Raw genomic sequence first — 141,501 nt, forward strand, 5'->3', positions numbered from 1 at the left:
GATATCACACGTGGGTAATGAGCTTTTGTAAGGAAGAATTTGCTGCTCTTCTCTTCACCAGGTGACCCTGTGTTCCAACACAGTGATGGAATTCTGTCGGAGAATGCTGGTGGACCTGGAGGGTGTTGGCAAGGGAATGGCATCACTGGTCATCACAGCCAGGTACCAGCCCTTCCCTGGCCTCCCCCAGCCGCTGCCTTGCAGGGGGTTTGCTGGCTGCAGCTCCCAAGGAGAAGTGCTGTCTAATGACCTCCTGTTGTGCCCAGCTGGACATGAGAACAGCGGTGCTTGGACAGCAGCCTGTGCTGAAAAGCACCCCTGCTCACAGCCCAGCACGGTCCTGGGTCCTTTTCTAAAAGGACCAGGAATGATAAATTTTATTGGCCTGGTTTTTGCTGCTTGAGCTGGAGCAAATTTCCCAAGGGCCTCCTCTCCTTCTTCCTGCAAGAGGTGGAGTTGTGCTGGTTGTGGCCACCCTGCACTGGTTTGGGACACACCAAGCAGCCTGCTGAGAGTCAGGGTCTGGTTCTGTCAATGAGGGCACATGGCAGGGGAAGTGGCTCACAGCAAGAGTGGTGAGGGCAAGGTCTTACAAGGGGAAAACAGCCCTTGATGTGGCAGGTCAGCTCTAGTTTTTCTCCCTCCCTCTGCTTCCCATTTTGAGCTTTAATGTTCTCAGGCTCAACCCAAAAGTCGTTCTTGCTGCAGCAGAATTCCATCCTGCTATGCTGCTCTGGCTGTCATTTAATGACAGGAGGGATGCAGCTCCCTGGTGCTGTTCCCTGTCCCAGGCAGAGCCAGTCAGTGCCTGGGCTGCCATTTTGTCAAGCAAGTGCAACTGGGGACAGTCAGTGCATGGAGCTGTGGAGTGAGGGACTGAGGGAGCTGTAGGACCTGGGAGGGGAGATCACCCACTCTGCAGGGCAGGGGGTGTCTCGTGCCCTCCAAGGCTGGGGCAAACAGCTGAGTTCTCAGGCAGGGCAACAGCACCGTGGGAGAGAAGAGAATCATTTTTACTGAGACGCTGGAGTTGTGTGTTCCTGGGGCCCTAGTGAGCACTGATCCTTGTTGGGAAGGCTCCCCCAGAGCTCATGGATGATTGGGACTGTTACTGGAGTCCTTGGGTAAAGGAGGGGCTGAGGCAGCCCCTGTGGGACAAAGTGCCCTGCCTGGGGCACTTGGCAGCCTCTGGGCTGTCTCTCAGGATTTGCCCCTCCTTGACAAGACGTGTTCAAGTGGGAAGACTTTAAAGGCAATTTATCACTGTAGGGCTGTTAAATGTCTGTTTGACAGTGACAAATGTGTTATGCTCCATTTCACAATCTTTGGGGGTAAACATTCTCCATTCTCTCAGTATCTCTGATTCCCCTGGGGTCATCTCTTTGCCCAGGTGTCTTGTTCCTGAGCTGCAAGTGTACCCCGAAATCCTGCTCTACGATGAGTGTCAGCTGAAGGTGCCATACCAGAGGAAGTTCCTCGTTGCAAATAACACCGACCTTCCTGGCTGCTACGGGCTTATTCCCCAGGTTTGGCATCGCATCCACCTCCTCCTCCTCTCAAATATTACTGAGGAGATTATTATGGGAAAAAGGGTTTGGATAAGACCTTGCTGGTTTCTGTTCAGTCTTAAAGATCTGCGGAGAACAGCATCCTACCTGAATGCAAACTTTAGGAGGCAGTTTAACCTCCTGAGGAAACAGTTCATGTTCTAGTCTTCAGGGTGTTTTCTTGTGGGAGATCTTAGAGGGTTGTGAAAAGCTGCTGCATCCACAGACACCAGTGCCCGTGCTGGCAGCCTCCTTGCAGGAGGACCCCCTGAGAATGCTAAGCCTACAATTCTTGCATCTTGTTTGTGCCTTTTACCTTTGTCCTGGGGATTTTTAAAAATGTGTGTAAGTTGCTGTTGCGGTGGATGTTAAGGAGTCTATAATTTCTTCAGAGGTCCCTCTGAAGCTGCATTTGATTCTGTCCCTTCCAGGAACGCAAGGAGGACTCTCCTGTATTCTACTCCAGCCCCAAACCGTGTGGGATTGTCCAGCCTCACAGCACTGCGGAGATTCCACTTACAATTGAAGTCCAAACACTGGGCAAGCATCGCACCAATGTTCTTATCGGCGTGTTTGGGGATGAGAGAAACCCACTGGTGAGTGCAAGGGGAGATGTGTGCCTTTGTGCAACTGCTCCTGGCAGGGTGCAAGGGTACAGGGATTCTCCTGGGGAAAACAGGCACAGGCTGCTGAGGAGAAGGACAGGAGGGATCGGTGGCACAAACAGCTCACGCCTTAGAGGTGGTAATCTCAGTGTCTGACACAGAAGGTAGTTCATCTAAGCAGCAATCAAGGATAATGTTAGTTAATTGTTCTTTAAAATGCTATTAACTTTGGAAACCTCTGTTTTTAAATGTCATCTCTCTGAGCACAAAAGAGGATGGCAGACTTCTGGGAACGTTGAGCTTTCTGTAAAAGAAAGGAAAGCTGGCATTTGAAGAGTGGTTGCAAGGATTTAAACTTATATTAAAACATAAGGAAATGACAATGCCAAATTCCCTGGACGGCACCAAACATCTGAACCTGGGCCATTGTGGCACTGCATGTAAAGCAGTCAACAGGAAGGGCAGGCGATGCAGGCTGTGCCAGGGAGCCTGAAGTTTGACAAAACAGTTTCTTTCAACTATCAGGCTGCTTGCCTTAAAGAGGAGGGTGTCTCCCCAGCAGAATAACCAGTTGTTTAACTATCAGCCTGGTCTTAACTAGAGATTTCTTGCAAAGTTTTTACCTTTGGGCCAATAATTTGTAGTTTGAAAGTTTCTTGTACCTTAATCCTTTTTAATTTGGAGTTGACTATGTATTTTTTTTTTTTTCCCTAAAAGCCCAGCATTGCAGGTGAAGAGTAGCTGTCTCTAAAGAAATAACTTGGGCACGGTTTTTTAGGTTTCCTTGTTGTGGTTTGTTTTGTGTTTTTCTTTTTTTTTTAATCTTTCTTGCTTGTTTCCTGGAACAGAGACCAGAATTACGGAGCTCTGGACAGCTGGCAGGAATCTACCCAAGTCCCAGGCTGATAGACTTTGGCATGCTTCCAGTACTACAGCCTACATCACAAAGCTTTACCCTCTTCAACTACAGTCTTGTCCCTACAGACTTCAGGATGGAGATTGTAAGTATCTGTGGGGCTGTTTTCCAGGGAAATTGACTGGTCAGTAGCTGCCATGACTTGGTTTTTATATGCAAGATTTCCATATGGCCCTGTGTGAGAGGAGGCAAGATACTCCAATGTTCCATCTGAGCGAGGCAAGAGGAACCTGGCTCTGGAGTGCTGTTAGCTGGGGCACCCCTCAGTGAAGCCAGGTGCCTCTGGAGCAGAAACTAGTCTGCATTGTGTTGACAAGTTCTCCCTTAATTTTATCTTTTTCTTTAGCTGTGTGTGTCACATTTTTGGAGCTCTGAGATCGAGAGAAACCTGTGCTCCTTTGCTCCCCAGAGAACGTGGACTTCCCTATGGTTTCCCTGTTCCATCTGCATTTGCTTTGTGCCAGACTGCTGTTCATAGTAGAGAGCAGGGTGCGGGGTCTGTCCTCAGACTGCTCGTGGGGAGGCAATTTTCACACCTCCTGTGGGTCAGGCCAGCTGGGCTGTCCACACAAAGACGTGTGGGGCTGTGCACCCCCACAGCCTGTGATCTCTGTGCCATTGAAGAGCATCTTTGGGCACCAGCTGCAGAGAAAGGCCGTTCAATATTGGAGGCTGCACAGGGCAGAAGGAGCTGGGGCTGCTCCCCTGGCAGGGGGAGCAGGGCTGGTGCAGCCAGGAAGGGCCTGGGCTGGGTGGGATGTCTGCTGGAGGGGGAGCTCTGTGAGAGGCTTGAGGTTTGTTCTTCTTCATGCTGGGTGTGTTGGACTTGTGGAGTTGCTTAAAACCTGATACTAAGGACTTGTTTGTGGCCTTGAGCCTTTGTGAGAAGCCAGGAGACAGAAAGCAGCTTTCCTTGGCACACACCCCAGAGAAAGACTGGGGAAGGAACACACTCCTGAGGATAAGCGTCCCTTGGGTTGGGCAAAACTGGGTTGATGGGGTGAGCCTATTAAAGGAGAGCAAAAGACAGGTTGTATGAACTCTGCTGTTGCCCAATATTGTATTCTAGGGATTTTAAGCCTTTATGATTTTTATCCTCACCTCTTTAGTCTTTTTTGTTTGTTTCCCACAAGACACCAGGGTGTATGGTTCCCATCCTAAATGTGTATTATGCTTGTCTTACAGATTCACAGACCCCACTGCTTTGTCGTTGAACCCAGAGAAGGAGTGATCCCAGCTAGGGGTGAGGTGCCTGTGACTGTCACAGCAACCCTGGATCACACTGGGATCATTGCTGACATTGTCCGGCTTTTCCTTGGGAACGACCTTCGCATTCCCGTCTGGCTGGTGGCTTTGGGCACTGGCACACAATTGTCCTAGAAAAAACATTTGCCCCAGAGCTCAACTTGGGACACTACTTCCAGCAGGAGATCACTCCCACCTCTCCTCCTGTCGCCACAAGAAGCAGTTTTGCTGCCGTCATTCAGGCAAGATCTTCTTCAGTGTCCAAAGCCCTGACTCTTTCCCTGAAGACACAGATTTGTTGCCCTGATGTTTAAAAGTATTAAAGTTCTCATAAAACTTCTTTAGCCTTCGATAATGTTTACATATTTGAGAGTCAGAGTTCCTACACCATTTCATGTATAGAGTAGTTTACATATTTCTCTGTGGGTGGAGAGAAGTGATTGATTGATTGATTGATCGATCTTTGGACCAGTGTGGTTGGAGAGGTGGTAATTCCATCCTCCAGTCCACTGTGACCTTTAGAATTCTATAAATACCAGATGTTTTAATAAAACTTGGTCTTTTTCTCTTTTGAACTTACCAAGCTTCTGTGTACTCATTTCATGTCCAGTGGCAACAGATTCCTTTAGAAACATGCGATGGCCAGTTGAGAGTTGTTAGACACCCTCAAAAGCCACTGACACAGGGAAGCCAGTTGCTAAATTGCCACTGAATTGTCTTTAGTTCTAATACATTGATGTCCTCACTTGATCAAGTAAGGCTCAAGTGATGATGGCAGGCTCCCCCAGAACAAAAGGTTCCCAAAATGGTGCCCGGATGAGGCGGTCCCTCTGTGTGGCTGAGGGACCAAGGGAAGATGGCATCACACCCTTCCCTTCCAAAATGGCATGCAGGGGCCCCGGGATCAAAGAGACAGGAGGGTGGCAATCTCCACCAGGAAAGCAGGAACCCACAGAGCAGTTCCAGAGGCAGATGGAAACTGTCTGGTTTGTGTGGGGTCTGCACTGCCGCTTCCTCACACTATTCATGGGCTCTGCTGCTGCCCTGCTCTGCCCAGGACCTTGCTCAATTTTTCACTGCCAGCAGAGTTTGCTAAGTTCACTTCCAAACCTTTTCTAATTGCAAAATGAGGTTTCTACAAATGGCTACCAGTGCAAAGCCAAGGCTGATATGAACAAGAGAGGCCCTGCTGCCCTGGTTTCCTGTCCTGGAGCAGGCAGACAATTTTTATCAGCTTGCTGGGGTCATCCAGAGCCTCTGAGCCGGCTTTTAGAAATACCTGCAATCATACCCCCAGACACAAGGTCCCCAAGTGCAGGATCTCAAAGATTCAGTTACAGTTTTGGACACAGATTAATACAAAATACAGCAACAGTATGGATCACCCCAGAACAAACATTTTGGAGGAAAACACTATGCCCTGTTAGCCTCACCTGGAAAATGCTACATTACCATTATAAACATATGTCTCTTTGCAATAATGACATCAGAAGGGCAGCCTATCAGACACTATTTCAGGTCCATGTTAAGAGCTGGAAATGAAGACCTTCTCCAAACTATTAACACCTCAGGATGCTCACTGGGAGCAATCTGATGACCAGGGAAATAGCTGCTCCCATACTATTCTCATCCTGCCTTCTATTCTAGCTTCGTTCCCTGTGTTCGTCAGTTCAAACTAACAAATAGGGGCCCCTATATCCATGGGCTCTTCTGGAGCATGGAATGCTACAGCCCACCTAAGGCGGAGGGCAAGAGTGTCTCAGCCCTCAGTAGCCCCAAAGATGATTCCCAGAGCCCCAAACGTGCTGCCTCCACGTTTGGGCTGGAGACATCGTCGATGAAACTGCAGCCAGGCGAGTCTGTGGACATGGTGCTGCGAGGCTTCTCCAACATCACACAGGTGAGGTCCCCCCCAGGGGCTGAGCCTGGGGAACCGTCAGATCCCCTCCCCTGGGCTTGCTCCACAGTCCCTTGACATTTGCCTGGGGAAATGAGCAGGGGCCTTCACAAAACTGGTTTAAGACCACACGTTTCTGTGGCAGCACCAGTTGCTTTCCCTGCTGGCCACCCCCAGACCAGCTAAGGCTTTATTGTGATTCCACAGCTACCAAAACCCAGTGCTGATCCCAAAGTAGGGGTGGAAGGAAATACTGCTCTTTTGGGGCAAGCATGCTTAGTCAGCAAAGAAAGGCAGAGAAATAAGTTACACTTAGACTAGGAACCCAAAAAGAAAGTGAATTAAACAAGTGCCAAGTGCTTTATCTGGGGTAAGCATGGAGTAAAACAAAAGCCATGTGAAGGGAGGGAGTTTCTCACAAGTGCCTTTTGTGGTTATTGGGGTGCAGTGTACAGACAATTGAGCACAGAATAAATAAGCTGCATCACAGGAAGAAAAGGGGGCAGTGACTCTAGGTGTGGCAGGAATAGGGCCCGTGGTGGGTGGTGGGTGCTGAGCCAATGCATGGCATCTTCTGGGTGTCCTGCCACCACCCACTGGTGACATGTGACTCTTGCATGCAGGAGGTGCAGGATTATGTGTTGTGTAAAGCTTTAATTGGGGAAAAAGGAACGGAAGAGAAGATAATAGAAACAATCATTACCTGTGAGTTCATTCACCCCTCTGTAGAAGCATCAGCCAGACAACTCTCTTTCCGGGTGGAGAAGGTAAGTCTCTGGATTGCATCCTGGCATTTAACAGCATGGCTGAGGGGAGTGTGTGCTTGTGTTAAAGCCCCTCTTTACCCTTCCTGAGGCACTCTGTAAAGTGAGTGAAGATGCTTTTAGAGATGAGACTGGTATTTGACTTCCCCAAAATAAGATTGCAGTTACAGCTGCACTGCCAAGGGGGATTGTGGTCACTTCCAGAGAAATGCCAGTTTCTCTGCTCACTGTAAAGGGAGGCTTTTGAGGATCCTCCAAAGCACGGTGATGTCTGTACACTGATGCTGTAGGGAAGCTGGGAAAAAGGGAGATTCCTGTGAATTCCTCAGGCTGACAGGGAAAAACCCATCATCTCTTGTGTCTCTGCATTCTCTGCTGTTGGCATGGATGCTTTATGGTATAACTGTATGATACAGCTCTGTGCATTTCCCTAAGCCTCACCTGCTTCAAAGGACCCCCAGACATCCTGCAGCTGCAGTGATGATAACACTGAGGCAGAGCAGGTGCCCTTTAGTCTCTGAATCCCAACTCCAGCATCATCTTTCTGTGTCCTGCAAGTTGTCTGAAAAAGAGAAGATGGTTCATGATTTGGTTTCTGTAGTTTCAGGCCTCTCCTCTGGTTCCCAGGCTTCCACTGAAGTACAGAATCCCCCCTGTAACAGGCAGTTCAGATGTAATTAGAAGCTTTTCAGCTCTCCCTGATTCTGCCTGGGTTCTGCTCGATGCCATGCACACAAACTGATTTATTGCATGCTATGGCACAGCACCTGTTTGATGTCAGCACATCCAGAAGTAGTTTCCCGAAGTCTCTGGTGCCACACTCCCCCCCGATCTGCCCCGGCTAGCTGTCCGGTGGGGCGAGAGGGGCAAACGAAGCACCCTCCGCTGGACCCCCAGGGGCTTTGGAGAATGCTCCGTGGGTCTTCCGAGCGCTGCTAGACCCCACGGCAGTGGGAGAAAGAGAGGCTCCTGTCAGGGTTGTATCCAAGATTTACTGCAGCCCAACCGGGGCTAAGAACACCCGAACAATCCTACTGCCAAGAGCAGCTGACAGGTGCTTGCAGCGCCTTATAACCGGGGAGGGAGGGGAACGAGACCAATGGGGATGGGGTGAGGAGTGGCTCTGGTGTGGGGTGATGTGTATGGGATCCAATGAGGGGCAGACGTAGGAGGGGTCCCCAGACCCCTGTCCAACCACCCGGCACCCAGGATAGAAGCTTCTAGGTGTCCGGGAGGGGATGCCGAGTGACTGACAGGGCGCCTGGGAGGGGGCAAGGGAGTGGGTAGGCACTTTAGGGGAGGATTGACATGTGGGGTAGGGCAGGAAAACCAGGGATAAACCAAATAGAACATGGGGGTACAGAGGAGCAAACCATTATATAATAAAACTTATAATAACACGACTCCACACTCTGGTTTCTCTAAACCATGCAGAAAGCCCAGCACAGTGCATAGACAGGAAGGAAGAGCCTGGGCTGATCATAGCTTTGAGACCACAGATACCTTGTCCCTGTAGCAGGGGCTGCAGGATGCATGCTGCAGACAAACTGCTTTTTGAGGCTGCTAGAGACAATAAGGTTGTTAGAAATGACTGTATGTGAGTGAAGACCATCTAGTGCTGTTCTGTCCTATAGAGAGACAAAACTGGAGACAAGTGGTCTGGATTCACTTTCTGCTTTAGATCTTGTTCAAGCAGCTGCCTCCTCTCAGGGGCCAGTTCCCTCATCTGTATGTGGGTGTGTTTCCCTGTCCCCCAGAGGATGCTGTGGTTTCTAAAGATGACAAGCATCTGCTATAAAGAAAAACCTCATGGGAGGAAGGGTAGAAACAAATAGAAAGGGTAAATAGAAATGTATGCATTTCTGGGGCTGAAACTTGTGAGATGCAGCAGAAGCTGGAGGAGGTCTGTGGTTGGTTGAGACTGTTTTTCCTTGTCTCCTATTTCCATAGAAACCCAGTGATGTCCTGACTCGGCAGTACCAGCATTTGTCTTTAAAAAACACCTGCCTGCTGCCCCTGGACCTTATGCTGGATGTGGAGCAGCCGTTCCTGGTCTGTGATGAGGACCAGCAGCCCCTCCCAGATGGCCAGGTGAGCAGCCCTGGACTCCTGCAGTGGGGTCTGAAGAGGAGGGATGTGGTGGTGCCTTTGTGTTGGGAGCTCCTTGAGTCAAGTGAGTCAAGAAGTTTATTCTGCAGCATCAGCAGTGGGCTGGCCTGTGCTGCATCAGCCAAGCTGCTGAAGGAATCAAAATTACCTGAACTGAGAAGATCCATCCTGGCTTTAAGGTACAGGGAGAAGGGAGCAGGCAAGCCATGCAGTAAAGGTGTCTCCTGGAAAGCATGCCAGCCTGCAGCAGCCACCCCCTTGTATTGGGGCTGAGCACAGAAACGTGGGCCTGAGGGAATCCTGGACTAGACTGTGGTGCCTGAAGTCAGACCCCTGCTGTAAAGAAATGAACCATCAACTGAGAAGTCCATGCTGGGGTCACACTTTGAGCATTTGCTGTTTCATGCTGTCAAGACCTTGGGACATCATCCCACAGGTGATTAATTACTGTTTGTGTCCTTGCAGCCTGTGACAGTGGATGTAGGGGAGACCTGTCATCTCTACATCGCGTTTGACCCAGCTTACGAACTGGGTTTTAACAGCTGGAAAACAAACAAGGTTCTGAAGATAGGCATGGTCAGGGGCCATCCTTTTGTGGAGCATATCACCCTTCAGGGAGAAGTCCTCTTCCCAAATCTCCAAATCCAGCCCAGCACCCTGGAGTTTGGCTGCATCGTGGCTGGCACTGAAGAAGTGCGTTCTCTGGAGATCACCAGCTGCAGCCCATTTCCTGTCAAGTATCACTGGACATTCCATTCGGACAGCCAGGTGAACAAGTTGAGGTATGTGCACCTTTGCCCCTGCTTGAAGCTCTTCTTGCTGGTGTCCCGTTGGTACTTTGCAAAGAACAAAGCTGGTGGCCTAGGATCATGTGTCATGGTTTTACACTGGCACAATGTTAGCACTCTCATGAAAATGTAACTCTGTGAATTATTGTTGTGAGATATGATCAGGAACAGAGCAGAGTAGATTTAAGATTAATAATAAGGGAGAAACTTTATTAAACTACTGCTATAAAAGGAAAAAGAAAGAAAAAACATACACTAAAACTAAAATGAAAACTTGCTAAAACATTCTTTCTCCTCCCCCCACAATTCTAACAACTTATAGTGAGACACAACTTGGACTTTTAATCAGGTCTTTACTGTTTAGATAATTAGTACTTAGTTTATTGAGGGAGAGAGGAGTCTTTCTTGTGCTATAGACTCTTTAAGAAACACAGTTGCCACATCTGCTATGGTGACACTTTGCCATGCACAGTGCTCTCACCACATTGCATGGATAGATTGCTCTTAGGATTTTTCTTTTTAAGGATGCTTTGCTAAGAGGAAAAAAACCCAACAGTTTAGTTTTTCATTTTTGGGACCGCAGTCCTCCCCATTTCCCCCTGAGGCAGAATGTCTAAGAACAGAGATGTTCCTTTTTCTTCTTTTCTGAAGACAGGGGGCATCACTACAACCCTCCTTAACTTTTCACTGTTCACTCTACTCTTGTCTTTTTCTCAGCTGTTGAAGCAGGTCTCTTGGCTCACTGTGCATCTTCTTAAAATACAGTCTCTCTTAGAGGAGAAATTGTTTCAGTTTATGGTTAACAAGAGAAAGTCTAGCTAAAAGCTACTCCATCATCTTCCCCGCCCAATTTTTTTTCTTAACATCAGAGGTCTCAGGCTGAAATGAGACCTTCATTCTTCTTCTCTTTTAAACTGAGGAGGAGTAATATTTCACAAAGCTTTCATTTCTTAAGGAAGGGTTAAAAGTCACAAATTCCCCAGACACCGGGCTCTCTGCCTAGACTTCTAGTTTTTACACTGAGCACCTTGCCCCCCTTTCCTCCTCTGCCAGAGTACTATCAGCACTGTCACTGTCTCTTTGTCTCCTGAGAGACTCTGGGAGGAAACGCAAACATCCCAGATTCCTCCACCCTTCTATCTGCAGGGAGCCAGAGCCGGTTCTGGTCCACCCACCCTTCAGCCTACCTCAAGGGCTCAGCCAGGCCGCATGGCTTTCTTCCCCTCCCGCACCCAGCCACGGGCTGGGCAGGAGAGAATCTGCACTCTCTGATGACTGCAACTAAGGAGAGCTAGTTCCCCTCGGAGTTCGGCTTTTAACCCCTCTGTGTTCTCAGAAGTGTGTCTAACCTTCAGTAGTCAGACCAAACACTAATATCTAACCTTGACTACTAATTAACCTAACCCACTTCTTCCCGAGAAACTTCTTTTCTGTGTCAAACCACAACACCTGGCAAATAACACCGACCAGCCGTGGTCAGGCTGGATGCTCAGGGAATAGGTTTTCCAGCAGTTTGGTGCTGCATAGCCCCCACAGTGGTTTCCCCTGGGAAGGAAAGCTGGGGTGAAAGCTGCTTTCTCAGACCTCTGTGGCCTGAGGCAACATCCACCTTGATGAAGGGCTCCTAGTGCCAGCTCCCACAGTGCTGCTGAGGGCCCTTCTGGCCCCTCTGCTTTGGGATGGGTCCTCTCTGCAGGAGCTGCTCTCTGCTCCTTGCCTTCCTCCCTTGCATTGTGCTGCAGGATGCCCAGAAAGTCCCAAGACCAGAGAAAGAGCTACTTAGTGCCTGGGCTGATGCTGAACATCTTGTTACCTTCCCTTTTCTTCTTTGCTAGGACAACTCCTTTAGTGCCAGGACAATTTCATTCCCAGGGGTCAGCTTTCAGTGGACACCTTGGAGTCTTCACTCCTTTTTTTGGTGACACTTGTTACTCATTTTGACTTTTCCCCACTGCAACATGTACCTTATGGGTTCTGTTCTACTTGACATCAGGATTTGCTCATCACATCATCTCCTATCCCTGCCTCCCAGAGTTTCTACTTTAGAGGGGAAAATGTCATTGTCTGGGCACTGTGGTTCTGGGAAGTTGTCTCAAACCATTTTTTTAAATTAAAAGAAGTAGACTAGATGAATAGGGAGAGGCCGTGCAGGACATGTAGGGCTGCCCAAGGACGCTGTGCAGCACCTATGGAGGGCGTTGCTCCCCCTGGAATTCATCAGGTGGTCCATAGGGAATTTTTGCAGGAGCTTTTGCCATAGCACCTTGAGAAAGCAGCATTTAAAGCAGAGAGAGAGGGGAAGAGCCTCAGGAGTCAGATGAGCTGGGCCGCAGTCCTCCACTCAGCTTCAAGAGCCCTCATTCTGAGTCTCCTCCTTCTCTAAAAGCAATTCAGAAATGCTTTTTAAAGGCAAGTTGTGCATCAGAGAGAATTTCTACTGCCAGGAGACATCCCAGTTCACTGTAATGTAATGTATTAATTAATGGATTGATCCTTGAGTATGGGGGAAGATTTTCCCCATGGTCCCACCACTGGTCAGTGGCACGGATGCAGGATGAGATTAGGGTGATTCTGGCTGTTTGGGGAATAGGCCCTTCCAGGTACAGTTGTACTTTGCTCCAAGATGCTCTTCAGCATCCTTTTCCATGCTCAACACCTCAATCCTCCTGTCTTCCATCCAGGCTTTCAGTATCCTGCCACTGTCAGGTGTGCTGCAGCCAGGAGAAAGCCAGCAGGTCTCCTTCACCTTCTTTGGCCACCTCAACACCATCTCTGATGTCACGGCGCTGTGCCATGTGGAGGGAGGCCCCACCTACGAGGTGGTGGTGACCGGGGAGGCCTCACATCTCACCTACTCTCTGAGCCTGCAGGAGATCAACTGTGGCTCTCAGGTACCACACACAGCCCTTGGCACAGCTCCTTGCTTGGCACCATGGCCAGCAGGTTCCTGCCCACCTCAGTCCAGGGCTCCCTCCCCTTCCCAGCCCCTTTGTTGGCCCTGGGGCTTGGAATACAACCTTTGAGGGACACATCTGGCATCCAAGCTGGTTTAAAATGGCCATCTCCAACCCTCTCCAAAACGTTGGGAGTGCCTCTTTTTCAGGGTACCAAAACTGCCTCCTGGGGCAGGCAGGGTCCCAGGGGAGTGCTCTGAGGGGTGTGTCCCTGAGAGATCCCTCTGCTGATCCATGCCTAAAGCCTGACCTCCAAGGAGATGCTCGTGTCTAAAGCTCTTGCTTAATCCACACAACAATCCAGGGAAGAAGTTGGGCTTCCAGTCACTACAGTTGGAGGGACTGTCCCAGAATAATTCCCACTTCACTCTTTTTCAGTTGAAAGCCCACAGATATTTCCAGCTGCTGGCCCTGTCTGTGTTGCCCTGTGTGACTCCCTTGTTGCATGTAGGTTGCTTGCCAATACTTGCATGCAGGTGTCTTTTCTCCTGCAATGCCTCAGTGCTGTCTCTGTTTCTCCTGGCTGTTGGTGACCCCTCAGAGTGCAGAGGGCCCGTGTCCCCCGGTTCATTTATTGCTGGCCCTCACACGGTTGTTACCACACCGCTGTGTGCTGCCAGAGCTCCCTGGTCCTGTGCAAGTGCCCTGTGTCTGGGGGTTCCCCGGGTTCCCAAGTGCCCTTATCTCCTCCCTGGTCCCTGCTCCCATGATGTGTCTGCTTCCAAGCCCAGGAGAGAGGAAGGAGATTCCCAGCAGCAGGCCTGGGTCTGTAACTTCCTGCTCCTGTGCCTTCTCTCCAGATGTTTAATGAAATTCATCACAGCACAGTCACCCTGTGGAACACTAGCAAAATTGAATTCAACTGGGTGCTAAAGCCCAGCGCTGCAGCCCAGCGTCTGCCTGGTGTGTTTCTGGTCAACCCCACCACTGTAAGTAGCACAAGTGACTGACCCCAGCCCTGTGCCAGGTGGCCCAGGATAGTGTTAAAGGGAAGAAAAAAAGGGGAGGGGGTGGAAGGGGGAAAAAAGTCGGCAGGGAAAACCCCAAACCCAGCCATGAGAGAGACAGGGCTGTAAGGAATTTCTGCTGGGGGCAGAGCAGGTCAAACAAGGGCTCTCCTGATCGACTCCCCCATGGCCTTGGCTGGTGGGTGGCTCTGCTGTCAGAGGCAGACACCAGCAGGAGGCACAAGTGTGTTGGTCGCTGTCCTGTCCTGCTGTAAGGGGAGTAGAGGAGAATTCTTTTTGATCGATTTCTCAGACAAACAAAAAGGCACAAAACCAGCAAGTATTGTATCTGAAAACTGTTTATTGATAAAGAAAGGGCATGGTACTGACCAGAGTGGGGATAGGAAAGAGAACAGAGAGAGAAAAGGGAAATGGAGACAATAAACAGAGGACAGGGACAGAGCGATACCGCCAGAATGCTGGGCCACTCTGTCGGGTCCTGTTCGGCAGGTGGAGCATGTGCAGTTGTCCTAGTCCTGGTCATTTGTTACTTTTCAACACATTCAACAGTTTCCATTTCTTCATTGGTTACTGCAACAACTCTTCACCAACATTGGTATCACAACACAACATTCTCATTAAAAGAACTCTAAACTTCAGCAAAACTTCTTTTACAGAAGTCAACGTTATAAAACACATAGCATTTAACAACTGTGAAAGCCAACATTGCAATATGTTTATCACAAAGGTGATGTGGTCTGATGGTTTCTTCTAGATGAGAACCTGTCTCCTCAGCCTGTCTGTCCCTTGATTCCCCATCAAACACTCTGATGCATTCCCTCCCTCTTCTCTTGTCCCTGCAGGGCTCCATTGCACCTGGCAAGAAGCAAGTGCTGAAATTCTCTTACATGCCAGGATTATCAGGAGCCTTCATCAGGACTTACCAGCTTAAAGTGGGTCACCTGGACCCAGAAAATATCTTCCTGAAAGGAGAAGCATCCTTTCCCATGATCAGTGTGAACCTGCCCTGGAACATCAAAGGTGGGCACTGCCTGTCTGCCCCCAGGAAGGGCTCCTCTGGTTTTGTTCCCTATCATATGCCCATAGGGCAGTTCATGCTCACCTCCACCAAGCCTGAAGGGTTGCAGGACTCCCAGACCAACTCAAGCCCTCTGGTTGCTTCATGAGTCTTGAGCAGAGGATCCCATGTGGGCTTTGTCCCAGGAACCATCCTGCAGAGCTTGCCAGCACATCTGGCAGGGTCCTGAAGGATGATGGCTAGACTGAAGGGCTTGGGAAAGCTGTAAGAGAGGCTGGCAGGGCTTCTGGCAGGGCTGGATTTGTGTGACATTGCAGGGGATGGGATTCAGAGAGGAACAGCAGCATCCACTGCTTCCCAGCTTAAATGGGACTGGCACTTTGCTCACACTTCTCTTTGTGGATGTTTTCTTCCTTCAGAAAATGAAAAATATGAGAAGACACTGAAACGGCTCATAACACACCAGCAAATATTCAATCAGTGGAATAAATCAGTTGTTCGGAAGAAGACTCGGAGGCCAAAGACTAAGACCTTGAAGTCTCAGACCCTGAAAACTCAGACCACTGAGAGTCAGACCTTGAAGACTCGGAATCCAAAGACTCAGGACCTGAAGCCCCACATCCCTCGCTCTGGCACTGTAGTAAGAGCAGCTGCAGCCCCTCCCCATGTCACCTGAGCCCCTTGCACCCCACAGCAGCTTCCCAGTGCCCTGATGATATCTGGGACCTCCCTGCCCACCTAGATCGTTGTGTCACCTCAGCATTACCCCTAGGGCTGCCACTCTGGTCATGGTCTCTTTTGGGGCTACAGCAGCTTCCTGGCTACCCCAGGGACAGATCCTGAAAGCCATACTCCAGGGATGGAGTTGATGGTGCTTTGAAGGAGATGCAGGTCATTGCTGGGGAGTTTGTTGGTCCCAGCCCAAGCCCTGCCAGATTTACAGACCAAACAGCAGCTGCCTGATTGCACCCTGGGGCTGTGCTGGCAGTGCTCATCTCCAGGAGGCACCAGCTTGTCCCAGTTCCCTTTCAAAACAGTTTTTGTCCAAGCTGCCTTGGTACTGGCTGGGGGCAGGCAAGTATCTGGAGCTCTGGAATGTTCCTGGCTTGTCTGTCTGCCTGGTCAGATCAGCTTTGCTAACAGTGTCTGGGCAGGCAGAGATGCTGGAGTTGCGTCCCTGGAGATGAGGTCCTGGCTAAGAGAGCAGGAGGTGTCACAGACACTGAGCAGCCAGACAGGAGGACCCCACACCCCCTCTCAACGAGAGCAGCGTGGGATCCTTTCTCAGGTGCAAGCTGGGCCTTGGGAAGGACCTTTGCTAACCAGCCACTGTCTTCCCTTTCCTCAGTCAAACTCTCAGATGCAGATAAAGATGATGAGGATGCTGATAGAGAAGCCTTTTCTGGAGCTGCAGAAAGCGCTTCCATCCCATCCCCTGAAGAGCAGGTTCCCTGACGAGGAGCTGTGCCAGAGTCTTGGCAAGTGAGTAGGGCCTTCCAGCCCCATCTCCAGGTGTTCCCGTGGGAAACACCCAGCCATGTCCCCTTCTCCTTGTGTCCTTGTGTCTGCAGAGCTGGGAATAGCCTGGACTTCAGAAAGGGTCTGGTCCCAGTGGCTGTGACATGCTACATGGGAGCAGCAGATTGTCCTCCCTTCCCCAGCACCACGCTGAGCTTTGGACTGCTCAGCTCCCCACAGGTGTGGGGTTCTGTCCCTAGAGCTGGGGGACCCAGTGCAGACCTTCAAGCCCTTCCAGACAGCATAAATTCTGTTCCTGCTGATTAGCTCTGAAAGAGACAGCTCCCAGCTGATGTTGTGGTTCCAACTAACAGAGCACACTATACAAAAAGAGGAGGGAGTTGCACATGTCAGCAAACCCTTTAAAACCCAAAGTCAGATGGCTTGAACCCTGGTGGGGTGGCAGGGCTTATCCAGGTAACTTGGTCCATCCCTTTGCACCATCATGATGCAGCACAAGCACGAGAGGGGCTTCAATTCAGGAAGAAGATGCTGTGCAGAACAGATCATGTGGTCTGGTTGCAGAGCAGTGAAGATTTCCTGCGCGGCAAACCTTATTCCTAGCCCGCAAAGCAATTTCAAGCTCAGGCTGTACACCAGGCTAGGCAGTTCCACTGAGACCAGTGGAGGCCGAGTGGATTCACCTATACTGGCTTTTCATGGCAGAGGAGCTATGGCCAATGTCCATTTTAAGCTAATTTTATTTCCAGGTACCATTAGTAGCTCCACTCCTCCTGACTTCCCAAAGTCATTGCCAGGTGGTCAGGCCATGGGTTTCATGGACTTGAGCTGAGTTTTTACAGCAGTGAATAAAGAAATAGCCTCTGCATTTGTATCCTCTGTACACTTGGACAAGTAGCCATGCTTAAGGACGGTGGTTTAAGGACTGTCCTCACTCCTCCTTGCAGAGCTGAGCTGTTTGAGTATGTCCTGGACATAGGCCCTGTCCTTAAGGGTCACACTGAGAGAAGCACTCTGGAGATCACCAACCCTGGGCAGATCTATGTGTCCTTCCAGGTCGATGTATCTGTCCTGCAGAACACAGGTAAGCAGTGCTGGAGACACTTCTGTGGCCTTGAAGGATGTGTCTCAGACAGATTAGCTTAAGCCACTGAACCTGGGGAGGTTTCTGAGCTTTATCTTCTCAGTGGCCCTGCTGGGAGCTTTCGAGGCAGAACTCTCCTGGCCAGCCATGCCCAGGGAGCTGGTCTGCCTGTGACTGCCCTAATGCTCCTGTGCAGGGGCCAGATGGGCTCATCGCCCTGGTCACCTCTCAGCATCTTCTGCCCTTGGCTCCCACGAGCAGCAAGTTTTGGGCACTCTGTGGGCTAGTTTTGCCAACCAGTGGGGTCTGCTGTGTTTTGGAAGTGCTTTGTTTGGAGTTCACACTGTCACAGCACTTGAATTCAGCCTTTACTGAGGAAGCAGCCTGTGAGATCCTCAGGTGGATCAAAAGAGGCTTCCAAAAGAGGCCTTGAGGCAAGGCTGCACTTCCATCACACAGTGGCTCACTGTGTCTGAGGGGTGTTCAGGTGCACTCTTAAGTTTTTGTTCAGGTCACAGCACAGTGTGGGGCTTTCCCCAGACCTCTCAGCCAGGACATCTGTAAGGCCCTAACGTGCTTATACACATTTTGTGTTTTCTGCGTACCTCAGCTGCTTTGTTGCTTCATCTGTTTGTTTTTTGCTTCATCTGTTCAAGGTTTCAGTGTGGACCTGGGCCTGATGAGGAGCCTGCCCCCCAGCCACACCGTGGTGCTTGAAGTGCGCTTTGAAAGTGCCCACCAGTCACCGGGTGACATGGATGCGGTGCTGCCCATAGAGGTACCACAGCTCTTGGGGCAGCCAGCAGGCTGGGCACAGCAGCAGATGTCGCCTGCACCCTCCACTGAATTCTCTTTCCTTCTCCAGGTGACAAATGGCCCCACATATTACATCCGCCTCCATGCCACCGTGTCTGAACAGTCGCTCGAGCTCTCCAAGAACAGACTGCACTTCTCTGACACCCTCATTGGGCAGTGCCAGGTTGAGACCATTCGACTCTACAACTGGTTCCGAGCACCCTGCAAATGGTTCATTACTGCCACCAAGCCTGTTTGGAAGGTAAAGCACAGGCAACACTGAACACGTAACTTCTTGGTTGGGTTGTCTTTGTGAGACTCTTGCCCTTTCTGCTCCTGTGGCTGCCTGAGCACTTGGGTCTACGTGTTTGAGGAAGCTTCTGAGGGTCTGGATCCAGGCTGGTTTGCCTGGACCTGTTCCATTAGCTGATGCTTCGCTTTTTAGCCATCTTCGCCCATTCCTCCTCCTCTGAAGACAGTAGTTCCCTATCTGCCTGCCCTGTCTCCAGCTCTGGGCTTTGGGGTCACACTTGGTTTGGCTGTGTGTCTCCTGTGGGTGCTCTCAGCACCATATCAGTGTCTCAGAGCATGAGGAGACCTCACACGGTTGGTTTCTGTGCCCAGATCAATCACCTCAAATACACGACACCAGCCGTACGTCAGAAGCGGCGGGTGCTGGAGGATGAGCCCTGTCCCTTTGAAGTGACGCCCTCCAAAGGAACCCTTGGTGCAGGAAAGTGGCAGAACTTGCAAGTCCAGTTTACACCCAAGAAGGAGGTGAGATTGGCAGGTGTCAGCCCAGGAAGCCTGTCTGGCAATCTGGAAATGAGGGCTTGGTGCAGAGGGTGTGGTGTGAGCTCTGCCTTCACAGGGAGCTTTCTGCAAGGTCTTTACTCTGTGTGGCTCAGTTCACCCCACAGAGCACTCCCATGAGATGTGCTTTGAAATGCCCACAGGGACCTTGCACAGAGAGCGCCAGGGCTCTGAGGCTGCCTCTCAGCATATGGGGGGATGTGCCCAACTCCCCTCAGCCTCCCCCTTGCCTGGCTGTATTTGCAGCTGCAACACTCGGTGCAGAACAGCTGCCCACTCGCAGAGGATAATCCTGGAATGGCCAGTCTAGGCTCATCCTGCTGCAGGACTGACAGACAAAACAGCCACCACACACCTTCCTGGGCATGGTGGGACAGTCTCCTGTAGTGGTGTGCTGCCAGCAGTCCCTGGGGCTCTGGCCTGCCTGCACACTCCCAAAAGTAGTTTGCCTGTGGCCGCTGGGTCTCAGAAACTGGCAGTGTGTACCAGCATGGACACAAGTGCTTCTGTGCCCACCAACATCCTAGGGATCTTTTAATTGCTCAAGAGATGTAACCATCTTGTGTCTGGCTTTGACCAGAGCCAAACACTAAGCAGACAAGATGACCCTTATTTGTGGCCAGCGAGAGCTGATTTGCCTCTCTCCTGGAGCTGGGGTTTGCTTGATGCAGCAGTGCCAGGACAGTGTCTGGACACTGTAACCCTGAGGGCCCTTCCCATGCGCATTGCACTTCTGCATGACTAGGTGAAAATGCCTGACAGTCCATTGTACATGCACCTGCTACCAAATACCCAGTTACAGTGCACACCAGGATTCATCCCAGTTACTCAGACCCAGACTACTACAGATGCTGTAGTCCCTAGCAGAAGTAAATATCTGGTTTCCATTCACCTTGGAGGGACTGATAACACCCTGACCTTGGGGCAAGCATTGTTATATTTAGGGTCCTGTCACTTGGGACTTCATGGATGAGTTTTCTGCACGTTCCTCTTTTCAGAGGTCTTACAAGAATGAGCTGAAGCTTAACATTTGTGGGAGCAGCAAACACTTAAAGCTGCACCTCTCAGGACAAGGTCTGGAGCCACGGTTGAAGTTCAGCCCTCGAGCACTAAAGATGGGATGGATGCTGGTGGACAGCGATGGGGTGGAGGCCACAGTGGTGGTGAAGAACCCATGCAACTTCCCCATTGAGTTTTACTCCCTGGATTTTGATGAGCAGTACCTTGAGGAGGAGAAGGTGAGAAGGCAGGTCTGGCCCCCATGTGCATGCTGCCCAAGCTTCACAGCACTCCAGCATTCCCAGGCTTGTGCCAGGGAGATGGAGGCAATCGCCAGGGCAAAGCCAGCTGTGCTGACATGCTCTGGGAGAGCCTAAACTAAATAGTTCATGTCATTGGGAGGAAGGGAGGAGACAGAAAATGGGTTTGTTGAGTCTGTGTAATGAAAGGCAAGCAAAGGAGTGTTGTGTATGGTTTCTCTTCCCTACATACACAGATCCTGCGGGTGGCAGTGGGGTCCGAGTATCAAAATAACTTTTTTATGCCTCCACGTGCCGTGGGTGAGACGCTGCCCCCAGAGGTGCTGGAGGACTATGAAGCACGGAGGATGCTGAATGCTCAACAGGCAAATCTGAAGGCCAGAGCTGAGGCTGAGGCTGAAGCCATGGGCAAGGCAGCACCAGGTCAGAAAAACAGTGAGGGTTTGGCGGTGTCTGTTTTGACTGTGGTCACAGTGGGACTCCAGCCCATACACCCTGAACTCTCCTGTCACCTTGCTCTCCAGCATGCTTTTAGCAGCTGCCTGTTCCCCAGCTTGGTGAAGGAGCTCTTGGCTGAAGGGCTGTGGCATCCTCTACCAACCCTGAGTGTAGCCAAAGCAAGCTCCTATCTGCCTGCTATAAATTGGGGAAATAATCAGGATATTCCCTAGTGTCCCTTAGCCACAAAGACTAGGACTGGATGAGTTCCTCAGCCAGTAGGGCCAGGTCTAATATCACTATATTTGCACTTTCCTAGCAACAAAAGAACAAGCTCATCTTGCTTTCACCAAGTTTCTTTTCCTGGGATCTGAGGGGATGGGGAGGATGGTGAGGATCAAAGGTAGGCCGGAGGCTGACCTGGTTTTGCACTGCAGCACATCACGGGACTCTCACATTCTGTCCTGAGTCCATGGTGAAAGGCACTGGCAATCCTGTCTCTCGGGCTGTCATGCGCCACCTGAGCATTGATGCATCTTCAGAGAGGCAGCCCAGAGGGATTGTTGTCATCATCCATGGGCCACCCCGGGCAGGTACGTCAGCTGCAGCCCAGGGCTGCAGGGAGAGGGCGGGCAGGAGGAACGTATCCTGGTGGGCCATGGTGCTTAAGGCAAAGTCCTCAGCTGAACAGGAGGTGGAGATGATCCCCTTGGCTCTAGAATTCAGAGCTTGTACCCACGCTCTAGCTGCCTCCCCCATGGCCTCCTCTGGAGGAGCACTTGCTTTCTCACTGCCCTTTTAACTTTGAAATCTTGTTGGAGATTTTTCCATGGCCTGTCCCTGCAATGCTTCCTGTGCCAGTGTCACCAAGCATCCTCCTCTCTCTCTCAGGAAAGACAGAGATAGCAGCAGGCCTGTGTCAGTACTATGATGCTGCTTATATATCCATTGACACCGTGGTGAAAGAGGCCATGGCCAACAATGGGAGCCCAGCAGGACTCAGTGCCCGGGAGCTCTGCACCAACGCTGCCATGGAGCCAAAAGGCAACGATGAAGATAATGGTGGTAAGGACCCAGAGCCAGTGCTTGAGAAACCCACCACGACTGTCCACTTCTGCTTACTCAGAGGAGCAGATTTTAAGTCCTTGGGTCTCTTAGGGAACATGGCTGAAGTGCATCACTGGCTTACCTAAAAAAAGAAAAAGAAATCAATTTTAAGGGCTCAGTCAGAGGTTCTTTTATAGCCCCCTTTGCTGCCATTCTGGGTACATGTTCGTTTTTCTAGGGGTGGTGAAGCACGACTGTCTCTTTCCCAAATACTTTATATTTCCTCAAAGCTGAATTGAGTTTGCTCCTCATGGGCAGCAGGCAGAACTGCTGCTCACTTGAACAAGGAAAAAGCCTTCTGAAGTGGCTCATTAAGCACAAAAGGACTGACTGTGAGTGTAACCTTGCAAAGGAGAGGAAGGGAAGGACAGCCTCGCAGAGGAATTTCCAATGAGAGACATGCTCCAGATGAGCTCTTTTCTCCAGAGATTTACCCATGCCCACTGTCAGGTGACAGCTCCTGCATGCTGGGCTGTTCTATCTGTGAGACTGGAGACTTTCATGAAACTTCCTGGGCACTTGGTACCCTGAGCTCTGCAGGGTGAGGCCAGACCTGGCTCGGTGCAGGGGGAAATTTTGCTTTGCTCAGTTTTGAACCTGGCTGGGCTGGGAGCTGGTGGAAGGAAGAAGAGTCTGGGTCCCAGCTGGGCTTTTCCCGTAGGAGGATTTAGCTTCAGTGGAGACAGGTGATGCAAGTGGGGCAGGGCTGCAGGTCTCCCCAGGAGAATGAAGGATGGGTGCAGAGTATGGGAACAATGCTCCTGGAGGCCAAATCTTTGGCTTGATCCGCAGGGGAACTGCTGTGCAAGCAGCATCACCTGTGTGCACAGTTGTTAGAAGGAGGGACACAGTGCTGGCTTTCAAATCAAGTATGGGATGGTGTGCTTTGCCATGATGCTAAGAGAAGAAGGGAGGAGCTGCTTCTGGGAAACAGTGCTCCCAGTGCCCAGCAGGCTGGAGAAAAAGGACAATGTTCCTTCCCAGGGTTGTGCCCATTGCAGTGAAAGGTGCCTGCTTGCTTTCAAAGCCCCTCTGAACCATCTGCCCCCTCTGCAGGTAAAAAGCCTCAGCTGAAGAATAAACAAGCCTCTGGGGAAAAAAACAATAAGGATGCCAAAGACAAGACCCCTTCAGCACAAAAGAAGAAGCCAGCCAGCAAACCCAACATAAAGGACACCAAGGTAAACATGATCTGCCCTGGTTGATGCCCAGTACCTTTGCATTGTCTTTGAGATGAGCAGGGGCTGCTTACAGTGGAGGCTCTGTGCCAGCCACGGCCTGGTAGGTGGGTCCATAGTGCCACGACTTGGGCTGGGAATGTGCTCTGGCAGACAGCTCCACTGCTTCTCAGTGGTTTACTGGCAAAGTGCAGTCCTGGCTAGTGTGGTTGCAGGCAGTGAACAAAGTGCTGGGAGGCTGCCTGGGGGCTTGCAAGCTTGGGTGTCTGCTGGCCAAGGGATGGGCCCTCCAGGACCATCCCCTGGAGCCCCCAGCCTGCACTGCAGGGCTGTTCTAGTTTCCACTAGGGAGGAACCCCAGCTCCAAGCCCAGCAGTGGGAGTTGTTCAGGGCTTTCCACTGTGGTTTCTTTTCCTTACAATGGTCCACATTGCAGTTCACAGTTTCCACTGCTCCTGCACCGCAGCAGCTGAACATCACCAGCAGTGGTGGGGAAGAGCTGAACTGCTTGAGCTGTGTGCTGCCCGAGGACCTGCTGGTGGACATCCTCAGTGAGAGGCTGGAGGTGTGTGGAGTGGGGGAAAAGGAGACATTGCTGCTCTGGAGAGACAGCACTGGGATACAACTCGGAGAGGAGGAGGAGGAGGAGGATGCTGCTGGAGGATCCTGGACTGTGTGCAGGGAGCCCTGGGGGAAGCTGCAGCTGCCCTTAGTTGGCAGAGCCTAAGGACAGATCCAAGCTGCTCTTAGCTACTGCACTTGGAACAAGGATGGCTGATGACATTTGGGTTTATGGTGCAGCTGCGAGTCCACTGTGTGCAATGGCTGACTTACTCTTCCCTGTATTCACAGTGTAAAGACTGCTATAAGGGAGTGGTCTTTGATGGCTTGGAGACCCTCTTTGCAAGCAGCCTGGAATCTTCTCTGCTCTGTGTACTCAGAGCTGTCAAAAATCGTTGTCATATCTTCATGGTGAACCTGCATCAGGATTATGCTTCTTGGCAAGCCAGGGATGAAGCTAAAAGAAAGAGGAAGGAAGATGAAAGAGAGAAGGAAGGTGAGCTATCTCCATCCCTCTCAAATCTTCTCTCTCAAGCCCTCAGCCTTATCTCTGTGTGTCTGGGCTTGCAGCAGAGCTTGTAAGAAATGTTTTTATTAATCGTTCCACCTTCTGCCGCAGTGTAACCAGCACTCATCTTAAGAGTTGCAGGAGACCAGAGGTTTTAGGACTCACCTTAATCTCTAACATTAAAGCTTGGGCACAAGTGCAAGCTACTGTAGCTCAGTGACAAACAGCTCTCCTCAGTCTGGGTGCACTTAAGCCAGGCAAAGCCCAGGACCTCACTGCCTGGCCATAGCTTGGGGAATTGAATTTTGGAGCAGGGATATGATCTCCCCAATATCTGGTACAATAGGCTGGGTCAGGAGAAGCTGTGAATCCTTGCAGCTGACCCAGAGCACCCAGCTCTGCTTGCAGTCACTCATGGTTTCTCCTCTGGTTTGTGCTAAAGTGCTGCAGCGGGAAAAAGCTATTCAGAGGTACATAGAACGTATCTTGCAAATGGATGAGGACGAGTTTAATGCCCTCCCTGAGGAGAAGAAAGCAGAACTGGATAAAATGTTAGTGGAAAAGAAGTGCATACAGAGGGTGAGGTGAGTAAGCCTTCCATATGTTACTGCTCTTCCATGGCTTATTGTCCCTGGAGGGCTTGCCTGCTCCAAGGACTCTGAGCTCAGAGGTGTTGGATAGCAAAGGCCAGAAGCAACACAGCGATGGCCACTCTTCGCTCCCTGCCTCCCAAGAGTGGAAGGACCTTCTTCTGTTGAGAAGAAGTTCCTTCTTCTTTATTTTAGTGGTGAGCCGTCCTGGCTTAGATGCTGCCTGCAGGGATCTGGGCTCTGGGCTTGCCTTGGCACTGCCTGCAGAAGTGTCTTTAAGTCCATGATGTTGATTTGCACCTTCCTCATCATCTCCCTTCACCAAAACAGTGGGATTGTGGTGTGGGTAGGTGTGGGGCACAGACCAAACCTTGGTTTGGGTCCTGGTCCTGCCACAGATGAAGTCCTTGCAATGCTGATCTGCCAGGGTTCTCCTTATGGTGGGACACCACCCATAAAAGCTCACATCCTTTAGGCTCCCCTTCTGCTGCAGCAGTAGGCAAGCACAGGGGAAGCTCTGCTCCAGCAAGGCAGCCCAGCTCAGGCAAAGCGTGGAGCTGGGAGTGGAGGCTGCTTGAAGCAAGCCTGTGTATCAGGACTTCCTTCAGCCCAGGCTGAAGTTGGTTTCATGGGGAGGAGATGGACGAGGCTGCTTCAAATCATTTCCATGGCAGACAGCACTGGTTTGCGTGGTCACAGCTGATTCCAGCAGGAAACCTGGCTGACAAGAGCCTGTCTTGCAGGAGAGGGGTTCCTGCAGCCTTTGCTTTCTGCTAGGATTGTTCTCATTAAGAGCAACCCAGGGAGAAGGGGGCTGAATGAGCTGAGTAAGAATTGTAGGAGAGTGAAGCAGATGTTAGCAATCTGTGTTCTGCTTTAAACTGGGAAATCAAGAGACAAAGAGCGTTTTCAGGCATCAGCACAGACAGCTGGTGGATCAGCCTTTGGCAGTGGGCTGGAGGTGTCTGGGTGTGCCTTAAAAGGAGGTTGCACAGTCAAGACCTTATGATGGCAAGGCTTAGGTTTGGCTGGTCCTGGAGGTCCCCTTCCACCAATCCCCTCACTTGGGATGTTCCCAACCTCTGTGGGTTGAGGAAGATTCATTGAAATGGTCTCACAGTTCTGCCTGGCCTTGGGGTCAAGGAATGAAGTGCAGGGCCAGCCAGGACTAGCGAGCCCAAATTTCTGGTGGTGACTCTCAGTGATGTTTCCTATTTTGTTTGCTGAAGGGAGCTGAAGTGGCTGGCTCAAAAGCTTGAGGAAGAGGCAAAAGCCTTAGAGGAGGAACTGAGGCAGAAGGAGGAAGAGAGGCGGAAAGAGGAAGAGAGGCAGAAGAAGGAAAAGAAGGGTGTCTCTGTGGGGAAGCAACCTCCACAACCAGACAAGGGGCAAACCAAACCCCCAGAGAAGATGGGAACCAAGGCCCCAGAGGGGAAGGAAACCAAACTCTCAAACAAGAAGGAAACCGAGCCCTCAGAAATGGAGGAAAGCAAAATCCCAGAAATGAAGGAAACCAAATCCCCTGAGAGGAAGGAAACCAAATCCCCTGAGGAGGAGGAAATCAAAGCCCCAGAGAAGAAGGAAACCAAAATCCTAGAGATGAAGAGAGACAAAATCCCAGAGAAGTTGAAATACAAAGCCCCTGAGAAGGGGGAACCCAAAGCCCCTGAGAAGGGGGAAACTGAAATCCCAGAGGACCCATCTCAGATGGAGAACTTGATCCTGAGGTTTCAGATCTATGAGTCATCACAGCAGAACGTCGCAGAGGTTTTGTCTTGCTGGGACAGGGTTCAGGGTACCATGCAGTTACCTGTGATCCAAAAGGAAAACAAGTCCCAGTCTTCAGCTGGAAACAAAGGTCAGAAGACCAATAAGCCTCAGGAAAAGTTGGAGAAGCCTGAACAAAGAAGTGGAGACCAAAGGAGTCGTCAGTCATCTCAGCAGGAGATGCAAAGTGAAGTTGCAGAGGGGGCAGTCAGAGACGAGCATATCGGGGTGCCATGCCTGGACATCCAGGTCTCAGATCCAAAGGCCATGATCAGGGAGATCCTGAGGGATGGGAAGCTGCCAACAGAAGACGAGGTAACACCCTGCAAGGCTCAGATCTTGAGCTTGTCATGGTCTTGGGCCCTGGAGCATTGTGTGATAATGGCACAGAGCCTTGTCCAGGCCTCTGATGATGTTCCACAATGGCTCTGTACCATCTGTGTGGATGGGGAGGTTATCACCATCCCTCAGATGGGCAGGAAGTGTGAGTGCTCTGTGTACAAGTGTCCCATCTGTTCAGAGTTTCCCAGCCTGGAAATCATAAACGGCCCCAGGACAGGGCAGCTCACAGCCATTGTTTTCTTCAGCTGAGTCACTTGGGAGAGGTTTCTCTCCCGGTCCTGCTTGGAGCTCTTGACTCTGCTCACCCCACTGGGCATAACAAACCACTTGTACTTCATGTAAATTGAAAACCCCGTTGTCAAAAGCTCAGTGCCTTCAAAGAAGGAGTTGTGGGCATGAAGGTGACACAAGTATAAAGAGGATTTTCCCTTCTGTTTTAGATGCTGCAACATCTGGGACTGTGTCCCGACGGCCCTCCCCTTGCCCCTGCTGCTGTGCTCTCCATAGTCGAGTACCCAGAGGAGCGGCTGGGCCCTGCAGAGCATGTGGAGCCCTTCACCATTGTGGCACCAGAAGGTGCTGCTGTGGAAGACAATCTGGTGGGTGCTCCAGTGGTGCCAGAGCAGGGACCAGGCTAGATGGGGACATGGGGACAGGTTGGATGGAAAAGGATCATGGTGGAGAGGTAGTGAAGATGTGATGGGGCCCTGTGTCTGCAGGTCTCCTTTCTGTCAGGGATGGGACAAAAGAGACAGCTCTGTGGAGACAGAGCAGTTTTGTAAGACAAGACGGGAAAAAAACCCACTTAAAACCATCAACTTCCTTTGAGGAAAGGGTCTGAGTGAGAAGGAGTGTCCTAGGTAAAACAAACACCAATAAGGAAGACCAAGTCCATGGGCAGGTGGACTTATTTATTCTCTCTTCTGTTGGTGAACAAACCCCCATTTTGCTTTCCAGGATGGGGATGTCTCAGGGCTCACCTCTCCCCCTCCCTTTTCTCCCTCCCCTTAGGACAAGGCCCCAGATGTGAAGGGCAGTTCTGCCGAGGGCCAGCCAAAGGTGGGTGAAGCAGCCAGGAGAGACAGCTCTGCAAAGGAGAAGCAGATCTCCACACAGAGAACAGAAAGTCCCCAGGATTCCTCTGCAACGAGATCCAAAAGTACACTGGAAAGTTCCTCAGTCCCCACAGAATTCCTCAGGTGAGCTGCACGGGAGGTGATGCCTCTGCTTCTTTGGTCCTCTGGCCAAACAAGGCCCATCATCCCCAGCTCCACAGTGACCCTGTGCCAGTGCCTCCACGGGATGGCGAGTGCACCCTCCGTGTTTCGTTTGCTCCTCAGCAATGTCTGAAGGCTCCTCTTTAATTGACAGGCTGAAACGGTACCGGTGGGTAGACCAAGTTGTCACAGATTACTCTTCTTTCTTTCATGTACAGATGCATACAAATTAATGAAGTAATTCTCAGAGGATGAAATTAAGTTGTCAAGATCATAATCCACTTCAAAGGTAGGTCTCTCTCCAAAAATTACAAGAGCAAGAAATACAGCAAAGTGGGCAGTCAGTCCCCATATCTTGAATGACTTTCTATGTTCCTGGTCATCATAAATAAAGCAGTGTATCCGAGTTAAGTAACCTGAGGAGGTTTTATAAGAGAAGGTCTTGTAATTTAAGGGCTTGACAAAGTACTCCAAAGGCACAACAAAAACCTCGCTCACTTCATCTGGATTAGGAGTGGCCTCAAATGTATCCTCCACAAATCCTACAACTGGTGTCACCAAGTTATTCATCTAAAAAGAGAGAAAAAAGCCCCCCAATAAATAAATGAATTAAAAAAAAAAAATCAACAAAACCCTCAAACGCATTTGTACCGAGTAAAAATGTTAATTACTTAGAAAACCATTTAATTGTTACAAAATGAGTACAAGAAGAAGCCTATGAACTATTTTTAACTGCAATGCAGTTGCCCCATAATGGCAAGGTATTTAATTTGACTTGGAGAATTTGAAATAATGTTTTTATATTTGTCAAAGATGACTTTACAAATAATCTGTTCATCCTGTATAATAATATAGCAGTTAAAAAGGCTTGCCACTTTGCTCCAGAAGTAAAAAAGCATGCATGCTTTCTCATGGGTCTTCCTTATTTATGTTTTTTAATTCTGATTTTAATCCAGATTTTCCCTAGCCTTCGTCATATTTCTGTTTTGTTTCCCTGGGATATAGGAATTTTCCAGTATATGGGAGTATTTTTCTATAGGTACAGAAATATTATTGCAATATATTTATCCATAAAATATGATACTTCTTGAAACACCTTATTTATGGGAATTTTAATTCTAAATGTAATCTCTATTTCCATGGGAAGACAAAACCACTGTATTCATAGTCCGCATCAACGAAACACCAAAATTCTTTAGGATACACTGCTAGTTCTATTTATTCACACTAACAAAGAACACTGTCCTGTAGAAAGGAGGAAGAGCAAAACAGTGTTTGTGGTATTGGATTCAAGTCTGGAAAGACCCCATCCAAGTCAGAAGCACCTGGAATGTACCTATTGAGGAGAAAAAGTATCATCTGACACATTCAAAACCCACACCACCTCTCCTCCTGACTGAAGTAATTGGCTGGAAAACAGGAAAAATTTGATCCTCTTTTACACACTACCTCTGAACTATGTGGCTTTAAGGTTATCTGTAGAGAAGTTATAATTTAAGTAGTTAAGTAAAGCTTTTCTCAAGACAATTTCAAAAGTAGTTATTTCCTTTTTTAATGGGGAGAGCATATTGCTAGCAGATAGAAAAATAGGAGGCAACTGTTACCTGGTGAACAAAAATAGTCTTCATAAACAACAATTCCTCTGTTCTGTGGGAAAGCTGATCCTATGTAATACTGAACACTGTTACGGAAATTGAGAACCTGTTAATTGACAAGTGGTGACCTACACTCCAAAGACACCTGTGCGAGTCTCCCTGCTAGAGGAAGATGATGCACACAATCCCAGAGCACATCCCCTCTGGTGTTCCCTCTCTGTCTGCACTGCCCTGGAGTCAGCAAAAAACAAACGAGACACCCATGAGGCTACAGCAGCCTGCTGTGACCCTGCCTGGGTGAGTGAGCTCTGCACAGCTCCAGGGATGGAGATTATACAGCCTGTGAGGAACATCTGCTCCAGTTTTGGGATGGAGATTATACAGCCTGTGAGGAACACCTGCTCCAGTTTGGGGATGGAGTTTATACAGCCTGTGAGGAACATCTGCTCCAGTTTTGGGATGGAGATTATACAGCCTGTCAGGAACACATGCTCCAGTTTTGGGCTGACCTCATAGTGAAGAAGGTTTTTTTCTTACATCTCATCAAAATGGCCATGCTGCTGCTGTGTCCATTGCCTCAAGTAGAGTTCTAGTATCATCCTCTGACTCCCCAGGAGAAGGAAGCAGCCAAAACCCCTGGCAGCTTTCAAGCTGAGCAAGCCCACGTCTCTCAGCCTGTCTGCTCATCACCCACTCGCTGTAGCCCTGTGACTGTGCTCATGGCTCTCTGTCTGCGTGATCCTCCAGTCACTGACTGGCGCCCCAGAGCTGGTCTCACAAATACCAAACACTGACAAGAGCCCTTTCCCTGGGCTCTGCTGGACCCAAGGACTGTGCACGTGAAGAAGCAGCGCCTCTTGCAAGTTACAGGTTTAGAAAGGTCACTGCCAACCACACAAAAGGAAAGCACCCAAACTTGTTCTGTATTGATATGCTGACTTACTTTATCAATTCCAGGCATCAGCCTACAGATGACTTCCACCTTCTCTGGCTGAAGACCCACTTCTTCTTTAGCTTCTCGGAGAGCAGTGTCAATGTCATCTTTATCAGTGGTTTCCCTTTTACCTCCTGGAAAACACACTTCCCCTGGTGATCTTCTCAGCTAGAATGTAAAGGAGTGCTAGTGTTAAATATAACAAGGTTTATGTTTCTTATTGGATCCACACAGATGCCTGTTGGTATTGCAGCATCCCTTTATGTTTATCTTTCCACTCAAAGAAGCTGGAAATGGTGGTTAAGGTTTCTGCAGAGCAGAAGAAACATGCCTTAGCAAGAGTAGCTACCTAAGAAAATGCTCAGGCTATCCCTTGCTAATCCATAAACCCTCACTATAAGAAATACACTGCACCTGTACAGCATTGTGTAACTTCTGCTTTAGTACATCAAAGTTTACATTTTGCATTATCTTGTTTGCATAAATGACTGACAGATGAATCCAGACAGACAACTTGTAGAGCAAGATTAAAATACTCTAAGAGCAAAAACTTCTGAAAGACACAATTAAATAATGTAGCTGTGAGAGAGGAGATAACATTTTGCTTCAGCCCAAAAAGGTTATGCCGCAAAAGAATGAAAATGGTTGGTTCTGTTTCCTATATGTTGTTCTCTATAGTTAGGATGTGTTTTGTGTACTTGGCTGTGTGTTGTTGAGAACCGGGAGAGGGGCAGGGTTGAAGACATGACCCAAACAGGAAGAAGGATGAGAAGGGAAGGGACAGAAGAATTGGCCGTCCGCAGAGCTGAAGTTCCTGAGTAGCCAGTCAGTGGGAAAGGGGACAGGTCAAAGTCTCTCTCTGTGTGTGTGTGTGTGTGTGAGCGTTTTTGCCTCTCAGCAGGGAGACACGCAGCTGACTCGTTACAAATTAAGTTCCTCAGTTAATGCTTCGAAGTCTGTGTCCCCTCTTAACTCTATCAGAAAGTGAGTTATTTCTAAGATACCTTTCAGCTTTAAGTACATTCCAGTAGAAGGCTTGTGCATCAAGGATCAGAATAAAACACATTTACAATCAATGTATCAGCTATGTAACTGGGATTGTTTGTTTTTAGGCAAGACCCAGCAACAGAAAAAAGTAACTCCTGAATACAGGCAGTTGATGTGCACTGGGATGGCAAACGAGAGTTGTAAAAACAAACAAAAGGCTAGAGAAAGAGTTCTGGGAGCCTTGGGTTGTTGCCTTCTATGTATTAAAGGGCGAAAATAGTATTATTAACTGCAGACTGAAAAACCTCATTTAACAAAGCTGCAGTGCAAGTCAGTTTCCTCATTTAAGGAAGCAGGAAAGTAAGTAAGCAATCACTGCCGACGGTGGGAATTACACTTTCCTGTCACGGGTTTCCGGGTGCCGGCATGTTCCGGGCAGGCGAACCCCAGAACGACGGAGTGTAAAAAGCACTGGCTGCGCCCTTGGGATCGAGGGGCGGGACTGGGGGTGCGCAGGTGCCGGGAGGGCGCACGGCGATGGTTCCCCGGGAAGGATCGCGCCCCTCGGAGCCCCCCGGTACCTGCACGGAGCGGACGGTGAGCAGCAGGTGCAGCCGCCCCCCTCGCACCGTGAGCGGCAGCAGCACGGCGGCCCGGGGCAGCGGCAAGCGGGAGAACTTGTCCCCGACATCGAACTCCCGCAGGCGGCGCCGGGCCTTCTCCGTGAGCCCCTGCCTGGGAGCGGGCAGAGCGGAGCACCGGCACCCTCCGGCCGTGCCCCGCTCACCCCCCGTCAGCCCTGGGCAGGGACAGGGACCGGGGCCCGGCTCCTCTTCCCGCTCTGCCGCCATCTCCGGCACCGCCGCGTCCTTCCCGGCACCGCCCCGTCCCTCCGGCACCGCCCCGGCACCGCCCCGTCCCTCCGGCACCGCCGCGTCCTTCCCGGCACCGCCCCGGCTCCTTCCCGGCACCGCCCCGTCCCTCCGGCACCGCCCCGTCCCTCCGGCACCGCCCCGTCCCTCCGGCACCGCCCCGTCCTTCCCGGCACCGCCCCGTCCTTCCCGGCACCGCCCCGTCCTTCCCGGCACCGCCCCGTCCTTCCCGGCACCGCCCCGTCCCTCCGGCACCGCCCCGGCTCCTTCCCAGCACCGCCCCGTCCCTCCGGCACCGCCCCGTCCTTCCCGGTCCCGCTCCGGGCCCGTCCCTGGCCGGGAGCCGTGCGGCCGCTCCCTCCCTGCCCGATCGGGACTCCGGACATGTGGCGGCTCCATCGATTCCACCCGGTCCCGCCTCAACTCCGGGGCCGGAGCGGCTCCCAGTGGAAGAAAGACCGTGAAAGTGCTGCGTTCGTGCCCGCTCGCAGAGCCATAGAACATGGAAGGGACCTTAGAGATCACCTTTTTCCTCCTCCATGGTGCTAGAAACGCACTAACTTTTAGATACAATTCAATGGGGGCAAATCGTTGAACAAAAGAAAATTCTTTATTAGTAGTAACGATTCAGCTGAGCCACGTGTGTGCCTCACTTGCCCAACAGACCACACACCCACGCCCCCACAGAAATGGTTTCTTTTTATACCTTTTCCTGGCCGGGGCAGTCCCTGTCCCCTTTCCCATTGGATGGATACTCGGGAACTTCCATTCCCTCCCAACCGCCAACTTTTCACAGAATCACAGAATGAATTAGGTTGGAAAAGACCTTTAAGATCATCTAGTCCAACGTATGACCTAACATCTCATCAACTAAACCATGGCACTGAGTGCCACGTCCAGTCTTTTATAAACATGTCCAGGGTTGCTGACTCCACCACCTCCCTGGGCAGAAGATTCCAGCATGCAATTACTCTTGCAGTGAAGAATTTTTTTCTAAGGTCTAACTTAGACTTCCTCTGGCACAGCTTGAGACTGTGTCCTCTGGTTCTGTCAGTGCTGCCTGGAGAAAGAGCCCAACCCCACCTGAGCACAACCACCTTTCAGGGAGCTGTAGAGAGTGATAAAGAGAGTGATAAGGTCACCCCTGAGTCTCCTTTTCTCCAGACTAATCAACCCCAGCTCCCTCAGTTGTTCCTCACAGCACTTGTGTTCCAAGCCTCTCACCAGCCTTCTTGCCTTCTCTGGACATGTTCAAGCATCTCAATGTCCTTCCCAAACTGAGGGGCCAGAACAGGACACAGCACTCGAGGTGTGACCTCACCAGTACCAAAGACCTCCCTGCTCCTGCTGGCCACACCATTCCTGATCCAGGCCAGGAGCCACTGGCCTTCCTGGCCACCTGGGCACACTGCTGGCTCGTGTTCAGCTGGCTGTTGACCAGGACCTCCAGGTCCCTTTCTGCCTGGGCACTCTCCAGCCACTCTGCAGCGCTGCAGGGGCTGTTGTGGCCAAAATGCAGGACTCGGCACTTGGACTTGTTAAACTTCATGTTGTTGGACTCGGGCCATCTATCCAGTCTGTCCAGGTCCCTCTGCAGAACCCACACTCCTACCCTTCAGCAGACTGACACATGCTCCCGCCTTGGTGTCATCTTCAAATTTACGGTCCCCTCCCCTCTCATCCTACTTCCTTTTTAGTCGGGTCTTCAACCCCACCCCTCTCCCAGCAACACTCAACAAACCAACCAGAACAAATCCAAACAATCCAAACAACACCACATAGAACCAAAACCTTTCATGCTTTAACCTCAAGGTTATTACCTTTTGGCTTCAACAAAATGTCACCTCATCTCTCACAATCCATCCCTTTCCTTTTATTATCCTTTTTTTTTTTTTTTTTTTTTGCTGAAGCCCTTGATTTAATTTCCCTGTCTGGTCAGAACAAACTGGCTCCTTTTGTGAACTACTTATAAATATGATTAATCAGTTTTTTTATGAGGTCAGTGTTAAATTCAGTGTATTTGCAAGTTCCTGATTTGTCAGTTCACGTTGCTGTCCATAGTTCTCCTCCAAGTACAGTAAGTTGTAGATACACTTGTGGTCAGTGCCTCCCATCAGCAGTTCCATCCCTGCTTGCTCGGATGACGCAAACCTCAGAGCGTAACTGCAGCATCAAAGATTACCTTCTGTGTTACCCATACTTGCTTCCTGTTCTTTCTTCTAGTCCTGTGCACTGGAACAGCACACTGCAGGGATGTAGAGGTGAAGCATAGAAGCCGTGACACTCCATCCAGCAATTTCCAAAGTCTTTGAACGTCATTTCCTATTCCTCTTTTGTCAAGGTCTGGTTTGACTTATATTCCCACTGCTCAACAGCCGAGGGATTGCAGCCCACACTGGAGCAAAAGTCTCTCTGGTGGCAAATACAGAGGTCAGTCCAGTCTTGCCCTTGACTGCTCACTATTAAATCATCTTTTGAAGATTAAAGGGTCACTTCCTTGTACCACTGTCCCAGTTTGGGGAGGAGGTTCCACTGGTCCTTTGAGAGGCGTGAGACCACTCTTTTTCTGCACTCCTGGTAGCTGTTTCAGTTGTTAAAAGTACCTGAAAGGGACCTTCCCATGCTGCTGTTAAGGTAGCATCGTTCCAAGATTTTATTAGACCCCAATCTCCTGGTTTTACCTGGTGTATATGAAAGTCTAGAGGTGATGTTTGGGGTAACAACCTTTTTCATCTAAGATCCATGAAAGAAAGTGCAATTGCCTGCAAATAATTTCTGAGATACAAGTAATTAGTTTCAGCCATTGGTAAACTCTCCTCCCTTCCCAGATAAGGTAACCCAAACCACATTCCATAGGGAGAAACTCCCATGTCCTTTCTTGGAGCAGTTCTGATCCATAATAATGATAATCTGGTCTCAATCATTAATTTGGTAATATGGTTCCTAAGGATAGCATTCATTCTCTCCACACACTCAGAGCTTCGAGGGTGCCACGGGGGATGAAATTTCCAATTTATGTCTAATGCAAAACCTACAGAATGTCACATTTTTGAAATAAAGCGTAAAGTCTCCGTATTTTGGGGAACTCAGTGTAATCTATTTGCATATTTTGAAAGGGTCTAAGGGCTAGGGTTCTTCCCTCACTAGGGTGTGTTCTCATCACTTTCTTATCTTTTAACAAATTGAGCATTGTTCAGTCACTGTTTGGCTACTGTAGAGACTCCCTCACAGCTAAAAGTTCTTAAGAATTGATCACACTGAGTGCTTGAGCTCACCAGTGTATTCCTTGGAGTAGCTTAATTAAAATGTCTCTAGCAATTGCTTTATTCCTTGTCTCCGTCTCTTCCCTGCCCAGCTGTGACCAGAACTACAGCAAAGGGGAAGTGCCTGCAGCTGAGGGAAGCCTGTGGTTTGGTATCTGGTTCTGTCTGTTGTTGCTGCCAGTGTTGTTGTTTGTTTGCCTTCTTATACATGCTAGGAAGGAACTGCTCCTCCTTTTCCCGTACCTTTTCCTGAAAGCCCCTTAATTTCAGTTATAATAATTTGGAAGGAAGAGGGTCACATTCTCCATTCCAGAGAGGTCCCACAGACACCTGTCTTTCCAACCAAGACAAGCTGACAATTAACGATTTATTGCCAATTGTTTAATTAACAATTAACGAACAATTAATGAACAACTAATTAATTACTTAGGTAGCTAAAAGATAATGAGAGGTCTTCACTGGAGCTTGGAAGGGTAGCTGCAGAGGTCTCTGGGGAAGGGTGAGAGACCATCAGCAGCAGAAGACACGATGTTCCGGCTCCTGCTGGATGCTCCAGCTGACACAAATGCTGTCACTTAGGTGCTGGTTTCCAGTGCACCTTCCTCTTGGGTCTCTGGCCTTCCTCGAGCTGCCATAAGGCAAAGCATTTCGATTTATCCAGAGTGTTCTCCCGGCCTCTGCCTTTCAAAATCACCTGCACCCTCTTCTGAGTTGGCTTCAGGTTAGGAATCCTAGGAAGAAGGGGACTGGTGTTAGCCAGACAAGCATTCCCAGCCAGCTGCTTTTCTGTCTCCTTGCAGAGCACACAGTGTTGCATCCTCTCTCTGTGCAAGCAGTGAGCAGCAGATTTAACAGCTGCTCTCGCTGCATGGAGGCTGCAGAGGTGCAAGGACAGGAACGTGACCAGTGAAGTGCCTGGGGACCAACTACAGCACACAGGGTTCCATGTAGAGAAGCAGGCCCTGCTTGTCCCAAAAGGAAGCAGAGCTAGGGACTGGCTGGTCCCCAGCTCTCTCGTTCCAGATTTTGCAACCCTCCAGGAGACTGATGTTTCATACAGTGTCTCCCTACCAAGGCCAGATGATGATCTTTCCATGCTCATGTGGGTGTTTCTGCTGCCCTTCTGGGGCTGCCTGTCTCCAGGCCCACCTCCCCATCCCAGTCAGAGGGACTGAAGGGAGGATGTTAGCAGATGAATTAGGCTGTGCTTGGTGATGCCCAGCAATAGGATGAGAGGCAATGGGCAGAACTTGAACAGGAAATTCCACCTGAAACTGAGGAAGAACTTCTTGCCTGTGTAGGTGCCAGGTTGTCCAGAGAGGATGTGGAGTGTCCCTCACTGGAATTATTACAGAGCCCTCTGGAAAAAACCCTGTGCTCTGGGATGACCCCACCTGAGCAGGGAAGTGGACTGTGGTGCCTTCCACCCTGTCCCACCCTGTGATTCAGTGATGCCCATCAGTAGCGTGAGTTGGTAGATGTTTCCCACCTGCACATCATGGTGACTCCAAACTCCCCGACACACTTTGGGGAGAACTTCGCGTGAAAGGTCTGCTTCTGGCCAGGAGCAAGGATGCCACGGTCGGGGTTGATGGAGAACACTGGCAGGTCATGGATGAAATCTGGGAATATTTCCAGGGAGGAACTGGCAGACTGCAGAAGGAGATCCTTTGAGCACCATAACTTCTTCAAAAGGTCTAGACTGGGCTGCAGCTGCTGCTCAGAGAGGTGCCATTCCTTGGAAGGGCTCCGCTTCTTGGAACCCTTCTTCTGCTTGGAATCCAGCTGCTCCTCCTCAGAAAGCTGCTGCTGCTGCTCAGAGGGCTGCTGCTCCTGTTGCTGGGAATCCTGCTGCTGCTGCTGGGAATCCTGCTGCTCCTGGGAATCCTGCTGCTGCTGCTCAGAATCCTGCTGCTGCTGCTCAGAATCCTGCTGCTGCTGCTGCTCAGAATCCTGCTGGCTCCTCTCAGCCCGCCGCAGCCGCTCTACTTTAGGATGCATCTCAGCATCATGTTCCAGCTCCCACCAGTAACTACGCAGCAGCTCATCGCGATTCCTTACAGTTTCATTGGAGAGGAACCGACCTGCAGGGAGGAAGAGGACACTTTTCAAAGACTTATGTTCCCAGCAACTCTGCCTCCTGCTGTACGCAGATGGGAGAGCTGGGATGCACTTGGAGCATCTCTGGCCAAGTACTTTGTTCTGGCAGGAAATAGAGCGTCTGGGAACAGGGTCTCTGCCTGCAGCCCACGCTCCTGTGCCAAAGCAGGAGAGTTGCTTTTAGACAGTGACTTTGCATTTTCCCTGGAGTGAGGAACTACAGACAGTGGCTGCGGGGCAGGTCACTTGTTACATGACTTTTTTTCCCAGTCTCAGACTTCTCAAAGAGATCACCTGATGTCCCCTTCCCAGTCCTGACCCAGCACATGGCTCTCCTCAGAGCCTGGCTCAGTCCTTTGCAGAGCAAAAGTGGCAGAGCAAGAACAGAAAAGGCTGAAAGGCAGAGAGGACAAGGAAAAAAGTCTCCAGCTGCAGCTGGGAAGATGCTGATGAAAGTAGATGTGTGGACAAGGATGGAAAAGCAATTCATGTTTTGGGGTGAAATGCCCTTACGCATCAGAGTGAATGAGAATGGCTTGGTCACTGGTTCTCCATGTGCAGTGCCCTCCCAGGAGTATTCCAGCGCTGACATCCCTTTATTGTGAATTTTGAAACTGAAAAGCAAGAAGGAAGAATAAAAAAATGTCCAATAAATATAAAGCAAATAGTACAGTAACATTGTCTGATGGACTCCTAGTACCACTTTCTGCTGAGGAGCATCTTCTTCCCCAGGCAGCCCTGCCATGCTCAGACTGCTGTCCTGGGTGGCCCGAAACAGTATTTCCAAGTCTGGATGGTCAAGAGGAAAGGGCCAACATGGTGCCCAGGACACTGAAGCTAAGGGGCTTACTCTGGACTTTAGGTCTTGGTTTGACTGCAAACTTACTCTTGAGCAGATGAGGACATGCAGTGAAAGCAAACCCATGGCTGTTCTCAGCAGAAAGGTATGGCAGCATTGAACCTCTCCTGACCACCACCACCTGCTTGGCTTTGTGTGCACATAAATGGGCCTGTGCTGCTTTGGGCTGGGGCAGAGTTCTGGGAACAGGGCACTGGGCCAGCCCTGGGCAAAGGCAGCTCCTGCTCGCAGGGCCCTGCCTGGCCTCCAGCACTCACGTGGCTGTGCTTGTCTGGAAGGGCAAGGTATCCTTGAACTGAACCACGGTCGTGTTCAGCTTCAGCTGGACGTAGGCAACAACGGCACTGAGGTACACCTCCAACTCCTGGCTGCTCTCCTCCACCACAGTGTGAGCCGGCTCCGAGGCTATCTCGAGCACCTGCAAACACAGAAGGGAGGAACCACTGAGCAGAGCCCAGAAGGTCAGGCTGAGAAGGGAATCTTCTGGCCTCCAAGATCAGCCTCACAGAGGGACTAGAAAGGACCACTCACTTCATCTTCCCTGGAAAGATGATAAAATGACAAGATGACTGCTCTGCTACAGTAGTTCTTTCTACCCACAGATCAAAGCAGTCACTACCACAGCTGTTAATATCCCCATGGAGACTATAGCTGGTTTCCAGTCCCTGGACTTCAGCCTTGTAGAGGGACTGACTCTTTTCCTGGTCCCCTATAGATCCAGCAGGTCTCAAAACTTGGTTTAATTTCCCCTGCTGGAGCTCTGTAGATGGAGAACCCAAGACTGAAGAGTTCTAGAAAGCACCTTTTTCTTCTTGTCTTAGGAGAAAATGCTCTCCAGGTGTCTTGTGTGGAGCAACAGCCACACTGCTGGGAGCTGGGGATGGGCATTTTGGGATGGGAAAGATCTCACTTGGAAAGTCTCCAACTGCAGATGTTCTGATAGAAAAGAGGATGGTTTAGAAGCCATAAAATGGTCCAGAAACTCAGAAAGAACCTTCACCCAAGATGAGTGTGTGTGGCAATAATGACAATAAAAGCAAGAGTCTTTGGAGATGGTCCTTCTCCGGACTCCTCCATACTGTCATGCAGTGCCTGGGCTATTCCATGATGATATATCCCCCACAATGCAGAGACCACAACCAAAATCTCTGCTATCCATGCACACAAAACTTGGGAGTTCACTAGCATACGCAGGAGAATTGGATTTCTCTCCACTTCAAAAGAAGAGACAGAGTGCAGCAGACTTAACTCCTTGTTGGTGAAAAGGCACCAAATGAGATAAAGAAATTTCTGACACGATAAAATAAGATAAAATCATAAAACATTTCTCCCATTCAACATGGGCTGCAACACTTGTGCTTGTGGCACAGACTGATGGTTTGTGTGTGGCTAAAGGTCTCTTGCCAACAGGCTTCCCCCTCTCGTGTGAGTGTATCCAGTCACTGTGCATCCACCTTTCTCCTGGAATGCACTGCTGGTGAACCTCACAGCTGTCCAACGTCCAGAGGAAGCAGGAGCTGCTCAGCCAGCAGTGATGGTGTTATGGTGGTTCTTTTTGTAAAAGCTGGGTTGGCTTTTTTTGCCATTTTGCTTCTTACCTTCTCTATTTTAGGGAATTCCTCTTCTGGGTGTTTGCTGGTGGCCATCTTCAATGTGTACTTTGAGCACTTTTCGTCATCCCAGTCAGGAACCTTCCTTCGTGGCAGATCAAAGTTGATCTTGGTCACCTTACATTTCACAAGGTGCCTCCTGAAGGTGCCTGGCACATCTGATTTCAAAGTCACTGTGATGACCTTGGCACAGCCAGGATGGAGGTGTCCCACCTAGGGAGAATCAGGGAGTCAAGACCAAACTGGAAGCACTGCCAAGGGTAGGACTAACAGCAAAAGGGAATGATGTGGTGAGCAGCTGTGCCAGGAAGCTGCATCTCAGAGTGGATTTACATGAAGTTTGATATCCAAAAGTATGAACAGAAGGTGCCACGTCCCATAACATGAAGCCTTTTTCTGCAAGGCTGGCAGCCATGGCCCAGCCAAGCCAGGGGCTGCATCTCCTCCGTGGCACTGGAACAGGCTATCACTGGTACGTGAGGACTCCCTGCCAGCTCCTGGGAACACCAGGGCAGGGCTTGAGCAATGGGGAAAGGCAGAGCAGTCCACACTCACCTTGGGGGAGAACTGGAATGGGGCGTCTGCCTCCCACTCAAAGCGCATGACCTTCTTGCGGGTGTGGTTGGTGATGGTGAAGGTCCTGTGGCAGGGCTTCCCAACAGGACAGTCCCCAAACTGGAGGTGATTCACTCTGACAGCTGTAAAGGAGGAGAGCAAGGGATCTCAGCATGCAGGAAGCTCCACCTGCCCCCCTCACGTGCAGACACCTGCATGTTCAATGCTTCCTTGCTCCAAGCCTTCCTCCCTCTGGAGGGAGTGCCCCAGGCAATTCCCCATCCCACCACTTCCAGGGAAACACCCTGACACGTCCCTAAGCCAGCGACATGCAGCACAGCACACGCTGCTCTGCATGCATGGCTGCCATGCCCACAGGCCACCAAGTCCCGTGGGTGACAGCCCAGGCCTGGCTAGAGGGGGGACACACATGATCAGACATTTTCCTCTTCCTTGCTACACCTTGGCAGCCTGTCCTCTCTTACCATCAATGATGTCTTTCTTCAGAATGCTCTCAGTATACCCCTCCTCTGTGTCTTCCTCTAGGCCATCGAGGGTGAATTCATCCCTGTGGCCTTCACCCACCAGCTCTGCTATGGTTTTGCTAGAGTAGGTGTCCTTCACAAACAGACAAATCTTCCCTTCCAGACGTTGAGCCAGGGTGGGTTTGAAAATGACATCAAACTTTGTCGATTGCTTGTGATGCAGAAGGAAGAACGACTTCTTTGGGGGATTGCTCTCTGCACAGCAATGGAAATCAGAGTTAAGTGATACAGCTGTACAGAGGAAATATTTCCATTGGATATATGAGGAATAAGAGGTTGAAACCAGCTGCCTTCTAGGCACAGGTTCTACCCCCACTGGTTCCAGACCCTCTTCCTCTGTTCACAGGACTGCCATCTCCAGACACAGCACCACTTAAGCAGCTTAACCTCAGGCTGATGCCCAGCCCTCATTCCATCTGCTTCCAGCCAGCTCCAGCCATATGCAAAGCTGAGCCAAAGAGTGCTTTTGGCTTCTTCTGCTAGCTGTGTTCTCAAGGGCTGTGTGTGTTCAGGCTGGTACCTTCCCATGTGCAGCAAATACTTCAGAGGGTCCACTGAGGTAGTGACAGTCCCCCACAACTCAACCCACCATGTCTAGAAGAACAGAAGAACTTCCTATAACTTGCTAGGAGGAAATGCTGCAAGAAAAGCCCCAAGAAAAGCTTGGGGGATAGAGAGCCCAAGGAACAACACTGTGCCTAACATCTGGCTGCTGCTCAGAGAAGCCAAGAGCAGGGCACACATTTTCTCTCTGTGCATGATCACACTTTGTGGTTAATGAATTTACCGTTTTCAATGGAGTCGTCTTCCATATCTTCAGTGTGGAATACCTCGAGTGTGGAGGCCCTGCCTTTCAAGAAGAACGCTCCATGCTCATCCTTTGGGCGCAACATAAACTGAGAAAAGAGAAGCCAGAGCACAATGATACTGGTGTGAGTACAGGATGGCACATGGACTGACACTGCAGTGCTGCTGGTCCCACATGGGAACCCAGCACCTCTCCCACTACAAACAGCACTTAGCATAAAAGTTAAGTCAAACCAGCCTAGAACAAAGGGTGTTCAGAGGCATTTGGATAGAACTGACAAAGAACCAAACAGGACAGAAAGTAATGGGCAGAATACATTCTGCTCATGAAACCACATCTAAGTCTACTTAAAATGTAGTAAACTGGGATCAAATACAATCTAATGGAAGTGGGAAATCACACGTGTCCATGAGAACAAAAGGTGACCTGAGAGACAGGGGGAAAAATACTCCACCACCTTTCTTGTGTTCAACTTAAAGAAGAAAAACTGGACGGAAAATTTCCAAGAACTCCCTTCTTGCAGAACAGACGTCAGTCACTTGCTTAAAAAGAATTTCTAACACCTCTTCCCAGGTCTGCCATGTTCTTTGGGACCCTTCCCGTGTGTCACTTTTGTCTATCAAACACTTGTTCCCAAACCAGACCACTCCTCGAGCAGGTCCTCCTCACCTTGAGAGGTATGATGCCATCGTTACGGACGACCAGGGGCAGCGTCTCTGAATCCCCCAGCCGGAGCCTCTTGAAGCGCAGCACGGCGTTTCCCCTCTTGCTGCGAGCACTTGGGCACACGACTGTCAGCTGTGGCTTGTGCCCCTTCCCGCTGATGGTGAAGGTCAGGATCTGGGGTTTCATTTTCACAGAGCTGCAGGAGAGGCACAGAAACAATTTCAGCTGGCACTAACACATTTCTCACTGGGCAAGTGAAGCAGCAAGGGCCAGAGTGTTCTCCTTGCCTGGTGTTCCTGTACCCCACAACACAGCCCTCCCACCAGCCTCTTCCCAGTCCACTCAGGGCCATTCACAAGAGGAATCTGCTCCAAAGAGCCAGAGCCTTCCACAATAACAGTTAATAATTTCACTTAATTGAATCATGCAGTACAGCAAGTAAATGAGGCACCAGATGATACGGCAAATCCCCTGGCTACAGTGAGAGGAAACTTATGCAAAAAGCAAAGACACAGCATGAAAGCAAGAAGGCAACAATACATCATTGTCACCATCAGTAAAGATAATTTCCAAGAACTGTAAAAATGCAATTGCTTATTAGCATTTAGACTTCTCTTGTTCCAATTCAGCCACCAAAGAGATGAGGAAGGGCAAGTCAAAGCCCTGGTACACAGGTCCCAGGGCAGAGGAACCTAGGCTCCTCTTTCATACCAGTTCCAGTCACTCCAAAACAGCTTAATGAATGCCAGGTAATCACAGAGGATCATCTAATTTTACATAAACAAAGACGAAATTGTGACTGCTGACTTGCTGGTACAGAAACTGCTTCATCTAAGCCTCTGTCCTTGGAAATGCCCAGCTCAGCTGCAGCACATCTCAGTAACTTCCGGCTGGCTACCTAACATTTGCCTGTCTTCGTAGTTCCTCATACAGGCTAAACCATCAGCCTAATTTTTCTTTTTAAGAGTTACTGCCTCCCAGATCATCTCATGCCAAGAACTCTGCCTAAGGGTACTGAAAGCATTAGTGCTAACAAGAGGTCTGTTCCTTCCCAGGGGAGGAGCAGCTATCAGTGAGGCCTCCCCCAATATTTCACAGGGTCAGTTACCCTTTTGGGATGTCAAAGAAAGCCTTGAAAGTGCAGTCATAGTTCTGCTCGTCTGGTGGGGTGAAGGTCACCGTGGCAACGGCATGGGATGAGCCAGGAACAGACATCTTGACTGGATCCAACTTGAAAATGTTTCTGATAGGGATTTGTTCCTTGGGGGAACCCAGAGAGCAGTGTTAGGAGAACACACCTTTCAACATGACACAGTTTTATACATAAATGCATTGCTGAACCCCAGGCAGTGTGTCTTCCGTCCTGCTTCCCTGGACAGGCTCCCTCCCTCCCAGGGCATGCTGACCTTGTTCTAAAGCATTGTGTGTTTTGAGTGTTGGCAGCTGCCCCAGCCTATATGGGAGGTGGGCACTGCATGGAAGACCCTGCAAATAACCTAGAACTGGCCTTCAAAGAGAAGGAAAAGCCAGGGAGCCTGAGGAAATGCTCTGCTTTAGCCCTGGCATGTCAGGTCATAACAGCCCCTCTCTGCATGTGCTTCCAAGAGAGGTTCAGGAGTCAATTCTCTCACTGAAGACCCAGAGGTGTGAGCCAAAACCTTGCCCGAGACATGCAGAATTCCACACAACTGTTCCCTGGCTCTGCTGCTCTCTCCTGCAGTTTGAGCTGCACTGAGCTAGCCTAGTCTGGGCCACAGGAAGCAATGCATCTGGAGAACAAAACAGGCTCTCACACGGCCTTTAGAGGACAACCACCACCTTGGCCTCCTGTTCTTACCTTTCCAGGCAGGGGTTTGATGGAGAGGACCACGTCACATGGCAGAGGGCTTGCACTGTAGATCTTGAAATGAGCTTCAGCCTCTTGCCCAACCAGAGCCTTATGGAAGATGAATTGGTTCTCATCTCTGATGAACAGGCCCGTGCCTATCACTGACTGCAGCATGTGGCTGAGGCTGGTGCTGCTGCAGATCGGGTACTCCTCGAAGATTAACATGACATCCTCAGAAAATCCTGTGGATACACCAGAGGGATGAGCACGGAGAAGCCTCCCTGATGAGTTTATCTGGACCCTGCTGGCCTCTCAGAAGCCTTGATAAGCCCTTTCTGCCTGGGTGACTGCTAAACCCCGCCTTGGGTGTGGGAGCTGGCTGTGAGGATGAAGCTCAGTCAACCTCAGTCTTAGAGAGCATTGATTTCCTTTTATCCTTCCATGCATCCCTCTCAGCCTGGAAGGGATGAGTCCACTGGTGGACTTGAAGAGGGCTGGAACCTCTGAGGATTTTAAGGTGGGACACCAGGGCTAGCGTGCCTCTCTATCCAAGCAGCAAGTTCAGGTGCTGATCATCAGCAGGTGTGACTGTGGGCAGTAGGTACCTGGGAGGCAGGACTCGGCCATCAGGGTAAAGGGAATGCCGAGGGGATTGTCCTTGGGGTTTCTGCCCAGGATGTCAATGCAGAGCTGCTCCTCACATGTCCCCTCCTGCCCGGCGAGGCATTCCACTCTGATCACCTGCTGGCCCCACGGACGGATGGAGCCGGAGCAGGGGGACACCGTGAACATGCCAAGATTGAGGTGACCCTGCAGAAAAAGTTCCAGGAGAGGCTGATGGCTAATAGCTGTGCCTTCAGCACCCCAGCAAGGCATATGTCCTGCCTTGGCCTCCAGCTGGGCCCAAGCACCCGGTCCCAGGGCAGGGAAGGATGACTCCATGGCCCAAAGGCAGCCCCAGGTTGAGAGCAACAAGCCAAGAGGAGCTGCAAATCTGTCCCAAGTGGCAGAGAGAAAGGAGTTTGAGTGTAAAGAATGAAGGTGGTAGCTGTGATCCTGCAATCTCCATAGGTAACACAGGAGAGCAGAAATCACTGTGAGAAATGATGGGAGAAAAGCAGGGGACTGGGAATCAAAAAAAGCAATGTTGTCTGAGCTCTGTGGACTGGGAGTTTAGTGGGAGATGTTTTTGCTTCTGTGGTGTTCACAGACCTATGCTGGCTCACAGTTACCAAACACAGGACCTGTTACAGAATTTCTAAGAAAGAGAGAGCATGATTTATGTCTGGAGTGAGAATTGAGCTACCCACTCAGACTAGGCCCCTGATAAGCAGCCTTGAAGGGGCCTAGAAGCCTTTGATGCAGTGAGAATTCAGTTGTGGCGCAGTCAGAAATTATGTTAAGGTAACTACAAAGTAATCAGCTATCCAAGCATGAATTAGAATAGAGCTGCAGTGTGAAAAGTCTGACCACCTTAAGGCAAAGGTAAACAATGTTAGCTTGCCAATCAGAGTGCCTTTGTAAACTGTAAACTATATGGAAGTGTATATAAACTGCCATCTTCTCAGGAATAAGGGGAGAACATTGCATTAATCATATTGGTTGGATGTGTGTTCTGTCCTGTCCAGCTCTTCTGTTTTATGAGGTCTCTGGCTTTTAGGACCTGCTCCCCTCTGTTGACCCCACAACTCCAGGTCAGAGCCACAGTACAGGACTGCCAGGGGGACTGAGCAGATACTGGACTCCATCCTGCAGACCATGTCCCACCCTGTGCCCAGCCAGGCACAGCAGCATCTTCTCACATCCCCTGCAGCAGCACTGCTGGGGAGCAGGAGTCACCCACCTGTGTCAAGGAGCTTGAATTCCTTGATGAGGGCTTTGTAGCTGATGGAGCAGATTCCCCTTGCTTTAAACTGAGAGGAGAAAGCAGAGGTATCTGTCATGCTGAGCTCCCCTGCCTCTCTCTGAGGCCAAAGCTGGCTTCCTCCTCACAGAGGAAAGCCTTTGTGCTCTGATGGCTCCCAGAGAGCAGCCTGCAGCACCCATTGCTGGACTGAGCAGCTCTATCACCAGCTTTGTACTACACGGGTGGATACCGAGGTCTTTTTCTGCCCCCCGTCCCCAAGCCAGGGACGCAGAGGGACGATAGCCCAGCTCTCCTGGCTGCCTGCCCCATACCAGCCGTGGCTGGTGCCTCCTCACACAGGAAGGGTGGCGTAGGGCTTCTAGTACCTTTTGCTTTCTGACGCAGGTGCAAGCTCGGGTGCTCGGCGGATGCGGAATTTGAGGTTGAGCGCGCCCTTGTTCTCCAGCACGACAGCCTGGCTCTTCTTGGTGCCCTTGATCACGGCACCAAAGTCGATGGGTGAGGCAGGCTCAATGCTGTACTTGCTGTACTCGGCTTTCGCTGACACTGTCACTGGGATGCTGGTGACAACCTGGCCTCCTTCACCCAAGCGGGCATCTATCACCTGTGTCCACAGGAAGGGAGGTAACCAAAGCAAAGAGGCCAGCCTCCACCCCAGGCCTCCCTGTTGAAGCACCTCCTCCAGAGTCAGAGTCTCAGCTCCACTTAGGAAGCCTCCCAAATGGTTTTGAAGGACTTTGTGTATGTAGGAGACAGGAGTCTCCAGTAAAGCCCTCCTTCCATTAGACACCTACTCTGTTTACGCTCCCAGAACACCATGTGATAACACAGCCTGGCCCAGCCAGCTCACCTGGCAGAAGATGATGGGCTCGTTCTTGAGGACCATTTCACTTCTGGGGTGGAAGAGTATCTCAATATTCACGCCACGCTGGGAGGCAGCCAGCATGCCTGAGTGAGGCTGAACAGTGAAGTGGGATGCTATGTCTTGCATTCCGGGACCTGCATCCTTCAGTGTGAAACTGGGGAGAAAGGTAAGGAATGGAGATCTCTGCAGTTAAAAGTACAGGTGCCACCAGCACAGCCAGGACTTTGCACAGGACCAGACAAGAAAGGGAGAATCCAGCTCTGCTCAAGGATCCTGGATCTTGACAGAGAGCTCAGACAATCACAAGGTTACTTTAAGAAACCCTGACATTGTAATTTTTCATTCACTTATTTACAGAGTCTCAGAAAAATAAAGGAGGTGACCATCAAAGAAAGTCAATGATCTCAGCATTTCAATGACTGAAAATTCTGGGGCTCTCCTTTGGGTTCCTGCTGAGCTCTGAAGAACTGCTGGTTTGGGGCTGGATTCTCTGGTAGAATAGCTGAGATCAGAGAGCCCAGGTTTTGTATTTACCATGAGGTAGCGAGCATGGAAACAGGTTCTAGCCATTGACAGAGGGAGAATACAGGCCTGGGAACCTGAGGAAATGCTCACTACCAGGCAGCTGGACTCACCTGTACTCAATGTCGTATACCCCTTTGTTCTTAAGACTGAGGACTTTCTTCACATTATCCAGGACACTAATGGTTCCAAATTCCAAGCTTCCATCTGGATCTGCAGAAAGCCCACAGAGCGAGGTCAAACACGGTATTTGTGAGCTGCTGCAGAATACAACAGGCTACAAGCAACATGCAGGTCTCGGAGCAAAACCCTTTTCAGCAAGTTTCCATTCATGAAAGCGCTTTCCAGCTGCTTGTCTGCCCTTTTTCTTCTCACTCAAAATATCTGCAGGCTCAGTAGCTAAAGATCTTGCCTTCCATTTCCTCACTTCCAAGCACAAATCCAATTGCTTTATATGCTGTGCTGAGCCTGTGGGGGTTGCCAACTGCCTGTTCACATCACTGTTGTTTCAAAGCCCACAGATCCAATCTGCACATGAAGCTGCACACTTCAAAGTTCAGAGGGGAGAGACTTAAGGCTGGCAGTTCCCTGACAATGCTTTATTTCATGCAGGTTGCAGGTACGTGTTTTATGTGCCCATGCCATCCTTGTATTCCATCCCATCCCATCCCATCCCATCCCATCCCATCCCATCCCATCCCATCCCATCCCATCCCATCCCATCCCATGCCATGCCATGCCATGCCATGCCATGCCATGCCATGCCATGCCATGCCATGCCATGCCATCAAGTGCTTTGGGATGCATTACCACCTCCCAGGGTAATGCAGTACACCTGGACTGCTTTGTTTGGGAGACATCCACTGACCTCCAGGCATGTTGAGGCTCACAGAAACCTCATAGACCTCTGCAGAGATTTTGATGTTTTCAGCCTGGAAAATCCCCAGGATGTTTTCTGTATCTGAAACCTGAGGCAGCAAGAAACAAACAATGTTCAGATTATTCTTTTGGTAGACAGCCTGAAAGTCCTTGTCTCTGCTGGCTGCTTCTCCTATGGCTTCCCTGGCTTCACAAGCCTTGGCAGACTCCCAAGCTTTGCTAACCTGTTCCTCTCATGGGCTGCCCCAGTGGGATTCTACTGCAGTAAAAAACCCTATCAGCCCAACTCTGCACTCCCACAGCAGGGAATGTTGCAGCTAAAGCATCCTTGAGAGGCACAGGGGTGTAAGAACAACCACAAGATGTGTGAGGTGTCTCAGAGCAGGTGGCATTGACAACTCTCTCCAATCACCTAGCACCCTCTCTGAAATGCAGCCCCTAATCCATGGGGAACAAAATCCCAGGGGGAGAGTTTGTTGCACTATGCAAGAGCTTCAGAGAAAGTCCGGGAGGAATGTAGAGATCATGCTGCAGTCTGTACAACCACACAGCAACCTTCAACCACTCACAGGGACAAGGTGGTTGTGGTACAGGCTCAGGATGCAGTGTCTGGTTATCTGGGGGGATGTGGACACACTGCACATTCTGGCAAACGCTGTGCAGAGTCAGAAGTTGGGGTCACAGCACCCTTGTGTCTGTCAGGTGCAGCTCTTCCTGACCCTGTCCCTAGCAGCACACAGCTGCTCACTGTGCCCTGCTCTACCAAGCAGGGCACAGCCCCTCTCACCTCTAGTCGGAGAGTCTTCTCAATGCTGCCAATCCGCCCAGCCTTGAAATGCACTGTCACTTCAAACTCTGAGCGGGGATTAATGGTGCCTTTATCTTGTGACAAGGAGAAGTCCTCAGCAAGGTCATCCAGCCCACTGAGCTGCCAGGCCATGGGCAGCAGGGTGTTGTTTCTCAGGACCAAGGTCCTGCTGTCAGTCCTGCAGAGACAGGAAGGCACTTGGTGTCAGCTGCTGGATGGTGACACCAGCCTGGCCACTGAATGGAACTTGGAGCAGCTCCATCCATGCCCTGGAAACCAGAGTCAAACGTTTTCTCTTTGTCACAAGTTTTGGAGTGCTTGTGGGATGACTGACCTGTGCAGAAGCTGCTTGTCAAAAGACAGCTCCAGGGGGCTGACCTCCAGCTTCACGTGCACCCCATGGCAGCACAGGCTGAAGACCACTGGCTCCGGGTTCTTCCCAATGCTGCAGATGAGTTTGTCTTGCAGGAAGCCAGGGGAAGTGGGGTATGCCCAAATGGTCAGCTCCTGGACACGGCCCCACAGGAAGAAATTGAAAGAGCTCTGTGTGTGAGCAGGAGGAGCAGCCCCTGGGCACTTCTACAGTGCCTGCTCTGCCTGCCCTTCTCCTACCTGCTTCTCCTTTGGTTTCAGCGCCATGCTGGGAGGGTCCAAGAGGAACGTCGCTGCTTCCCCATCATTCTCAAAGGAGAACTGGACCTCTATGTTCATGGGGGAGTTGTTGAGGATAGTTATATTCTCCGAGTTGCTGGGACAGTTCTGGGCCTTGTACCTGTCCACAAAAGGGGAAAAGGCTGCAGAGCAGACTGCTGCCTTTGCCACACACAGAGGAGAGCACCGTGTGCACCTGAGGAAGCAGTGCTGGAAGACCCTGCTCTAACAAACAAGTGAGGGAAATGGATCCCAGTCAGGGGCATGGCCGTGTGCTCAGCCTGGTCTTACTCTGATGCCTTCCCCCAGACTTGGTGCCTCCAGCCCAGAAGCCTGATGATGCTCAGGCCACTTCAAGAGTTTTTAATACAACGTAAATTCAAAGGTGCCTAGAAAAATAACAGTACACTAGGCACGTGAGTTCTTTCCCCTTCTTCCTTGGGGTGCCTTCCCTGCAGGGTATAAAGAGGCTTTTGGAAAAAGAGTTTAGCTAATCTCTTTCATAAAAGTCATGAAAGTGCTTTGGATTTCATGGGTTAGCTCAAAGTCTGAGAAAGAAATATAAAGCATCAATTCCCAAGAGGAATGCAAAAAGACAACAAATGACCCTTCTCTCAGGTGTGGAAATTATTTTGGAGTGAAAGGGTTAAAGAGACAAACAGAGATCCCAGACCATCTATCAAACTGGCTAAAGATGGTCTGTTTTTTAAATTATTTCAATTTCATTTCCTTGGGGTGTCAAAACAGACCTAAGTTCTCCAGAGCTTCCATGGAGACAAGAACTTAATGTTAAGTATTATTTTTTTAAAAAAGTGACAGTAAAAGTAGAAGTACACAATAGCTTCAATGGCAACATGTTTAGGTAGACTTTACCCAGCAGTGAGAATGCAATGTCCTTACAGGAAAATGTAATTCCTGCTGTACATTCCTCACAACACCCACTGGCAGGTCAACCATAAAATCTTATATAAATAATTACAGATCAATGAAAGGTTTACAAAACCATCTACAGAATAACTGCTTGATCAGGTACCTGCAGAGCTCAAAGCACTTCAAAACCCCCCATAAAGTTCATTTCCTACGGGTTGAAGCTGACATGTGGGGGGACACAAAAGTTGTCCCCCAAGTCACCTTTGGACTGGCAGCAGCATGCAGCTCTGGCCACCAAGGCACTCACTGGGCAGGCAGAGCAGCTCCTCCAAGGCTCATTTGCCTCTTATCTGCTCAAGTTCACACATCTGTGGTCCTTCAAACCCATGTGTCTCCCAGGACTCTGCTGGGGACTGCCCTGGATTGTGCCACCAGGACAGCCTGTTCTCCTTAAGAGTGTCCACAAAAGTGCAAAGCCCAGCAGGCAGCACATACCAGTCTCTTGATTTCCCACACAGCAACGGTCCAAAGTGGAATTGCTTTGTGCTCTCAACATACTCCTTAAAGACTATTTCATCTTCCTCCATGGTCTCCCTCCACTGTGGAAACACCACCCTGGGCAGAAAAGGGGGGAAGGAGGAGCTATGAGTTGCTCCAACTAGGAAATGTAGTCAGAAAGCCAAAACCCTTCCTGGTGGCTGAGGCACCATCTGCCTTGCCAGCTCCAGCACAGGAGGAGGTGCTGGGTGACCTCAGGCAGCACGATCTGCCCAGGCAGAAGCCCCAGGGGTCAGCCCTGGCTGTGAGTTCAGGGGCAGCTGTGCTGTGGGGGCTGCCAGGGGCCAGCCTTACCGTGGGTCCTGGCTGATGCTGGGGTACAGGCCGGTGCCACAGCAGGGCAGCTTGTACTGGCGCTTTGTCTGCACGAGCTCAAACCTCAGTGTCTGCTCAAACTTCCCTGGCTTTTTGGCAGAGAAGTGGACCTTCAGTTCCACCTCACCGTGGGCAGGCACTACCCACCGGTACCGTTTCAGCCTGTCAATTAAAGAGGAGCCTTCAGACATTGCTGAGGAGCAAACGAAACAAGGAGGGTGCACTCGCCATCCCGTGGAGGCACTGGCACAGGGTCACTGTGGAGCTGGGGATGATGGGCCTTGTTTGGCAAGAGGACCAAAGAAGCAGAGGCATCACCTCCTCCCGTGCAGCTCACCTGAGGAATTCTGTGGGGACTGAGGAACTTTCCAGTGTACTTTTGGATCTCGTTGCAGAGGAATCCTGGGGACTTTCTGTTCTCTGTGTGGAGATCTGCTTCTCCTTTGCAGAGCTGTCTCTGCTGGCTGCTTCACCCACCTTTGGCTGGCCCTCGGCAGAACTGCCCTTCACATCTGGGGCCTTGTCCTAAGGGGAGAGAGAAAAGGGAGGGAGAGGTGAGCCCTGAGACATCCCCATCCTGGAAAGCAAAATGGGGGTTTGTTCACCAACAGAAGAGAGAATAAATAAGTCCACCTGCCCATGGACTTGGTCTTCCTTCTTGGTGTTTGTTTTACCTAGGACACTCCTTCTCACTCAGACCCTTTCCTCAAAGGAAGTTGATGGTTTTAAGTGGGTTTTTTTCCCGTCTTGTCTTACAAAACTGCTCTGTCTCCACAGAGCTGTCTCTTTTGTCCCATCCCTGACAGAAAGGAGACCTGCAGACACAGGGCCCCATCACATCTTCACTACCTCTCCACCATGATCCTTTTCCATCCAACCTGTCCCCATGTCCCCATCTAGCCTGGTCCCTGCCCTGGCACCACTGGAGCACCCACCAGATTGTCTTCCACAGCAGCACCTTCTGGTGCCACAATGGTGAAGGGCTCCACATGCTCTGCAGGGCCCAGCCGCTCCTCTGGGTACTCGACTATGGAGAGCACAGCAGCAGGGGCAAGGGGAGGGCCGTCGGGACACAGTCCCAGATGTTGCAGCATCTAAAACAGAAGGGAAAATCTTCTTTATACTTGTGTCACCTTCATGCCCACAACTCCTTCTTTGAAGGCACTGAGCTTTTGACAACGGGGTTTTCAATTTACATGAAGTACAAGTGGTTTGTTATGCCCAGTGGGGTGAGCAGAGTCAAGAGCTCCAAGCAGGACCGGGAGAGAAACCTCTCCCAAGTGACTCAGCTGAAGAAAACAATGGCTGTGAGCTGCCCTGTCCTGGGGCCGTTTATGATTTCCAGGCTGGGAAACTCTGAACAGATGGGACACTTGTACACAGAGCACTCCCACTTCCTGCCCATCTGAGGGATGGTGATAACCTCCCCATCCACACAGATGGTACAGAGCCATTGTGGAACATCATCAGAGGCCTGGACAAGGCTCTGTGCCATTATCACACAATGCTCCAGGGCCCAAGACCATGACAAGCTCAAGATCTGAGCCTTGCAGGGTGTTACCTCGTCTTCTGTTGGCAGCTTCCCATCCCTCAGGATCTCCCTGATCATGGCCTTTGGATCTGAGACCTGGATGTCCAGGCATGGCACCCCGATATGCTCGTCTCTGACTGCCCCCTCTGCAACTTCACTTTGCATCTCCTGCTGAGATGACTGACGACTCCTTTGGTCTCCACTTCTTTGTTCAGGCTTCTCCAACTTTTCCTGAGGCTTATTGGTCTTCTGACCTTTGTTTCCAGCTGAAGACTGGGACTTGTTTTCCTTTTGGATCACAGGTAACTGCATGGTACCCTGAACCCTGTCCCAGCAAGACAAAACCTCTGCGACGTTCTGCTGTGATGACTCATAGATCTGAAACCTCAGGATCAAGTTCTCCATCTGAGATGGGTCCTCTGGGATTTCAGTTTCCCCCTTCTCAGGGGCTTTGGGTTCCCCCTTCTCAGGGGCTTTGTATTTCAACTTCTCTGGGATTTTGTCTCTCTTCATCTCTAGGATTTTGGTTTCCTTCTTCTCTGGGGCTTTGATTTCCTCCTCCTCAGGGGATTTGGTTTCCTTCCTCTCAGGGGATTTGGTTTCCTTCATTTCTGGGATTTTGCTTTCCTCCATTTCTGAGGGCTCGGTTTCCTTCTTGTTTGAGAGTTTGGTTTCCTTCCCCTCTGGGGCCTTGGTTCCCATCTTCTCTGGGGGTTTGGTTTGCCCCTTGTCTGGTTGTGGAGGTTGCTTCCCCACAGAGACACCCTTCTTTTCCTTCTTCTGCCTCTCTTCCTCTTTCCGCCTCTCTTCCTCCTTCTGCCTCAGTTCCTCCTCTAAGGCTTTTGCCTCTTCCTCAAGCTTTTGAGCCAGCCACTTCAGCTCCCTTCAGCAAACAAAATAGGAAACATCACTGAGAGTCACCACCAGAAACTTGGGCTCGCTAGTCCTGGCTGGCCCTGCACTTCATTCCTTGACCCCAAGGCCAGGCAGAACTGTGAGACCATTTCAATGAATCTTCTTCAACCCACAGAGGTTGGGAACATCCCAAGTGAGGGGATTGGTGGAAGGGGACCTCCAGGACCAGCCAAACCTAAGCCTTGCCATCATAAGGTCTTGACTGTGCAACCTCCTTTTAAGGCACACCCAGACACCTCCAGCCCACTGCCAAAGGCTGATCCACCAGCTCTCTGTGCTGATGCCTGAAAACGCCCTTTGTCTCTTGATTTCCCAGTTTAAAGCAGAACACAGATTGCTAACATCTGCTTCACTCTCCTACAATTCTTACTCAGCTCATTCAGCCCCCTTCTCCCTGGGTTGCTCTTAATGAGAACAATCCTAGCAGAAAGCAAAGGCTGCAGGAACCCCTCTCCTGCAAGACAGGCTCTTGTCAGCCAGGTTTCCTGCTGGAACCAGCTGTGACCATGCAAACCAGTGCTGTCTGCCATGGAAATGATTTGAAGCAGCCTCGTCCATCTCCTCCCCATGAAACCAACTTCAGCCTGGGCTGAAGGAAGTCCTGATACACAGGCTTGCTTCAAGCAGCCTCCACTCCCAGCTCCACGCTTTGCCTGAGCTGGGCTGCCTTGCTGGAGCAGAGCTTCCCCTGTGCTTGCCTACTGCTGCAGCAGAAGGGGAGCCTAAAGGATGTGAGCTTTTATGGGTGGTGTCCCACCATAAGGAGAACCCTGGCAGATCAGCATTGCAAGGACTTCATCTGTGGCAGGACCAGGACCCAAACCAAGGTTTGGTCTGTGCCCCACACCTACCCACACCACAATCCCACTGTTTTGGTGAAGGGAGATGATGAGGAAGGTGCAAATCAACATCATGGACTTAAAGACACTTCTGCAGGCAGTGCCAAGGCAAGCCCAGAGCCCAGATCCCTGCAGGCAGCATCTAAGCCAGGACGGCTCACCACTAAAATAAAGAAGAAGGAACTTCTTCTCAACAGAAGAAGGTCCTTCCACTCTTGGGAGGCAGGGAGCGAAGAGTGGCCATCGCTGTGTTGCTTCTGGCCTTTGCTATCCAACACCTCTGAGCTCAGAGTCCTTGGAGCAGGCAAGCCCTCCAGGGACAATAAGCCATGGAAGAGCAGTAACATATGGAAGGCTTACTCACCTCACCCTCTGTATGCACTTCTTTTCCACTAACATTTTATCCAGTTCTGCTTTCTTCTCCTCAGGGAGGGCATTAAACTCGTCCTCATCCATTTGCAAGATACGTTCTATGTACCTCTGAATAGCTTTTTCCCGCTGCAGCACTTTAGCACAAACCAGAGGAGAAACCATGAGTGACTGCAAGCAGAGCTGGGTGCTCTGGGTCAGCTGCAAGGATTCACAGCTTCTCCTGACCCAGCCTATTGTACCAGATATTGGGGAGATCATATCCCTGCTCCAAAATTCAATTCCCCAAGCTATGGCCAGGCAGTGAGGTCCTGGGCTTTGCCTGGCTTAAGTGCACCCAGACTGAGGAGAGCTGTTTGTCACTGAGCTACAGTAGCTTGCACTTGTGCCCAAGCTTTAATGTTAGAGATTAAGGTGAGTCCTAAAACCTCTGGTCTCCTGCAACTCTTAAGATGAGTGCTGGTTACACTGCGGCAGAAGGTGGAACGATTAATAAAAACATTTCTTACAAGCTCTGCTGCAAGCCCAGACACACAGAGATAAGGCTGAGGGCTTGAGAGTGAAGATTTGAGAGGGATGGAGATAGCTCACCTTCCTTCTCTCTTTCATCTTCCTTCCTCTTTCTTTTAGCTTCATCCCTGGCTTGCCAAGAAGCATAATCCTGATGCAGGTTCACCATGAAGATATGACAACGATTTTTGACAGCTCTGAGTACACAGAGCAGAGAAGATTCCAGGCTGCTTGCAAAGAGGGTCTCCAAGCCATCAAAGACCACTCCCTTATAGCAGTCTTTACACTGTGAATACAGGGAAGAGTAAGTCAGCCATTGCACACAGTGGACTCACAGCTGCACCATAAACCCAGATGTCACCAGCCATCCTTGTTCCAAGTGCAGTAGCTAAGAGCAGCTTGGATCTGTCCTTAGGCTCTGCCAACTAAGGGCAGCTGCAGCTTCCCCCAGGGCTCCCTGCACACAGTCCAGGATCCTCCAGCAGCATCCTCCTCCTCCTCCTCCTCTCCGAGTTGTATCCCAGTGCTGTCTCTCCAGAGCAGCAATGTCTCCTTTTCCCCCACTCCACACACCTCCAGCCTCTCACTGAGGATGTCCACCAGCAGGTCCTCGGGCAGCACACAGCTCAAGCAGTTCAGCTCTTCCCCACCACTGCTGGTGATGTTCAGCTGCTGCGGTGCAGGAGCAGTGGAAACTGTGAACTGCAATGTGGACCATTGTAAGGAAAAGAAACCACGGTGGAAAGCCCTGAACAACTCCCACTGCTGGGCTTGGAGCTGGGGTTCCTCCCTAGTGGAAACTAGAACAGCCCTGCAGTGCAGGCTGGGGGCTCCAGGGGATGGTCCTGGAGGGCCCATCCCTTGGCCAGCAGACACCCAAGCTTGCAAGCCCCCAGGCAGCCTCCCAGCACTTTGTTCACTGCCTGCAACCACACTAGCCAGGACTGCACTTTGCCAGTAAACCATTGAGAAGCAGTGGAGCTGTCTGCCAGAGCACATTCCCAGCCCAAGTCGTGGCACTATGGACCCACCTACCAGGCCGTGGCTGGCACAGAGCCTCCACTGTAAGCAGCCCCTGCTCATCTCAAAGACAATGCAAAGGTACTGGGCATCAAACAGGGCAGATCATGTTTACCTTGGTGTCCTTTATGTTGGGTTTGCTGGCTGGCTCCTTCTTTTGTGCTGAAGGGGTCTTGTCTTTGGCATCCTTCTTATTGTTTTTTTCCCCAGAGGCTTGTTTATTCTTCAGCTGAGGCTTTTTACCTGCAGAGGGGGCAGATGGTTCAGAGGGGCTTTGAAAGCAAGCAGGCACCTTTCACTGCAATGGGCACAACCCTGGGAAGGAACATTGTCCTTTGTCTCCAGCCTGCTGGGCACTGGGAGCACTGTTTCCCAGAAGCAGCTCCTCCCTTCTTCTCTTAGCATCATGGCAAAGCACACCATCCCATACTTGATTTGAAAGCCAGCACTGTGTCCCTCCTTCTAACAACTGTGCACACAGGTGATGCTGCTTGCACAGCAGTTCCCCTGCGGATCAAGCCAAAGATTTGGCCTCCAGGAGCATTGTTCCCATACTCTGCACCCATCCTTCATTCTCCTGGGGAGACCTGCAGCCCTGCCCCACTTGCATCACCTGTCTCCACTGAAGCTAAATCCTCCTACGGGAAAAGCCCAGCTGGGACCCAGACTCTTCTTCCTTCCACCAGCTCCCAGCCCAGCCAGGTTCAAAACTGAGCAAAGCAAAATTTCCCCCTGCACCGAGCCAGGTCTGGCCTCACCCTGCAGAGCTCAGGGTACCAAGTGCCCAGGAAGTTTCATGAAAGTCTCCAGTCTCACAGATAGAACAGCCCAGCATGCAGGAGCTGTCACCTGACAGTGGGCATGGGTAAATCTCTGGAGAAAAGAGCTCATCTGGAGCATGTCTCTCATTGGAAATTCCTCTGCGAGGCTGTCCTTCCCTTCCTCTCCTTTGCAAGGTTACACTCACAGTCAGTCCTTTTGTGCTTAATGAGCCACTTCAGAAGGCTTTTTCCTTGTTCAAGTGAGCAGCAGTTCTGCCTGCTGCCCATGAGGAGCAAACTCAATTCAGCTTTGAGGAAATATAAAGTATTTGGGAAAGAGACAGTCGTGCTTCACCACCCCTAGAAAAATGAACATGTACCCAGAATGGCAGCAAAGGGGGCTATAAAAGAACCTCTGACTGAGCCCTTAAAATTGATTTCTTTTTCTTTTTTTAGGTAAGCCAGTGATGCACTTCAGCCATGTTCCCTAAGAGACCCAAGGACTGAAAATCTGCTCCTCTGAGTAAGCAGAAGTGGACAGTCGTGGTGGGTTTCTCAAGCACTGGCTCTGGGTCCTTACCACCATTATCTTCATCGTTGCCTTTTGGCTCCATGGCAGCGTTGGTGCAGAGCTCCCGGGCACTGAGCCCTGCTGGGCTCCCATCGTTGGCCATGGCCTCTTTCACCACGGTGTCAATGGATATGTAAGCAGCATCATAGTACTGACACAGGCCTGCTGCTATCTCTGTCTTTCCTGAGAGAGAGAGGAGGATGCTTGGTGACACTGGCACAGGAAGCATTGCAGGGACAGGCCATGGAAAAATCTCCAACAAGATTTCAAAGTTAAAAGGGCAGTGAGAAAGCAAGTGCTCCTCCAGAGGAGGCTGTGAGGGAGGCAGCTGGAGCGTGGGTACAAGCTCTGAATTCTAGAGCCAAGAGGATCATCTCCACCTCCTGTTCAGCTGAGGACTTTGCCTTAAGCACCATGGCCCACCAGGATACGTTCCTCCTGCCCGCCCTCTCCCTGCAGCCCTGGGCTGCAGCTGACGTACCTGCCCGGGGTGGCCCATGGATGATGACAACAATCCCTCTGGGCTGCCTCTCTGAAGATGCATCAATGCTCAGGTGGCGCATGACAGCCCGAGAGACAGGATTGCCAGTGCCTTTCACCATGGACTCAGGACAGAATGTGAGAGTCCCGTGATGTGCTGCAGTGCAAAACCAGGGGGAAAAGTCAGCCTCCTGCCTACCTTTGATCCTCACCATCCTCCCCATCCCCTCAGATCCCAGGAAAGGAAACTTGGTGAAAGCAAGATGAGCTTGTTCTTTTGTTGCTAGGAAAGTGCAAATATAGTGATATTAGACCTGGCCCTACTGGCTGAGGAACTCATCCAGTCCTAGTCTTTGTGGCTAAGGGACACTAGGGAATATCCTGATTATTTCCCCAATTTATAGCAGGCAGATAGGAGCTTGCTTTGGCTACACTCAGGGTTGGTAGAGGATGCCACAGCCCTTCAGCCAAGAGCTCCTTCACCAAGCTGGGAAACAGGCAGCTGCTAAAAGCATGCTGGAGAGCAAGGTGACAGGAGAGTTCAGGGTGTATGGGCTGGAGTCCCACTGTGACCACAGTCAAAACAGACACCGCCAAACCCTCACTGTTTTTCTGACCTGGTGCTGCCTTGCCCATGGCTTCAGCCTCAGCCTCAGCTCTGGCCTTCAGATTTGCCTGTTGAGCATTCAGCATCCTCCGTGCTTCATAGTCCTCCAGCACCTCTGGGGGCAGCGTCTCACCCACGGCACGTGGAGGCATAAAAAAGTTATTTTGATACTCGGACCCCACTGCCACCCGCAGGATCTGTGTATGTAGGGAAGAGAAACCATACACAACACTCCTTTGCTTGCCTTTCATTACACAGACTCAACAAACCCATTTTCTGTCTCCTCCCTTCCTCCCAATGACATGAACTATTTAGTTTAGGTTCTCCCAGAGCATGTCAGCACAGTTGGCTTTGCCCTGGCGATTGCCTCCATCTCCCTGGCACAAGCCTGGGAATGCTGGAGTGCTGTGAAGCTTGGGCAGCATGCACATGGGGGCCAGACCTGCCTTCTCACCTTCTCCTCCTCAAGGTACTGCTCATCAAAATCCAGGGAGTAAAACTCAATGGGGAAGTTGCATGGGTTCTTCACCACCACTGTGGCCTCCACCCCATCGCTGTCCACCAGCATCCATCCCATCTTTAGTGCTCGAGGGCTGAACTTCAACCGTGGCTCCAGACCTTGTCCTGAGAGGTGCAGCTTTAAGTGTTTGCTGCTCCCACAAATGTTAAGCTTCAGCTCATTCTTGTAAGACCTCTGAAAAGAGGAAAGTGCAGAAAACTCATCCATGAAGTCCCAAGTGACAGGACCCTAAATATAACAATGCTTGCCCCAAGGTCAGGGTGTTATCAGTCCCTCCAAGGTGAATGGAAACCAGATATTTACTTCTGCTAGGGACTACAGCATCTGTAGTAGTCTGGGTCTGAGTAACTGGGATGAATCCTGGTGTGCACTGTAACTGGGTATTTGGTAGCAGGTGCATGTACAATGGACTGTCAGGCATTTTCACCTAGTCATGCAGAAGTGCAATGCTCATGGGAAGGGCCCTCAGGGTTACAGTGTCCAGACACTGTCCTGGCACTGCTGCATCAAGCAAACCCCAGCTCCAGGAGAGAGGCAAATCAGCTCTCGCTGGCCACAAATAAGGGTCATCTTGTCTGCTTAGTGTTTGGCTCTGGTCAAAGCCAGACACAAGATGGTTACATCTCTTGAGCAATTAAAAGATCCCTAGGATGTTGGTGGGCACAGAAGCACTTGTGTCCATGCTGGTACACACTGCCAGTTTCTGAGACCCAGCGGCCACAGGCAAACTACTTTTGGGAGTGTGCAGGCAGGCCAGAGCCCCAGGGACTGCTGGCAGCACACCACTACAGGAGACTGTCCCACCATGCCCAGGAAGGTGTGTGGTGGCTGTTTTGTCTGTCAGTCCTGCAGCAGGATGAGCCTTGACTGGCCATTCCAGGATTATCCTCTGCGAGTGGGCAGCTGCTCTGTACTGAGTGTTGCAGCTGCAAATACAGCCAGGCAAGGGGGAGGCTGAGGGGAGTTGGGCACATCCCCCCATATGCTGAGAGGCAGCCTCAGAGCCCTGGCGCTCTCTGTGCAAGGTCCCTGTGGGCATTTCAAAGCACATCTCATGGGAGTGCTCTGTGGGGTGAACTGAGCCACACAGAGTAAAGACCTTGCAGAAAGCTCCCTGTGAAGGCAGAGCTCACACCACACCCTCTGCACCAAGCCCTCATTTCCAGATTGCCAGACAGGCTTCCTGGGCTGACACCTGCCAATCTCACCTCCTTCTTGGGTGTAAACTGGACTTGCAAGTTCTGCCACTTTCCTGCACCAAGGGTTCCTTTGGAGGGCGTCACTTCAAAGGGACAGGGCTCATCCTCCAGCACCCGCCGCTTCTGACGTACGGCTGGTGTTGTGTATTTGAGGTGATTGATCTGGGCACAGAAACCAACCGTGTGAGGTCTCCTCATGCTCTGAGACACTGATATGGTGCTGAGAGCACCCACAGGAGACACACAGCCAAACCAAGTGTGCCCCCAAAGCCCAGAGCTGGAGACAGGGCAGGCAGATAGGGAACTACTGTCTTCAGAGGAGGAGGAATGGGCGAAGATGGCTAAAAAGCGAAGCATCAGCTAATGGAACAGGTCCAGGCAAACCAGCCTGGATCCAGACCCTCAGAAGCTTCCTCAAACACGTAGACCCAAGTGCTCAGGCAGCCACAGGAGCAGAAAGGGCAAGAGTCTCACAAAGACAACCCAACCAAGAAGTTACGTGTTCAGTGTTGCCTGTGCTTTACCTTCCGAACAGGCTTGGTGGCAGTAATGAACCATTTGCAGGGTGCTCGGAACCAGTTGTAGAGTCGAATGGTCTCAACCTGGCACTGCCCAATGAGGGTGTCAGAGAAGTGCAGTCTGTTCTTGGAGAGTTCCAGCGACTGTTCAGACACGGTGGCATGGAGGCGGATGTAATATGTGGGGCCATTTGTCACCTGGAGAAGGAAAGAGAATTCAGTGGAGGGTGCAGGCGACATCTGCTGCTGTGCCCAGCCTGCTGGCTGCCCCAAGAGCTGCGGTACCTCTATGGGCAGCACCGCATCCATGTCACCCGGTGACTGGTGGGCACTTTCAAAGCGCACTTCAAGCACCACGGTGTGGCTGGGGGGCAGGCTCCTCATCAGGCCCAGGTCCACACTGAAACCTTGAACAGATGAAGCAAAAAACAAACAGATGAAGCAACAAAGCAGCTGAGGTACGCAGAAAACACAAAATGTGTATAAGCACGTTAGGGCCTTACAGATGTCCTGGCTGAGAGGTCTGGGGAAAGCCCCACACTGTGCTGTGACCTGAACAAAAACTTAAGAGTGCACCTGAACACCCCTCAGACACAGTGAGCCACTGTGTGATGGAAGTGCAGCCTTGCCTCAAGGCCTCTTTTGGAAGCCTCTTTTGATCCACCTGAGGATCTCACAGGCTGCTTCCTCAGTAAAGGCTGAATTCAAGTGCTGTGACAGTGTGAACTCCAAACAAAGCACTTCCAAAACACAGCAGACCCCACTGGTTGGCAAAACTAGCCCACAGAGTGCCCAAAACTTGCTGCTCGTGGGAGCCAAGGGCAGAAGATGCTGAGAGGTGACCAGGGCGATGAGCCCATCTGGCCCCTGCACAGGAGCATTAGGGCAGTCACAGGCAGACCAGCTCCCTGGGCATGGCTGGCCAGGAGAGTTCTGCCTCGAAAGCTCCCAGCAGGGCCACTGAGAAGATAAAGCTCAGAAACCTCCCCAGGTTCAGTGGCTTAAGCTAATCTGTCTGAGACACATCCTTCAAGGCCACAGAAGTGTCTCCAGCACTGCTTACCTGTGTTCTGCAGGACAGATACATCGACCTGGAAGGACACATAGATCTGCCCAGGGTTGGTGATCTCCAGAGTGCTTCTCTCAGTGTGACCCTTAAGGACAGGGCCCATGTCCAGGACATACTCAAACAGCTCAGCTCTGCAAGGAGGAGTAAGGACAGTCCTTAAACCACCGTCCTTAAGCATGGCTACTTGTCCAAGTGTACAGAGGATACAAATGCAGAGGCTATTTCTTTATTCACTGCTGTAAAAACTCAGCTCAAGTCCATGAAACCCATGGCCTGACCACCTGGCAATGACTTTGGGAAGTCAGGAGGAGTGGAGCTACTAATGGTACCTGGAAATAAAATTAGCTTAAAATGGACATTGGCCATAGCTCCTCTGCCATGAAAAGCCAGTATAGGTGAATCCACTCGGCCTCCACTGGTCTCAGTGGAACTGCCTAGCCTGGTGTACAGCCTGAGCTTGAAATTGCTTTGCGGGCTAGGAATAAGGTTTGCCGCGCAGGAAGTCTTCACTGCTCTGCAACCAGACCACATGATCTGTTCTGCAGAGCATCTTCTTCCTGAATTGAAGCCCCTCTCGTGCTTGTGCTGCATCATGATGGTGCAAAGGGATGGACCAAGTTACCTGGATAAGCCCTGCCACCCCACCAGGATTCAAGCCATCTGACTTTGGGTTTTAAAGGGTTTGCTGACATGTGCAACTCCCTCCTCTTTTTGTATAGTGTGCTCTGTTAGTTGGAACCACAACATCAGCTGGGAGCTGTCTCTTTCAGAGCTAATCAGCAGGGACAGAATTTATGCTGTCTGGAAGGGCTTGAAGGTCTGCACTGGGTCCCCCAGCTCTAGGGACAGAACCCCAACACCTGTGGGGAGCTGAGCAGTCCAAAGCTCAGCGTGGTGCTGGGGAAGGGAGGACACTCTGCTGCTCCCATGTAGCATGTCACAGCCACTGGGACCAGACCCTTTCTGAAGTCCAGGCTATTCCCAGCTCTGCAGACACAAGGACACAAGGAGAAGGGGACATGGCTGGGTGTTTCCCACGGGAACACCTGGAGATGGGGCTGGAAGGCCCTACTCACTTGCCAAGACTCTGGCACAGCTCCTCGTCAGGGAACCTGCTCTTCGGGGGATGGGATGGAAGCGCTTTCTGCAGCTCCAGAAAAGGCTTCTCTATCAGCATCCTCATCATCTTTATCTGCATCTGAGAGTTTGACTGAGGAAAGGGAAGACAGTGGCTGGTTAGCAAAGGTCCTTCCCAAGGCCCAGCTTGCACCTGAGAAAGGATCCCACGCTGCTCTCGTTGAGAGGGGGTGTGGGGTCCTCCTGTCTGGCTGCTCAGTGTCTGTGACACCTCCTGCTCTCTTAGCCAGGACCTCATCTCCAGGGACGCAACTCCAGCATCTCTGCCTGCCCAGACACTGTTAGCAAAGCTGATCTGACTAGGCAGACAGACAAGCCAGGAACATTCCAGAGCTCCAGATACTTGCCTGCTCCCAGCCAGTACCAAGGCAGCTTGGACAAAAACTGTTTTGAAAGGGAACTGGGACAAGCTGGTGCCTCCTGGAGATGAGCACTGCCAGCACAGCCCCAGGGTGCAATCAGGCAGCTGCTGTTTGGTCTGTAAATCTGGCAGGGCTTGGGCTGGGACCAACAAACTCCCCAGCAATGACCTGCATCTCCTTCAAAGCACCATCAACTCCATCCCTGGAGTATGGCTTTCAGGATCTGTCCCTGGGGTAGCCAGGAAGCTGCTGTAGCCCCAAAAGAGACCATGACCAGAGTGGCAGCCCTAGGGGTAATGCTGAGGTGACACAACGATCTAGGTGGGCAGGGAGGTCCCAGATATCATCAGGGCACTGGGAAGCTGCTGTGGGGTGCAAGGGGCTCAGGTGACATGGGGAGGGGCTGCAGCTGCTCTTACTACAGTGCCAGAGCGAGGGATGTGGGGCTTCAGGTCCTGAGTCTTTGGATTCCGAGTCTTCAAGGTCTGACTCTCAGTGGTCTGAGTTTTCAGGGTCTGAGACTTCAAGGTCTTAGTCTTTGGCCTCCGAGTCTTCTTCCGAACAACTGATTTATTCCACTGATTGAATATTTGCTGGTGTGTTATGAGCCGTTTCAGTGTCTTCTCATATTTTTCATTTTCTGAAGGAAGAAAACATCCACAAAGAGAAGTGTGAGCAAAGTGCCAGTCCCATTTAAGCTGGGAAGCAGTGGATGCTGCTGTTCCTCTCTGAATCCCATCCCCTGCAATGTCACACAAATCCAGCCCTGCCAGAAGCCCTGCCAGCCTCTCTTACAGCTTTCCCAAGCCCTTCAGTCTAGCTATCATCCTTCAGGACCCTGCCAGATGTGCTGGCAAGCTCTGCAGGATGGTTCCTGGGACAAAGCCCACACGGCATCCTCTGCTCAAGACTCATGAAGCAACCAGAGGGCTTGAGTTGGTCTGGGAGTCCTGCAACCCTTCAGGCTTGGTGGAGGTGAGCATGAACTGCCCTATGGGCATATGATAGGGAACAAAACCAGAGGAGCCCTTCCTGGGGGCAGACAGGCAGTGCCCACCTTTGATGTTCCAGGGCAGGTTCACACTGATCATGGGAAAGGATGCTTCTCCTTTCAGGAAGATATTTTCTGGGTCCAGGTGACCCACTTTAAGCTGGTAAGTCCTGATGAAGGCTCCTGGTAATCCTGGCATGTAAGAGAATTTCAGCACTTGCTTCTTGCCAGGTGCAATGGAGCCCTGCAGGGACAAGAGAAGAGGGAGGGAATGCATCAGAGTGTTTGATGGGGAATCAAGGGACAGACAGGCTGAGGAGACAGGTTCTCATCTAGAAGAAACCATCAGACCACATCACCTTTGTGATAAACATATTGCAATGTTGGCTTTCACAGTTGTTAAATGCTATGTGTTTTATAATGTTGACTTCTGTAAAAGAAGTTTTGCTGAAGTTTAGAGTTCTTTTAATGAGAATGTTGTGTTGTGATACCAATGTTGGTGAAGAGTTGTTGCAGTAACCAATGAAGAAATGGAAACTGTTGAATGTGTTGAAAAGTAACAAATGACCAGGACTAGGACAACTGCACATGCTCCACCTGCCGAACAGGACCCGACAGAGTGGCCCAGCATTCTGGCGGTATCGCTCTGTCCCTGTCCTCTGTTTATTGTCTCCATTTCCCTTTTCTCTCTCTGTTCTCTTTCCTATCCCCACTCTGGTCAGTACCATGCCCTTTCTTTATCAATAAACAGTTTTCAGATACAATACTTGCTGGTTTTGTGCCTTTTTGTTTGTCTGAGAAATCGATCAAAAAGAATTCTCCTCTACTCCCCTTACAGCAGGACAGGACAGTGACCAACACACTTGTGCCTCCTGCTGGTGTCTGCCTCTGACAGCAGAGCCACCCACCAGCCAAGGCCATGGGGGAGTCGATCAGGAGAGCCCTTGTTTGACCTGCTCTGCCCCCAGCAGAAATTCCTTACAGCCCTGTCTCTCTCATGGCTGGGTTTGGGGTTTTCCCTGCCGACTTTTTTCCCCCTTCCACCTCCTCCCCTTTTTTTCTTCCCTTTAACACTATCCTGGGCCACCTGGCACAGGGCTGGGGTCAGTCACTTGTGCTACTTACAGTGGTGGGGTTGACCAGAAACACACCAGGCAGACGCTGGGCTGCAGCGCTGGGCTTTAGCACCCAGTTGAATTCAATTTTGCTAGTGTTCCACAGGGTGACTGTGCTGTGATGAATTTCATTAAACATCTGGAGAGAAGGCACAGGAGCAGGAAGTTACAGACCCAGGCCTGCTGCTGGGAATCTCCTTCCTCTCTCCTGGGCTTGGAAGCAGACACATCATGGGAGCAGGGACCAGGGAGGAGATAAGGGCACTTGGGAACCCGGGGAACCCCCAGACACAGAGCACTTGCACAGGACCAGGGAGCTCTGGCAGCACACAGCGGTGTGGTAACAACCGTGTGAGGGCCAGCAATAAATGAACCGGGGGACACGGGCCCTCTGCACTCTGAGGGGTCACCAACAGCCAGGAGAAACAGAGACAGCACTGAGGCATTGCAGGAGAAAAGACACCTGCATGCAAGTATTGGCAAGCAACCTACATGCAACAAGGGAGTCACACAGGGCAACACAGACAGGGCCAGCAGCTGGAAATATCTGTGGGCTTTCAACTGAAAAAGAGTGAAGTGGGAATTATTCTGGGACAGTCCCTCCAACTGTAGTGACTGGAAGCCCAACTTCTTCCCTGGATTGTTGTGTGGATTAAGCAAGAGCTTTAGACAAGAGCATCTCCTTGGAGGTCAGGCTTTAGGCATGGATCAGCAGAGGGATCTCTCAGGGACACCCCTCAGAGCACTCCCCTGGGACCCTGCCTGCCCCAGGAGGCAGTTTTGGTACCCTGAAAAAGAGGCACTCCCAACGTTTTGGAGAGGGTTGGAGATGGCCATTTTAAACCAGCTTGGATGCCAGATGTGTCCCTCAAAGGTTGTATTCCAAGCCCCAGGGCCAACAAAGGGGCTGGGAAGGGGAGGGAGACCTGGACTGAGGTGGGCAGGAACCTGCTGGCCATGGTGCCAAGCAAGGAGCTGTGCCAAGGGCTGTGTGTGGTACCTGAGAGCCACAGTTGATCTCCTGCAGGCTCAGAGAGTAGGTGAGATGTGAGGCCTCCCCGGTCACCACCACCTCGTAGGTGGGGCCTCCCTCCACATGGCACAGCGCCATGACATCAGAGATGGTGTTGAGGTGGCCAAAGAAGGTGAAGGAGACCTGCTGGCTTTCTCCTGGCTGCAGCACACCTGACAGTGGCAGGATACTGAAAGCCTGGATGGAAGACAGGAGGATTGAGGTGTTGAGCATGGAAAAGGATGCTGAAGAGCATCTTGGAGCAAAGTACAGCTGTACCTGAAAGGGCCTATTCCCCAAACAGCCAGAATCACCCTAATCTCATCCTGCATCCGTGCCACTGACCAGTGGTGGGACCATGGGGAAAATCTTCCCCCATACTCAAGGATCAATCCATTAATTAATACATTACATTACAGTGAACTGGGATGTCTCCTGGCAGTAGAAATTCTCTCTGATGCACAACTTGCCTTTAAAAAGCATTTCTGAATTGCTTTTAGAGAAGGAGGAGACTCAGAATGAGGGCTCTTGAAGCTGAGTGGAGGACTGCAGCCCAGCTCATCTGACTCCTGAGGCTCTTCCCCTCTCTCTCTGCTTTAAATGCTGCTTTCTCAAGGTGCTATGGCAAAAGCTCCTGCAAAAATTCCCTATGGACCACCTGATGAATTCCAGGGGGAGCAACGCCCTCCATAGGTGCTGCACAGCGTCCTTGGGCAGCCCTACATGTCCTGCACGGCCTCTCCAACAACCAGTTGGTTCAGCAGCACTTTGTATGGTCCTGGAAGGACGTGAGGCCCCTCTGTGGGCAGTGCTGGGGGCCACCAGTGGGACTGGGAGCTACAGCCCTGCTTGCCACGCTGGCAATGGGTGAGTGAGACAGATTCCCTCTTACCTCCTCCACTTTGAGGCGAGTGTATGGGACATCCACGGAGCACCCGAATCCCTCCAACTCTAGTGGGAGGTGAGGGTTTTCAAAAGGTTGTGGTGGCACCTGAAAAACAAGCCATTTTCCATGCTAGGAGGAAGAGATGGTCATCAGTGCAATACCAGCTCTCGGGTGAGAGCAGACAACTGGAAACAGGTAGTCTGGCTGGGCTGGGAAAAGGGTACATGGAGATCAAGACTCATGACAGCTTGCTCTGGGAAGGAAGCTGGAGGTCTTACCACGATGATGCAGATAAAAGCCTCATCTTACATTGTGACGGAAACAAGGCAAAAAACTCCCACACGCAAGACAGGCCTGTAGGATCTGAGTGAGCTTCTCCAAGGAAAACTCTCCTACTTCTCCCTCCCACTTACCCCATGTCCAGCCACTGGCCCTGCTGCCCAGCCCACTGTCAGGACGCAGGGCAGCAAAAGGAGAGGTCAGCACGAGCACAACTTGTTGGTGGCAGGCTGGGAAGGCAGCACAAGCAGTAGGTGTACAAGAAAATCTACCTCTGCTCCTACAGATTGTTCAAAATCCTGCACTTCTTTCAGGGCTCTGGCTGCCTCCTTCCTTTTAATCTTGAAGTCTCTCCATTTAGATGCCAATTCAGCCGAATAGGTTCTCTTCATCTTTGGTGGTTCAGGTTTGAATTTAGGTAGGTAAAGCTCATCTCTGGAAAACAACATAACTATGAACAGGGACGTGCAGTAAGAAGGAGGGAGGGACACCTGCACAAGCAGCCCCTGGGTGGGTGCTGGCACGTTGAGCTGAGAAATGGCTTGATTCAGCCCTTCCTAATCCAGGCTGGAGCCGGTCTGTTCTAAAGGCAGCCCAGGGATGACACTGAGGTGTGGTGGTGTGGGTTTTGTGGAGATTTGTGATGGTTTGTTGTATAAGTGAGGAATCTATTGTTAGATAAGTTCTGCTGGTATGTTCCTTGTACCCCCTATTTGTTCCCCTCAGAATGATTTCCCCCAAGTTGTTTACCCAAAGTTCTCCCGCCACTTGCCTGCCAATCTCTTTGTCCCACCCCTTGTGTCTCAAAATAAGCCCTGCCAATCCAAGTTGTACTACCCCCTTTTCCTGTCAGTCACTGTAACCACCCCCAGTTCTTTCTGGAATGTTCGTTGTCAGTCACCCCTGCTTATGTTACCGGTTGGTCCAGGCAAGGTTTTCCCCTCCCTATGCTTTCCCCACTGGCCCTAACCTGTCATGTAATCCTTATGTAATCCACTCCTATTGGTTGCCTTATGCTAACACCCCCTCACGCCCACACCCTTTATAAGCCCTAGCCAGTTAAGAACACATCTGTCCCTGTCCCGGTTTGGGCCAATAAATGCTCCTTAGACTGCACACAGGTGTCTGCTCCTTCATTCCTCTGCCTCGGATCCTGGTGTTACCTTCGTGCAGCGTCACCCAGGCCGCTGCACTCGGTGCCTCCTGTGGTCTCACCAGAGCCAGGGGCAGCCACACCGCAGCCCCTCAGCCACCTTGGGAACTGCTGCCCGCGCAGAGTTCCTGTGGCTGCTGAGGAGGTGCTGCACTGAGGGAGCAGCAGCGCAGCAGCTGCAACTGCTTGCACTGAGCAACTACAGAGGACAGGGATTAACACCTTGTGGGGATGCAAAAAGCACAGTGGGAGAGGAAAAGACAGGGAAGGAAAGCAAAAAGGTGAGATTTGAGGCACCAAGGGGCAGACCCAGCCAGTGGTGAGCCAGCACAGCTCCCCCCCAGTGCCCAACGCCAGAAACTCTGCAGCAGCTCCACCAGGTATTCATCAGGAATGTTTCCCTGACACTGCTGGGGGTTGGTTGACATTTTCCAACACTCCCAGGGGACTCAGGTTGCATTCCCCATTTTAAATGGAAGCAGGTGCTCAGGGTAACTCTGCTTGTGTTTCTAATGCCATGTGAGGGACACAGTCGAGCCGTGCCTGCCTGTCACCCTGCTGAGCTGCAAGTGCTCCCCACACAGTCAAACACGACCTGGATGCTCCATCCCCAGACAGGCATTCAGGGACTGTAATGACCTGTTCCCAAAGAATCACTGTCTTTAGCTTTGTAGCTTCTAACCTAAGGCTGGGTTTCATTTCTGGATGAGGGGCTCTCTCATCATAGCCCCCAAGAGATCCCTATTCATCTAGTCTACTTCTTTAATTTTAAAGAATGGTTTGAGGCAACTTCCCAGAACCACAGTGCCCAGACAATGACATTTTCCCCTCTAAAGTAGAAACTCTGGGAGGCAGGGATAGGAGATGATGTGATGAGCAAATCCTGATGTCAAGTAGAATAGAACCCATAAGGTACATGTTGCAGTGGGGAAAAGTCAAAATGAGTAACAAGTGTCACCAAAAAAAGGAGTGAAGACTCCAAGGTGTCCACTGAAAGCTGACCCCTGGGAATGAAATTGTCCTGGCACTAAAGGAGTTGTCCTAGCAAAGAAGAAAAGGGAAGGTAACAAGATGTTCAGCATCAGCCCAGGCACTAAGTAGCTCTTTCTCTGGTCTTGGGACTTTCTGGGCATCCTGCAGCACAATGCAAGGGAGGAAGGCAAGGAGCAGAGAGCAGCTCCTGCAGAGAGGACCCATCCCAAAGCAGAGGGGCCAGAAGGGCCCTCAGCAGCACTGTGGGAGCTGGCACTAGGAGCCCTTCATCAAGGTGGATGTTGCCTCAGGCCACAGAGGTCTGAGAAAGCAGCTTTCACCCCAGCTTTCCTTCCCAGGGGAAACCCCTGTGGGGGCTATGCAGCACCGAACTGCTGGAAAACCTATTCCCTGAGCATCCAGCCTGACCACGGCTGGTCGGTGTTATTTGCCAGGTGTTGTGGTTTGACACAGAAAAGAAGTTTCTCAGGAAGAAGTGGGTTAGGTTAATTAGTAGTCAAGGTTAGATATTAGTGTTTGGTCTGACTACTGAAGGTTAGACACACTTCTGAGAACACAGAGGGGTTAAAAGCCGAACTCCGAGGGGAACTAGCTCTCCTTAGTTGCAGTCATCAGAGAGTGCAGATTCTCTCCTGCCCAGCCCGTGGCTGGGTGCGGGAGGGGAAGAAAGCCATGCGGCCTGGCTGAGCCCTTGAGGTAGGCTGAAGGGTGGGTGGACCGGAACCGGCTCTGGCTCCCTGCAGATAGAAGGGTGGAGGAATCTGGGATGTTTGCGTTTCCTCCCAGAGTCTCTCTGGAGACAAAGAGACAGTGACAGTGCTGATAGTACTCTGGCAGAGGAGGAAAGGGGGGCAAGGTGCTCAGTGTAAAAACTAGAAGTCTAGGCAGAGAGCCCGGTGTCTGGGGAATTTGTGACTTTTAACCCTTCCTTAAGAAATGAAAGCTTTGTGAAATATTACTCCTCCTCAGTTTAAAAGAGAAGAAGAATGAAGGTCTCATTTCAGCCTGAGACCTCTGATGTTAAGAAAAAAAATTGGGCGGGGAAGATGATGGAGTAGCTTTTAGCTAGACTTTCTCTTGTTAACCATAAACTGAAACAATTTCTCCTCTAAGAGAGACTGTATTTTAAGAAGATGCACAGTGAGCCAAGAGACCTGCTTCAACAGCTGAGAAAAAGACAAGAGTAGAGTGAACAGTGAAAAGTTAAGGAGGGTTGTAGTGATGCCCCCTGTCTTCAGAAAAGAAGAAAAAGGAACATCTCTGTTCTTAGACATTCTGCCTCAGGGGGAAATGGGGAGGACTGCGGTCCCAAAAATGAAAAACTAAACTGTTGGGTTTTTTTCCTCTTAGCAAAGCATCCTTAAAAAGAAAAATCCTAAGAGCAATCTATCCATGCAATGTGGTGAGAGCACTGTGCATGGCAAAGTGTCACCATAGCAGATGTGGCAACTCTGTTTCTTAAAGAGTCTATAGCACAAGAAAGACTCCTCTCTCCCTCAATAAACTAAGTACTAATTATCTAAACAGTAAAGACCTGATTAAAAGTCCAAGTTGTGTCTCACTATAAGTTGTTAGAATTGTGGGGGGAGGAGAAAGAATGTTTTAGAAAGTTTTCATTTTAGTTTTAGTGTATGTTTTTTCTTTCTTTTTCCTTTTATAGCAGTAGTTTAATAAAGTTTCTCCCTTATTATTAATCTTAAATCTACTCTGCTCTGTTCCTGATCATATCTCACAACAATAATTCACAGAGTTACATTTTCATGAGAGTGCTAACATTGTGCCAGTGTAAAACCATGACACATGATCCTAGGCCACCAGCTTTGTTCTTTGCAAAGTACCAACGGGACACCAGCAAGAAGAGCTTCAAGCAGGGGCAAAGGTGCACATACCTCAACTTGTTCACCTGGCTGTCCGAATGGAATGTCCAGTGATACTTGACAGGAAATGGGCTGCAGCTGGTGATCTCCAGAGAACGCACTTCTTCAGTGCCAGCCACGATGCAGCCAAACTCCAGGGTGCTGGGCTGGATTTGGAGATTTGGGAAGAGGACTTCTCCCTGAAGGGTGATATGCTCCACAAAAGGATGGCCCCTGACCATGCCTATCTTCAGAACCTTGTTTGTTTTCCAGCTGTTAAAACCCAGTTTGTAAGCTGGGTCAAACGCGATGTAGAGATGACAGGTCTCCCCTACATCCACTGTCACAGGCTGCAAGGACACAAACAGTAATTAATCACCTGTGGGATGATGTCCCAAGGTCTTGACAGCATGAAACAGCAAATGCTCAAAGTGTGACCCCAGCATGGACTTCTCAGTTGATGGTTCATTTCTTTACAGCAGGGGTCTGACTTCAGGCACCACAGTCTAGTCCAGGATTCCCTCAGGCCCACGTTTCTGTGCTCAGCCCCAATACAAGGGGGTGGCTGCTGCAGGCTGGCATGCTTTCCAGGAGACACCTTTACTGCATGGCTTGCCTGCTCCCTTCTCCCTGTACCTTAAAGCCAGGATGGATCTTCTCAGTTCAGGTAATTTTGATTCCTTCAGCAGCTTGGCTGATGCAGCACAGGCCAGCCCACTGCTGATGCTGCAGAATAAACTTCTTGACTCACTTGACTCAAGGAGCTCCCAACACAAAGGCACCACCACATCCCTCCTCTTCAGACCCCACTGCAGGAGTCCAGGGCTGCTCACCTGGCCATCTGGGAGGGGCTGCTGGTCCTCATCACAGACCAGGAACGGCTGCTCCACATCCAGCATAAGGTCCAGGGGCAGCAGGCAGGTGTTTTTTAAAGACAAAGGCTGGTACTGCCGAGTCAGGACATCACTGGGTTTCTATGGAAATAGGAGACAAGGAAAAACAGTCTCAACCAACCACAGACCTCCTCCAGCTTCTGCTGCATCTCACAAGTTTCAGCCCCAGAAATGCATACATTTCTATTTACCCTTTCTATTTGTTTCTACCCTTCCTCCCATGAGGTTTTTCTTTATAGCAGATGCTTCTCATCTTTAGAAACCACAGCATCCTCTGGGGGACAGGGAAACACACCCACATACAGATGAGGGAACTGGCCCCTGAGAGGAGGCAGCTGCTTGAACAAGATCTAAAGCAGAAAGTGAATCCAGACCACTTGTCTCCAGTTTTGTCTCTCTATAGGGCAGAACAGCACTAGATGGTCTTCACTCACATACAGTCATTTCTAACAACCTTATTGTCTCTAGCAGCCTCAAAAAGCAGTTTGTCTGCAGCATGCGTCCTGCAGCCCCTGCTACAGGGACAAGGTATCTGTGGCCTCAAAGCTATGATCAGCCCAGGCTCTTCCTTCCTGTCTATGCACTGTGCTGGGCTTTCTGCATGGTTTAGAGAAACCAGAGACTTTGGGAAACTACTTCTGGATGTGCTGACATCAAACAGGTGCTGTGCCATAGCATGCAATGAATCACTTTGTGTGCATGGCATCGAGCAGAACCCAGGCAGAATCAGGAAGAGCTGAAAAGCTTCTAATTACATCTGAACTGCCTGTTACAGGGGGGATTCTGTACTTCAGTGGAAGCCTGGGAACCAGAGGAGAGGCCTGAAACTACAGAAACCAAATCATGAACCATCTTCTCTTTTTCAGACAACTTGCAGGAGACAGAAAGATGATGCTGGAGTTGGGATCCAGAGACTAAAGGGCACCTGCTCTGCTTCAGTGTTATCATCACTGCAGCTGCAGGATGTCTGGGGGTCCTTTGAAGCAGGTGAGGCTTAGGGAAATGCACAGAGCTGTATCATACAGTTATACCATAAAGCATCCATGCCAACAGCAGAGAATGCAGAGACACAAGAGATGATGGGTTTTTCCCTGTCAGCCTGAGGAATTCACAGGAATCTCCCTTTTTCCCAGCTTCCCTACAGCATCAGTGTACAGACATCACTGTGCTTTGGAGGATCCTCAAAAGCCTCCCTTTACAGTGAGCAGAGAAACTGGCATTTTTCTGGAAGTGACCACAATCCCCCTTGGCAGTGCAGCTGTAACTGCAATCTTATTTTGGGGAAGTCAAATACCAGTCTCATCTCTAAAAGCATCTTCACTCACTTTACAGAGTGCCTCAGGAAGGGTAAAGAGGGGCTTTAACACAAGCACACACTCCCCTCAGCCATGCTGTTAAATGCCAGGATGCAATCCAGAGACTTACCTTCTCCACCCGGAAAGAGAGTTGTCTGGCTGATGCTTCTACAGAGGGGTGAATGAACTCACAGGTAATGATTGTTTCTATTATCTTCTCTTCCGTTCCTTTTTCCCCAATTAAAGCTTTACACAACACATAATCCTGCACCTCCTGCATGCAAGAGTCACATGTCACCAGTGGGTGGTGGCAGGACACCCAGAAGATGCCATGCATTGGCTCAGCACCCACCACCCACCACGGGCCCTATTCCTGCCACACCTAGAGTCACTGCCCCCTTTTCTTCCTGTGATGCAGCTTATTTATTCTGTGCTCAATTGTCTGTACACTGCACCCCAATAACCACAAAAGGCACTTGTGAGAAACTCCCTCCCTTCACATGGCTTTTGTTTTACTCCATGCTTACCCCAGATAAAGCACTTGGCACTTGTTTAATTCACTTTCTTTTTGGGTTCCTAGTCTAAATGTAACTTATTTCTCTGCCTTTCTTTGCTGACTAAGCATGCTTGCCCCAAAAGAGCAGTATTTCCTTCCACCCCTACTTTGGGATCAGCACTGGGTTTTGGTAGCTGTGGAATCACAATAAAGCCTTAGCTGGTCTGGGGGTGGCCAGCAGGGAAAGCAACTGGTGCTGCCACAGAAACGTGTGGTCTTAAACCAGTTTTGTGAAGGCCCCTGCTCATTTCCCCAGGCAAATGTCAAGGGACTGTGGAGCAAGCCCAGGGGAGGGGATCTGATGGTTCCCCAGGCTCAGCCCCTGGGGGGGACCTCACCTGTGTGATGTTGGAGAAGCCTCGCAGCACCATGTCCACAGACTCGCCTGGCTGCAGTTTCATCGACGATGTCTCCAGCCCAAACGTGGAGGCAGCACGTTTGGGGCTCTGGGAATCATCTTTGGGGCTACTGAGGGCTGAGACACTCTTGCCCTCCGCCTTAGGTGGGCTGTAGCATTCCATGCTCCAGAAGAGCCCATGGATATAGGGGCCCCTATTTGTTAGTTTGAACTGACGAACACAGGGAACGAAGCTAGAATAGAAGGCAGGATGAGAATAGTATGGGAGCAGCTATTTCCCTGGTCATCAGATTGCTCCCAGTGAGCATCCTGAGGTGTTAATAGTTTGGAGAAGGTCTTCATTTCCAGCTCTTAACATGGACCTGAAATAGTGTCTGATAGGCTGCCCTTCTGATGTCATTATTGCAAAGAGACATATGTTTATAATGGTAATGTAGCATTTTCCAGGTGAGACTAACAGGGCATAGTGTTTTCCTCCAAAATGTTTGTTCTGGGGTGATCCATACTGTTGCTGTATTTTGTATTAATCTGTGTCCAAAACTGTAACTGAATCTTTGAGATCCTGCACTTGGGGACCTTGTGTCTGGGGGTATGATTGCAGGTATTTCTAAAAGCCAGCTCAGAGGCTCTGGATGACCCCAGCAAGCTGATAAAAATTGTCTGCCTGCTCCAGGACAGGAAACCAGGGCAGCAGGGCCTCTCTTGTTCATAGCAGCCTTGGCTTTGCACTGGTAGCCATTTGTAGAAACCTCATTTTGCAATTAGAAAAGGTTTGGAAGTGAACTTTGCAAACTCTGCTGGCAGCTCTGCCTCTGGAACTGCTCTGTGGTTCAGAGCAGTTCCTGCCTTCAGCTAAGGGTTTTCACCCTCCTGTCTCTTTGTTCCCAGGGCTTCTGCTTGCCTGGGAGGTGCCATTTGGAGGGGAAGGGGAACAGTGTGATGCCATCTTCCCTTGGTCCCTCAGCCACACAGAGGGACCGCCTCATCCGGGCACCATTTCGGGAACCTTTTGTTCTGGGGGAGCCTGCCATCATCACTTGAGCATTACTTGATCAAGTGAGGACATCAATGTATTAGAACTAAAGACAATTCAGTGGCAATTTAGCAACTGGCTTCCCTGTGTCAGTGGCTTTTGAGGGTATCTAACAACTCTCAACTGGCCATCACATGTTTCTAAAGGAATGTCTGCCTTCAGGGAAGGAGTCAGGGCTTTGAACACTGAAGATCATGCCTGAAGGACTGCAGCAGAACTGCTCCTTGTTGAGAGAGGAGGAGAGGTGGGAGTGGAGAGATCTCCTACCTGAATTGGTATCCCAGGTTGAGCTCTGGGGCAAATGGCTTGTCTATGGCAATTGCGGTGCCAGTGCCCAAAGCCTGCAGCCTACAGACAGCCCAAAAGCTGTTCCCAATGAACAGATGGATGTTGTCATCAAAACACTCAGTGTGATCCAGGGTTGCTGTGACAGTCACAGGCAGCTCACCCCTAGCTGGGATCACTCCTTCTTTGGGTTCAACGACAAAGCAGTCGGGTCTGTGAATCTGTAAGACAAGCATAATATGCATTTAGGATGGAAACCATACACCCTGGTGTCTTGTGGGATATAAGAAAAGGAAAGATTAAAGAGGGGAAGGCAAACATCCTGAAGGCTTAATTTCCCTAAAGTTAAGCTACAGTACTGGGCAACAGTAGAGCTCATATAACCTGCATTTTCCCCTCCTTTAACAGACTCACACAATTAACCCAGTTTTGCCCAACCCAAGGGATGCTTATCCTCAGGAGAGTGCTCTTTCCTCAGTCTTTCTCTGGAGTGTATGCCAAGGAAAGCTGCTTTCTCTCTCCTGGCTTCTAAGCTCAAGGCCAGAGGAAGTCCATGACTGCTCAAACCCCACTCCAGAAACCACATGGCTGGAGGATACTGCTGAGAGCCTGAAGAATATCTCTGCAAAACCAGTTGTGCAAAACCCCAGCACTAAACTATTCTTTCCCAAGGGGCCATCAGTGCTTCTCAATATCCCCTAACAGACTGAAGCCCTCACTTCCCACCAACCATCAGCTATAGAAAGGTGCCTCAGTGTCCTCTGCTTTGGAAAAGTCACCTCCAAATGTTAGAGCAAAGCAGGAAAGCAGGAAACAGAAAGAAAAATGGACAATATGTGCTCTGTGGGCATAGCCCACTCTTCCCAAGAACTCCTGTCATCTGGTTTCTCATGGACTTCATGAATTAGGCAAAAGAGCTGGAAGCTGCCCCAGGGAGGGAGGAAAGGCCTTGAACCAGCACTGCTGTACAGACACAGCTCTGCAGGTCTGGCCCTGGTAGGAGCATGTGAAACCCATCCTTTACACACCACGAACACCCAGCCAAGGTGCATTGATCCCTGCAGAGGCTGGAAGCAGAATTCCATTGTGGAGTCAGGGAAAGTTGCCATAGAAAAACCCCCTCACTTTAGGGTAACATTTATCGCCCAAACAGCTGGAAAAGCAACAAGAGGAAAATTCACACCCCTCCTTCTTGGCCCAGGAGTCTGTGGCTGGACTCTCCCTCACAGCCTGATGCTTTACCCATGGCGACAAACAAGTCCTTAGTATCAGGTTTTAACCAACTCCACAAGTCCAACACACCCAGCATGTAGAAGAACAAACCTCAAGCCTCTCACAGAGCTCCCCCTCCAGCAGACATCCCACCCAGCCCAGGCCCTTCCTGGCTGCACCAGCCCTGCTCCCCCTGCCAGGGGAGCAGCCCCAGCTCCTTCTGCCCTGTGCAGCCTCCAATATTGAACAGCCTTTCTCTGCAGCTGGTGCCCAAAGATGCTCTTCAATGGCACAGAGATCACAGGCTGTGGGGGTGCACAGCCCCACACGTCTTTGTGTGGACAGCCCAGCTGGCCTGACCCACAGGAGGTGTGAAAATTGCCTCCCCACGAGCAGTCTGAGGACAGACCCCGCACCCTGCTCTCTACTATGAACAGCAGTCTGGCACAAAGCAAATGCAGATGGAACAGGGAAACCATAGGGAAGTCCACGTTCTCTGGGAAGCAAAGGAGCACAGGTTTCTCTCGATCTCAGAGCTCCAAAAATGTGACACACACAGCTAAAGAAAAAGATAAAATTAAGGGAGAACTTGTCAACACAATCCAGACTAATTTCTGCTCCAGAGGCACCTGGCTTCACTGAGGGGTGCCCCAGCTAACAGCACTCCAGAGCCAGGTTCCTCTTGCCTCGCTCAGATGGAACATTGGAGTATCTTGCCTCCTCTCACACAGGGCCATATGGAAATCTTGCATATAAAAACCAAGTCATGGCAGCTACTGACCAGTCAATTTCCCTGGAAAACAGCCCCACAGATACTTACAATCTCCATCCTGAAGTCTATAGGGACAAAACCATTGTTGAAGAGGGTAAAGCTTTGTGATGTAGGCTGTAGTACTGGGAGCATGCCAAAGTCTATCAGCCTGGGACTTGGGTAGATTTTTCCCAGGTATCCAGAGCTCTGAAATTGTATTCTCTGTTCCAGGAAACAGGCAAGATAGATAAAAAAAAAAAAACAAAAACACAAAACAAATTACAACAGGGAAACCTAAAAAAGTTTAAACAGCTCAACTGTGCTCAAGTTATTTCTTTAGGGACAGCTACCACTCTCCAGCTGAAATGATGGGTTTTTGGGGAAAAAGAAAATTACATATTCACCTCCAAATTAAAAAGGATTAAGGTACAAGAAACTTTCAAACTACAAATTATTGGCCTAAAGGTAAAAGCTTTGCAAGAAATCTCTAGTTAAGACCAGGCTGATAGTTAAACAACTGGTTATTCTGCTGGGGAGACACCCTCCTCTTTAAGGCAAGCAGCCTGATAGTTGAAAGAAACTGTTTTGTCAAACTTCAGGCTCCCTGGCACAGCCTGCATTGCCTGTCCTTCCTGTTGACTGCTTTACATGCAGTGCCACAATGGCCCAGGTTCAGATGTTTGGTGCCGTCCAGGGAATTTGGCATTGTCATTTCCTTATGTTTTAATATAAGTTTAAATCCTTGCAACCACTCTTCAAATGCCAGCTTTCCTTTCTTTTACAGAAAGCTCAAGGTTCCCAGAAGTCTGACATCCTCTTTTGTGCTCAGAAAGATGACATTTAAAAACAGAGGTTTCCAAAGTTAATAGCATTTTAAAGAACAATTAACTAACATTATCCTTGATTGCTGCTTAGATGAACTACCTTCTGTGTCAGACACTGAGATTACCACCTCTAAGGCGTGAGCTGTTTGTGCCACCGATCCCTCCTGTCCTTCTCCTCAGCAGCCTGTGCCTGTTTTCCCCAGGAGAATCCCTATACCCTTGCACCCTGCCAGGAGCAGTTGCACAAAGGCACACATCTCCCCTTGCACTCACCAGTGGGTTTCTCTCATCCCCAAACACGCCGATAAGAACATTGGTGCAATGCTTGCCCAGTGTTTGGACTTCAATTGTAAGTGGAATCTCCGCAGTGCTGTGAGGCTGGACAATCCCACACGGTTTGGGGCTGGAGTAGAATACAGGAGAGTCCTCCTTGCGTTCCTGGAAGGGACAGAATCAAATGCAGCTTCAGAGGGACCTCTGAAGAAATTATAGACTCCTTAACATCCACCGCAACAGCAACTTACACACATTTTTAAAAATCCCCAGGACAAAGGTAAAAGGCACAAACAAGATGCAAGAATTGTAGGCTTAGCATTCTCAGGGGGTCCTCCTGCAAGGAGGCTGCCAGCACGGGCACTGGTGTCTGTGGATGCAGCAGCTTTTCACAACCCTCTAAGATCTCCCACAAGAAAACACCCTGAAGACTAGAACATGAACTGTTTCTTCAGGAGGTTAAACTGCCTCCTAAAGTTTGCATTCAGGTAGGATGCTGTTCTCCGCAGATCTTTAAGACTGAACAGAAACCAGCAAGGTCTTATCCAAACCCTTTTTCCCATAATAATCTCCTCAGTAATACTTGAGAGGAGGAGGAGGTGGATGTGATGCCAAACCTGGGGAATAAGCCCGTAGCAGCCAGGAAGGTCGGTGTTATTTGCAACGAGGAACTTCCTCTGGTATGGCACCTTCAGCTCATACTCACAGTACGGCGGGATTTGGTGGGACGCTTGCAGCTCAGGGACAAGACACCTGGGCAAAGAGATGACCCCAGGGGAATCAGAGATACTGAGAGAATGGAGAATGTTTACCCCCAAAGATTGTGAAATGGAGCATAACACATTTGTCACTGTCAAACAGACATTTAACAGCCCTACAGTGATAAATTGCCTTTAAAGTCTTCCCACTTGAACACGTCTTGTCAAGGAGGGGCAAATCCTGAGAGACAGCCCAGAGGCTGCCAAGTGCCCTAGGCAGAGCACTTTGTCCCACAGGGGCTGCCTCAGCCCCTCCTTTACCCAAGGGGGCTTGCAAGGACTCCAGTAACAGTCCCAATCATCCACGAGCTCTGGGGGAGCCTTCCCAACAAGGATCAGTGCTCACTAGGGCCCCAGGAACACACAACTCTAGCGTCTCAGTAAAAATGATTCTCTTCTCTCCCACGGTGCTGTTGCCCTGCCTGAGAACTCAGCTGTTTGCCCCAGCCTTGGAGGGCACGAGACACCCCCTGCCCTGCAGAGTGGGTGATCTCCCCTCCCAGGTCCTACAGCTCCCTCGGTCCCTCACTCCACAGCTCCATGCACTGACTGTCCCCAGTTGCACTTGCTTGACAAAATGGCAGCCCAGGCACTGACTGGCTCTGCCTGGGACAGGGAACAGCACCAGGGAGCTGCATCCCTCCTGTCATTAAATGACAGCCAGAGCAGCATAGCAGGATGAATTCTGCTGCAGCAAGAACGACTTTTGGGTTGAGCCTGAGAACATTAAAGCTCAAAATGGGAAGCAGAGGGAGAAAAACTAGAGCTGACCTGCCACATCAAGGGCTGTTTTCCCCTTGTAAGACCTTGCCCTCACCACTCTTGCTGTGAGCCACTTCCCCTGCCATGTGCCCTCATTGACAGAACCAGACCCTGACTCTCAGCAGGCTGCTTGGTGTGTCCCAAACCAGTGCAAGGTGGCCACAACCAGCACAACTCCACCTCTTGCAGGAAGAAGGAGAGGAGGCCCTTGGGAAATTTGCTCCAGCTCAAGCACCAAAACCCAGACCAATTAAATTTATCATTCCTGGTCCCTTTAGAAAAGGGCCCAGGACCGTGCTGGGCTGTGAGCAGGGGTGCTTTTCAGCACAGGCTGCTGTCCAAGCACCGCTGTTCTTATGTCCAGCTGGGCACAACAGGAGGTCATTAGACAGCACTTCTCCTTGGGAACTGCAGCCAGCAAACCCCGTGCAAGGCAGCGGCTGGGGGAGGCCAGGGAAGGGCTGGTACCTGGCTGTGATGACCAGTGATGCCATTCCCTCGCCAACACCCTCCAGGTCCACCAGCATTCTCCGACAGAATTCCATCACTGTGTTGGAACACAGGGTCACCTGGTGAAGAGAAGAGCAGCAAATTCTTCCTTACAAAAGCTCATTACCCACATGTGATATCCTCCAGCTCTTGAGGGAGGATTTTGCCTTAATTTTTCAGCTGGTCCATGTGTAGAGCACAGTCTCAAAGTAACAAAAGCCTTCTGGCAATACCAGATTTGATAAACACACCTTACTATCAGGGCATAGGTCATCTACATTAAAACATTAGACTAAAGCTCTATGCACCACTGTATTTAAATTAAAGGGCCAATTTTTCCTCTGGCTATAATGACATAAATGCAGAGAAAATCTGACTTGAACAGAATGAGTTCAGCTTTACAGCAGGAAGCTAAAGGCAAAGTGAGGCCCAGCAGGTGCTTGGCAGTTCATGACTGCAGTTTTTTGTCTCCACTGGAGGTCCCTGCAGTGAACACCAATCATTCTGCTCCCCAGGTGTCATGGTTTGATACGGAAAAAATTTTCTTGGAAGGAAGAGGTCAATCCCGTCAGGGGTCAGGGTTGGATACTGACACTTGGGGTGACCAATTGAGGGTGGAGAGGAGGAAGTGGAGAGGAGGAGGAGAGGAGGAGGAGGAGAAGAGGAGGAGAAGAGGAGGAGAGGAGGAGGCGAAGAGGAGGAGAACTCTGTTCTTGGACCCTCGGGCCCAGGGGGAAATGGGGAGGACTGTGGTCCCAAAAATAAAAAACTGAACTGTTGTTTTCTTTTTTTTCCCCTCAGCAAAGCATCCTTGAAAAGAAAATCCTAGGAGCACTCTGTCCATGTACAGTGGTGAGAGCACTGTGCATGGAAAGGAGACTGTCACACTGGCAGATTTTCTCCAGGTGGTGCCATGTGTGACATGGAAACACAAGAGGTGGCACATGAGTTTCTTGGGGGGTCTATGGCACAGGAGGGACTCATCTCTCCCTCAATGGACTGAGTATTAATTATCTGAAGGGTGGGAACCTGATTGGGGGTCCAAGATATGTCTCACTATGGTTTGTTAGAAATGGTGGGGGGAAGAGGAATGTTTTGGAAGGTTTTCATTTTGGATTTAGTGTGTATTTTTTCTTTTCCCTTTTATAGCAGTAGTAGTTTAATAAAGTTTTTCCACTGTTACTAAGCTTGGGTCTGCTCTGCTCTGTTCCTGATTGTATCTCACAGCATTCATTTGAGAGGTTGCATTTTCATGGAGGTACTGGAATTGTGCCATTGTCAAACTGTGATACCAGTAGAGGGGAAATGAGACCAAGAAGAAAAGCTAACTGTGTTATACAATGACATCTCTCTAACAGCCACCTTCTGTTCTCATCCCTCCTCTTCCCACTTGCAGTCAAAGAAATCTCTCTCAAAAACACAGAATGGCTTCAGTACTTGACCATATGGTATGTGATCTCAGCTTGTGATTTTGGAAACAACACGGTGCTCCTTGAGGAACATCCCGAGGAAGCCAGCCAGCAGAGGCCTCTCACCAGTGCAGATCTCTCACTCACACAGGGCTCCAAGTGCTCAAAGCTGGCACCTGAGCTAAAGCCCTCCCACACTCCAGGGAAGCTTCAGCCCTGGTGCTGAAGCGTCTGTGGCTGGGCTCTTCCCATACCTCGATATCCTGGTGTCCCTGGGGCAGGATGGTCCCTTGGCTGGGGTTCATTGTAAACTCCCTTGGCTCCATACAAAAACTAATTCCCTCCCTCCAGGGCGGGTCATTGTCGCTGCGTATCTGATCATAGACGTTCACAGAAGGCTGTGTTCCATCATCGGACATGCGGAGCTTGAACATCACTGGCACCGAGGAGGTGTTAGTCAGGCGACAACTCTGGGTGTAGGGAAAGCCTAGGAAAGGACACAAATATCCATTTAGGCACCAATTATGGCATAACCCTTGGGGTGAATATCCTGGTAGGATGAAAGTGTCACTGGAGTTCAGCTCTTTATTGTCTGAACTACAGCTCACCGAGAAGCTGCAGGAGGAATTGATCATCACTTAGTTCCCTTTGACACCGATTCCAGACTGCAGCCTTGAAAATGCCCACTCCTAGCCCTGCTGAACACTGCAAGCTTCTCTCTTTGTGATGGCGAGGAGCTGCCTCACCTGCCCCAAACCAGCATCAGTTATTTCTCAGTGGTGAGTGTGCACCCAGACCGAGCATTTACTCTGAGAATTCAAGCTGTAAAATTCCCTGTTAAGGCTGCCAACACTCCCACCCTTTTCAAGATCTATAAACAGTGAGTCGTCATTGAGAAGAGGCTACAGCAAAAGAAAGTGAGGATGCTGTCAGGAACTAGAATGTGATGCAAAGCACCTTAATGCAGTTTCCCTCTGCAGGACCCTTAAGGCAGCTCTTGGTTTGGGCCAAACAGACTGAGCACGTGGCAGCTCAGAGCCCACTCAGCTGGGGGCAAACCCAAGCCTTGCTTTGAGATTAGCAATTAGGAACCATGGCCCACCTCACCTAACAAACGGGGACATCACACCCGTGCTGCTCACTGTGATTGCTGCCTGCAAGGGCTTACCCAACTTTAGCTCTGAGATTTGCTGTCCATACGGAAAGTTAGATCCAGCCAGGCATGGTGGGGATGCCCTGCAGAGCCCGGACAGCAGCCACGACCTGCTCTGCAGTGGAGATCTGGCTGGGCTGGCCAGCCCTGTGGGGAGGAGGCTTCTACCTGGGCCTGCTCACCCAGAGTCATTGGAACACAGATGGGGAGAAACAACTGCAGGTACAGCCCAAAGCTTCTCTGTGCCCATCAACAGTGACCACTGCCAGCTCCAGCAGTGACTCCAGCAGGGAGGCAAGAGGGGCACAAAAAGTACAAACACAGATGTCAAAGCCTCAAACGAGACTGAGGTCACCACATGCAGACAACAATCAGCAGTTTAAAAGAAGCAAAGATACAACAGCTGCCTTCAGCTGAAGAGACCTTAGGAATGGAATCAGACTAGAAGGATGAATCTCCTGTTTCAGAACCATATTTCTACCTGTTGCCTTTCTTGTTTCATTTATTCAAAAGGCAACTTGACAAGTGCCTCCGTAGTGATACAGGGTGGGGAAGAAGCAGATCAGGAAAGGCAATTGCTTTTCTTAACATGTTAATGAACTTCATTGTTAGGGTTTAGGCTTCTCAGTGAATGTTGCCCTTGGGCTGGGAAGGGGGATAGGGGTTTTGGGGGGTTTTGGCTCTGGGGGTGGACTTTTCAATTCGGGTTTTTGGGAGTTGTGGCATGATGCCACGGGCGGCTGTGAGGCCGGAGCCGAGGTTCGGCAGGGAGCGGAGCTTCCCTTCCTCCCGCTCGGGATCGAAGGTCGGCTGCTGCTGCTGCGGGAGGTTGTGTGCTTGGCCCGGGACTGCCCTGGGCTGCGGCTCAGCGCTGGGATCCAGCCTGCCTGCCTTCCCCGCTCCTGCCTGCTGCTGCTGGGCAGTGCCCAGATCCCCACAGCTCCTCCTGCTGTGATCATAACTACACCAAAGGGCAGAAGCACTACTTGGCGGGTGGGAAACATCTGCTCTTGCATTGTTGTCTCTGCTGTCCTGACCTGATATGCCTTGGCTCTGTTTGATCTCACAATGGCAAAAGGCTACCTGAGGCACCAGCAGCCCTGGAGTTCACACCCTGAAGAGGCTGCTGTGGCAGAAGAGGAGCGAGGGATGCTTTGATGTTCAAGTGCTCCATTGTGGAACACACAGATCCCTCACGCTGTGTCCCAGCCCAGGGAACACTCACCAAAGGAGATGTCCCCGAAGCTGAGCTCATTGAGGTCGAAGTGTAAAGCTGGTCGAATGACACTGCCCCTGCAATGGCGAGGACAGAGGAGGACATGGCTTGGTTAAAGGGAATTGCAAAGGTCCGGCTGTCGTGGCTCGGCGGTGCAAAACCTGGTGTCAGGCACTGTGGGGCTCAAATCAACACGTCCCCATGAGCTCAACGCAGGGCCCCTGTGGACAGGAGGCAGCTAAAGCCAAGTGGCCAGCAGCCAACAGCCACTGATGGGGCTTTGGGGACAGGGCAGGCAGGAAAAGCCCCCTGGTTGCTGGTGGTCCCATGAAGGACCCTGAACACACACCCAGACATTGCCCTGTGCCTCAGTTTCCCCATCTGTAATGTGATGGACATAAAGGTATCCCCACAAACTTCTGTAAGCAGCCTTTCCAACCACAGGTTCCCTGCTTTGCTACTTCTGAGCTGGAACTGCTGCTCCCATGGAGGATCTTGACCCACACAATCATTACAGAGAGAGGTTTGAGACATGAATCCAGGGGAGCCCCAAACATCCTCTGAAAAGAGCAGCAACAGTTCTACGCAGTGGACAGATGAATCCTAGAGAGAAGGAGCAGCTTGTCAGCAGTGCACCAGCTGGCACAGCCAAGGGCAAAAGCTTCAACAACCAAAAAAGGGTGTCCTGCATCTAGCACAGCACCTCACCTGTCCTTGAACTCAGCAGACAGACTCCAAAAGTCACTAACTGAAAATCAGCACTTGAAGCTGCACAACACTCATGGGTTTATTTCATGGCAGATGCCAGTCAATGCCCACTCTGCCTTCTGGTTAAAAATCAAGGACCAGTGAACTGTGCCTTCTGTTGTATTCACAGGACTGCCACTGGCTCTGCTCTACACCTCTCAACAAGAGACACCTGCCCTTGCTCAAGGAGAAAGCTGCTTATGCAGAAACATCCCATGAACAGTTTGGAGGATGGACAGAGGAGAATCAATTGTTTGATGGTGAAAGATTCCCTCTTGAGTTCCAAAATAAAAAAAGCAGGACTTTTCCTCCAAAAACAAAGCCAGCATGATTGTTTCTCTACTATAGGCAGACCTACTCACCACTTTTCTCTTGCTAAGTAGTAACTTTCTTGTTCTTTTTTTTCCATCTCCCTTATCTCATTGGTATAATTGACTGCAGATTGCTTTAATTTCTTTACTGCCTTGACCCAGTGCCTCCCAAGAGCAGCAGCCCAGCTCCAAAGCTCCAGAGCAGCCAGCATCAGCTCTCCTGCTTACCCTACATGATCCTAGCAGCACATGGCTCAGGCTAGCAGGGACAAGCCCTCATGCTGCTGTGGTGCTGAGGACTGAGCTCTGCCTCCCCTGCTATCAGCCCTTCTCCCTTTTGCTGGGCCAGGATTATCTCTTGCCATGGCACCAGCCCATGGGATGACACCCCTGTCCTTGGCACAGTTCCTGCTGCACAGTTCCCTGTCTCCCACATCAGCCTTTTCCTGGCTGTGGAAAGGAGCTCCCAGGGCACTCTCTGCACAGGAGCTGAGAGCACAGCTTGTGCCCCACAGCATGGCTGTGAGAGGTGAGGTGAGGCTGCTGCTGCTGCCCATCTGGGATGGATTATTAACACAAGTTTTTACAAACACTGCTGCTGGTGCAGAATCACCCAGGCTGGCCCACCTCCAAAGCCCTGGGGGCCTTGCTGGCTGTGCAGGAGGACATCCCAGAGCAGCTACTGCCCAAAGCTGATCCATCCTGCTGCCTGCCATGGCCCAAGGCAGAGGAAGATCCCTGCAGGGAAGAGTCATTCCAGCTCCTGGGTACCACACAGGGCAGGAGGCATCCTCACACTAAGGTAACTCCAGGATCAGAGCAGAGATTAAGTCCTCAGGAAAGACCTTTTTTCTCTACTCAGCCCCAAAATTAGATATGAAGGGGATCTCCCAGATGTGCCCACCAAGCTCCCACAGTCCTTACTTGATGGTCAGGATTGCAGGCACAGGAGATCCAGCCACACTGAACTGGAATTTTTCTTCAAACGCCCCCAGCACAGTGGCACTGAAGGAGATCCAAACAGTCTGGATCACACCTGGTGCAATTATGCCCTCCTCAGGTGCAAACTTGAAGCAGAAGCCCATGTTTGTAGTTGAAGGGACATAGGTGAAGGGAGCATCAAGAGGTCCTTGGTTAACCAGCTTCACCTGCAGCAGCAAGAAAGCAAAATGGAAATACACATGGAATCTTCCCTTCTTGTGAGTTATTTTCTAATGATGCAATTAACACCCAGAAAAGGCAGAAGGTGCTTTGTGCTGCTGAATGGCAGAAGTTAAAAGATACAACAGGACAAGCTCTGCCTTTGGGTTTTCATGCAAAGCCCTGGTAACTCCACATAACTGCAGTCACCCTGGGGTTATCCCATGGACACAGAGCAGTCACCTCTGGTCAGCACCACCAGGCTCATTCAGACCTGGCCCTGACAGCAACGTGGGGTGACTGCAGCTGGGTAGTGAATCACCACAGAGCTGCTGCTGCTGCCCCAGCGAGCACAGCTCCAACAGTACCATCTACTCATTCACCTTTTCTCACACCATGAAAACAATACATTGATTAGGAGGCATCAGCATCTAAATGTATAGACAGCACCATCTTTTGGTAAGAAAACTCAGCATGTCTTTGCCTTCCCCAGCCAAACTTTTGAAAGTGTCTGGCATGAGGTAGTGCCTCATTTTCTACCTCTTTCAGTTGCTCTCTCATGATTTTTTTTGTAAAGTTGACAATATTGAGGGAAGGCAAATAGGTAGAAAAATCCATTGCTTTATTCCCAGGAACATGTTTCTTTTTCTGGAGCCTGAAATGCACCAAGACTGAAGTGTTGTGAGAGATTTGTCAGCAAGGGAAAGAACTCCCAAGCCCTTTGCAAGGGCCAGCACTGAGCCAGGAGGCTGGATGGCTTTCCTGTGGCTTCCAGGAATGAGCAGGAGACACTTGACTGGAAGCTGTTTGCAGTGGACTGGAGCCCAAACGCAGCCAGTTTGCTCCAGATGCTTCTCAACAGCCCAGTACAAAGGTGCCTTGTGTCTGGCACTGCCACAAAAGCCTCTGAAGGTGCAGCTGTCTGACCCCCTGTTGCTTTCATGTGCCAAGGGGTTGTTTTGCAGGAAGCCCCCTAGCTGATCCCTAAGGAAGGCTGCCCAAAAGCAGGGACTGGGGCTTCATGAGCAACTGACACACTTTTCTGACCCCCCCAGATTTGACCATTATATCAAATATTCCCTGCTCACAACTGCCCAGGTTGGCAGGAATTCCACAGCCCCACCAGGCTTCTGCTGTCTCAGGATCCATCCCAAGCCCTGCTGCTCACCTCATAGACGTGGCGGGTATTGACAAGAATATTCCCAATGTTAAGTGAAGGAGGGCTGAATTCAACCAAGGGTCCTTGGCCTTCCCCTCTGAGGTGCAGGGGCAGCCTGCTCTCATGGCCTGGGGAGAGATGTCCATTTCAGTACAATAATTCCCTCTGTTACACTGCATTTTCCAGGCTGCCTCAGTGCTAGTCCCTGACTCTGAGCTGGATGCAACCAGCTCCTGATGCTGCAGGAGAAGTTATGGACCCTTCTCTTCCCTCAGGAGATATCCCTTGGGGCTGACTTGCAATTTCTAACCCATTCCTTGGGCTGGCTTACAATTTTAGCCACCAGTTTGCTGAGTTTAAAACATCTCTGATGTAGTGACAGGCTAAGGAGCAATGGGTAGAAATTGAAAGGAAGGAAAATCAGGTTAGATATTAAGAAGAATTATTTCACTGCGAGGGTGAGAATTATTTTACTGTGAGACACTGGAGAGGTTCTCCGGGGAGGATGTGAATGTTGCAGCCCCAAAAGTGTTCAGAGCCAGGCTGGATGGGGCTTGGAGTGACCTGGTTTAGGGGGAGGTGTCCCTGCCCATGGCAGGGCCCTTGGGACTGGATGATCTTTAAGGTCCCTTCCATCCTTACCATACTGTGATTCTGTGGTTTCCTTCCCATGCACTTAGAGGAGCTCTGAAATCCATTCAGTGAAGGCACAAAGCTCATCAAGAGTTTGGCAATTGCCAAACTACCTGGCCCAGTAGCACACGACTTTGTTACCAAAATCCTCAACTTCTGGCACTCAGCATTGTGTTCTACTTCCACAGGCTGAGCTGCAAGGTGACAATTCCCACACAGGGACAGAAGCAGGTGCTGGCCAAGGGTGCTCCTTCTACAAACACCCTGGGCTCAGTGGGGCTCAGCCACTCTGGTCTGGTGGTGCCTGGGCAGTGGGAGTGATCCAGGGTCAGGGAGCCCATTTCTAACTCAGCTCCTACCACCTGATGATGGAGCCATGGCAAATGGACCCATCCTGGAGGTCAGTGGCCTAGAGGGGCTCAGTGCCTGTTCACTAAAGCTGTTGTGCTCTGCAGCTCTTTGACCTTTGAGGGAATGCTGGCAAAGCCATGGCAGGAAAACCTCTCCCTGCACTGCCTGGGTTGTCCTGGGATCAGTAACCCAGACACAGGATTCTGAGCCCTGGCCTTGCACAGGAGACTCCCTGGAAGCTGCAGGGCCAGTGGGGATGTGCCAGCACTGCCCTGCTGACCAGGGACTCTTCCCAGCAGTTACAGGGGAGCCCAGTGGGCTCAGGCTTGCACCGTGGCTTCACTGTGGCTGAGAGCAGCAGGGGAAAGGAGCTCTACCTGAGATGTTGCAGTAAGCCACACTTTGATACTCCCGTGCTTCCAGGGGTTTGAAGGTCACCTTGATTTCAGCCATACTATTTGGCCTAATTTCTCCCTCCTAGAACAGAAAGGGACAACAAAACATTTATCTTCAAACTTCACATTTCTTGTTTTCAACCACAGTCATGTAAGCCTTTATTTAGAGCATCCGTGATGAGTGAACAGCACAAGGAGCCCAAGGCAGCACTCCAAACCCAGCTCAGCACACCGCCAGACTCTCTCAATGCTCAGCTGATCAGCTCCCACTCTCCACAATATTCCTACTGCTCTGACACAAGCTCTTGCTCACATCATGCTGCTGTCACCTACAGTGGGATGCAACTGCCACTGTGCACTGGTGGCTCTTGGCCTTAGATGGGCCATAGGAGTAGCCAAGGAGAGAACATTATTCCTTCCTTGAAATACAAGTATTAGTTAACCTGTTTTGAAAGAATGCAGAGGTTGGGCTTATTCTGGGGTTTACTCCAAGATGAGGAGGGATTTTGCACTGTGCAGACACCAGGCATTCATCATTCTCACAATGCCAGTACTCAGAATCGGGGCTCGGGTTGGTGGGAGGACGTGGCAGTTTGCTTGCACAAGCAGAAAAGGAAAAGGTTTTCTGTCCCTGTGTGCAAGAGAACTCAAAAGGCCCATTTAAACCTTCCACCCTTGTGTCCAGGCTCTCAGATGACACTGGAAGGGACACTCAGAAATAGTGCAAGGTGTGGTGACAGGAGGGGATTGGCAGTTCTGTGATTAACCTTGGGCTGAATTTGGCCTCCAGCGAACCATTGCAAGCTTGAGGTCAGTATGTGAACTGGCAGAGCTGCAACAGCCTCTGCTGAGCCCCACGCACCACGTGTCAGGGGAGCCCCTGCCTACAAGAACTGCTCCCCGTGGACACTGCAAGGACAGCACAGAGCGCCCTTGAGCTCGAGCCCTGGCAGCAGAGCTCGGCTCTGTCAGGCTCCCAGCCCTGCCTTGAGCCTGCAGGGCAGAAATGCTTCCAGCAGGGCGCTCTGCAGCCGCTCCAGAAACTCCATGTCCTCCCTCCCAGCACTTCCAGCCAGCTGAGGATCCGCCGAGTGCCCTCATCTGGGGGGAAGGGGGCCGGGGAGAGGGTGGGTGGGAGGAGGAAGAGGAAGAGGGGGAGGAGGAAAATGAGGTTCTCAGCTATCACTTACCATTGGCTCAATGGAAAAAACATCATTGGAGAACAGCAGGGGGTCTTGTTGCACCTTTGCCATCTCCTCCTGGACCACGTTGCTCAGCAGGACAGAGCGATCTTCAAAAAACTGCGTCACCTTCTGCATTTGTATCATCTCCTTGAACTTTTCTTCCCACACCTCATTTGGCGGGTGCAGCAAACGACACTGCCTGCAGCCACAGGGAGAGACAAGGCCAGCAGATCGTTTAATAAACCACATATTTGCATAGGGAAGTGTGAGTGCAGGAGGGAAAGCACTTGGGGAGGAGCAGCAGCAGCTCCCCAGCAAGGGCTGACCCCAAGCCATGAGGGTCCCACATGGATCAGAGGATAACATGCTGTTCACTGGCACAGCAGGTCGTTTTACTCCACACTTGTGAGCTCAGGAGAGGTTTCCAAAGCCAGCATTCCTCAAGAGAACCTCCTGGCTCAAAGCCTCTTCCACAGCTGAGGGAGAATCCAGCAGCCACCTCAGCTGGCTTCTCCTACTACTGAGTATTTGGGGGAGGCAGATAAAGATCATGGAGCACCCACTGCAGGACTTCCCTGGGTTGCAGCTACATGTTACCAGCATCACTCTTTGTTTCTGCCATTTTGGATCTGCCCTATTCCCTACTCCGCCTTTCACAAGAGCATCCCAGAGCACTTCCAAAGGAAATGGATGAATTCAGACACCAAATCCCTTCAGTGGCATTCTAGGTTTTATATGCAATATGCATGAAAACAGAGGCTGAGAGGGGAAGGGACTTTGTTGTGCAGGAGGGAACAGCAAGCTCTTGGAGAGGCCTTTTCATGATCTAGAGCTTTTTGGGCATGGCAGGTTGCAGTTCTTTCAGCTTTTGCGTGGCAGTTGGCACAAGCAGCCTGAGCAGAAAGGGTGCAGCCAGCCACCCTCCTTGTGTAGTGGGTTGTGTCTTTTGGCTGCTTGTGAGGTGCTTGCCTTTTTTTTTTTTTCTTTTCTTCTTTCTGCCTTTTTTTATCCCCAGCAATGTTTTACAAATGATGAAAAGCTGTGGCTGCTGCTGCCAGCAGGAGTGTACTAACTCAAAGAGAACCCCCCAGGAAGGACGCAGCTGTCCAGGCCCCTGGCTGCAGGGAGGGTCTGAGCCTGGTGTTGATATCAGAGGACAGTGTGAGAGACACCTGTGTGTGGTGTCAGCAGGTGAATGATCTGCTCTGTCCAGTGCCAGAGCTTAAGGAAGAAGTGGAAAGGCTGGGGAGCATTAGGGAGAGTGAAACAGAAATAAACTGGCAGAGTTACACCCTTCTAACCCTGAGAAATCCTCAGCAGGAGCCAGAGGAGTCCTGCCCTTCTTGTGATGAGGCAGAAGGAGGAGACCTAAGAGACAGTGGGGAATAGAAGTGGGTCTCTACTGGGGAGGTAGTAAAATTCCTTCCTGACCCCCATCACCTACCCAGGTGCCCTGAGAGAATAGGTATGAGGCCCTGGCTCCAGAGGGTCTGGCAGACGACACTAAAGAAAAAATTCTGTCTGGAGAGTCTCCCAGTTGCACTTGTCTGTCAGACAGATCACGGCCTCAAGTATTAAGAAGAAAAGAAGGGTAGTGGTAGTAGGTGACTCCCTTCTAAGGGGAGCTGAGGGCCCTGTATATCAGATCAGATGCATTCCACAGGGCAGTGTGCTGCCTCCCTGGGATCCAGGTACTGGATATCACCAGGAGATTCCCCAATGACTAAATGAACTTTATCTGTTCACCACTGTCTGCAGTACAGTGACCATGAAATAATAAGAGTTCTCAATATTCAGTGAAACAAGGATGGGCATCAAGAAAATTTCCAGTCTGGACTTCTGGAGGGCAGATTCAGCCTGTTCAAGAGATGGATTTGGAGAGTACCTTGGGAAACAGCCCTTAAAAGCAAAGGAGTCCAGGAAGAATGGACATACTTCAAGAAAGAAGTCTTGAAGGCACAGGAACAGACTGTCCCTGTGTGCTGAAAGATGAGTTGACGGGGAAGACAACCAGCCTGGATGGGCAAGGAGCTTTTGAAGGAACTAAGGGAGAAAAAGAGGGTGCATCACCTTTGGAAAGAGGGGCTGGCAACTCAGGAAATTTTTAAGGATGTTGCCAGGTCATGTAGGAAGAAGATTAGAGAGACAAAAGCCCAATTAGAACCTGAGGAAATCCAGTCCTTGTAACCAACCTTTGCTTCCCCAAATGCCATGGTTGGAGTATAAATGGAACTGGAATGCTCAGTGCTGAGCTCCTGAAGCCCAGGGACACACACCCTAGGGCCAGGGATGGTTTACTTGGCCAGGGATGGTTTACTTCCTTTACCATTCAAAAGCACCAACACCCCCCTGAGGCCACACGCCAGTTTCAGTCTTGGGCCATGTCTCTCACTGAAATGCATCTTTCAAACCAACCTCCTCTTCTCTTTATTGTCATGTTCCTCAGTAGGAAAAGTCTTCCACTGGAAGTGGGCTGTGATGTTACTCCTGTTTTTGATGAACATCGTTGTGTGGTTTGTCATGGTGATGGAAGTCTTCTCAATCTCCACAGAATTTCTGCTCAACCCAACGTTGAGATCTACAGCTTCTCCATGGAGGTTTGTTTGGATACTATCTTCACCTGGAACAAAGCAAAGGGGAGTCTTTGCTCAGCTCACTGGCTGATGGAAGCACAAGGAACAGCTGGCTGATGGAAGCAAACCACAGGTCACAGAAGAAAGTGTCACAGTTTTTAGCTGAATTAGTAGTTCCATGGATCAGTACATTTATCACATCCTGACAGCTCTGGGTGTACAGTGTGACGATGTTCTGGGCAGCTCCTTAAACACCTTATTTCTCAGTGTGTTTGTAGAGATTTGGCCCCAAGGTGACAGTATGTGCAGTGAGATTTGTCAATGTGCTCTGGTGACCCACTCAGATCCCGGGATTTCTGCATTGAAGTCCTTCAGGTGATGCTGAGGGGCCCTGTTCAGTCCTGGCCTGCCCAGGGTCTCCCTGGGCATCCACAAGACTCCTGTCTCTCCTGATCCCTTGGATCCCTTGTTGCTGACCAGCAAATACACCTTGGGGGCATGTGGGCAGCAAAAGGAGGCCCAGAGGAACAAGTGAAGTGACAGCCCACAGCAGGAGGGGACACAGGTGAGAAACACAACCAGCCTGGCTCTGCAATATGGCAAACCACTACAAAATGAACACCATGAAAATCATCATCATCTCCCTGTCTAAACCCACAGCCACATCACTCTTGAAACATTTTATATTGTTCTGATCTCAAAAACCAAGCTGGAGCATTGCAAATTAAATAAAAAAGGGACAAAGGAAAGATTAGTAAGTACAGAGCTGCTCCTATATGAAGACTGAATGGGATTCCTCAGTCTAGAAATCAAATGGGAGATAGATGTGAGAGGTTTGCAAGAGCATGAACAGTCTGGGAAATGGGGACAGGGAAAAACTTGTCTTGATTTGTCACCAGAAAGGAACTTGAGGGCCTGAAAATGTTATTAGACAGAAACTACATATATGTGTAAGGGCAACATAGAAAAGGGTCTGTGACAAGCCAATGGAGAAGCAGCATAAGGCATAGAGGTGTGCAAGAAATACATTGCATTGGAGAGAGTCTGATGGAGACCTCACATACAGCACTGCCCAGGGATAAAATAAAACTTCACCCAGGCATAGCCACATGGTAGTGGAGAATCAGGGATCCTCCTTCCTTCATTCAGCAACTCCCAGCAAAAATCTTAGCCCTGTTAGAGGGGATCCACTTTATCAACCCCCTAAACACCAAGGATTTCTCAGTTTTCTCTGGGGTAAAGCTGAATGGGGAGGAACTTCTAGAGGCAATGGAGGGGGATGGGACAACAGGGAGTGATGGTGCAGAACTGTCCCGTGCCCCGTGCAGGGCCCAGCACTCACCTGTGTTGTAGCACACTACCAGGGACCCGTAATGGTCCCCAGTCGTCAGCGCGTGAAATCTCACTGTCACCTGCATGCTGTCACCAGCGCCCAGAGTTCCTGTGGTTGGAACCACGGAGAAAGGACTGCAACACAGAGAGAGGGATCAGCACTGTGGGGACACCTGGGGATGAGATTCCTTCTGCAGTGCAGCTCACTTGGGCAAGCAGGGAGCAAACAAACCACAGTCAGCAGAAAGACAACAGACAGGACCAGAAACAGCCACTGACCCACTTCTGAGGAGATCCAGCCCTCAAAGGATCCTGTGGGTAAAATGACCTCATCTCCCCCATACGCTGCATCCAGCCCTCTGCAATGAGACTCAAGGGTCCAACTGCCAGCAATTCCATCAGAGAATGGTTTGTGAAAAGCACAGAAAGGGTTCAGAGCTATCTGCATGCACAACTTGACACTGATTGCCTCAGGAATTTTTCTTTTCCTGCTGCCTATAAACCTCATCTCAAGAGATGTGAATGTCTGGGCACTACCTGTCCTGTGAGATTACAGCCTGGAATCAGATGGGGAGAAGGAACTTTTCCTTGAAGACCAAAGAATATTTACTGTAGCATTTGCAGTGTGGTTCTTTGGTTTATTTTACCTTGAAAATGTCCTGATTTAGCCTAAAATGGCACATTTTACCAGCATTCCAATGAAAGCTTGGAAACCCAAAAGGAGGATGCCATTTAAAGTCTGAAGGATCAATCCCAGCTAAATGAAGCACCATTAGCAGGAGCACATCAAGGAATCAGAACAGGAGATTTCTGTGTATTTACTAGCAATGCAGTCTGGGACTCTGGGTTGTCATCCAGACTGGTAATTGTTTGCTTGGCCCAAAGAGAAACTCTGTGCAATGTGTTGGAAATAGTTATGCAAGTGTGTTGGTGCACTTTGGATTTAACAGGAGCAATCAGGATTAGTCACCAGGTAAAGAGCTTTTGTCTGACAAACACAAGACTCCATGCTTTGATGCTCAGGGACAGCTCAGGTGAAATGTGCTTCTGCCCAGCAGCTGCTGGGCTTTGTGCTCTTCTACAGCCCCACTGAATAAAAGTTCCTGGCCTTGGGGCTTTGCTGGTGGTCAATCTGTCACTTAAAACTGTGTTCTGGGGAGTTTGGTGATGAATGCATCACACACCAAAATAAAGAGAACATCTGGCAAGCCAAACTTTATTCATGTCAGTTGCTTCAGGTTCTGCTCATTAAGGATCTATTGCTGCAATGATGGGCCTGTCCTGTTCCCATTACCACTAGTGAGAACATCACTACTGGCTGATGGAGAAGCCTTGGGCCAGCAATGTTTATGTGCTGGATGTGAGACTTTGGAGGGAGGGAAGACAAGGCCCCACCATCCCCAGAGACAGATTAGTGTACGTGCTCCTGCATCTGCCCTATGGTCTCTGCTGCAGGTCTCTGCTGGGGCTTGGGGCAATCAGTGCCTGGTGTGGGCAAGGCACAGGATTTTTTTCTTATTCTTTTGCCAGGGATTTCACCAGGACACAGAATTACAGGAATCCCTGGCCACACTTCAGCACTCCATTCCATTCCATTCCATTCCATTCCATTCCATTCCATTCCATTCCATTCCCACTGCTGCCCCATGTTACATGCTCATGCCCTCAGATGGCAGGATGGGAATAACACTCCTGGGGGTGACCTCAGGGGTTGTCTGAGAAAGAAGGTATCTTCTTATTTTCAAATAAGATCCAGCCAAGTCCAGGACTGAAAAACTGAGTGCCAATCAGCCCCTGCATCTCCTACATCCCACCCCGGGCTGTACCCAGCAGACTCCTCTATTACTGCTGTAGCAGTCATCTCTCACACAGACCTGGCTCTCCAAGATTGAAGAATTAAAGCTCTACAGCTAAACTTATATCCTCTGAATTTCAGCCAGTATCACAAAGCTGTTCCCTGAGCCCACAGACAGAAGAGCTGTGAAGGAGACATCCCTGACACTTTAATAACCAAATGAAAACCACTGCCAAGAGATGGGGCTGGCAGGCTGAATTTTGGCCTTTTATCTGTAAGTTGTGAGCAGTTCCTTAAGACAGTTCTCATCCTGTTAGATGTGCTCTTTCAATGAATCACTACTGCACCCAACAGGCAGAAAAGATAACGTATGGAGGGAGTTTTAATAGGTTGTTTTCTTCTGCTTTATAACTAGGTCCATTTATATGTTTGTTTTCTTGAATGGCATCTAAAGACAGCTCCAGACCTCCCAATGGCACCTTGCAATCCCCAGACACTGGTCTTGCTTTGAGCAGTGTGTCTGCTCAGATGATTCCCAGAGTCCTCTCCAGCAGAAGTTATTCTATACTTTTCTACATCAGCCCAACTGCTTTTCATATATTCCCTAAATGTCTCCTATTTCCTATACACCTGTGCATGTACCTATGGGTATGTGGCATATTGACAGGCATTAGAGAGCTCGACCTTCATGAACGTTCCCAATGAAGAATTTACGATCTTTTGGCAAACATTTAACAGAAACCAAAATGAAAAAATGGCAGAAACACAGCAACTTCCGAGTATTTTAAAAAAATCTCAATGAAAGGGGGCACAACCCTATTCAGAGATTTAAATAATCTGTTTGAAATTTTAAACTGGCTTTCAAAGGTTCATCATGGAACAGAAGAGGTGACTGATGCCCTCAGCTGACAAGGAAAATCAGGTCAGCTTTAAGTAACAGGAACTGCACCGGCTGCCTGCAGCACAAGCTTGGGTTGGGCATCTGATGCTGAGACCACTGGAAAGCGATGTGCCTGTGGCCTCCCAGAGAACGGGTCTATTTGGCTGACAGTGGTGAGTAAGCATTTCAGAAGCTGCTTGTGCTCAGGAGGGTGCAATCCAGCTACTAACATGTTCCAGCACCCTCCAGGAAATCTGGGACAGAGAAAGCTCAAAGGCTGCATCCTGCTAAGAATACTGAAAGCAAAAGCAGATACCATCCATCCTGCCCATTTCCAGCCAGGCTGCAGGGCAGCAGCTGCAACACTCTGGTTCCCTTTTGTTGCTCTTTCCTAGCCCTGTTATCACCCAAAGATGATATCCCTTGCACAAGAATAGATGAGCTGCTGTGGTGTTGCATTTTAGTTAAATGGTATGCTCTGTCTCACCCCTCGAAACTGTATGGTTTATTCCAAGCCCGTAATCCTCCCCTGAAGGATCCTGTGTCTGTAATCCCACTGGCCCAAACCTTATCCGCGCCCACTTGGAATCTCCCTGTTAAGTGTGCCGGGGAGACCAGGCTCTTAGCCGGCTCTCTTGGCCAGTGCTTTCCCGGCCCCTCTCCCCCCCTCCCTTTTCCCCTCCTTCCCCCTTCTCTCCCTCAGAAATCATGCTTCTTCCCGGTGGTAGGACCCCCAATAAACCCTCATCTAATGAGCACCCTCAGAAGCCGTGTGGAGTCTCCTTGCCTGCCCGCTGCTACCAGCAAACTCACAGCTTGGGGGATACCCCGGGACACCCCGGGGGTCCCCACAAATGCACTGCAACAAGCTGCCTCACCTCTGGGTGCTCAGCTGGTAATGAGCTTCCAGTTTACCAGTGTTGCGAACCAGCAGAGTCTTCTGGGTGCTGTACTTGACCGGACACTTGGAGAAGTCCAGGTGGTCAGGGACATCCAGGACAGCTCGGGCAGCAATGGCCCGAATTGGCACAACTATCCTTTCCTTTGCAGTGATGCAGACGAGCTCGTGGGAATAATCCTACAGGAAATGAAACTAGCTCAGCACAGGGCATTTAGTACCATCCCCATGGCAGAAGAAAAATAATTTCTACAACCCTTCAAGGCATCAATTTACCTATTCCACCCCAAAATGAGCACTAAGTTCTACTAATATGTCACATTTTAAAGGCATCAGTGCACTTTGCAAAACCTGTCTCAGTGGCATTAAGCTCTTGTGTCACTTGGGTCATAGAGAGAACCGCCCTAGACCACCATCATTTTTACTCTAAATTTTAATGATGTAAAATAATTCCTAAGTTCCTTCTAAGGAACATGGAGCCAGGGAACACAGGACATTCCTCTTTAGGTTTCTATATTCCCACTGTCTAAGAATAGGACAAAGTGTTAAACTGACTGTAAGCAGCAAAAGGAAGTTGAGAAAACAGCTGCACCCAAAGAGATCCTGCACCCAGAGAGCTCCTGCACCTCTGACCTGGTGTAGAAACATTAGTTGGCTCAGAACTCCCCTCTAACTTTGCCTCTCCAACCAAATCAGGAGAAGAACAGTGCTAGGAGGTAGCAGGATGCTGTTGGAAAGAGCCTCTCTTTGTTTCCCTGCAAGGCTTCCTCCCTTCCATGCCATGTCCTAAACCCTTCTGCATGAACAAGCCTCCGGATCACAGCACTGAGATCAGACTTGCCAGGGCCCCAGCACTGGTGTTCAAACATCCTCATAAAAGCAGGTTTGGCAGGGAATGGGTGCCAGTTGACAGAGCCACCACAGTGACAGGCATGAAGGCAGAGCCACAGCAGCATCACTGCCACAGGCTCTGGGCTCACGGGTCTGCCTGCAGGTTGTACCTGCCCTACACGAGCTCTTTCAGGCAGGTGTCCAGAGGTGTCCAAGTCCCCTGCAGCTCACCAACCTCCTGCTGGCTAAGGGCACCTAGAGCCCAGTGTGCCTGTGCCAGGCCAGGCTCACGGGCAAAGCACATCCTCTGCCCTGGCCCTGCAGCTGTATCATGGTCAGCTGTGCTCTGGGACAGCACAGCTGCAAGGCTGGAGAACAGAGGGTGTGAAAAAGCACTGTCTTTGCTCCAGCCCAGGGTGAGACAGGGAAGCTGTTGCCAGTCAGGAAGGAGGAAAGCTCTCCGACCTCTTTGTTCCTCTAGTGTTTTTCATAACAATTAAACTCCTTCCACTGTACCTAGAGATGGCCAAACATCTATCAACACCCCTCTGTCATTTTCATACTGTTCCCTGTGCATCTTCCCTTGGGGATGCTCAGGAATGCTCAGGAATGTGCAGGGAGGGGAAGCAGAGCCTGTCAGGCCTGGGTGCAGTGCCTGACAGCACATGCCAAGCTGTGAGTGGCAGCAGGCTGCCTGCCCACAGCCTGGAGCCAGGCTCACAGCATGGAATGGGATGTACCCAGGGTGCAGGGAAAACAATGGCTTTGGAGATAATTCTGTTTTGTCTCGTCCAGTCTCACCTTGGTCTCGTCAGGGGTGAAGCGGATGCGCACACGGGCAGTCGCGTACGTTGGCACGATATGGTACGCATCACTGGGGCACGCCAGCTGGAAATAAGGTGAGCTCTCCATGCAGACCTTCACCATCCGAGGAATCTGCAGGAAAGACATGAAATGATGATTTGCCACTTGTGGAAACAGGACGAGATGAGACCTGTCCGTGCCCTGGTGACATCCCTCCCTGACCCCTTTTCCAAAGGACCTTCAGCTGTGGCAGTACAGGCACATAATTCACAAGGGTGAACTTGAATCCCTTCTCTTTGGGTCCAGCATTTTGGCCAGGGGCAGTAGGGCAGTGCCTGGTGGGAAGGAAGAGCCAAGAAGGTCAGCACCAGCAGGATGGAGACAGAGCACCTGAACCAAGTCATCTGCATATTCAACAAGGCCAGAAAACCTGCTAGCTCCTGCCTGCACACAGCCATGCAGTTGTGTTGCAGAGGGGGAATGTGCTTCCTGAAAGCAAAACAGCACATTATCCTGGGAGGAAGGAAGAAAATCCCTTCTAGCAGATCAGGTTTGCCTAGGGACATTCTGGGGATAGAGTCATGCAGGCAGACCAGCAAGAGAGGAGACCAAACACTGTGGCCTTACTGGGAATAAAAGCAAACCTGAAAAGCAAAAGAAGGAACACAGCAAGACAATCCCTAAAACAAGGAGATGGCAAAAGAGAATTTAAATGGGCAGTAAAGCAGCAAGGAAGAATCATAAAAGCATGAGAGCGATCAGCTTGCCAAAAGTGATGGAAACACAGACAGGCTGTGCCTATTGGCTATGGGCTTCAAAGGCATTTTCTGCCTGGAGAAACATGACCAGCACTGACTGACAGTGTGGTTCCAGTATTAGAAGACAATCTTGGCTTTCCAGGTGTTCTTGCTGTCTGTGCCCGCAAGCTGGGCTGCTGGGCATTCCTGCCTGCAGCCAGCAGACCAGGTTCTGGCTCTGGATACACACACAGAGCAAACATGCAGTTTCTAGCAGACAGATATCAACCCCTGAGCACCAAAATGCTCTCAAAAAGTCTAACCCAGATGATTTTGACTCCCTCCTGTCTCTTCCCACCAGCCCACTCTTGGCACAGGGCTCATCTGAGAAAATGTTTCCTTGACTGAAATTTAAATGGTCTCCATTTTCCTCTTTACAGTGGAACACAACTGGTTACATTTTTCAACTTTTTCCCTCTCAGCTCTCTTGGGAAACTGCAAAACAATCACAAGTGAAAGTGAAAACCTCCAGAAGTACATGGCTTTGGATGTGCTGTGGTTCTCCAAAGGGAAAGCAGAGCACCACATTGCTTTTGGAAAAGCTGAGCAGAGCTGAATGAAACTTAGCAGGAGCCTGAAGTGGCACCTAAAGGCCTCCTGCTGCTTCTGCTACATCAATCTGATTCCAGGGCTGTTGCAGAACACACTTCCTGCAGTGCCAATGACATTAATGACAAGTTATTCCAGCATAAAGTGGAGAAGACTCAGCCCCTGAGCTTTGACTGTGAGCTGCGCAAAGGGAGCCAAACAGGCTGAGAGAGGCAGAGATTCCTACCAGGAACCAAGATCAACCAAGGAGACACAGGATGTGGCATACACTCAAAGAGCAGGTAAGAACTGTACAGCCCTCAACATTCCTATCAATCCAGAGTTTTCAAGAGAAGGAAACTCCTTTGGGATAGATACCATTAATGCATGGCCAAAATCAGGGGACAATTCCCAGCACAGGAAGATTTCCACCATCTTGCAGAACAAAGGTGCTGAGACATTTTCTTCTGGATTGCTGCAGCAGATAATTTGCTTTGCTGTACACTCTGGGAATTACACCACTCTCTTCTTCCAGCACAGTGTTAATGCTCCAGGTGCCAGCACTTACCTTGTCCTTATTCGTGAAGGACACTGCCATTTCAGAGACCTCATGGGGGGTGACGTTTTGAAATACCATCTCTGGTGGGGAAACCTGAAGCAAGCTCTGTTTCGGGGGAACTGGTGACAGCTGGAGAGGTGAGAGAGAGAAGGGAGAGGTTCAGCTGCTGGGAGGAAGGTTCATGAAGGAGAATCTTACACTGACCCCCAGTGAAGTCCAGGCTCTGGGTGAGCACGTCTGCCCAGCCCACACTGGGGAAACAGTGGCTCACCCACCTCTGCTTTGAGCTGATCAAGAGCTGCTTGATCAGCTCAGAGCAGGCTCGAGCCAAGCTGCTCTTTTGGCATGTATTTCTCCAGGTTTCCTTCGCCAGAGTGCCAGGCAGCACTTTCCTTAAGCACAGCCCTGTGCCCACTGGGGCACTGACTGAGCACTCATGGAGTAAGTAAACCCCAAGAATTTACATCAGACTATATAGGAAAAAATTTTGGGATGTCCTTTACTCTGAGACAGGGAAACCAAGGCCCACACAATTGCAAATATCTTTTTTGATCTAGAACTTAGTCATCAGTAAGAAAAGAACCAGAGGAGGTGTGAGAGATGAGGTGATATTTGGCTGAGGCCAAAAGGTTATTAAATTAAAGAATAGAGTTTGCTGGTTCTATGTGTTGTTTGTGGTTTGGATTTGTTCAGGGTGGTTTGTTGGCTGTTGCTGTGAGCTGGGAAAAGGACATAGTTGAAGACCTGACCAAAAGGAAGTAGGATGAGAGGGAAGGGGAGGCAAGTCTCCTTTACATCTGGCAGCCTGCAAAATCTAACCCTGTCAGGGTCCAACATTGTTCCAACCCAAAGCATTTATGCGATTTGTTTTGTTAAATCTGAAGTAATTACTGCTGGTCCTTGGCCTTCAAAGGCCAACGCTGCCACTCTGGAGGAATCCTATGACTCCGAGTGTTTCATGGTGACCACACCAAAGTAAGAGGTGGCTACTTCAGCAGGAGAATGGAAATTGCAATTTTGGGCCTTTGTGTCCCTAGCCTTCCCCACATTGTTTCAGCGATGGCAGCTACACTCCAGCACACCCCAGCAGCTTCAGCAGAGGTTATTTGTGTTGGCTTAGTGCAGATCAGGACTCCCAGTCCACCACTACAGCAGTTTGCAATGGCAACAGGACCTGGACATTGGGGTATTTTGCTGGAGGCAAGCCTGTCACAAGCACACACTCTCTTACTCTCTTCACATCAAACAGAAAGGAAACGAGCAGGAAAAGGCTACCTTTGGACCAGTCTCACTCATGTCTAGAAATGGGCCAATACTGGGCAGAATATTCTCCCTAGCGCTGGCCTGCTTCTTCTGGTTGAGAAACTTCTCCCTTTGGAACTTAGAGGGAAGCAGCTGAAAGGCAAAAAAAAAAAAAAAAAGAAAAAAAGAAATAAACCAAAAACAAACCAGAAGAGCCTCAGAGATGTGCTTGTTCAGAAAGGCTTTTCCTGAACAAGTGGCACTGGTGAATAGTCTGTGATCACAGCCACTAGGACAGCTCTGCAAGCCCTGGAAGTTACCTGCTGAAATACTTAGCAACAATAAATTAATAATACAGAGTGCAATACACATACTCCAACCACATGGCTGTGTCCCATTAGTCTCTGCATGATTTGATGCGACATGTTTGGGGACTTCTGCTCTTTGGGCATTTGTTTCCTCACTGGAGTGAGGCAGTGACCTTTTCAGAGAGTGGGGACGAGCTCTCAGAACTCCCCTAACTCTGTCCCTGCACAACACCCAAAGCTCACAGCGAGGAGATCGCACTGCTGGGTGAGTCCAAGAGATGCAGAAAGCAAAGTTGTACCAAAAGTGAGGTGCACAGGAATGTGTCCAAGTTTTTGTTCTCTCTCCTCATTAGCATTTGTTTTCTCTCTCTGGGCTCGCAGGCCCCTCCACAGAAGAAAACAGAGGGATCTCCTTGACAGAGCCTCAGCAGTGGGGCATCTTCACTCCAGTGAGCTCCAGACACCAAGGGACCTCTGTGGCCCTGACTCCAGTGCTGCCTGCAGGGCTGGATCTGCGGCCACACAGGAGATGAGAGAGAACAGCTGGCCTGGAAGCTCTTCCAGCTGGGACCAGCCGTGACTCTCAAGGCTTTGAGCATTGTTTGAGCTTCCCCCCCACATGCCCAGGTGCCCACGGGCAGGTTGCTCAGGGCAGCACAGGTGAGTGTCCAGCCTGACAGAAGGAATTGCTGTGGCAAAGGGAAAGGGAAAGAAGCACTTGCTCAGGGCTTCAGCTGCACATTGGTTTCACTTGGCTCCAGTGGCACAGCCAGGCAGGATGCTGGACTGTCCCTGAAACATCACACAGCCTTCCCTGCTGCACCAGGACAGCATCCACCAAGAGCAGGAGCAGGGCACAAAGAGGTGGCAAGGGGGTCTGCAGCTTCACAGCGCTGCTGACAACAGGGGCAGGGAGAGGAGGGACACGAGGGGAGTTTCCAGCCTTAACACAGCCCCAGTGGCTACTCACAGTGTCAGGCTTCAGTCTTTCCCTGAGCAGAAAACGAGGTGCCGGTGTCTTTTCTGGGAATCCAGAAGCCATTTCGGAAGGAGGCTATTCCCAATGAGCAACAAAACTGGAAGGAGCAACAGTGGAACTCTGACAATCCAGAACCCAATTCATGGCACATTCAAGGGATATAGTGGTGCTAAAAATATTTGATATTATTTGAAAGTAGCTGAGTGCTTGTTTGGCACAAATAGCTAGTATTGTTAGACCTCCAGCTGGACTTTATTTGAACTATATGGCTATGCTGTACAATTCAAAGATGGCTCATACTGAAACCTGGAGCTAAAAAGCTGGATATTAATGACAGTACAGACAAAGCCTATTGCTTAAATATTACTTAAAAATAGCTTGAGTGGACCTCCTCTTTCTTTAGGCTAAACAAGCCCTGCTCTCTCAGCTGCTCCTCACAGGACTTGTGAGAGACTGGAATGTTGTGGCTAATGGCTTAAATAGTGTGATAAAGGATTTTTTTGCCCATTGTGACAAAACTGAATAAAGAAGCTGAGACCTCCCAAGCCCACCCTGCCCTGAAAATGCCTCCTGACTGGAACTTGGGACTGTGAGTTAAGCTGCCTAAGGGAACTTGAGACAAGATAAAGGTGACACAACTCTCCTATTAGCTCAGGTGTGGGGAGAAGTGAACAAGACTGAGGGAGAAAACTATATCTACAACACAGCCAAACCCAGCAGCTGTCCTGAAAATCAGCTCTGTCTGCCTTCAGGCTGGGGAAGTCATAGCCCCAAACTCATCTGCTGAGGCCAGGTTTGCACAAAGACCTCCCATCAAGAGAGGAGAAGGAGGAAATTTTGGGTGTGCGGTGTCACCTCTGGTAAGGGGCAGTGGACACCCATCCTTCCTCACACAAACTGGCTCAGCTCTAAAACCCCCAGCCCCAGAAGGCCACATCCAGGGCACATTCCCACGAGGGGCAGCTCAGGGGGTGTCATAACCCATCAAAGACCTCCAAAGTGCCCCCAGACCGTCCCTGAGGCCTCGCACCAGATGACTGCATGGCAAGCCACGTAACACAACAGACCTGAAAATCCACAACCCAATTCGTGGCAGACCCAAAGGATATACTGGTGCTCAGGATTTGGTATTACTGAAAAGTAGCAAGAGACAGAGTCCAACTTGCCCAACCCAGGGAGGTACCTGGGCAGTCCCACCTTGCCCAAATCTGCATTAATCCACTGGAGTCTTACGTTTTGCAAGACCTCACCACAGAGAAAACCAGAAGAGGATTTAGTGGGATGGGATAAGATCCATGGAATGGTGATAATTTTCTACTAAATCTGTCTCTGTCACTCTCTTTCTTCCCCCCTTCCCAGGCCCTCCCTCCCCCCCCCACTCCTTTTTCTATTTCTTTCTCTCTCTTCCTCACATTTATTGTTACATAACATCCAGACTATCGACTTTGACGTATGGTCTCATTCTGCCCCTTAATTCAGGGGCATCTCCCTAATCATTTTAAGAACCAGAGCATAACAACCCACCAAAACTTGAGCAGAACTCATTCACCTTCAAGCAGCTGAAGTAAATACTAGAGGGGAAAATGGATAGACTAGTATATTTAGGAAATGTTGCTTTTCTTCAGTGAGAAAAAAGCACCATCAGTAGACCCTATCTTGTTCATCCTCTTAGTTATATACATGCCACCGAACTGAAGACTGGCATTCTCCCATGCTGTATTTCCCTTTTTTGGAGCACAGCTGTGACAAAAGCAGAAAGTACAGCTCGAGGCAATCTTTACCTTCAAGCGGAATTCAGGGAAATTCACAGAGGGACTTTGCGAGTTCAGGACTCGCTGGCACGGAGCGATGCTCCGCGAACGCTTCCCTCGGGGAATGGCCGAGCGCAGCCGCCTGAAGGCGCCGGGGCTGTGAACAACCAGCCCGGGGCGAGCTCTGGGCAGCTGAGGCCGCAGCGCCGTCACAGACGCTGCGGGCCCGTCCCGGTTACCCGGCAACCGCGGAACCGACTGCGGGGCCGGGCCGGGCCGGGCCGGGGCGGTGGCGCCGGGCGGGCCTCGGTCCCGGCCCGGTCCCGCCCCGGTCCCGCCCCGGTCCCGCCCCGGCCCGGCTCGATCCCGGCCCGGTCCCAGCTCGATCCCGGCCCGGTCCCGGCTCGATCCCGCCCTTGTCCCGTCCCGGTCCCGCCCCGGTCCCGCCCCGGTCCCGCCTCGGTCCCGGCCCGGTCCCGCCCCGGCCCGGCCCGGTCCCGCCCCGCTGCCCCCTCGAGCCGCCCTCCATCTGCCCCGGGCCCCTCTCGCTCCCCGCCTGTTCCAGCCCTGGTCGGGAGCGATTCGCTGCCGGGCCCGGCACGGGGCGGCCCCGGCGGCAGCGCTCGATGTCGCCGGAGCCTCGGCCCGGCTCCGGCCGCTGCTCCACAGCGGGAGCCCCCCGGGTCTCGCCGCTCGTGTGCAGCGCCAGCGGCACTCAGCCGGCTGCAGGTCCTGCGCTGGCGCTCCGCTTCTCGCTCCTCTTAGGGACACACAGCGAGCAAAGGCATTCCCTGCTGCCATGGCTCCTCACCTCATCTGCAGCCAGGAATTAGTGCTCCAGAAGACCGACCTTATTACATCCTGCCTTCTTCTTTGGCATTCTCTTTCACAATACAGATGTGCCAAAAAAAGAAAAAAAAAAACAATATACAGTATTTATCAATCTCTATCTTTGAATGAAATGTAAGACTGATTTTCAGCTGTATTCCCAGCACTGTAATAAAAACACACTAGAACCATAGTTGTTGCAAGTTTCCTGCTTACAGTAAACTTGAGATTTTAATATTCTTTCCAAGCCTGTAATCTATGTGATGCTTTAGGTTTTAGTTTTTATATTTTTCAGATTCTGTGCTGCTTTAGTGTGTAGTTCTGAGCTTCATATTAGGGGATGGTGAGCTCTCTTCACAGAGCAGGCAGACAAAATAATTCCTTCTCTAGCTGGGGACCAAGGACAAATGATCCAAATCTCAGGCCCAAGAGCACAAACAATGGTGGGCTGAAGAGAGAAAGACAAGAAGGGTGGGACTTGATAAGCCAAAGCTGGAATTGGACAATTCACTCCAAGGTGCAGATGGGCCAGAACTGATCAAAGTGAGAGACCTTGTGAGCGGTCGTCCATTCTGGGACCGTTCTGGGTCCATCTTGGGTGTGGGCCTGGCTGGGCTCTTGTGCTGCCCAAGGTGGATCCATTGAGGCCTTTGAATAGATCCCTCCTTTATTCTGTAATTCTGTCTAGCCTCTGTTCTAGGTCAGCCTACACAAGGCATCATATAAAAACCCATATAGAAACCCAAGTTTTTCATATATCCTAAAGAACTTGGGTTTCTTAAATTACTGCATTCGCCTTCATGCTGCTAAGCAATAGCTTAGATTGTTTGTCTTAGTAAAAAGACTTAGAAGTGAAAAACTTTCCAAGTTAGCCAGAATTAGGGAAGTACATTTGAAAACCCTATTAGTTTTTATGATGTTTCCAAGTCTACTACTCTGTGCAGCCTAAGGAAGCTGTAATAGAATAAGGGAAGAGAGGTCTTACAGACATGTTATCTGCAAGTGTATGGGAAGCCTTCACACGGAGTCCCTGCACAGCCACTTTTAAAGAACTTGGTGACAAAAGAGCAACATAGGATTGAACAAAGACAGGCAAATATCCAAGTCAAATTACAAATTATTTTCTTTTCAGATTGGGCTGCAGGTTGTATGCTGCTCACCATCCTGGGGATTCAGAATCTCCTGCAGCATGTCTGAGCAGAATTGTGGAGTAGAATTATAAAAAGGTGAAGTACAAACATTTCTTATGCACCTACATTGCATTACCAAGTCGGCATGTTAAAAATGGTTTTGTTCATTTAATGGAAGTTATAGCTGGAATTGAAGGTTTTTTAATTGTTGAGAAGCTCTGAGTAGAAACAAATATTCTTGCTGGGCACCTGTGGTAGGTAGGTACCTGATACCTGGCAGTGGAGGAATGTGCATGTACTTACATTTAAATCTCTGAAGTATTCATTTAGTCAAGAGTATCCAACCACAAATTTATCTGGAATTTCAAAATCTGTATCTGTAAGAAAATAAAGTTCTTTTTATACTTCAGTGGTGTCAATAGCTTTTAAATGCACAGTTGGTATTCAACACATACTTGAGCTAAAAGAAGTAGGTGTCATCTCTTTCAGGGTCCTTCCTTAAAAATCTGAACTGTATATTGATGACAGATGTTAGAATATAAACCATTCCCATCAGTCAGTAATATAATTAAGGTGTTAAGAGAATGATTTTTATTAACAAAATAATTGTTTAAAACCTAGTTATGAGTTAGTCCTGGGAGAGGAGAAAAGGAGTGAGATTTTACTTGAGTGAAAGGAGATGAACTTTGATTCAGTAGGACTTTTCAGTTTGGAAACAAGGCAAGTTTAATAATGCCAAATTGTCAAAACAAATGTCTTCGGGGTCAAAGCAGAGCAAAACACAGTTAAGGTTTGATTCTGTTTTTGCTATCTGTATAGTTAAATTTGTATATCAAGTAGCTAAATCTGCACTCAGGCGAAAAAAAGAAGGTGGTAATGAGGACCCAGGATGGTGTAGCTGGTCATTAGATCACAAGCTTTTATGAAGTTTCTCCCCATTTCTCTTGGCCTTCATGAAACTTAGGTGACAGCTGTCAGATGTGCCGCCTGAAGTGAAATTGCAGGACTATGTTTTGGAAAATACAGGAAAAAAAAAAAAATACAAGAAGAACATGATACTTACAGTCTGGTCTGTAACCTGGACTCTGACATGTCCTTTCAACGAGCAGGTTGTAAGGCAGAGCAGAGAAGGCTGGTTTTTAAAATACGTCTTGCTCTAATTTGTAGACTTCCTTTCTGCCATGCCTCCCCATAAGGTTCTAAAATCATGCACTTAAATTAAAACAGTGAGATTATTGCACAGAAAACAGTAGTGTTCAGCCTTGTAGTGGAGGGAGAAGCAAAAGCTCTGATCTAGGTTCATTCTTTATGTCCAAGTGACTCGACTTTGTATTCAGTTCCCTTCAGTCCTCTGTCTCAGATCTTTGCCCTTCCATGCAGCAATGCCTCAGGACACTAGAATAGCACAGAGGGGGAAGCATGTCCAAGTGACTGGTAATGATTTTAGTGGGGAGGGAGGGAAGGAGGGAGGGAGAAAAAAAAGATTTCTTCTGCAAAATCATTTCTGTCCTTGGTTTGCCCATACACTTCAGAAGAAATTGAGAACCTCCCGGACAGTCACTAGAAGAACTGTCTGAATAACTGATGCTTAAATCTACTGTTTTTATAAAGCATTGTGGTTACTTGACAGAAGCAGGGATATTCCACAAAATTTTCTTTTAGAGATCTACTAAAAGCAGATCTAGACTGCTGCTTGAAGTCATCTTCCAAATGCTGTCAGACTCTTAGATTCTGGAAACTTCTACAGTTAAGGATATTAAGAAATATTCTACGGTTGAGGATATTAAGAAATATTCTGAGTGTTGTCATTCCAGTATTGAGACCACTTGAGGTGGTGTTAGAAAATCTATGGAAAGAGATGAATTTCATTTAAACATAAAGTAAAAAATGGAAACCATGAGACTTTATGGCCTGCACAGAAAGAACCATAAAACCTTTTTTATTAATTTGAGCAGTGAAGATGGTAGTGCATGGGTAAATTTCCCAGTTTAAGAAACATTTAATTTTCCAGCAGCTAGATAGGGATTACTTCCTTCATTTGCTTCCTCCCCCCCAAACTTCAAGCCAAACAAGCTCCTCTCAGCATATGTTGACTATTCACCCAAATGATTTGAATATATTAAGTGATTTTTTTTTCTGCAGGTGAATCATTCTAGGAGGAGAAAGAAGAGATAGAAGTCACGTAAAGCAAAAATGTTATCCTGTATTTCTTTGAAAGGTTTACTGCTCTTGTTTTTTGCAAGAGGAGGGAGTATGAGATCTGTCCCTGGCTTTGACATTTTGAGTGTTCTGCTATATGTTCATTCCAGTGAATGTGTAATATCCACCCTTTGGGGAAGATCTGTAAATCAGTTCCTTTTTAGTATGTAATTTGAACAGAATGTATGCATAAACTTAATTTTTATATGCATAAACTCAAACTACGAGTATTTAGAATGCCAGTCTATGGAAAGAGTCAATTTTCCAAAGAAAAGAAAGTTGTTTACACAGTAGCTTTTTATTCTGACAAAATCCATGGTAACAGGCACAGATTTATCACCATTTTGATTTAGTGATTTTATATGGTCTAGCAAATCAGCAAAGAATTTATAGCCTCCTTTAAGGACACATAATGCAACAGGGTGATGGCTTCCCATGTCTTGCGTGATATCTTTAACCAAACGTTCTGTCCTGTGGGGGGGGGGGGGGGAGGAAGGAATTCTGGAAAATGTTCTGTATATCATAGTTTTTTGTCCATATATTAAGCAATGTTCAAGTAAAAAATTTCATCCAGCTGTTGAGATGTGGTGAGCCCTGTCTATCATTCTTCCAGGTCAGCCTTTGATAAAACAAGAGGGTGATAATTCCAGTAACATGCTTTCAGCATTTAAAATCAAATCATGCTGACATTTCCTGTAATCTGATTAATCTACAAAACTGCACTATTATCTGGGATTAACATGAAAGCCTGAAATTTCTAAAAATTAATCCTACTTGTAAAATGAATTTGCATGCAACATATTACAGGATGTTCTTACTAGATGGGGTATATTTTATTAATTCAGCTAGTTTAGTGTTCTCTTGGTGAGGGAGCACAGTAGCTAATGAAAGGAGATTTTTCTCATTTCTTTTAGCCTCACAGTTGTTCTTCAGATTGTGGCTGGTGACACTTGGGATAATGTACAAAATCTGTTCCAATGGATTAATGGGCATATCCACAACCTCAAGAGAGACACTAAATAGTAGTTCTCTTTAGAACTGTTAGTGCCTCGAGGCTACCTGACCCCTATTTGATGTAGTCAGCAGGATCTTCCTTCTGTGAATTCCCTGCTGTATTTCCTATACAACTGTGAGCTCCATATCCTGAGAAAAGCCTTGCTTTTCTGGTTCCTAAAGTAAGGTGGGCCTTTCTATCTGACACATTTGTTGGTTGATTCTCATGTAGTTTTCCACATTTAAACAGAGTTTAGCCTAGTTTTGCTAAAATCAACAGCTTGAATGCACCTACTTGTTTGAAGCCTCTTTCTGATCATGCATTAGTTATTGGCACTACACTCAGTTTACCGTTTTCAGCAAACTGAGCACAGTGGCTGAAATTATAGTGAAAAAATAAATAGTGTATGCATATCTGATCTGATCTGTAGCTCCCAGCTTAGCTGTGCCCTGTTTCAAAATGCCCTGTTCTTCTCTGATTTTTTGGTGTATGCAATCTCTGTATAGGGGATTATTACTCCTTGGCATTACTCCTTATTGGATTTCTCCTTCCTGCTCTCTGAACAGACCACTTGAAAATATTCTCGCATGTAATATTATTTGCTTTGGTTCTGGACATTAGAAGGCCACATACGCTGTGTAAATTTTATAACTCCCTGAATTTTTTTACTTGAGGCAAGTTTGTTTCCATATTACTCACATTTCTAGAAACTGTACATTGGAGCTTGCAAATCTTTGTGTCTCCTTTAGGCACTGTACTCTTAGATCTGACCTGAACTGGACCCAGTTCTAAAGTCCTGTTTAATTCCGTTTCAGAAAAGGGTTGTAGAAAATTCTTCTCACTGACTTATTTTTGTGTTTTGGCTGCATGGGGAATATTACAGTGACAAATGAGCAGTGACTTTATTGATTAGAGCCTATGTTTAGTTTACTCTTTCATTAAACTTTAAGGTGGTTCAAGAAGTCTCTGCCTACTCTATTTGAAAACTACTTCCCAGATCATATTTGTTCAAATGAATTTAGACTTCTCAGTAAATTCCACAGAACCATGATAGTAATCACACACCACAATCACTTGTTTTATTGTCACATTCTGAAGAAAAAAGTACTCACAGGTAAAATGTTCATGCTACAACAGCAGTTTGTCATTGGTGAATAATGAAAATAGAATGTAGTCAGCTGGCATCCTTGGATGGCTTCTATGTTGTAAGTTATGTGATCATACTCCCATAGAAAAGAACAAAAAAGTTTAGGGGTATATGTATTTGTTCCATATGGGAGCCCCAAGTGCATCTTTTTAAAATTAAGTGTTCTGAGGAAACCAAATCGGGTTTCAATCTTTTGCCCTGCTCTAGATAATGGGATGCTGAAAGAGCCAATAAGTGTAGCCCACACAAACAGACTGGGAATTAATTAGATCAGCGCTGGTATCTTGGTAAACAGCTGCCAGTCTATACAGAACAACGGTGCTCCTGGCCTTGCATCTATTCCCAGAGCTATTGAATCAGTAATTTTCTCAGGACTTGAATTTGCTGTTTCCATACCTGAGTTTGTTAAACAGGTTTGCATTCAATTGCAGTTCGGAGTGACCGGCCTTGAGACTGCTGCGACCATTTTAAAGGTCCTCCAGAAACATTGTATGACCGCTAATGAAGCATTTAATTTAAGCAAACGAATTTCCTATGAGTTCTTTCCGTTCGGAAGGCAGCCCCGGGCGGCTGCTGGTCCCCGGGCCGTGCCGCGAGGGGGCAGCGCCGGCCAAGGCAGCGGGCCGGGCCGAGCGCCGGGGCGGGCTGGCAGCCGGGACCGGCTCTGCTGCCCCGCCCGGGCTGCCCGCGGAACCGGCACGGCCCGAGGCTGCCGCAGCTCCGGGAGCGCTCGGACAGCGCGGCCGAGGATGCTCAGGGGGGATTGCTGCGGGGTGTGGGCAGCGACAGGAGCTGGATGATCACACGGAGAAGGATGGAGAGGGACTGTTTCCAAGGAAGGGCATGTTCCTGTAGTGGCAGGACATTAGCTCAGTTGGTTGGAACATGGTATTAATAGCGCCAATGATGTGGTATTGGACCCTGTATGGGTCATTCGCTTCAGAGCTGGACTTGCTGATCCTTGTGGGTCCCTGCCAGCTCAGAATATTCTGTGATCCTGTGTGTGACACGGAGGAATGGATTCCTACTGACAGAGCGTAGGCTTAGATGAGATATTGGGAAGAAATTTTTGACAACGAAGGTTGGTGAGACCCTGGCCCAGGTGCCCAGAGCAGCTGTGGCTGCCCCTGGATCCCTGGCAGTGCCCAAGGCCAGGTTGGACATTGAGGCTGGAGCAGCCTGGGACAGGGGAAGGGGTCCCTGCCATGGCCCCTTCCAACCTAAACCATTCCATAATTCAGTGGTTCATCCCTGCAGGTCCCTTCCAGCTCTGAATATTCTGTGAATCTCTGAAATATTTACACCAGTTCCAAACTTGTATAATTGTGGTTTGCAGGAAAACTGCTCTGATCTGCACCACTGAATACCTGATCCATAGGCTCCAAGTTCCTAATGCCTGCTAAAACCTTAAATTAAAACTTAGCACTTGTATTCAGTGTCTGATGGGTTATTAGGCAAACCGATCAATACATTTTGTAATGGCTAGCTTTCAGTAATCCCATGCCCATCCTAAATATATATATATATATATATATATTTTTTTTTTTTTTTTTTTTTCTCGGCACTTTGAATTCTTAGATAAGACCATTTGCTTAATTGGTTTGCAAAAAAATCTGTTTGGAAAAACCACACTGCACATTCCATGGTAAACAGTGCATGTTTACAATTAAAGACTAGAAGCAGTTACACAAATTTCAGTCTCCTTATGTACTGCTTTAGATTGTTTAGTTTTTATGTAGAAAATTTCATTAATATGAGCCTTCATACTTTCCTCATCTATTTTCTGTCTGGCCTGAGATTTTATTATTTTACTGAAATATAAAAGTGATATAAATCTCATTCAGTATTGGATATTTATAAATGTTGTGCATGAAAATGTTTTGGTTTTACAACTCATCTGATAACCACAACAAAACATCAATAACCCTAGGAAACACAGACCGGTGGATGTCAGAACTGTAGATTACATGGATTTTAAATTCAAATAATTCTTGAAAATATCTTGACACCAGTTCATAAGTAGAGGAATGATAAATTTTCCAAACTCAGGAATTCTGATAGCCAGCATGGAGGAAAAGTGCAGTATTTATTAACAAAGTCTTTGAGGCCCTAACAGAAATGGTGGAGTGACTGTTTGAAGGAAAACCTTTATATACCTTTTGCTACATTTGGTTTGTAGATAGGAGAAATGTTTCAGTCTCCTGGACTGTCTATGTTAGAAAGTCATTTTGAGGGAGGATCTGATTAGGACTGGGACAACAGAGCAGAGACAAGGAATCAGGACTTCTGGATTTTATTCCCAGCTCAGACACACAGTTTATTTACTGTATACCCGTGGCCAATTTATTTTCCTGACTGCCCCTGCCTGTACCTCTGACCTCCCTCTGTGCTGGCTTTCTCCCTCTGCCTCTTGTAACCTGCTGACCTCAGGTTTTGAGTCTTCTCTGCCCTGGGCTGCACGGGTCCTTGTCAGTTTTGGGGACATGCCTTCCAAGAAGCCCCATTGATGCCATCACTGTGGTCAAATGCATGATTTGGTGGAGGATTGTGACCCGTTTCCTTGCATGTGAAGCTCCAGTTGCTGCAGTTCAATGTGGCTGCGAGCAAACAGGAGCTGCTCCCTGCCTGCCGTGGTGTGCAGCGTGTCTGATCCCGTTCCCCCACCCCCCTACAGCTGGATGGGCTCTTTCACCTCGGGAGCAATGGGTGGTCTGGGAAGCAGCCTGCTCTGCTCTTGGGGAGCTGGACTCATCTCCACTACAGAGATGTTTAATAAAAATATTTGTTAAACAATGGTTTTATCTGAGTATGTGATCACAGCTGTTTTATTTTAGCAACATAACAGCAAGAACAATTAAATCCATATTTCTCCTTGGATATTTATTTTCCTGAATTCATTCTCAGTGCTGTGAAAGAATTCGGTGTGAATTTCTGTGTTAACATAGAACTACTTGCAGTGGATTTCAGATTGCTTGTATTACCTTAGTATGATTCTTCTATTACTTGAGATGTTAAACCAGTATAAAAATACATACTACAGAGAGTCCATGTTTTGAAATATTCTAAAACTCTTCTTCATAATCACTATATTTAATTGTTAACATTGTTCTAGTCTGCAAAACCGTGTTTGACTCTTAGGAGAGCTAAGTGCCATCTTCCCATAACAGCATGTAAGAAAAATGTGGACTATGCATTTTAATAAGATTTTTTTTTTAATCCTTTTACAATACCATGCAACTACTGCATTCAAGTGAAGATAGCTCATCTCTAAATCTCAGTTTTATAAACCCATCTATTTCAGTGTTGCCAATGCCTTCTGTTGAGATGTTCAATATTGAAGATTACACTTTTGTCGGAACTGGCTTAGAAAGATTTTACTGCTGCTACTTATGTTCCTTACAGGCCCTGGCTGTGGAACCCACCTCCAGTGCCATTGGCTGTGCAGGCTTGCCCACAGTGTGAGAAGCCAGTTCAGTACAGTTTCCTGAGACAGTGGTGGGAGCAAAGAGAAAGTTTCTGTAACTGATTCTTAAGTTTTCAATTCCTTTGTCAGACACAAAATACCTACTTTCAACACAGATCACTTTTATCCCCATTAGAGATAATAAAAAGTCCTTCCTTAACTGAAGAGGTTATGGCCTGAATGCACATTTCTTTTGGAGTCCTTGGCAGCAAAATGTCCAGAAATGCAGAGCAGTGCCCCACATTTTTATGCTGCATATATACCCAAATTCAGGTAATTGCTTTTCTTCAGTCTTAGACAACCTATATCTCAGAATGGCAGATTTTATATCTTCTTAACACATACATTTTGCTAACATAAAACTAAACACGGCTGCTTCATGGCAGTTGACAGCTACCACTGAAACAGGACAGGAAACTGGAAAGATGATGGAGTTTTCTTACTTTTGTCTTTGGATTAGTCTCAAGTAAATCCTCTGGTGTTAATCAATAATATAGATTTCTCATTAAGCCCCTTCAGGCTTTTATTACTTAAAAATAAGTAATTCTGAAAAAAAAAAGTTCTCAGCACTGATATTTCTGAAACGGACTTACTTTCTTTTCAAAAATTCTTTGTTAGTGTTAAGAAAAGGTGCAAACCCCAATCATGATTGTAACAAGTGTGCTTGTCCCTGCTTTCTTTCTGAAGCCACCATTCTAATCTGGTGTAGGGGCAAATTTTGTTTATGTAAAATATATAAAGGGGTACAATTAAAACTTGCTGTTACACACAGTCATGTGGGAGATACAGATTTATCCTATGTAGAACCATACATTTCCAACATGGGAATATTCCATATACATATGGAATATTTGCTAGAAGCCATCTCATTGACATCAGTTAGGTTTTAAGGGATTTAAGCAAATAGAGCACACCTCTCAGCATTTGTGATTTCACTAGCCCTCCACTGACAGCCTGCTCCTATTCTCCAGTCAGTATGCCCCAGGTTTTCAGGCCTAAGTATTGGAATTACTTGTATATCACCTTTACTCTGACCACAGTTTGAAAAATGAATATGTAGTTCTGTGATTATGCAGAGAGAAGTAGGTTATATAAAAGATACTTAATGAAACACATTTCTTCATGCCTCCCCTATGTCATATAATGGTCTTGATCTGTGGGAAAATTAATAAAACCCAAATCTGAATGGCTGAAAATTAACACTGTAGTTAATCTGCATATACTTTAAGATGTGTATTCACTGCTAGTTAAACTTATGCAATAGTCTGTTTAAAAAGTAGAATGAATTTAATTTGTTATCTAAATTTTAACCCTCAAATGATACTAATATTTAAAATCTAATAGTTAAGGCTAGTGCTTGTTTATGTCAAATTGTTTTGCTTGAAAGAGATTTGTAAAATCTACGTTTTTAATTTATAAACAGTCTCGTTTCATCTAAAAATGTTTATCCCATTTTCCAGTCTGAAATACTGCTGTACTTGCACTGCTCTTGTGTGCCCCAAACTCAGCAAAATTAATTCCCTATTCACTCTGATGATGACAGCAAGTATGTTATTCAGTGAGAACAAGTTGGGTTTGTTTCCAGCTCTCCTTGAGGCACCTCGGCTCAGAGCAGAGACCTTGTGTGTCACCAAAAGGGTTTTTTAGGCCAATTAATCAGAGCCACGTAAGTTGTCACGGCACAGTGGACACAGCGACTGGCTTTCGCTCTGTTCAGCTCTTCATAAGAGCAGGTCATAATGAAACTAAAAACCGTGGTTGAATATTAATGAAGGCAATTCATTCTTCACTCCTTATCTAGTCTTTTCCATGTTTCATTTGAGCGTATGCCAAAACTGACATAAAACTAATAACTCAGAGGGAGCTCCCTTACGTAATGCTGTGTGATGCCCTCGGGTGACATGGCAATTTACTTGTCTTTGTGCATTGCTGCTGCTGTAAACGTGCATTTCAGAAAGGGCCATGCAGCACTGACTGGAAAAATCTGACTTTGTAGAAGATGTGATGTAGTGGTAATGAAGAGAAACCAGGATGGGAGGCTGTGGGTTCAGATGCTGGCTGAAGATCACTCAGTCTGTCCACAAATCTAAAAATGCAGCACTGTGTGGTAAAGCTGGAAAAACTTTAATATTTTGGCTTTTAAGAAAATAAGAAACTTAAAGTCATGGAAGACAGCTGTGATAATTCTGGTAATTTTTTTAGACATGTTAAATTTTCATTATAGCAATTATTCTTTTAATTATATTTTTAAACAGCTTCCATTGTAAAACATCACCCACCATGACTGGCTTTTCAAAAATGCCTTTTAATCAGTAGGGGTCCAATCTGGGAAAGCACAGAACTCTGTATTAAGGACTATCCCTCTTGAAGGCAGCTGAAACTTCAGGCCTGTGTTAAAGTTTCAGTCCAGCTTCACTCGTGGTGTTGAAGAAGCTCAAATGATGGAGCCACAGAGTAAAATGGAACTGAAAACCCCTCACATGCAGCTTTGCTGCCTCTCATCTCCTAACAGGAAGTGTGGGAGAGTGGCAGAAGGGAGACCTGTCCAGGTGTCATAGCCAGAAACTGGGACATTGAGAATTTCCCTTTTCCAGTTTCAAAAAATTCCACAAACATGCTGCCAGTAAGAGGCTGTAATAGCAGAGTTTTTTTATGGATAATATGGTGCATACAGTGAGTCTGCTCAGGAAAAACAAGACAAGCTCCTAAAAGAAAAATAAGTTTTGGACGGCTAGAGGGTATAATAGTCCCGTCACACCTGTGTCAGTGAGCTCAAATAAAGGCTTTGGGGTTTAAAACACACAGTATGTTGTTATGTTTAACTGTATTAAAAAAAAAAAATCCATCATCTCAAGCTGTATTTTCTATCTGGAAGCTAGAAAAGGTTAAGGAATTGGCTGCCAGGGAGCAGCAGGGCACAACTGTGCCTAAAGGAGACCAGCAGGGTAACACATGGGCCGAGGTGAGTGAAACAGGCCTGGGGAGGGGACTGGATCAACCAGGAGTCCAGATCACCTGCAAGGGTCATGGTGATGCTGCAGGTCCAAGCTCAAGCTGGGAAGTCATCCCACAGATCAAGTCCAGTGCTTAGCAGGCCAGCCCACAGCACCAAGACAGATTCCTCCAAGCTGGGAACAGTGCACATGGACAGGGCTCTGACAAGGATGGGAGCCCAGTCCTGAGCTTGAAAGGAGCCACTGCACCCCATGTGAGACTGGCCATGGCCAGTGGGGCTGATGGGGCGCATAGGGGACCCAACTGCAGCAGGTTTTCTCTCTAAAGAAGCCCTGAAGAGTCAGACTTGTAGTCAATCAAAAGAGAAAATCACAAATAAATCTTTGATAGTTTTTTAACATATTACTTGGACATCTGAAAGACTGAAAGCAATAGCAAAAAGTTACCAAGAGAGTTATGAGATCACACAAGATCTGTTCAAACCATAGAGGAAATAGTAATTCCCAAAAACTGACATCTGATAACATTAACCATTCAGGTTTAGCATTGAGGCAGTGAGGTAATTAACAATCTTAATTTGTTTCTATCAAATACTTTGACAGGTACGCCTCTTCAGAGGAAGTGAGGAGATAAATGCCATGATGTAGCATGGGGTAGCTGGTTTGGATCCTTGTCCCCATATATGCTGGAACAGCACTACAGCAATTATTCCTGAGTAGGCATGTTCAGACAGCCCATCATCACAAAGTTAACAGAAAGCAGATATAGCTCCCAAATATGTGGAGCTACATACCTCCCAAGCATTGTCAGAGAAGTAATTTATATTTCTATGTACACTTTTTTTTTTTCAGAAAGAAATTAAAAAGATCAATTTAATCTTTCATTTCCATGTCTTTCCCTGCTAATTTGGATCATGACAAGTCTTTTATGTGTACTTTTGCATCCTGCACCTGTGTACAACAACCTTTGAGAAGAGAGGGGGCAGGTTACCCATAGCTCCCAGGACTTAATGGAACAGTGAAAACTTCAAAACTGAAATAGTCCTGTAAGAGAAACTTCATGTAAACACCTTCCTGAGAAATGGGAGATCATATCTGCAAAAGGGAATTTCAAAACTAGTATCGAAGAGACAGGAGTAAAAATTGATATCCAAGAAATAATTTATGTGGTGACCAATTTTTATGTCAGTTCTAAATATAACTTGTATGTTGTATGACATTGTATATATTGTCATGTATTGTGTGGCATTGATTTTTTTACTCCCTTCTATGGTTTTCTTCAGTACTATTTGAAGGTAATAAAAAGTTTTTTTTTTTTTTCCTTTTCAAATAATATATCTGATTCTCAGATTTGCTGCATAGATAGTAATTTGTGTGTTTTATTGAACATCTCTGGATAAACTTCCTTACTTGCCATCCAAAGGGAGGACAAATCTATCTGACAAACCTGCACTGTGATACAAGGATTGACCTAATCCCTCTTAGTCATGGCTAGGGATAACTTTGGGCCATGTTGTGATACCTTGCTGTAATTGACACTAGAGTTCCATTCACATGTCTCATTTAAGAAGGAGTTCCTCTGCCTGTGTAACAATATGTGTGCATGGACTCAGTGCTGGACTTACAGGACAGACTGAAAATCCCCTCTGAGGAGCAATCTATGACTGTTAATAGATACATGACTATGTGGCAAAGGCAGATTGAATTTCTCTCTTGTTTTAAAAGCAAAAAGAAACAAATATTTTTCGATGTTTACTCTGTCTTATTTTTTTTTATAGGAAGCCTCTTTTTCCACCTCTCAGATGATAGCGAGTTTCTTAAAATGGGGACTGTCTTTGGATAGTGAGCAGATGATCTTAATGTAAGGTGATTGATCTTGTGCCATAATGATAAAAGTGCTGCATTGGGTACAAATCAAAGGAAGAAATTAATTGTCAAAGTATGAGGAAAAAATATGGAAGCTATTTTGTGCATATACTTTTTTGGTTGTTGTTGTTTCAGTGCATGTAGAAGAAGAAAATTAAGCAATATAAATTAAACAGCATTTTGTAGTGATATAACTGTGAATGTAGTTAATTAGCACAGGGAAAATATGATCCTAAAAATAATGTTGGAAATGGAGTCTTGTTCAATAGATGATAATGCTTTTGCTGGCTGTATGACAAGCCCCAGTACAAGATGTCTAGTCTGTAGATTCCACCACTGAGTAACTCATTGCCATAATTCACGTAAAACAATACAATTTTATCATTCTCCTAATAAAATTAGGTACAAAATGGGTTTGTAGTGCAGCATTTATGCTGTCCTCTCTGCCCCAAAGCTCAGTGTATTGTCTGCATTAAATGTTTGAGTCATATTTGAAAGAAGAGTAACTGGATAAAAATGTCTGTGTTGGAAGTGTTTTCTTCCCAGGAGTGTAGGAGCTCGAGTGTTTAACCATAGTTCTGCAGCAGATGGTGAGCAGCCAAGCCACTAGAATGGGATGAGAATCTCTAATGTCAACCTTGGCTTCAGGCATGAAAACCACGATTTTTTATAGGGAGGGGTCTTTCATCTGCAGTGCAGCAATACATGTTCAGCTGCATTTTAACTAAATTGTTTTATTTCCTACAGCATATGAAATGTCTGTTTTGGGGTAATTAGAAGTACCATTTTTATGCATACAAATCTGGTTGTGCTGAAATCAGTGGCAAGATTATTTGATTGCAGTGGAATCAAGGCTTAGGCAGTCCATTTAAATGTCAAATCACAATCGCAAGCATTTGTGCTTTGAGTGTTCCATGATGAATTATTAACAGCCTTCTGTGTTTTTACAGCAAAATCACATCCTGTCTTAGTTTCTGAGGTGGTGGGAAAAGGAATTCTGCTGGCTGGATGAAATCTGAAATGGTTTTGCTCTGAACCAGTTGGGAGTCACAGGCCTGGAATGACAGGGTCAGGAGAACAGAAACCATCCTAGTTTGGCATGGAAGGGGAGGGACAGAGATGAAGGACACGGAAAACATCAGGATGTCTGAATAAACAAATGAGCTAGACTTTAGCTGGAGTAAATCTGAAAAGATGCAACAAATTCAGTGAAACCTACTCTGGTTTACTTCACAGACTTTCCAGGCTTTGACTGATCTATATCATATAGTGGTTCTTTTAAAGTTTATCCCATTACTAGTTATTTATCCCATCACTGATATTTGTTATATCTTAGGGTCTGACATGCACTTTTTGAGGTCTTTTAAGAACTGATTTTACCAAGAAACCACAGGATTCAGAATAATGTGTTTTAGACTCTTTGGTGTCAGTGGTGGTTTTATCTCTTTGAGGTTTGCTTTGTTCCAAAGTTGTGGGTTCAGTGGGAAAAGTCTTCATGTAGCATCTGGTTTTTCATTGCCTGTTCCTTGCTGAAAAAAACCCATAGCATTTCTAAGTTGCAAATGAAAAGTGTGTGCCCTGTCAGGAACCTTCCCCCATCCTTGCTAGAGTTGCAGGTATGATACCCAAATCCTATTCAGAGCTCTCCTTTTATAAATAGTAGCCAAAGTACAAAAGGCAAAACTTAAACAAAACTGAACATAAGTCTAAAAACTATGAACCCAAACAGTCCATAAATCAAGTGATAAGATACCACAAGATGAAGAATTCATGAAAAACAAGTGTGTAAATTTACTTGGTAGCATGTTGGAAATGTGCTGCCTCCTGCAATTGATAATCAAATCCACCTGAACTAGTGGTTGATGACTAAAATAATGTGAAATATTTTCCATCTACTGTATTAGAAGCTAGATTAGAAAAAACAAAAAGAAAGATTTAACTACTCAAGAAAATAAGAGAAAGTTGTGTTTTCACAGACATTTCCTGTGCAGTAAATCAACAGTTGCCTCCTTTTCATGTTCACTTATGGAGGAGGAGGTTACCTTTCATTTTTCAGAGGCAGCAAGATATTTCTGCTCTTGGAAATGTTGCTGTAAACTAGATACATCTCAAATGGAGTCTAATTTCTCATTACCTTTCCAACCTTCAGACTTTGCTAATTCCAAAATGAGAAATTTTGAAAAGTAAGTGCAGAAGCAAACTGCATCTTTTCAGCAGCCCTTTCTGTTTAGTCAGATAAGAACATATGTGAAATTTGAGGGGAACCTTCAAAAGTGCTCATGATCCACTGACTTTTTAGTTGTAAAATTGACATAAATAAACCCAGGTCTGGACTCAAACACATGCTTTCTTGAGACTTCATTTCTTTCTTTAGTTTTTGCTTGCTGGTGAGCGGTGAAAACCTGTCTGTAGACATGGCTCAACTTTATCATCATATCAAACTAGATGAAGTGCCCCTAACATAACATAGAGAACATGCTGAGCACAAGTAATTCATAAAAGTTGTGAGTCTCCAAGAGAAGGCTGCAGTGTTATTCTTACAATTCATTGTTTTTTTCAAGTCTATTAATAAGATAACCATGAGGAAACATGGTGTGGTGGGTATCATTGTGTGGCAGCAATTGTGTATTGCTGACTTTTTCACTTGCAAGTAGCACATTTTACTTAACTATTTATGTGAATAGTTTGATTTAAGGAAACCCTTTAATTAGATTCAAGTCTGAATGAGTTTTAACGGCAGCATGTTTCCAGATGTTGGTTTTTCAGTGACCTGAATAGAAATACAAAATGGTATGGCTTGAATAAGACCAGGGCACAGGGTAGAAGTTTGCTTAGAATCCTTCAAAACTGCTCCATTTTACATAATGAGAGGAGAAAGCGTTATTCCCAATATGTATGGAACTGACTACAGAATGTATTCTTTGGAAAATAATAAAAAAATTTCCTCCTGAAAGTTTTCCAAATGAGGAAAAGTAGTAACATGCCATTTAAAACATGTTTGTTTTAAATGTTGCTTGGCATTTTCTTAGAAGATTCTATAGGAGGAGATGAGAAAGGGTAAGTTGTCTGAAAACAGTAACTCCAGGTCTGAAATAATACTGAAATTGAGCAAAAGATCGGAAACACATTGGCTTTTTAAACATTATATGGATCAGTGACTATCAGCTGTTTTTGGAAAGGGATTTGATATAAGGGATGATGTAATTCAGAGTAAATTCATCTAAGTTACTTTCTAATAAAAAACCCCTACATCGAAGTCAACCTCCTAGCAATGAAAATTAGTACAATCTCTGCCATACCAAATGTTCAATCCAAACCCAAATTATTGTTTTACTTTGTCAGGGTCTGGAAACATATTTCCCAACCATTAATTTATATCATTAAGTACTGGATGCCATATAATGGCAGTACACAAATGTGTACTATTTAACAGATTCATGGTATCAGTTTCCTCTGCAGTTTTTTATTTGAATTTCATGTTTTCTTCATGGTTAACTAGAAGACTGCTTCTGGGGGAGCAACAAAGGGATGAAATAAGTAAGACTGTCCCTCTATTCTTTTAATTACAAATATCAGCTGTAAAATGAAATAAAATAAATAAAAAAGAAGAAAAACAAGCTCCTTTGTGTGGTGACTTGATGAACTCAGATCAGGTCACACCACAAGTCCGCTGGGCCTTATTTGCTTATCTCCTATAGCACTAAATTTCTTCTGCTTTTTATACAAAGAAGTCCAGACCTGTTGACTTCATTTCCAGGCCATTGTACTGGGAGTGGCTAGGCCAGGTAACATCTCTTGCCAGGTTTTCACACTATTTCAGTGAACATAAAATGATCATCTCCTGAGCATCTCCAGGAACTAGAGACCCAGAAATATCCTTGAGCTGAAAGAACCTGTCAGCTCTTCTCTGGACCAAGCCCTTAATGACTGTCTTGGTTTTTTAGTCACAGTCTCCCAATGAACTGAGATTTTTCTTTTTCCTTTTCACAAAATATCTTCAGCTCATAGTGAAAAAATCCCAGATACAATGTAATTTTAACTTCTAAATCTTTTTTTAGACATTGGAAGATACCTATCAACACCCAATGATAGTTGCTTCTGGTAGATACTGAAGAACTGGGAAACACAGTGATACATTCCCAGAAAAATCAGCTCCCCAGATTATTTTATATTCAGGGACTTCCTGAGCTGGAGGATCACATTTATTAGATTCCCTCAATTAATTTGTTTAGTCCCTTGCAAGCTTTTGTGATCTTCCAACACCCCCAACATCCTGTAGCAAGAAATTCCCTGAGGCTATCTGTTGGTCTGGGTTGTACTGCTATTGTATTTCTACAAAGTGTGGGAATTCACAGGTCTCTTATATCTTCCTGCCCATTATTCTAGCCCAGGAACTCACTCAGATGTTGCTCAAGCACTGAACAAGGTTCTTGACTGATGCAAATGGAAATCAATGGAATTAGAATGAATCATGAAATAGTGTTGCTATTGCTGCACAAAAGCAGTCATGAGTTTGAGATTTAGGTCAAAATTTTCCATCTGTCCACCCAGTTTCCCTACAGAAGTTCCTTTAAGGCTGGCTTTGTGACAACCCTGCTGTTAAGTCCCAGAAGGGAATAATTGGGTGAATCCTCTACTGTAGAGACCTTTTGTCAGGGCTGTGCATTGCCTGGTCATCTATTCTATCCTGCCTGACTTTGCAGTGTTCTCCCGTGGCAAATATACAGGACATAAAGTGACACAAGATCTTTCTTAAAAAGACCCAGAATTTTTCACCCTGAGGACATATGACACCTGTGGAAAGTCTGATTTCTTGTTGCTTGACAGTGGGAAAAACAACATGAAGAACTGAGTTCTGTGAGCTCTTCAGGGTAAAATAGTCTTGATATCTCTCAGGTCTCACAGATAAGTATGGAAATCCATCCCATTGCACAAAACTCCTCTTTTCTGCTCTGGTTTCCTTAAGATGAGACATCTGTTTCATCCTCGTTGCATAACTCTGGAATGTAACTTTATGTGCAGGAATCTTAAAGCCTTCAGAAGATGCTCGGTTGGAGCAGCTCCTGTGAGAAGCTTCTGGACAGGTGCTTTAGGAAGAACTTGTTCGGATCACCTTTCTAAATGGAGTTAGAAGTGGGAGGAGTTTGTCAGAGTGGATACAGCCCATACTTGCAGGAGTTCATGCAGAACTGCATCATTTATTCACACCTCACTGTCAGTAACACATTGTCTGCAGCAGCAATATGCTTAATGCTGGCTCCCTTCCCAAGGATGTAGCCTTCTTTTTTTTGGCAAATTTTGCAGCCATGTCTTGCAGCCACGCTCCTGACCTGGACCTTGGGTGACTGAAAACTAAACTCAGCATGTACCATTTATCCTGGAAGTTCTGTCTTCCAGAAACTGAGCACATATGCCCCACCTAGCTTGCTCCCTTCCAGTTTTAATTGCTTTTAATTCTGAGTATCAGATCATCTTTTCCACTTATTTTTGCAGCAGACAGTTATTAATGGGAAAAAATGTTCCTGGTGTCTGGCTGTGGGGTGGATCCTGTTCCAAATACAAATAATGACCTACTTTTGGTATGTGATGTGGCAGTTTTCCTCAGCTCCAACAGCATTTCAGTAGCACTTAGCACCCTCACCTAGCTCTTGCCGCAGACTATTTCCTACTACAGGAGTGTTCATTTTCAGTACAAAAATATCCCTAACAAAATTATAGATAACTCACATTGCTGCTTTCTAATGAAGCAGACTCTCTAATATAAAATAGTCACTGTGGGTTTCATTTTGGCTCAGAGGTGGCTTGCAATAAAATATTGAGCAGTAAAATGCTAGGATAGAGTAATGCTAAAGTAATACCAAATTGTGCATGCCTATCACATTTTATTCCTGCCCTTGAAGGGTTGCTCTGTTTTTACTTAGAGCAGGGGCTGTTTACCCCATTGGAAAATGTCTCTGTCAGGTTCTGTGTGTGCTGACTTTTGGAGGACTGAAGTGATCACTTGGTTCTTATTTGTGATAATAACTTGTGCTTTTAGTTAAACAGGTCATAAATTCAACTCCAGACACTTTTGGTGATGCTTCCTGGGGCAGACACAGTGGAGGCTTTGGGTGCCCTCCCTCACAGAGTGCTCCGTGGCAGAGATGGAATGCCAGTCGTGGCTAACTTGTGCATAGGACTGTCAGCTAAAGGAGTTTCAAGGAGGTTATCCTTGTGCTGCACAATCACAGTATATTCTTCTAAAACTTGCCAAAATGCCCTTAAATGTCCTGGCCAACTCTCCCATCTGTTTTTGACTTAAAAATGTATTCTACTTGAAAAAGGGCTGGGTTGGACCTGAAAGCTACTGAGTGCTTCTGATCAGTGTCCAGATCTCCCCAGTTCTCTGCATGCTCATGCAGTTCAGAAATATACAGAACCAAGTGCGAGATGAGAGCCTCCCCTCATCAATTAATACCCACTGGCAGCATCTTCAGTTTGGGTGTCATCTTTGGTAGAGAGCATTTCTTAAGGACTTCATAAATCCTGTTTCCCACTTGATTGGTTGCACTGCAGGAAGTGTCACCTTTCTGGAGCAACAAGGTGACTCTCTCACTTCACAAATCCATTAACAGGGAATCTTCTGTTACTGCCAATAGTTTTACCTCTTCTAACTTCACTGACCTAGTCTAGATTAGTTGTGATGATAATGAGAAACACACGTTTTGAAGATTATCATCCAGATGGCAGAATAGATTTTTGTTTATTATGAGCTAACAAGCCAGCTATTATTCAATTAGCACAGAGCTACAAGAGTATTTACTTGGATATATTTAATAATTGTGTCTAATGAAGTTGGATTTCTAATGATGGTTGCATCCTGAAGTTCTTACACATCATGCAATAACAAGAGCTTTGAAAAATCAAGAAAACTGTAGATGAACCATCTTGTGAAACCTTTCTTAAACTGTAAATTCTTCTTCATGCTGTCTAACGACGTGGGGCATGGCCTCAGACGTTCGTGAGCATTTTGTATTCTCCCTCCATACCAGCAGACACACAGGCTGCATTGTTGCTTCTTCCTCTGAAGCTCAGTAAGATTTCACCCCAGTGAAATACCATGTTCTGCGTCCTGCTGAGGATCACAGATGTGGGAAGGGTAATGCCTAGAACACTGCATTCTGACCTTGCTCTTTGGAGGAATGATTAGAGAGTCAAGGGGGCAGAGAGGAGTTGGGTCAGGAAAGCTGTTTTAGGATAAAAGATCTCTGGCAAGAGAGGGAAGGGAACGTGAATGTTGCCCTGAGCTGTGAATGGATAAGACTTTTGGGTAAAGTGGGAGAGAGAGTAATAAGAAATCAAAGTACGTAGGTAGATCCAGTATTCATTTATTTTGTTGAAACCTCAGAACTTGATATCTTTAATCTCTTATCCCTCTATTATTTGCATAAATAACAAACTCAGACTGCAAAACACTGCAGACTTGCTACCTGAGCTACATATCTGCAAAATCTTTCCTTTGGCTTCAGTGGAAGCAGAATTATCTGTGCCCACTTAGTCCCTAAGTACTGCAGAGCTGTGGTTATTGAAATAGTTCTATTTCCAGGCTGACTGGCACTGAGCCATTTCACTCTAGTCTGAGTTGTTTGTGCACAGGTTGGATGATTAACTGACTCTTCTGTCTTTGCAGACTGTTTCATTGAAACTATCTCATTCTGGGATATGAATATTTTTCTTTCAAGACATTATCTTTGCATTCCACCTTATGGTATTTTTATGTTCGAGACCTTCTAAATTATTAATAGTTTATGGTAGATGTGATTCTGTCACTTCATAAAACTTACAGTTAATGTGATGTTCTGAACAGCAATGCTGCAGACCTCCAGCCCTTCTGCTGGGCAGCATCAGCCTCTGTAAGGACTTGAGCTGGTCATTTTGTGCAGCTCTTACTGGCCCAGCAATGCCAAAGAACTGGAAGAAGAGTTTTTCTAGACTGAAGCTGAGATTTGTAATTCTGTTCACTCTTACCAAAGAAGAGCAGTGATTGTTCACTGCTGTCAGTTTGGACAAACAGCTTTTTCCTTCTGCATTAAGTTTGAGTACAGACTCCTGCTGGGACTTTCAAAGGTCCAAATTTCATAAGTGTCTTCCTATGCAGAAGACAGTGAATGTCAGGGTGAGCTACAGTTTTACATTTCTGTATGTCGTCAGTGCTGGTTTTTCCTCAGCAATGACCACAAATGCATAGTAATGAACTTTTTCTTTATTTTTATTCTAGGAAATATTGAACAACATGAGGTAGAATGGGAGCACATCTTACAAAGGACAGTACAAATAGAACACAACACAACAATCAGTAATCCTTGCTTTAGGTCAGGTCTCTGTTCTGGGGGATGAATTGGAAGGTTATGCAGTTAGATAGATGGGACACTAAGCTGGGAAACCATGATTTATTTGCTTGTTTCATCTCAAACCTAACTGTCAATATGACTTCAGACAGGGCTTTTTATTCTGTTTTTTATGGTGCTTAAAGGTGTAGAAAAAAACAATAGCATAATTCTTCTCTTGTGTTAAGAACCAATCTTCCTTTCTTTTTCCTAGTGATTTTAAGGTAATTTGATGTTTTTGGAAATGCACTACCTTAGACTGGATATATTTCAACAGATTTAAATGCCAGAAAGTTCATTGGGGAAGGATTGATTTCAAATGCCTTTTCGTAAGCTTCTGAAAGGTGATAAGCTCAGTCTTAACTAGACACAGAAATGCAGTTCTGTACTATTGCTCTTCCCATGGTTTAGTGGACAAAGTGATATTCGCTTTGTAGGCATTGAGTCAAAAGTTGGTGGTTTTGGAGGTGTTTTCCAATCTTCATGTTTCTGTTACTCTAAAAATAAGCAGCAGTAAGACACAGGAGGGACTGCATGATTTTAAAAGGATGCAGGTTCTCACTTTAATATTTAACTTTTAGGCACAGAAAGGTTGAGACAATCCCAGCCTTTAGCCTGTGTATCTCTCCCTGTGTTCCTGAGCACTGTTGGGCTCCACCCTTGCCAGCAGCCCCATTTCTCCCTGCTTGCATAAATGTGCCTGCTTTTGATATATTTTTGACATCTTGTGTGAGCTCTAAATGGTCCTGTACTGATTTTTAAGGCCTCATTTCTCAGTGTGTTTTTGACATGAATGATTGTTTGAACATGAAGCACCTCTGCTGAAATTTAAGTTATTCAAACTGTGACTAGCTAGTTATTGAAATGTGTCAGCTGACACATTTGCCATTTCTGTGCTGATTTCTCTTCATTTTCTAAAACCTGAAAGGTTCCACACTGTCTGTCCCTGATGTCAGTTTATCATTTGTGACACTTTTACATCCATAGCTGCTCTAGCACTCATCATTTGGACAGTTAAAATGGGTGTGTAATTCAGTAGGTTTTGTGATTTTGTTTTTCTAGGCATAGTAGACACTTATTTTCCTTTTACACAAGGGGAAAATACATTTCCTGTATTAATGTTCATGTTTGCAAAGATGTATCACTTTAAGAATAAAGATGAATAGGTTTTGTTTGAAGGTTTTGGTTCACATCCAATCTATATGCTAATAAAGCACAGCAGGCCATGATGGCTGCAGTGTACTTCTGTCTCTGTGGATGATGATTTTTAGAGACAGCATATTTCAAAAAGCTATTAAAATGCTTTGTTTGTAACTTGAAGAGTATGTACCATGAAGTCATTAAAAACTCTTTCATCATTGTTCTCATTAAATTATCTTTAAAGGTCAGGCCCTGTTATCTGATACAGTGACGTCAAGGAGAGCATTACGTGGCTGAACAAGCAACACTTGCTCTAAACCAACCCCACTAATGGGACAGATTGGTGTGAGAGCTGTGGAAAAAACCTTCTTCTATGTTCATTTCCCTGTGAGTTCAAGCCTGTTTTACTTGAGCTGCTGCTTACACAAAGTCCAGCGAATTAAATGACAAGGCTTCCAGTTGGTGTTGTTGGGCAGTTCTGGATTTCATATATCAGAGAGGAATTCATTGGCCTAAATGAGCTTCTAGTATGCAAAGTGTATATGTTGCAACCTATATTTGCCTACAGTTTTATTTCACCACATTTTATGTCTTTGCAAATTAGACAGCAGATTCCCTTTCTTAGTCAAAAGCTTTTGAGAGAGTTCTGACTCCAAGTTCCTTCATCTTACAACAGCAGTGTTTGTTGTGTGAAAGAGATGACAGTGCACATGTTTTGAGAGGTGAATAGTGTACATTCAATGTGAAAGATTATGCAGTTGTTCTGTAGAGAACATTTTATGTGGATTCAGCCTAATGAAACATATGCTTCTTATTATATCAAATACATTTTTTACAATAACCATTTCAACATTATGAAAACGTTTAGATGTTTGCTCTACAATTTATGTCCTTCTTCAAATGTCACCTCTTTAAACTCATAATCATTTTATGAAAAAATATTTCAGCTCTTTTAACAATTATTGCACTCAGAAAACAAAGGAAAGCCAGTCATATGTATTCCATCCCAAACTAGGTTTGACCTCATTCAGAACTAATAGGATATTTTTTATAAGGTTTAAAGAAAAAGATTAATAACATTACCATTCAATTCCATTAGTCTTCCTTAATTGTCTTCTGCAATTTCTCTGTCTCTCCTGGGTTTCTCTCCCTGTGGAATACTCTGGGAACCTCTAGATCAGAGGAAGAATGAGGCACATGTAGCCTGCAGTGTACTCTGGCTTTCTCTTCCAGGGTGCTCTGCAGGGCAGGAGGGAGGCACAGGATGGAGTTGTGTGCTGGACTTCTTGCTTTGCTCTTAAGAAGAAAAATATAGAGGTAAAGTGTGCTTTAGGAATTAGGAGTTTCTCTTTGCTGGAATGCATCCTCTGGATTTCAGATTGGAGTTTCAGGAACACACATTTTGGACTTTATTTCTTTAATGCTATGGGGCCTAGTTCCTATTTTCCTCAAAGGACAATGAGTCAGGACTTCACAATTTCCTGTCTCCTTTGATTTCTATGTTCACTACAGCTGACTGCAAAACAGTTTTGATGGGGATTTTTTTTTTTCATGAGCAAGTTTAAAATAAAATCAATTATATTTTGTGAGTTTCCAGACATGTTAATATTCTCCCATCAGTAAATCATGTTTTTTTCATTTACTTTCTTACTTTATCAAACTGTACAGGCTTTGAAAAAGACACAAATGACTGAAACAAATTGCTGTATTGTGGGTGTGCATTGCCTGTGGGTAATGCGATGAGAAAGAACAGTGAGCAGCAGTTCTGTGGTAGAATGAGATGATTCCCAGAGGTCCCTTCCATTCTGGGGTTCCACCCAGCCATTCTGGGGTTCTGTGCAGAGAGCTGGGAATTGCTTTTAGAGTGTATTAGGAAGAAGAGAGGAAAGGAGAAGAACAGGATCATTCTTTTGCTAAGCAATGTTGCTTTACAACCAAATAGATCACTATGGGTCTGCTCCTTTGTTAGTATTCCTTGTGTCAAAGCCTAGTTCTAACTTTGCAGAATAAAACAATTGCCTTTATACTTCTGATTTCCTCAAGATTCTTCTGGTTTCCTTGAGGTAGAGTAACACATAAATGAAAGATGCAGAACAAGGGGCAGCACAGTGTAGGTGGGCAAGCGAGCTGAGATAGAAGGTAAATTTAAGCTGTCTGAGCAGGCAAATCTTACCTACAAGAACAAAGGTGCAATAGCTGTAGGCCTGTTTGGCAGCACTGAACCAGTGAACTGGGAAAGAAATAACTTGGTTTGCTAATGGAAGATTCAGCAGGGTTGTTTATATCATGCAGACTGCTTTCCTGGGCAGAGACTTCAGGAGGGAGTACATTATTTTTATCTTTACCAAGTAAATGAAGCAGGAATTTATCTGAAATTAATTTTGGCTCAGTTCTCTGTTGCTACCCAGGCTTTCTATACTTGTCTGTAGACTGCCTGCAACTGTCTGCATTTCGTATGTGTCCAACACTGAGACAGCTTCTCACTGAACAATGCTGCAGGTTTGTGGTTGATACTCAGCTCTGCCTTTACTCTGACCTGACACACTCACTGTGTATTTATCCAGCTAGATGGAACTAACATTTTTCATTTAGATTAGGAGCTTATGTCCATGTAGGGGCAACTACAGATATGGGAATATGGGGATGGTTATATTTTTTTGAGCATGCTTATGCCTGATTTTAATTACACCTCCTCTCTGCTTACCTGCATTTGAAAGTCAAATTTTCTCCCTTGGTGGCTGTTGAAATTGTTGAAAATTGTCTGGAGAACATTCTTAAAACTGAGACCTAGACTGTGTAAGGATATTAACGATCAATTGAATTACCAAATTTAATGAGTCTGTAGGCTGGAGTGATTTAAGCTCTCAAGTGGGATGACCAGGTGTACACATAGTGATGATCAGAGGCACATCCCAGGCTCCTGCAATCATCAGTGCACAACACACCTGTGGTATTTCATGCATATGCTGGAACAGACTTATGTCTAGAACACAGGATTTTTTCACTACTGTAATTGCTAACAAATGATGATAAAATAGGAAAAAAAAAAAAAAAAACAAACCTCCAAATAAGCAACCCAACCCTTCCAGCTTCTAGTAAAAGTTGAAAAAATAGACCAAGCCCCTGAATTGTGACCTTTAGTGGTTAGAAGACATTATCACAGGATTAGTGTCTTTCTCATTTTGCTATGTATGAAAACTGAGAATATGATCTTACCCAGTTCTCACATTCATAAATATTGATTGAATAACAAAGAATTTAATCTCCAGGTACCTTGTTACAGTTATGTGTGGAATATAATCACTTCAGTAATTTTCCTGCCTCAGGCAAATGTAAACCCTGACTATCCCACACCTTTTCTAGATATGACATGTGATGCTAAGATGTATTCCAGACTTTGAGAGCCTTTGAAGGCTGAAGCATTACAAAGCCCATATATATTTGCCTTCTTTCTCTGCTTTTAATTCCCAGACTTCAAAGCACTTGTCAGATTTTTTAATTTACTTCTCAAAATCTGTATTTGGTTGGTACTGCCCCAACCACTGTGGTTCTGTTGAGGGATGTTGGTATGCAGAGTGTAGGTGACTTGCTGTTGGGGACACAGGGATATTTAGTTGATATATCTTTAATATTGCCATATCTGAAGAAATTCCTTTTTCTTTGCCACCTCAGTTTGATCAAAAATCCTAGAAATCATGTTGATAACAGCAAAACTTGCATCTGTGTAATCAAAAAAGTTCAAGACTATCTGCAATTTAGTCAGAATTACTCAGATTGGTAAATGAAATGCTGTTTAAATGAATTTTGGAAATCAGTAAAATAAACTGGCCTTCAATTCCTTCATTATAAGGTGTTTGATTCACCTTGCAGAAAGATGTTTGTGTTTTTAACCATTCAGCAGACAGGTATGCACATAATAGCAGGCCCAAAATCACATAAAGAAAGATTGCCCCCTGAGTTTTAATTTAAAATTTGTAAAACAACCATAACAAGACAAAGATCTGCATAGGTAGGTGCTGTACTGAGCTGTTCATAATTACCACATCAGTGTTTCTGTGACTTCACCAGTCCATTTTAACAATTTAATACAGGTGGAACCCATTCTGTTATAACCATTTCTCACTGGTGTGACTGTTAAATTAGTGTAAAACTTGACAACCGTAAAATTTATCTACTGAAAAAAATGGTAAATCAGTCTCCGGATAAACCACTGCATTCTGTGCCTTATGTATTCTGTGTGAAAGTTGGTATGAAAAATAATCACGTATAATATGGAGTTTCATTCCACCTCTCACTGAAGGACTGTGACACGTTTGGCAGATATTAAGAATGGCTCCCAAGACTTTGTGAAAGAGGTGACAGCCACAGCCACCCATTATCCTGTTCCACATCATAAGCAAACATAAGTAAAAAGAACTTGGGACATTTCCAGACTTGCACAAAGCATGAACTGTAATCTTGAGACCAGATTTATCCTCCATTTGAATTACATCAAAATAAATTTGGCTTTCAGTTTGTTCTTGGTTTTAACTGGGGATTCTGAAAATGTTGAATTGCTGGAAATGTTTTGAAGTCCCAGATGCAGTAGCTTCTCTAATTGACACAATGGAGAGAGTTCTATACAAAGTCAGTTAAAATTCTTGCATAGATTAAATTTACATAGATTCAGTCCCAAGCAAAACAAGCTGTTAACTTATCAGCTAATTATGACAATGTCAATTTCCATGCATAGACAATATACTTGCTAATATCTGCTCTAATGGGTATTAATTGGTCTTGTCATTTGGTTGAACAAAGATTGGAAAATCAATCCACATAAAGGCATTTCCTCCAACAATCTGTTCCTAACATGATCTTCATTTGTGAAATTCAATAGCAGCACAAGAAAACAAGTCTGATATTTCTTTATATACAACTTATGGGCAGGGATTTTTTGCTGTAGAGGGTAAACTTGTACCAACAGACAATGTTACACAGCCAAACTGTTTGTTATGTATCTATGGCCTCACATCTAACATTTGGTGAATGAATTTACAGCAAAATAAGGTTACTGGAGCTTGTTCAATTGTTTCATGTGGTTAGGACAGCTGTAGGCAATCTGTATGGACTCTTTGCTGCTGGAAACCTATACATGTTTAGGCAGTATGTATTTCATTTATGATGTGCCAGAAAGTATATTAAAACTGAAGATCACTCTATGAATACTACTCTATGAATGCTAACAGCAGAAGAGGAATTTCCCAAGACTAAAAGTAACCACAGTAATTCCATTTGAACATCTCCTGTGAATGAAGTCCATCTCTCTTGAATGTGTCATTTACATGTGCACTGTATGACAAGAGGTCACTTGGCCTGACTTACTCTTAAATTCAAAAAAATGTCTTTACATGTCTTGTGCCCACATATGTAAAATCTCTGATTTTCTTAAGGCTTCGAATTTGAACCTTTTAACATTCAGGATTATTCAATCAAAACCAAATATCACAGTTCTAACACTCCACATTATGTTAAGTGGAAATGAAACTAGTCTGAGGTTGAGTCATGTAACAATCAAATACATGTGCAATTCAGTCCCAGGAATCAAACTCTGTCTATTTTGCCCATCCTCCTCCAATCCCATTAGAGATTTTCCAGACATTCACTGATTCCTTCAGTTCTGTCTCTGACTTTGCATCTGTGCTCAATTATTTTGTCTTTGTCAGCTGTTCAAACAGAATCTAAAAATACACTAAAACATCCACTTGCAAATGTTTCTGCCCAGAAGGAACCAGGAGGGTTTTGACAATGGTTAGCTCATCATTTATTCCAAACCAAGGAATGAATCTCCAGCTTTTTTTCCTGTCCAGGAATCCTTATAAATAACAAAATTAAGTGACAGCCTCCAAGGTTTGAAGTGCATGAGAGCACAGAAGGTTCTGACTTACATGGATATATACAGGCAGAACAGACTTCATCACAGATAAAGATTAGATTTAGCCAAGTTGAACTTTCTTGGAATTTTAAGGATTTTCTAAGGATAGAAAAAGTTACTTTGGCCCATTTTTGGTGAGTTTCTAATTGAAGGAGAACGTCATATTTAAGTGCCTGTTGCATTTCCGCACGTCTCTGTGTTCTGCACTGACAACTAAATGAGTAGGGTTCTTGTTTATATCTTAGTAGTTTATGAGTTTCTATAAAGTAGTAATTAGAAAATCATCCTGCTGCTGTTGTGCACTCATATTAAAATGTTGTGATTGCTTCTTCTATTTTGCAAAGTAATTGTAGTTATATACTTGCTCCCTTCTCTGCCAGTAAAACCAGGATTCACCTGACAAAGGAAGCCTCAGTGCAGCACACATTTAGGCTTGGCATCCATGAAACCACTCATTTGTTTGCAATTAAGTGCATTCAAATACAGTGAGGACTTTGCAATGACTTCAGAACGTACAAATTCACACAATGGCTGAGCTGTGCATAGCCCTGGTTAACTCTAATTCCCTGTGCTCGGTGGTGCAGTGCAAGTTTTCAACTGGAATACTCTTGAAATAAATAAACAGAATGCTTGTGGCATTTTCATATAATTAGTAGGAATGTCACACACACTGTAAGGTTAAATGTATTTATTTTCTTAAGTTTGAAATGTGAGGAAATTCCAGCTGCATCTCAAGGTAAAATTTGCATCTTCATGGGTGGTACTAGTTTTGGATAACCGAACCAGCAGGAAAAGGGGAAGGTAAGATACCAGAGTATAAAGCAAAACAAGGACACATATAATGATGATGAGGACATGTTGATAAAGTGATTTGCTTCCACAGAACCACAGATTGTTCATGCTGCTTAATCAGATGAGGCAAGTTGGGAGTACTTCACTGCTGTGCATCAGACTCAGCTGAAGCTTGCAGGAGCAAAACAAATTTTATTGATGTCAGTCACCAGAGCTGTAATTCTTATTTGAAAATACAGTGCACAGAGTATCAACACAGACAACATAGGAACCCCCAGGGCCATGACCCTGATGCCTTGTGAAGGCTGACCTGGAACAGAGCCTGGACAGAGTTAAAGAATAAAGTAGGGATTTATTCAAAGGCCTCAATGGATCCACCTTGGGCAGCACAAGAACCCAGCCAGGCCCACACCCAAGGTGAGCCAAAATGGTCACAAAATGCATGATTGGTCACGGGGTCTCTCACTTTGATCAGTTCTGGCCCATCTGCACCTTGGAGTGAATTGTCCAATTCCAGCTTTGGCTTATCAAGTCCCACCCTTCTTGTCTTTCTCTCTTCAGCCCACCATTGTTTGTGCTCTTGGGCTGAGATTTGGATCATTTGTCCTTGGTCCCCAGCTAGAGAAGGAATTGTTTTGTTTCCCTACTCCATGAAGAGAGCTCACCATCCCCTAATATGAAGTCTAGACTTACACACTAAAGCAGCACAGAATCTGAAAAATATAAGAGTTAGTTAAATCCTGAGGCATCAACCCATCACCCATTCCCCTGCATGGCAGGTTGTACATGTCCCACATGAGAAAGAGATTCCATAACACTGGTGCCCCCTGACTGTGTCTCATCTCAGCCTGTACTGGTGCCTGTGGCTTGAGCTGATGTTCCCTGCACAGCAGGGTTGCTTGCAGCTGACTTACAAAACAGGGAAGGAGCTGGGAGACACTGTCAAAAGGCAGAGTTTAGCCTCTAACTTTCCATCTCATTTATGACCCTACTAAGTTATGCTTGTATCCATGCTTGTATTCTTATTCTAGTATTTCTGAAGTCATCTGCATGCTTAGGAAAACAAAGTAATTGATTGTCATTATCACCACCTTTTTTTTAATTTAAAAAATCTGCATTGACATGCAGATAGCTAATGCAGCATTTATTGTAACCATTTGCCTTTCCACCTTTGCACATATGAAATGTTTGCACAGTTTGCTTCAAGAATGTCTTATTTTGGAAGTTTGCACAAACCACCAGAAATGGCTTACTTAAAAATATACATCAAAAGACAAGTGGTGGTAATGGATGAATGCTTTCATAAAAGTAGCTGGGGATAAATTCAGCCAGCAGCAGCTCACAGCCCCAGTGGGAGTGAAGTTCATGGATTATATCTGTGGGAGAGTAGCACAGTTTTGAAGGCCCAGCTTTTAGACTCACCAAAAATTGATGTTATGGGCTTACCAGGATTTTCAAAACCACCCAAGATACCCAATTTATACTGAAAATTAGGAACCTGGGCAATTTTGAGAATCTTACTGCCTACATAACTAGAATTTTAGGTATTCAGATTCCTTAATTGTCTCTCCTTAGATGAACCAGGGACTAAAATTATACTGGCTTTTCCAAGAGCTTACACTCCAAGATCACTTTAAAAATGCCACATGACCATGAAAAGGGTTAAAACTAGTTTTGCACAGTTTTAGCAGAACATATGCAGAACAGCCTAAAAAGCATGTAACTGTATTTATACTGAGTTACTGTTTGGGTAGGTACTGTGGGGAAAACTTGGATGATGCATACAACTTGGATAATCTGTATTTTCAGTTTACTGACTTTTGCATTTTTTTCCCTCACCTTCACTCTTCTATTTTACTTTGAAATTAACTTATGTACAATATTTATGCATTTTCAGTAGATTTAATCTTGAAATGGATGTTCAGTTGTCATGCACTGAACATATCTCTCAGATCATATGTTTCAAGAAAGTTTGGAGAGTCTGGCATTCTTTAGATCAGAGCAACGATCTTATCTAAACCTGAGTCCAGTGCAAATCAAGCGGAAACCAACATGAAGCTGAACTCCCTAATGGTACCAGTTCTTAGAGATGAATTAAATCCTGCTGAATTGAAAAAACCCTTTCAGTTGGTACAAGAGTTCAAACCAAATACAAGCTGTTATCATTTGCAGTCATCTGGAAAGGAAAATGCTCTTAATGCAATGCCAGTAAAGGATATTCCCTTGAGTCTTCTTGCTCCGAGCTACTGTAGCTTGTTTACATTCCCAAAGAAACTGTGTGAAACGTTTCACACACTAATTCAAACCTTTAGTGAAGTTTAAGGTAGGACATAGGTAGTTTGAATATTACCTGTTTCATACAATGTAACGTTTTAACCATCAGAACTCCTGGATCCTGCTTCCTTTTTTTCTTCCATGTACTAATCACTGCGGGAAGCATCTAACTTCTAAGGCATTTATACTGGGTAAGCCAAAAGAAAACTATCCAGCAGGTCCAGGCATGGAAAATAGTAACAAACACCTGCTGCTTCTACATCTGAGTAGATTTTTCACTTAAGTGGAAATCGCTTAGCTGAAAATCAAAGCACTGGTGGAAATCATATGAAAGCAGTCAAAGCCAGAAAAGCTTGTAGGAGTGTTTTATGAGAAAGCATGTAGCTCCAAGTGTTAACTTCCCCAGATAAATGTGCAGAATTAGTTAGCTATTTTGTCTCTTTCATTTGCTAATCAATTTTCCCCACTACCAGCCTATGACAACCAGTAGTCCTGCACATTTGTTTCATATGGTTAAAGAATGTTTAACCCCCTACTGACCCTCTAGTGTTTGCTCTCCTTCCCTCAAGGCATGGAAGACTTTAAAGTAGAACCCGATGAATGAAAAGAATTAATCTCTGGGGGGCTTTTGTCATGAAAGCTTGAAAGGGGAACAGAACATGACATGCTGACAGCTGAAGTCAAGAGGAAAATTATGATATAATACAGCAAGTCAAAAATGTTACATGCCATCGAATCCAAAAGACAAACAAAGTATACATATAGCCCTGGTTCTTTTTTGGCTGCTTTTGCTACTGGCAACAGTAAAATCTATAGTGCAACCCTTTGAAAAGACAAAGGGTGTTCATGGCTGCTTTTTGAGAATAAAGCTGTTGAACATCTCAAAAATGGGTGTAACATGTAAATGAGCTTCTTCTGACCCTTATGTTTTATACCTTTTACAAGTCCATGATGGATCTCTGGTTGCTGTTACTCTTCTGGACAGTTTTGTTCAAGCTTTGTTTTCTAACTGTATTAATTTATCTGGACATTATGAGGCTTGGCCTTGGTAGTTTTGAATTTTCCTGTTGTCTTCATTCTAAGCTCTTGAAATGGCCATTATATCAAACAGAAAGGTATGGATACATTGCAGCAAAAATAACATTTTTAGTCTTCCTGCGCTTATTTCTTTTCACTCTTGTTGTCATAGACAGCCACAGCCACAGCTATGCTCAACAGCTACTGGATGGTGATCCCAAACCAAGACATATTTTCACAAGTGGTATTTTAAATCTGTGGCTGACTTTCTGGTTAGCATAGTTTTAGGAGTCTCCCGAGCTCCTGGCGAGCTTTGCCAGCCAGGACAGACCAAGAGGCAATGCTTTGACTTTCTAA

The 141,501-nt window shown here is 47.8% G+C and overlaps 3 protein-coding genes and 1 long non-coding RNA gene across 4 annotated transcripts; 2 read left to right on the forward strand and 2 right to left on the reverse strand.

Annotated features, from left to right (window-relative positions):
- The first annotated feature begins 22,938 nt into the window (after positions 1–22,938).
- Positions 22,939–23,842, forward strand: LOC144247061 (uncharacterized). The gene is made up of 3 exons (XR_013340747.1): positions 22,939–22,967; positions 23,401–23,529; positions 23,817–23,842. It is a non-coding gene; the product is annotated as an uncharacterized LOC144247061 (long non-coding RNA).
- Position 23,843: 1 nt separating this feature from the next.
- LOC144247094 (uncharacterized) lies at positions 23,844–26,981 on the forward strand. Its single transcript, XM_077786435.1, has 3 exons — positions 23,844–24,021; positions 24,476–24,617; positions 25,853–26,981. Exons 1-3 carry the CDS (start codon positions 23,934–23,936, stop codon positions 26,979–26,981), a joined length of 1,359 nt encoding a protein of 452 aa, XP_077642561.1. The 5' UTR covers positions 23,844–23,933.
- Positions 26,982–27,622: 641 nt separating this feature from the next.
- Positions 27,623–32,358, reverse strand: NUDT7 (nudix hydrolase 7). The gene is made up of 3 exons (XM_077786290.1): positions 32,047–32,358; positions 30,488–30,646; positions 27,623–28,519 (listed from the first exon to the last, which is right to left on the reverse strand). The coding sequence occupies exons 1-3, from the start codon at positions 32,314–32,316 to the stop codon at positions 28,136–28,138; spliced, it is 813 nt and encodes a 270-aa protein (XP_077642416.1). The 5' UTR covers positions 32,317–32,358; the 3' UTR covers positions 27,623–28,135.
- A 7,685-nt stretch (positions 32,359–40,043) lies between these two features.
- LOC110484498 (hydrocephalus-inducing protein homolog) lies at positions 40,044–104,157 on the reverse strand. The gene is made up of 59 exons (XM_077786436.1): positions 104,059–104,157; positions 102,793–102,912; positions 100,897–101,031; positions 99,245–99,444; positions 95,702–95,826; positions 94,202–94,406; positions 91,793–91,985; positions 90,585–90,684; positions 89,233–89,351; positions 87,849–88,072; positions 85,876–85,943; positions 83,752–83,984; positions 82,023–82,168; positions 80,697–80,832; positions 79,932–80,244; positions 79,052–79,068; positions 77,002–77,240; positions 75,682–75,934; positions 74,918–75,154; positions 73,433–73,573; positions 72,633–72,949; positions 68,870–69,032; positions 68,325–68,423; positions 67,421–67,630; positions 66,431–66,559; positions 65,372–65,549; positions 64,734–64,954; positions 63,892–64,025; positions 62,810–62,946; positions 61,753–62,153; positions 59,964–60,203; positions 59,520–59,706; positions 58,766–59,059; positions 58,432–58,635; positions 57,206–57,333; positions 56,644–56,772; positions 56,152–56,356; positions 55,556–55,697; positions 53,534–54,320; positions 52,244–52,431; positions 51,886–52,068; positions 51,529–51,648; positions 50,125–50,284; positions 49,847–50,019; positions 49,492–49,690; positions 49,274–49,321; positions 48,694–48,793; positions 47,939–48,038; positions 47,289–47,457; positions 46,804–47,042; positions 46,415–46,484; positions 45,141–45,468; positions 44,581–44,813; positions 43,852–44,003; positions 42,747–42,939; positions 42,057–42,165; positions 41,210–41,464; positions 40,725–40,867; positions 40,044–40,382 (listed from the first exon to the last, which is right to left on the reverse strand). Exons 1-59 carry the CDS (start codon positions 104,077–104,079, stop codon positions 40,044–40,046), a joined length of 11,031 nt encoding a protein of 3,676 aa, XP_077642562.1. The 5' UTR covers positions 104,080–104,157.
- Positions 104,158–141,501: the final 37,344 nt, after the last annotated feature.

Source organism: Lonchura striata, chromosome 13, assembly GCF_046129695.1.
Source record: "Lonchura striata isolate bLonStr1 chromosome 13, bLonStr1.mat, whole genome shotgun sequence".
In the NCBI taxonomy this organism is placed as follows: Eukaryota; Metazoa; Chordata; class Aves; order Passeriformes; family Estrildidae; genus Lonchura; species Lonchura striata.

What these genes read in the sequence shown, in the direction of transcription:
- LOC144247094 (XM_077786435.1), top strand. Translation starts at nt 23,934, where the DNA reads ATGGTGAACCTGCATCAGGATTATGCTTCTTGGCAAGCCAGGGATGAA. An exon ending in AGATGAAAGAGAGAAGGAAG is followed by an intron (nt 24,022 to 24,475) that starts GTGAGCTATCTC and finishes TTTGTGCTAAAG; the next exon opens with TGCTGCAGCGGGAAAAAGCT. An exon ending in AAGTGCATACAGAGGGTGAG is followed by an intron (nt 24,618 to 25,852) that starts GTGAGTAAGCCT and finishes TGTTTGCTGAAG; the next exon opens with GGAGCTGAAGTGGCTGGCTC.
- NUDT7 (XM_077786290.1), bottom strand. Translation starts at nt 32,316, where the DNA reads ATGGCGGCAGAGCGGGAAGAGGAGCCGGGCCCCGGTCCCTGTCCCTGC. An exon ending in TCACCGTCCGCTCCGTGCAG is followed by an intron (nt 30,647 to 32,046) that starts GTACCGGGGGGC and finishes TTTACATTCTAG; the next exon opens with CTGAGAAGATCACCAGGGGA. An exon ending in TGATGCCTGGAATTGATAAA is followed by an intron (nt 28,520 to 30,487) that starts GTAAGTCAGCAT and finishes CTCTCTTTTTAG; the next exon opens with ATGAATAACTTGGTGACACC.
- LOC110484498 (XM_077786436.1), bottom strand. Translation starts at nt 104,079, where the DNA reads ATGAGTGAGACTGGTCCAAAG. An exon ending in CCTGCAATCCTGACCATCAA is followed by an intron (nt 85,944 to 87,848) that starts GTAAGGACTGTG and finishes TCGCCATTGCAG; the next exon opens with GGGCAGTGTCATTCGACCAG. An exon ending in GTATACGACATTGAGTACAG is followed by an intron (nt 47,458 to 47,938) that starts GTGAGTCCAGCT and finishes CTTTCTCCCCAG; the next exon opens with TTTCACACTGAAGGATGCAG.